The sequence below is a fragment of the Staurois parvus genome, unplaced genomic scaffold, assembly GCF_062004578.1.
Source record: "Staurois parvus isolate SC_StPar_1 unplaced genomic scaffold, SC_StPar_1.0 ptg000322l, whole genome shotgun sequence".
Lineage (NCBI taxonomy): Eukaryota > Metazoa > Chordata > Amphibia > Anura > Ranidae > Staurois > Staurois parvus.
In genome coordinates, this window is record NW_028318118.1 from 1 (window position 1) to 144,179 (window position 144,179).

General features: G+C 42.7%; 1 protein-coding gene across 1 annotated transcript; it reads left to right on the forward strand.

Moving 5' to 3' along the window:
• The first annotated feature begins 492 nt into the window (after positions 1 to 492).
• Positions 493 to 103,294, forward strand: SORL1 (sortilin related receptor 1). The gene is made up of 49 exons (XM_089683814.1): positions 493 to 563; positions 4,991 to 4,994; positions 5,063 to 5,179; positions 11,839 to 11,964; positions 13,841 to 14,002; positions 16,146 to 16,213; positions 19,153 to 19,333; positions 21,877 to 21,978; positions 22,075 to 22,241; positions 28,544 to 28,736; positions 31,603 to 31,717; positions 31,922 to 31,995; positions 35,902 to 35,990; positions 39,266 to 39,444; positions 43,078 to 43,264; positions 44,835 to 44,963; positions 46,483 to 46,568; positions 47,668 to 47,840; positions 48,109 to 48,240; positions 49,788 to 49,879; positions 54,225 to 54,471; positions 54,561 to 54,699; positions 56,237 to 56,410; positions 56,527 to 56,640; positions 58,532 to 58,654; positions 59,372 to 59,491; positions 62,350 to 62,475; positions 64,764 to 64,871; positions 67,353 to 67,484; positions 70,023 to 70,154; positions 70,869 to 71,003; positions 71,345 to 71,494; positions 72,635 to 72,781; positions 73,929 to 74,057; positions 74,146 to 74,272; positions 74,998 to 75,167; positions 75,413 to 75,525; positions 83,100 to 83,204; positions 84,189 to 84,261; positions 85,515 to 85,597; positions 85,710 to 85,806; positions 87,926 to 88,110; positions 90,126 to 90,245; positions 93,133 to 93,297; positions 93,404 to 93,578; positions 95,393 to 95,499; positions 95,758 to 95,950; positions 98,029 to 98,241; positions 100,783 to 103,294. Exons 1-49 carry the CDS (start codon positions 493 to 495, stop codon positions 100,848 to 100,850), a joined length of 6,417 nt encoding a protein of 2,138 aa, XP_089539940.1. The 3' UTR covers positions 100,851 to 103,294.
• Positions 103,295 to 144,179: the final 40,885 nt, after the last annotated feature.

Here is a 144,179-nt window from a genome sequence, read left to right on the forward strand (position 1 = left end):
GGGAGAAAAGATTAGATGATGCTGGATGTCCTCCAGCAAGGAACGAGGCTGGCTCAGTGTGCAGTGAAGTCAGATTAAAGCAGACCTTCACCCTCCTGCGACATTCTCCTCCCGTCCACCCCCCTGGTCATTTTGTTTTTTGTTTTTTTTTATATACTTTTTTTTTTTCTTCATTGAAAAGCTAGGTCTGCCCCCCAACTTCCAGAATTGGCCTAGACGAATGACATGCAGTCCCATTCAGTAAGAAGAAGGGGGGTGGGTCCAGGGGCGGACTGACCATTTGGAAACTCGGGCACTGCCCGAGGGCCCGGGGTCAGTAGGGGGCCCCATGAGATGCCCCTGATACCTTTTTTCATAGGCTTTTTTGAGTTTGGGCAAGGACACGGGCCCCATGATCCCCTATTACCCGGGGGCCCCATGAGTTGTCAGTCCGCCCCTGGGTGGGTCTAGTGGTGCCTGCAACCCAGAAGAGCCTGCGCTGTCACAGGCAACATGGCAATGCTGGACCCCAGCAGAGACCCCAGAGAGGATCCCAGCAGCTCAACATTGGATCTGCTGGCTAGGTGAGTATCTGTGCAGAAGACAGTAAAAGTTTAGCGGGGGGGAGGGGGGGTGCTGAGGTTCCTCTAAGTCAGTAGTTCTCAACCTGTGGGTCGCGACCCCTTTGGGGGTCGAACGACCCTTTCACAGGGGTCACCTAAGACCATCAGGAAAACACATATTTCCGATGTGTAGAGAGCAGCTACTGTGTAGAAAGCAGCAGTATTGGAGGTAAAACGACACTCGTGAATTATAATTACTGGGTAAATAATTTTATGGTTGGGGGTCACCACAACATGAGGAACTGTATGAAAGGGTCGCAGCATTAGGAAGGTTGAGAACCACTGCTCTAAGTAATTTCAATCCAGGAGAGGAGCCTGTACAACTGTGCAAGACTGAAGGGGAAGCTGGAGTTGGTATTCTGACAGGTCCTCTTTATTAGCCTAGTAATGATTTGCAGAGGGCGGAGTTCATCTTCTCTAATGTCTGCCTTGCAGTGTTTTTGGTATATTTTCCGGAAAATGAATGTGTGCTGAGAGATCGCCTGTGGCTGTACGCAATGGTGTGTTGTCGCCAGCTCTGCGACTGAACGGACCGGTTCTGCCCGTTACTCACCTCTATTTTATCACTGTTGCTTTATCTGCTATGTTCATGGATACATACCTCCAACCCAGAGCGCCTGACTGCGAAGATGCTTAAAGCAACTCCGTCACTAAAATCAAACTAGTAATATAGGTCACAGCTCAACACCAAGAAAACCACTAAATACATAGATTGGATGAAATCATACATACTGCTTCCCTGCAGAATGAATTGTATTTCTGTCCATCCAGTCCTGAGATTTATACAGCTCTGCCACACTGATTTTTTTTAGAAAGCATGTCAGGAGGAACTTTGGCTGATTGCAGGTTCTAGAAGGCTTTTGCTGAGATTGTGATCAACAACTCACCATGGGTTCAGCTCTTGTACCTTTTATTGCCATAATGGACCACAGCAATTGTTACATTACCTCCTTTATTTGGCGATAACTATGTCATTACTTGAGTAATAAAGTTATTACATGCGTTTTACGTTTGAAAAACTAGACTTTCTTTTATTGTAATTACTTTATTTTTATAGGGCATCTATAGACTAAGAATGCAGGTTTTTTTTTCTACCATTGTTTTCATTATTTTTGTTTTTATTTTATTGTAATTTAAAAGTATACATTTTATCCGATCATTTGTCACCTATAAAATGGCACTGAGCCCGGGTTCACACTGATGCGGTCTGGAATTTGCAGCGTTTTCTGTGCAAATTCTGAAACCGCATCAGAATCGCACCCCGTTCATGCGAATTGCTGTGGAAGTGTGTTAACCTGTTAGCGCCGGTGCCTCCCGGCCCTTTAAGAGTTTCAGAAGCCAGGAGATGGGTGGGGTTTTAGGGTCACGTGATTCGCAGTCACATGATCGAAAAAAGGTCCCAATCAAAAGGGGAGATCGGGACATTTCTGTGAGTCACGGACATATGTGCTTGGAGCGTGCAGGGCATGCGCTCTCAGCACATATGTATTTTCTAATTGCACGCAAATATGCTGGCGCTTGGTGTCAAGGACCAGACACCGAGAGGCTGCGTATTTGAATGCGATTGGGGTCAAAGGGTTAAGTTAACACCCCAAAATCGGTACGCAAAACGCAATCCGATGTGCAGAATCGGATCGCATATGTATGAATACCCATGTGATCTGATTCTAGCGCAGACCAAAAAAAGGGTCCTGCACATTTTTGGTGTGGTGCGATTTGACTCGTACAAAATGTATGGCTCCAATCGCACCGCACACAAATCACATGTGATTTGCACAAGAATTCGGTGTGGTTCCTGTGCGAATCACATGCGATATACCGCAACACATGTATGTGAACCCAGGCTAAAGTGATATTTCTGGTGCAGAGCATGGCAGGATTAATTACAAATGAATACACAAACCTAAAGTAGTAGTAAATGCTGTGCGTTAACACACAAACATTCCCTAGTAAAGTACATGTTACAATTCTTAGGCCTTCCAGCCTTGCTGCTAGTTTCAGTTGTCAGTGCTGCTTCTCTGAACTTCCAGTCTTCACAGGATGGAGCAGTGGACAGTGCAGTCTCCAATCCATCTGTTGGCAAAGGGAAGGGGGAAGGAGGGAGGAGCAAGGGAGTTCTTTGCCATTCTAGGCTATGGGGCTATGTGTTTCTATTGAAGAACACAGTGTAAGAAGACAGAAATCCTAGCTCCTGTGTACAATTGTGGCTCCATAAGATGCTGCAAAAGAAATTAGCCACCCTGTAACTGGAAACCTGGGAAGCGTTCTTACCCTCAGCTTAAAGTGGTGTAAACCCTTACCTGTACCCTGTGGAATGACTGGCCTCAGGTGATACACAGATGAAAGAAATCCTCCTACGTAAGTTGTTCCTGTCTATCTACAGCCACCTGTCCCTTACATTCATTCAAAGTGCATAATTTACACAGGATCTCTCCGCTTTAACAAAAAAAGGGGGTGGAGAGCAGAAGTTAAATTACGGAGGAGAGCTCTGAGAACTGATTGGAGGGAATGGACACACAGCTCACAGGAACAGAGCTGAGGCCGTGAATCATAGGCTGTGCCCTCCCCTGTCACCATTTTTCTCTTGGTGTCAGGAAAACTCATCAGAAGTGATTCTTGCTGATAGCAGAGGAACGAGGCAGAGGACATAAATGACACTTAATGCTCTTAATTGAGACAAGTACACACTATAGAAGGATATGCTTTGTTTATATTTCGTGTCTGAGTTTACAGCTACTGTAACCGCCTCCCGCCTGCCATATAAGGAAATGGTGGGCAGCGGCTCTCTCGGTCATATGATGTCCTCCCACTCCAGCTGCGCATGCGTGCCCTGCTGATCATTGGTCCACTGTCCCTGTGATACAGTGGATCACTGATTGCAGTAAACAGCTGATGACGTAGGCTTTACCATGTGACCACCTGTGTCCAATCACAGCTGATCGCATGTAAGTAGGAAATGCCGGTTATCAGCAGTCCTCTCCTTATACTGACAACATGTGAGGAGAGTAAAGCCTGTAAGCAGCATTCCTCAGAGGGAACATCTACACTGATCATCAGTGCCTTGATCTGTGTAGCCCCATCAGTACCACATATTGGTGCCCATCAATGGTGCCTATCAGTGCCATATGAGTGCTGCCTTTCAGTGCCCACCAGTGATGGCTGTCAATGCCCACCAGTGCCGCCTATCAGTGCCCATCACTGCAGCCTCATTAGCACACTTCAGTGAAGGAGAAAAATTACTTATTTACAAATTTTTTAACTGGAAATTTCTTTTTTTTTTTTTAAGTTTAGCAAAAAATAAAAACCAAGGGGTGATTAAATACCACCAAAAGAAAGCTCTATCTGTTTCAAAAAATATATAAAAAGTTTGTTTGTGTACAGTGTTGCATGACCGCACAATTGTCATTCAAAGTGCGATAGCACTGAAAATTGACCTAGGCAGGAAGGAGGTAAAAGTGCCCAGTGATTAATTAGAAACATAGGCAAGGAATAAAAGATGAAGAAGCTGCATACCCAGTGAAGAAGTCAGCTGCAGAAAGTACTTTAAAGTGGCGCTCCACCCAAAAGGGGAAGTTCTGCTTTATTGCTTTTTCCCCCGCTCCCCATTAAGGATTGGCACCTTTGGGGAGTGGGTACCCAAATTTGACAGGTACCCTAGGCGATCAGAAGCAGAAGTTGTCATCAACTCCTAACCCCCCCCCCCCCCCCCATCCCCGTAGTCTTCTGGGACACGTGACAGATCCCAGAAGACTACGGGGCCCTTCACAAAGCACCGCACTTGCACAGTGGGCACCCGCCTGTGAAGCCGCAAGCTGTCACAGCCGGGTGCCCACACTAAAGATGCTGACGCCGGGGAGAGAAGACAGCCGGTGAAACCAGCCGTGGTGAGGACACCGCTGGACCAAGGGACAGGGTCAGTGGCTGTATTTTAAAAGTCAGCAGCTACAGTTTTTGTAGCTGTTGCATTTTTTTTTTTCTTTTTTTCAGCTGGAACTCCGCTTTTAATATCACTTTACCTTTTGTAGGTTTCTTAATATCATGCAGATCAAAACTCACACCTTTGATCTACATTACATATGGTTACCATCTAGGAACTACACTGTTACACTATATTAGTGTCATTTTACACAGGAGAAACTGCATTTTGACAGCTGCTCCTACTGTGGTATACAAAGTAATTCTGCCTGTGATGTTGACAGCAGGTAATAGTTGTGGGGGGAGTGACTGCAGGGGGAGAAGAGGGGCACTTGGGTGTCAGAGATGCATCCTAGTAACTTTGCAGTGTTTTGGGATTTATCTTTCACACTCAAAAGCCTCAAGTAGATCAGGGCCAGTCATTTCTTGGCCAGACGGTTGACAGCATTTTTAATATTTTCTCTTACATATAGGAATGTACTCTGTTACTAATGGGGAGAGTCCTGTCACACAATAACACCAAGCCTCTTCTGTCCTCCTTTCAGGTCAGCCTCAATGACTCTCACAATCAAATCGTTGTCCACTGGGCCGGTGAGCAAAGTAACGTCATCCTGGGACTGACCAGAGACAGCCTGGGCTCAGGGGGCACGAAAAACAGCAATGTAAGTAAATTTTTTTTTTTTTTTCCTTTTTGGACTCGCCATTTATTGGAGGAGTCGGGAGTGTGCACTGACTATAGCAGGTTGGATTTTCACAACATTGCTACTTTACTGCAACAGAGCCATGCCTGCGTGCAATCATGTCCTTGTAGTAAGTCTGTTGCTGCGTCTGATGCAGAACACACCCAGCGCTATGTAAGGAGCATTGAGCAAACACCTTGGTTCCACAGCTCTTCATGGCAAGAGCTTCAAAGTACATTATTATTATTATACAGGATTTATATAGCGCCAACAGTTTGCGCAGCGCTTTACAATATAATGGGAGACAGTACAATTACAATACATTTCAGTACAGTAGGAATAGGAGGGCCTGGCTCGTGGAGCTTACAATCTAAATGGCCCATAATTCCTGGAGAGTCAAATACAGAGACCCGCGTGAAATGCAGTGACATTGGCAGTTGATGGAGGCCCAAGAGCAAATCCCTACCCATGGGAGCATAAATGTATTTAAACCACCACGTCCATGTCATAAGAAATACCTTAGGGTGTCCACACATCATTTATGCGGCTTCTTCAGGCAACAAGTGACTTGACTCCTGCAGTCATGGCCTCTGGCCTGCCGGCACCTACCTCTTAAGTCTCCTTAGGCTCCATGTACACGGGACACTTCTGAACGATGGAAATTGACTGCTGGAATACGTAGGTTAAAAAAACGTCTGTTTGCATACTGCTTTTTATGAGCGTTTGCGTTTAGAAGCGTTTTTTTATAGATCACCTCAGGAGACCTTCCAAAATGCCCAGAATGCACTGAAAAACCGTAAAAAATTAACATTTTGAGAGAAATAGAGCAGAAGCAGAGAGAGCAGTATTTGTTGAGATTAGCTTTTTTTTTTTTTTTTTTTTTTTTTTTGTGGTGTTTGGATGTGTTCCAGCTCATTTCTGTGCAGAAATTATTGCAGCAGTGTCTAACATATTTTCTTTCATGCGAAACCTCAAAGTATGGTGTACCAGGCCTGTTATGTTCTGCAAAAGACTTGAGACTGGGGCGGAGGTTCACCTTCCAGCAGGACAACAACCTGAAACATCCAGCCAGAGCTACAATGGAATGGTTTAGATCAAAGCATATTCATGTGTTAGACAGTCACAGTCCAGACCTAAATCCAATTGAAAATCTGTGGCAAGACTTGAAAATTGCTGTTCACAGACGCTCTCCATCCAATCTGACAGAGCTTGAGCGATTCTGCAAAGAGGAATGGGCAGAAATGTCCCTCTCTAGATGTGCAAAGCTGGTAGAGACATCCCCAAAAGACCTGCAGGTATAATTGCAGTGAAAGGGGGACCTACAAAGTATTGACTCCGGGGGGCTGAATACAAATGGACGGCACACTTTTCACAGATTTATTTGTAAAAAAATGTTAAATCATTTTTCTTCCACTTCACAATTATGTGCCACTTTGTGTTGGTCGATCACATAAAATGCCAATAAAATAAATTTCCGTTTTTGGTTGTAACATGACAAAATGTGGAAAATTTCAAGGGGTATGAATACTTTTTTCAAGGTACTGTATATTGGATGTCTGTACCCTAAAATAACTTCAGAATTTTTAACCATTTTTTTTAACCATTCTTTAAAAAAAAAAAAAAAAAAAAAAAAAGATTGTCACAGCAAGTAGATACACAGCATATCAAGTCTTACAATCACATGCGTCAGTGAAGTGATGACAAATGTCTAAATTTTCCATAAGTGATGCTTGCAAAGTCCCTGGAGGATATCGGTTTAGAGATAACTGTGAAAAAATTGCTGTAGAATTATTGCTCTCACTTCAGTGTAGATCGCACTCCATTAGCTTTTTCTCCAGCCAGAGCAGAAACTGGAAGGGACCTTTTTTTTTTAGAATTTGCTTTCTGGATCTCATTAGGTGGGGGAATAGAGCAAATGGAAATCTGCAGGTCTCTCTCCTCTCTACCTAGTGATGACAGCCCCATGTCTTCCGATGTGAGTGTGGAGCCCTCAAAATATGGTGGAGGGTGTGTGCGTGGCCCCAAATGCTCTCTGGGGGGGGATGTGGAAATGATCTGACAGCTCTACAGCTCCCTACCTGATTGCTTACAGCTGACAGGCGGCATGGCAGATTTAGAGACTTTGGGGTTGATTTAGTAAAACTGGAGAATACAAAATCTGGTGCAGCTGTGCACGGTAGCCAATCCGCTTCTAATTTCAGCTTTTTTCAATTAAGCTTTGACAATAAGCCTGGGTTCACATATGTGGGGCAGTATATCGCATTCCTGCACCAATCACATGTGATTTGTGTGCGGTGCTATTGGAACCATTTATTATTATACAGGATTTATATAGCGCCAACAGTTTGCGCAGCGCTGTACAATATAAGGGAGACAGTACAATTACAATACATTTCAGTACAGAAGGAATAGGAGGGCCTGGCTCATGGAGCTTACAATCTAAAGGAAGGGGGAGGTGATACAAAAGGTAAAAGCTGCGGGGGATGATCTGGCGGAGGTGATTCAAGTACAGTTCTTAGGTGGAGGTGGGGTAGGCTTCCCTGAAGTGAGTTTTCAAAGATCACTTAAAGGCAGACAGGGTGGGGGCTGACCAGACATGCTGTGGTAGGGAGTTCCAGAGGATGGGAGAGGCTCTGGAGAAGTCATGGAGGCGGGCGTGGGAGGAGGTGATGAGGGAGCTAGAGAGGAGGATATCATGGGAGGAGCGGAGTGGTCGATTTGGGCAGTATCTGTGGATGAGGTTGGTGATGTAGCTAGGGGCTGTGTTGTGGATGGCTTTGTAAGCTGTGGTTAGTATTTTTGAATTTTATACGTTGGGTTAGCAGAAGCCAATGGAGGGATTGGCAGAGAGGGGCAGCAGTCACTGATCGGTTGGTAAGGTGTATGAGTCTAGCAGCAGCATTCATAACAGACTGAAGGGGGGATAGTCTGTGTAACGTTAGACCCGTGAGGAGGGAGTTGCAGTAATCAAGGTGGGATATAACCAAGGTGTGGATAAGTTGTTTTTTGGTGTCATTAGTCAGGAAGGGGCGGATTTTGGAAATGTTTCGGAGGCAGGATTTAGCCAGTGAGTGGATGTGGGGCCCAAAGGAGAGGTCAGAGTCTAGGATTACGCCTAGCACCCTGGCATGAGGGGAAGGACCAATGGTTGTGCTGCTCAACTTAATGGTAAAGTCATGAGTTTCGGGATGTTGTTAATTTAACAGACACACCTGCAGCAGTTCACATGAATGGGGTGCAATTCTGATGCAGTGTGGAATTCGCACTGAAAATTCGGTGCGGTGTGCGAATTCCGCACCGCATCAGTTTTGAACCAAGGCTAAAACTGATTGGTTTCTGTGGAGAGCTGCACCAGATTTTGCACCCTCTAGTTTAACTTCATTTTCTGTAAATAAAAAAAAAAACAAAAAAACCCTGCCACCACCGACTTATGCCATACTTCGATGGCAGGGAAAGGGTGAAGGCACCCCAGAAGGAAGGGACTAAGTCCACAATGTCAGCGATAACGGAAATCTAAAATTTGCTGGTGTATTAGCCCTTGGATAGCTTTAGTTAGTTTGTTTTGTTTGGTTGTCATATCCATTGTGTGTTTGCATATTTTACTTCAACAAACAGAAGGAATTTCTGCCCCCAGCCCCCACCTTGGTTTCCCAGCCAGCATTTCTTTAATGTCTTCCTTGTTGGCTATGTAGATGAGAGCGCTCTGTCTGTGTGGGTTCTGTATGGCAGATGGCTCCGCACGGTGCTGATTCTTATGAAGCTATCACTCGTCTAGTCTGCAGACTGACGCATGGAGACTTTCCAGCAAGTTCTACTCTGCAGCCTGGGTGTTGGTGGTGCTTGCTTCAAGTAGATGTAAACCCATTCACTAAAATCTCATAGAAGCTTTCTCATTTAAATATTTCAAAAGTTGAGTCATTTTATATCTCTAGCCTTTCATGTTAATAATTGCTGTTGACTGCCATTAACACTTTTGCTGTCCTTTTTTTTTTTTTTTTTTTTTTTTTTTTTTTTTTTTTTTTGCACATTTTTATTTTTAACCATAATTTTAAAGTTTCTAAAAATTACTTAAAACCCCCAAACCTAATATATTTTCTGAAAGCAGAGATGCTGGAGAAGACGATGGTGGTAGTGACAATTGTTTGTGGCATGATATCATCTCAAGGGTCTATCAAATGCAAAATTCAGCTAAAATATTTAGAGGACAAATGCAATATATTGCTTTTTTTTTTTTTTTTTTTGGTTTGTTTTTTTTTTCCTTTCTTGTTGAAATAGCTGAATAAATGGATACTGAACATGCTAAGAAGCTGCCCAAGTTCAGCCAGCAGGGAAGAGCAGCAGATTATTATTATTCCCTCCTAGATTGTAAGCTCGAAAGAGCAGGGCCCTCAATCCCCTCATGTTTTGCATTGTATTGGTATTGTTCTGTCACATGTTCTGTCCCCCTTTGTATTGTACAGCGCTGAGCGAACTATTGGCGCTTTATAAATACTGTAGAATAATAATAATATACAGTATTTATATAACGTCAAAGGGTTTGCTCAGCGCTGTACAATAGCGGGGGGGGGGGGGGCAGAGGGACAGAACGTGACAAAACAGTACAATACACGAGGGGTTCGATTATGGCACAAGGGTACTGGTGGCAGCTTACTGGGGAATGTTTGGCCTGTCTGACCTTTTTTGTTTTAATAATGAAGGGGGGGGGGGGGGGCTTTTGCTTGTTTGGTGCATGCTCTGCTTGGCCTTGCACCCTGCAGCACACAAAAAAAAACAAAAAACTGAGGCCCTCTGTGTAATGTGGTCCTTGCCTCTAACCTATCCCATCTTGTCATATACAGTCAGGCCCATAAATATTGGGACATCGACACAATTCTAACATTTTTGGCTCTATATACCACCACAATGGATTTGAAATGAAACGAACAAGATGTGCGTTAACTGCAGACTGTCAGCTTTAATTTGAGGGTATTTACATCCAAATCAGGTGAACGGTGTAGAAATTACAACAGTTTGCATATGTGCCTCCCACTTGTTAAAGGACCAAAAGTAATGGGACGATTGGCTTCTCAGCTGTTCCATGGCCAGGTGTGTGTTATTCCCTCATTATCCCAATTACAATGAGCAGATAAAAGGTCCAGAGTTCATTTCAAGTGTGCTATTTGCATTTGGAATCTGTTGCTGTCAACTCTCAAGATGAGATCCAAACAGCTGTCACTATCAGTGACGCAAGCCATCATTAGGCTGAAAAAACAAAACAAACCCATCAGAGAGATAGCAAAAACATTAGGCGTGGCCAAAACAACTGTTTGGAACATTCTTAAAAAGAAGGAACTCACCGGTAAGCTCAGCAACACCAAAAGACCCGGAAGACCACAGAAAACAACTGTGGTGGATGACCGAAGAATTCTTTCCCTGGTGAAGAAAACACCCTTCACAACAGTTGGCCAGATCAAGAACACTCTCCAGGAGGTAGGTGTATGTGTGTCAAAGTCAACAATCAAGAGAAGACTTCACCAGAGTGAATACAGAGGGTTCACCACACGATGTAAACCATTGGTGAGCCTCAAAAACAGGAAGGCCAGATTAGAGTTTGCCAAACAACATCTAAAAAAGCCTTCACAGTTCTGGAACAACATCCTATGGACAGATGAGACCAAGATCAACTTGTACCAGAGTGATGGGAAGAGAAGAGTATGGAGAAGGAAAGGAACTGCTCATGATCCTAAGCATAGCACCTCATCAGTGAAGCATGGTGGTGGTAGTGTCATGGCGTGGGCATGTATGGCTGCCAATGGACCTGGTTCTCTTGTATTTATTGATGATGTGACTGCTGACAAAAGCAGCAGGATGAATTCTGAAGTGTTTCGGGCAATATTATCTGCTCATATTCAGCCAAATGCTTCACAACTCATTGGACGCCGCTTCACAGTGCAGATGGACAATGACCCAAAGCAGACTGCAAAAGCAACCAAAGAGTTTTTTAAGGGAAAGAAGTGGAATGTTATGCAATGGCCAAGTCAATCACCTGACCTGAATCCAATTTGAGCATGCATTTCACTTGCTGAAGACAAAACTGAAGGGAACATGCCCCAAGAACAAGCAGGAACTGAAGACCGTTGCAGTAGAGGCCTGGCAGAGCATCACCAGGGATGAAACCCAGCGTCTGGTGATGTCTATGCATTCCAGACTTCAGGCTGTAATTGACTGCAAAGGATTTGCAACCAAGTATTAAAAAGTGAAAGTTTGATTTATGATTATTATTCTGTCCCATTACTTTTGGTTCCTTAACAAGTGGGAGGCACATATGCAAACTGTTGTAATTCCTACACCGTTCACCTGATGTGGATGTAAATACCCTCAAATTAAAGCTGACAGTCTGCAGTTAAAGCACATCTTGTTTGTTTCATTTCAAATCCATTGTGGTGGTGTATAGAGCCAAAAATGTTAGAATTGTGTCAATGTCCCAATATTTATGGACCTGACTGTATATTGCAATCAATAAATTAATGACTGATTATGCCTGGAGATGGCACATTCCTCCTTAAACCTCCTCCTGTGAGTGTTCTCTAACACTTGTCTGTTTAAAGCAGTGGGGAAATATGGATATAAGTAGTAAATCTTCATATTGCCTTCCCTTGTAGGTCTACGTCTCCTATGACTATGGGAAAAGCTTTAACAGAATATCAGAGAAATTCCGCCATGCAAATGGAAACGGCGATGTCGCCACCATGGAGCAGTTCTTCCACAGCCCGGCAGACAACAAGAGGGTGAGCATTGCTGCCTATGTGGTTCACGCCGTCTATTTTTATAGCCATAGCTAACAGTTCTGTAATTGCTGCAAGCAGAGGTGACAGGCACTTTCCGGGAACAAAGAAATGTGATAATTAGGTGTGTTAAAGGGAACCTGTCACCATGAAAGGGTTATCCAAGTAGCACAGGTCACTGATTATTTGACTGCTTGCTGGAGCTCTGGCGCTCAAACCATCTCGAACATTATGTACCTCTAAAATTTGCATCCTAGGATGGGAAAGGGGTGCCGGGGCTTTGAATTGCAACTCCATCAACTTTTGTCTATTTACTGATCATTATTAGGATCGCAGCTGAACTTGATTTCAATGTGACATATTGGCCAAGGTTAGCTAAAATAAAGTTCACTTTTAAAGCTAGAATCCTCTTTCTAGCTGTGTTATGGCTTTGTTTATAAAAAAAAATGCTGTGTTATGGCTTTGTTTATAAAAAAAAATGCAATTGCCATATATATCAGCACTTGATCACATGGCTTTGTTTTATAAACAAAGGTTTACAGTTATCCTAAAAGGAGATATGGCAAAGATTAACAGTTTTTGGTACAATAATTTTTATTATAATAGAGGATTGATATAGCGGCAAACATTTGCTCACCGCTTTTATATAATAAAGGGAGATAGTACAGCTATACAATAGAATGCAAGGCAAGAGCTTTAGGAGCTCATGAGCACTTACAATCTCTACAGGGAAGGACAAGTGATACAAAAGGTAGTAACTATTAGGATGAGTTGTTGGAGAAAGTAAAATGTACTTGTTTGTTTGAGGCGGAATAGGCAAGCCTGAAGATATGAGTAAAATATGACAGAAAATCTCCTTTAACTCTCAGGAGCCATTTAAAGCCCTGTCCACCTCCAAAAACTACCTTCATGATGGAAGGTACAGCAAATTTTAACGTGAACTTTTGCAACTGTATGTTACTGCGACTAGTGCAGGAATGCTCAACCCGTAGCCCTCTGATGTGGCCAGCGACCTCAAACCAGGGAATCGCACATGCCCATGGCTCTGGAATGGTGGGTAAGCAACTCCAGATTGCAATCAAGGGGTTAATCCCTGTCCCAGAGCATCAGCGCGCAGGAAGCCGGCGCCAGCAGCCAAGGAGGCAATCGGCCGCAGAGAAGTCGCATAAGTCGATGATGCTCTCTGTAGCGCTTGCTCCTGTCCCAAGTGGAGTGACACCAAGTGCATGAAGCCCGGGACCTTTTTAGCAGCCTGGAGAGTGCCAGCAGAAGCTGAAAGAGGAAAAGGTCCGTTTATTAAACTTCACATACACTGCACTTTTGCAATGGGTATATTCTCACTTTTAAAAAAGGGTTTTTAGGCTGCTTTTGCACTGATCTGGAAGGGCGGTGCACCTGTGGCTTTTCTGCATGTTAGCTGCACTGAGCCATAGACCTAGATATCCTGCAGGGCTGGTTGGTGCTCTTTCTGAAAGCACATGAAATTTCATGAATGCAGGCGTTTTGGTGCACTTTCAGAAAGGTGCACTACACCCGCAAGATGTAATGGAATTCTAGGGCCCAGTGCAGCTAACCCGCAGGAAAGTGGCAGGTGCACTATGCTGTACCCCGCGGTGCAGTTAAACCGCAGCACATCAGTGTGAAAGCAGCCTTATAGGGGGCTCAGGACAGCAAGAGCTCATTTACATTTGCACTGCAATTGTTTGTTTTTTTTTTTCTCCCGCTTTAAAATCAACTTTCGAATTGCCTTCAATTCATTTTTTCAAAATGGAGAATGTCTCCAAAGTGTTATGATTTTGCTGAATTATTTTGTGAAACCTTTCTAACCATCCCTAGTCAATGACCACATGTGATCTGACCAGTCTCTTTTTTGTTTTAGTACATCTTTGTTGATGCCGATGCTTCGTACCTTTGGATCACTATGGACTTCTGTGTTACGATCCGGGGCTTCTCTGTACCCTTCAAACCTACAGAGCTTCTCCTCCACAGCACAGACCCCAACCTGGTTCTGGGATATGACAAATCTCACCCCAACAAACAGGTAAGACATCGGCCGCTCTGAGATTTCCTGCTAATTAGTTGGATTATTACTGTGAACAGTTCTTCTTTTGTTCTCATGTCACTGGAATTCCTGGGTGACTGTGTACTTGTGAAGCTTTTAATCTCCCATTTCTGTAATCATAGAGGTGATTAAGCGCTTTCTGGGTGAAACCTGTCCGAGTGAGTGGCTTGGTCTGGGCAGATCTTTGTGATCTTGTCTCGGAACCATACATACAGGTCTTGCTCACGCCCATGATAGGCTGGGGAATATTGGCTATGGGATGTATAGTGTGCACATGATCGTCAATTAATGTGCACTGATCATACCAAACAAACGGAAGAGAAGGGGGAAAGGAAAGGTTTTAGAGTTCAGAGAACATTACAAGAAGGAAGAAAAACACGGTTCATGAAAAATAGATTCCAGGTACATTAATGGATGTGTATGGATTATTCTAGTAGAATATTGTTTAGTGTCACTTTAAGGATTCCAAATCCAATTAGTTCTTAAAGCTCCTCTCTAGGCTCTTTATTTATTTTAGCTATATGCTTTTCAAACTATAATCTAGTGATATGTAAATCCTCTCTACCTTGCTTAGAATCTGAAATTTTTTGGCCCGTGATGTCACCAGCCACAGCCATATTCTCCCTGTACAGGGTAGGAGGGTTCAGGAGCGCTGCCTCTGTCACTTTCATATTGTACGTGGAGAGCGCTGCAGAACTGCAATGCCCATGATGCTAACGTATTCACTAGCATGTGTGGGTGGGCTGTGGGCAGGGGCCATCAGAATGTATTGGGTAGAGCAATGAGATTTTGTATTTTGAGGGATGCGAAAACAGATCAGCTTTCATACCTGGCAGATCCTTCAGTGGCAGTGAGGTTGATTGGTAGAGAGAGACACAAGGTAAGGGTGGGGGTGTGGCTGTGTGGTAGTGGGAAGAGATGGGTGGAGCTGGGCGTAGTCATGTGGACAGAAGATGCCTAATGTTTCCAAACACTCATGTGGACAGAAGACTCCTAATGTTTCCAAACACAGCAACAAATCAGATCTCTTCTAAGGGCCCTTTCACATGGCAGGTCCGATCAGCTCCGCCTGTCAATTTTTCAGGCAGACCTAATGGTCTGTTCATTCCTACGAACTGGTGGGTGTTAATGGACTTGTGTCTGTTTACATTCACCTACTTCCAGATCCCAATTGCTCCGAAAAAAAAAAAAAAAAAAAACAGAAGGGGATCCGTCCACTTTCATTTAGGTGGATCAGGTCCGGAGGGTGGTCAAGTGTAAGCGGACAATGGAGTCCATTTATACCCAGCTGCCCATAGAGGAGAGTGGGCTCTCTGTGTCTGCTCTGCATAAACTGAGCAGACAGAGATGTCATCTGCCCTCTCTGCTCTGATCAACAGGGGATCTGTGAGTGGATCCCCTGCTGATCTGGACTGAGTTCACCCTGTCTGAAAGGGGTTGATGTCTACTACAGGGTGTTTTGGGGACCGGTCATCCTTCTAAATATAGAGCAGGAACTGGTGACCGGCCCCCTGGACAGGATATTCAGGCAAACTTCTGGAGAGGATTGATCAAGCACAGCTCAGATTGGTATTCTACTCATTACATATGTAAAAAACTTTTTAGCTTGGAGATCAGCTTAAGGGCCCATTCACACTATATGCTTTGGACTGTGCTGGGCAGCCCCAACGCATAAACAAGGCAATTTGCTTTGAGTTTTGTGTTTAGCTGACACCAATGTAAGAAAAATGTAGCACAATACAGTTTTTTTTTTTTTTTTTTTTTTTTTTTCTTTTCTTTCTTTTTTTCCTTTTCCTTTTCTTTCCCTCCAGCCTTCTGTGTAAAATGATAAAACTACCACTGTGACAAGTTGAGGGGGGAGAAGCACGGTGCAAAGCATTTGACACAGTTGCACCACTTCCTTTACAGCACACAACAGCCATTGTTGTGACCAGGCTCTTGAAGTTATACCTGTCCGGTACATTGTAACAAGAACTGAGTATACTGCCAAAGTGCAGCACGGTAGAGTCCCTGGTAATACCCTGATAATCTTTCCACTAATTTTGTGTATCCCAGAGAGCCCCTGGAACACAAGTGTATACTATACACAAAACCTCGACCTTCTTTCTCTCCTTTTTTACAGCTGTGGAAGTCAGAGGATTTCGGTCAGACGTGGATAATGATCCAGGAACACGTGAAGTCTTTTTTCTGGTAGGTAGGGTGAGCATGCCAACATGACTAAGTCTTCCTCTGAGCACGCTGACTAAAGCAGGAGTGCAGGCAAACAGAAAAACAAACTGCTTTTTTTACGTTTATTCATTGCTGAAATTTTTTTTTTTTACTAAATACTAGCAGAAAACTCTAAATGTTTTTTTTTTCTTTACAAGAATTTTATTAAATAGAAAACATGAGTATCCAGGATGGGTAAAGAGGCCCCACAAAAGTAGTGTAAAATAGATAAAATGTAAGCAGTAGAGATCTGAACACGTAGACCTTTAGTAAGCTGGAATATTTCTATGGTTGGCTAACTTGTATAGATGTACTGTGATGAGGACAATTGGGGGTACCAAGGGGCAAAAGGTGTATCCAGAAGGCAAAGGTCATAGCCTATCCAGGAATATTGTTAGGTATACGGGTAGATGCATTCTTGCGAGGCTCTGGTTAACTAGGGCAATAGGCAGGAAGAGAAGAATTGTCTCAATGCGAGGTTACAAATGTATGTAGAAGAATAGTACAATTGTCTATGAAAGAGAAGATGAAAAATGAGGACAAAAGTGAAAGGGGGGGGGGGGGGGGGAGGAAGAAATAGGGTAAGCAAGAAGGTAAGGTGGCGAGTAGAGAAGAGGTGGGAAGGGAAGCCCTTAGAAGGTGAATGGAGGGGGATGAAAGGATCAAAAGAGTGGGGGGGGGACCCAGGGGATATGAGAGTAAGGGCTCATGTACTTAAGCTCCCTCTGAAAAGCGATAAATCACAGACCACTCTTCAGAAAGTGAAACTCGATAGGTAGTGAGGAGGCATTATGTCGGTTACATTGCAAAAAAAAAACAAAAAAACAGCATGAATTGCACACCATTATGAGGTGTTTGAGGCAAGGCTGCATTCAGTACTACAGGCCAGATGTGAGGGGGATGGAGGGATACATTTTGCCACGCCATGTGTACAAGGGGCACTGTGTGTAATGGCTGCAATTATGATTTGTTTATTTAACCATTCCATGACCAGGGTTTTTTTTTTTTTTTGGAAGCTTAAATGCCTAGATCAGGTCTAGCAGCATTGATGTGCATCAGTTAGTTTCATTAAACCCACGTGGATAAAAAAATATATATCTTGCACTATACTTCGTTTCTTTCTGGCTTGCTGTCCCCTTTGTGGGTGCAGGCTGTCATTTCTGCAAACCCAACCATTTCAATCTGTGCCTGTGATTTCCTGCAATAGGATGGCTATGATGCTTTGGGCCCCTGGAGCCCCAGCACAGCCACCTTTTTACATGCGGGCTTCCAGCTGGGACTTGTGCAAATGCTTCATAGCAGGCAGATCCCAAGCCCTATATACGAAGTTACTCTCCTGCCCTGCCCCCAGGCTTTGATTAAAAATGACTCTTGTGCCCTGCAAATTAAGCAACACCCCTGACCCTCCTCCCAGGCTTTGATTAAAAGTAGCTTTGGTGCTTTTTCAGAAACATAACCATGATCTTCCGGTGATGTAATCAGTGTGTGCTCACCTATGAGAAGTTTAGGGCAGTGCCTTTAAGAAGGGCTGAGCAGTGCGTTGTTGTAAACGTAAAAACAAGTGTTTTATGCCAAAGGAAGGCCGACAGGCCTATAAGCAAAACTGAAAACGTTATTCTGGGTTTAATACTACTTTAAAGCGGAGTTCCACCTGGAAAAGAAAATAAGTCAGCAGCTACAAAAACATTAGCTGCTGACATTTAAAATACAGACACTTACCTGTCCCTCAGTCCAGCGGTGTCCTCACAATCACTGGTTTCACCGGCCATCTTCTCTCCCTGGCGCCGGCATTTTTAGTGTGGGCACCCGGCTGTGACAGCTTGCGGCTTCACAGCCAGGTGCCCACTCCGCATGCGTGAGAAAAGCCGTGCTTTGTGAATGGTCCTTTAGTCTTCTGGGACCTGTCACGTGTCCCAGAAGACTACGGGGAGGGAGGGGGGGGGGGGGACAACGTCCGCTTCTGATCGCCTAGCCTAGGCCAGTGGTCGGCAAGCCGCCGTCTGCGAGCCACATGCGGCTCTTTACACACTCTAATGCGGCTCTTCTGTGTGCCGGGGGCGCCCGCTCCCCTCCCTCCTCTCGGGCGGCTGCCCCAAAAGTCAGGACTCTGCAGCTAGCCCAGCAATGGGCAAACTATGGCCCGCGGGCCGTATACGGCCCGGGGGACCTTTTTAATCCGGCCCGCGGAACGTGGCAAACATTGGCTGTCGGGATGTAGGCGGGGCAGCGTGACTAACTCCTCTCCTCTCACAGTCCGCCCTGAAGACCGGAACGGCGCGGGAACACGGCGAGAGGAACGCGCGGAGCAAAGGTAAGTGAATTGACACTATAGGGGGGATGGATTACTATAGGGGGGATGGATTACTATAGGGGGGATGGATTACTATAGGGGGGATGTATTACTATATGGGGGATGTATTTTCAGTTTTAAAAATGTGGCTCTCAAAATAAATTTCAATCGTGGTTTTGGCGAGATTTGGCTCAGTTGAAAAAAAAGGTTGCCCACCACTGGCCTAGGCGATCGCAGAGGAAGTGGGAGCTGGTACCTGTCAAATTCGGGTACCCCCCCATGCTCCCCAAAAGTGCCAATCCTTAATGGGGAGCGGGGGACAAAGGCTTAAAGCGAACCTTCCCCTTTTGGGTGGAGCTTCACTTTAACTTGACAATACCTGAATTTTTTTTTTGAGTGACAAGAGATCAGAGAACTAGGAATACACAAATTATCAGACATTCCTAGTTCTCTCCTGCAGGATTCAATAACCTTTTTGTAGGGAATGGGGCATTTTTTAAAATTTGGACTTATAAATCATGTTTTGGTCACAAGAGGGTTAATAACTTTATTGCTATTTCAGCAACCCTTTTTTACTGTTACACTCTTGTTAGATTGATCTGTATTTTTTTTTTTTTTTTTTTCCAATAAGGGGCTTTGCTCCACTGGACAAACCAAACACAGTTTATGTCGAACGGCATGAGCCCCGTGGCACCTCCATTGTCCTCCGCAGCACTGACTACTTCCAGTCTCGTGACAACTCTGAGATAATAATCGAGAATGTGGACGGCTTTCAGGTTCGGGAAAATTACATGTTCGCAACAAAGACCGTGGTGAGTGTTTTGATACACAGAAAAAGTTTGTTGTCAAGGGACAAATATACATCTTTATGTAATACTGTCCAAATAATGCATTATAATCCAGTCTGTGCTTTGCAAAAGCATTGACACTCTAATGGCTGTCCATTAATTGGCCGAAATCGTGGAAGCTGAGTAAAGAGTATATTGCTTCTCTTTTCACATGATGTTGATGTTATCTGTACTTGTTTCCCTGTAAACCCACATCCTCTTTCACCTCCCTATTTGCTTCTTAAAATTGGTCTGTGTAGAAGGCAGACAGACACTGAAATCAGAACAGCAGTGGATTTTAGCTCTTTAACCCCTTCAACTACAAGTTCAACTACAGGCTTTTTTTTTTTTTTTTTTTTTATTTTTCCACTGGAGTTTTAAAAAAGCAAAAAAAGAGCTCTAGCTGCAGTATTCAACGTTTTAATCTGGAGATGTCCCACAAACTACCGCCTTTTTTGACACAGGATGCCCTTAACCCCCTTAGTGACTAAGAATAAAACCAATCTATATGCCTAGACACAATTTTGCAACTTTGACATGCATTAATAAAGCCATACATATCCTTACAACTACTTTGTGTATCCAGGTGATTATATCTTGTGTTTTTCAGGACAAATTTGGCTTTCTTTTGGTGGTAAATGGTAACAGATATCGCATGGTTTTTCCTTTTTTTTTTTTTTTTTTTTTTTTTTTCTTCCCTCAAGGCAAAAAGGAACCCTAAAAAAAAAACTAAACAAAAAAAAAACTTTTTACTGCAGCTGTATATTTATTGCTACTACTATAACCTATCACCACAGAACAATTGCAGTGATATCACATGTGTAATATGTGATACGTTTTTTTTTTTAACCTACCTAAAGCATACTGACGCTATTTTTTTTTTTTTTCCTCCTCCCAAATCCTGCTCAAAATTTTAGATCATGACCTTTGAATCTGACCTTGACCTTTTGCTTGACCCTATCATTACTGACCTTGATCTAGGGTTTTTTTTTTTTTACATATTTTTGTTTACATTCTCCCTGCAAAGAAACATTGTTTCTCTCCCCCATTCAGAGAGAGAAAATGCAGGGTCAGGCTGTAGAGTGACTGATAATTGTGATAGCCAATTGGAGGCCATCGCAATGATCAGGTGACCTGGAACCAGGAGTCCCAGGTCTCGATTGTTAGTATGGGACCCGGGCATCCTGGTGACAACCCTGTACCTGTGCTGGGAGCGCCCCACAGGAAACAAAGCCCATACAAAGAAAGAAAGCATTGCATGAATGAGTTGTTTCCACCATGGCCACAGAACACAATGATTACTGCCAGCAGCTATATCCACCGGCAGTAATCAAATGTAAAAAATCTGACAGGCTGGTTACATCCACGTTTATCAATGGATTGACTTGGGTACAATCAGCATGCCCATGGATGGATCAGATCTCATCCGGTCCCTGCTGAACCTGCTGCATTTCGATCCAGGTATGGCTGGTTTTTAGCCTTTTAGTTTAAATAATGGCCATTGCCCAGGAAAGACTGTGGCAGGCCATATTGGTGCACCTTACAGCATTCTTGCAATTTTAAATCATGATTTTACTAAAATAGAACCATCCCTTTAAAAGTACAGGCTCTGAAACTGTGTCTTTGTCCTGCTTTCTCTACCAAGTGGTTTGTTGACTTTGACAATCATGGAGGGTGGGAGTTTAGACTTCATTGGTTTATTGTATGTTCCAGATCATTGACTCACTAGTGAGAAGGATCGGGATGGCAGCCCCAGAACCTGCACCTTTAAAAATGAGTCAGCAATGGCAGCTTTTATTGTCCTTCTCATATGTTTGCTTTAAGATTCAGTCCAGCGATTTTTCTTTTTATTGAATGTTTACAAAAAGTCCATTGTGTATTCAGAGTCCATATGTTATGTCTTTAACCACAAAGCAGTTTCCATCTGTTTGTATCTCTGGCTGCAGTATGGGATTATGGGTAATTAAACAGAGTTTTTTCTCTTTGAATTTTTTTTACTATATTTTTGGTTTAACCTGTCTGTCTGGGCAAAATAAAAAAAAAAAAAAACCCAAAACATACTTTTCAATATATGCATGCTTCTCCCATCTTTTTTTTTTTTCCTTAAAAATGCAGCAGCTACAGAAAAATTGTCTGCCGTTGCCAGAATTCCCGTGAGCGTCTGACTTCCTATAATGAGCTGACAACACTGTCTCTGCTGGATTGAAATCCCAAGCAGTGTTGTCAGCTCTGCCCAGTTCTCCCCTGCTGTACTACAGAACACCTTCCCCTCTCCAAGGGAAATGTCTCTTCTGTAGGGCTGACAACACAATTTGGATTTTCAGTGCAGCTGCAAAGAAGTTGTCGGCTCACTACAGGAAGTTAGGTGCTCGCTGGATTTCTGCCAGACCAGCAGGTAATTTTTTCTGTACCTGGATAAATGTGCGTGCCTTGCAGGGATGAAGAGTGTTTTTTGTTTTTTGCCAAGACATACATGGTTTATAGCTGTATATACTGCATATCTAACCATCTTCGTTCCGTTCTTTCAGCATCTATTGGGCAGCAAAGACCCCTTCTCGGTGCAGTTATGGGTTTCTTATAACCGCAAGCCAATGAGATCAGCACAGTTTGTTACCCGCCATCCAATTGTGGTGAGTGTTGTCATGTGATTGCTGATTTCAGCCACAATGTTCAGTGCAGGTGGACAGTTTTTCTCTTAATGGTTGAATTGGGAATTTTCATGGCAGGAATATTACATTACGGATGCCTCGGAGGATCAGGTGTTTGTGTGCGTCAAGCACAGCAACAATGTGACAAACCTGTACATATCAGAGGTGGAGGGCCTGCGCTTTTCTCTTTCACTGGAGAATGTGATCTACATCAATCCTGGAGCAGGGAAGGAGACTCTGGCCAGGTAATGAAGATGTTCTTTTATAACTTTAGATACAAACTTCTCAACCTTTAATTATAGTTCTGCCATTGTAGTAAGGAGGGAGAAGCTTTGCCACAACTGATTTTTGTCCCCAGTAGAGTTCCCCTTTACCCCAGCTTCTGTGTTGAACAGAATAGCTCTTCCGAATGGTAAAGGAAAATGATTATAATGCCTAATAATTTAATGGCATTGCTTAGTTTTTATATGCTGGTGTTAGGTTCTTTATACAGTATAGCAGGTTTGCTTGCTAGAATGAATTTGCAGAAAGACGTTTATTGCAACAAATTTATGTTCTCCAGATGCTTAGTACATCTTGTGGAACATATAGACAAGTAGCCTTCTTGCCCTACAATGAGGTGTTTGAGAGTCTTGAGATTGGTGAAACTGATCATTTATGTTGTGTCAGAACACTTTTTTAATGTCTTTTAATTTAAAGTGTAACTTAACTCAGAAAATAAAGTTCTACTGTTTCGCTATGGCTCTTCAACCAATAAGCAAATTTATAAGTTTTGTAGTTGGGAGGAAAGGGGTGAATACTGTTCTGTTCTCGTTTTTTTTTTTTTTTTTTCTCTTCTTTCCCCCCCCCACTTACACTTCCTCAATCCTTGCCTAGGCGAAGATAATAGCCCCGTCCCTCCTGCAGCCCCCAGGACACACCACAAGTCCCAGGAGGCTGCAGGAACATCCACAGAATCGCGCACAAGCTTGCATATGCACAGTGGAGAGCCAGCTGTCATTTATTAGGAAGCCACAGTCGGCTCCCTATCTAGGATGATGGTGCGGAGGACCTGCAGCAGTAACAAGAACTTGCTGGGGAAGACAGAGCTGGACTCTACTCACTGGGTAAGTGCTTCATTTTTAAAAATGAGGTACAGGTGAAACTCGAAAAATTTGAATATTGTGCAAAAGTTCATTTATTTCAGTAATGCAACTTAAAAGGTAAACTATTATATGAGATAGACTCCTTACATGCAAAGCAAGATAGTTCAAGCCGTGATTTGTCATTGTGATGATTATGGCTTACAGCTCATGAAAAACCCCAAATCCACAATCTCAGAAAATGAGAATATTGTGAAAAGGTGCAATATTCTCGGCTCAAAGTGTCCCACTCTAATCAGCTAATTAAGCCCTAACACCTGCAAAGGGTTCCTGAGCCATTAAATGGTCTCTCAGTCTGGTTCAGTAGGAATCACAATCATGGGAAAGACTGCTGACCTGACAATTGTGCAGAAAACCATCATTGACACCCTCTATAAGGAGGGAAAGCCTCAAAAGGTAATTGCAAAAGAAGTTGGATGTTCCCAAAGTGCTGTATCAAAGTAAATTAATAGAAAGTTACGTGGAAGGGAAAAGTGTGGAAGAAAAAGGTGCACAAGCAGCAGGGATGACCGCAGCCTGGAGAGGATTGTCAGCAAAAGGCCATTCAAAAGTGCTGGGGACTTTCACAAGGAGTGGACTGAGGCTGGAGTTAGTGCATCAAGAGCCACCACACAGACGGATCCTGGACATGGGCTTCAAATGTCGTATTCCTCTTGTCAAGGTGCTCCTGAACAACAAACAACGTCAGAAGCTTCTTACCTGGGCTAAAGAAAAACAGACCTGGTCTGTTGCTCAGTGGTCCAAAGTCCTCTTTTCTGATGAGAGCAACTTTTGCATCTCATTTGGAAACCAAGGACCCAGAGTATGGAGGAAGAATGGAGAGGCACAAACTGCAAGATGCTTGAAGTCCAGTGTGTAGTTTCCACAGTCTGTGTTGATTTGAGGAGCCATGTCATCTGCTGGTGTTGGTCCATTGTGCTTCATTAAGTCCAGGGTCAACGCAGCCGTCTACCAGGAGATTTTGGAGCACTTCATGCTTCCTTCCGCAGATGAGCTTTATGGGGATGCTGACTTCATTTTCCAGCAGGACTTGGCACCTGCCCACACTGCCAAAAGCACCAAAACCTGGTTCAATGACCGTGGGATTACTGTTTGATTGGCCAGCAAACTCGCCTGACCTGAGCCCCATAGAGAATATATGGGGCATTGCCAAGAGAAAGATGAGACATGAGACCGAACAATGCAGAAGAGCTGAAGGCCGCTATTGAAGCATCCTGGTCTTCCATAACACGTCAGCAGTGCCACAGGCTGATAGCTTCCATGCCACGCCGCATTGAGGCAGTAATTGCTGCAAAAGGGGCCCAAACCAAGTACTGAGTACATATGCATGCTTATACTTTTCAGAGGTCCGATATTGTTCTATGTACAATTCTTGTTTTATTGATTGCATGTAATATTCTCATTTTCTGAGATTGTGGATTTGGGGTTTTCATGAGCTGTAAGCCATAATCATCACAATGATGACAAATCACGGCTTGAACTATCTTGCTTTGCATGTAATGAGCGTATCTCATATATTAGTTCCACCTTTTAAATTGCATTACTGAAATAAATGAACTTTTGCACGATATTCTAATTTTTCGAGTTTCACCTGTGTTTTATAGTTCTTTAAAAAAAAAAAAAAAAAAACTAAAAGTTCCTAATTTAAAGAAGAGATTCAGCCAGGTCTCCAAAAATTAAAAGTAAACAGTTACAAAACTGTAGCTGCTGACATTTAATTAAAAAAAATAAAACTAATCTGGCCAAGGATCCATTTCTGTCCTCACGCTGGTTCTTTGCTTTAACCACTTGTCCTCCGGAAGATTTGCCCTTCTTCATGACCAGGCCATTTTTAGCAGTACGGTGCTGTTGCATTAACTGACTATTGCACAGTGATGCAACGCTGTACATAAATAAAATTTTGTAAACAAAAATTCCCCACAAATAGAGCTGTCTTTTGGTGGTATTTGATGACTGTGTGTGTGTGTGTGTGTGTGTGTGTGTGTGTGTGTGTGTGTTATAAACAAATGACCCGACCATTTTGAAAAAAAAAAAAAATGACTTTTTGCTACAGTTCTTTTTTGTAACGGTTTACCTTTAATTTTTGGAAACCTGGCTGAATCTCCTCTTTTAAAGAGGAACTTTTTAGTTTTTTTGTTTTTTTAAAATCAACCGCTATAAAACATATCCAATAAAAAAAAAAAAAAAAAAAATTAAATACAATTTCTTCATAAAATTAGGTCATAATATATTCTGCTACATATCTTTTGGTTAAAAAAAACAAAAAAAAAACAACCCAATAAGTATATTAATTGGAACGTGAAAGTTATTTTGTCTACAAATGTTGGTTTATATACTGGAGTTTTTTTATTCATTTTTATACTAGTAATGGAGGAGATCAGCGACTGCGGTGGGAATTCTGGCACTCGGGAACTGACTTACTGCCACTGCCCTCTCCAATAACACTAATACAGTGATCCGTGCTAATAAAAGCACTGATCACTGTACTGACGCTTAGCAGGAAGTGGTTAACATCTGGGGCGATCAAAAAGTTAACAGCGTGCTGTTTTGTGCTTATCGTGTGCGGTTTTACAAGGGGGCATGCTCCTTTCTATCTCTTTGCAGAGAGATAGAAAGCAGCACATCCCTGCTGACAGGAGAGAGACCTGTAGTGTTTACACACAGAGCTCTCACCTGTCGGCTTCTCTGCCAATCAGTCCCAGCCATGAATCGCTTGCTGGCACCTGAGCTCCAGGAGCCAATGACAGCAGGGGTAGGGCAGCGCATGTGCTCCCTACCTGGAAATGTAAAAATCATTTTATATATATATATATATATATATATATATATATATATATATATATATATAATTTTGCACAGAGCAGCCACCCTGTAGCAGTAAATCTACTGTGGGGCGATCCTTAAATGGTTAATGATGTAGTGCTTGTGCAGATTTCTAAGTAAATGAAAATGGAAACTGCTGTACAGAATAGGATCTTAAAAGCCTCTCGTGGTGTTTTTTTTTTTTTTTTTTTGTTATTGTGATTATATCCTTGGTACACCTGCTATATCTAATGATCTCTGTGTGCATTAACCTCTCTACTTTCAAACCCCTCAATGAGCAGAGTTGTTGCTTTCCTCACCAAGGTCAGGTTGGTTTTGAAGGACCCAGTGGCCTGCCAGAAAGGTGGCCTACATCTCTGGGAGATGCAGCCAGGGGCTGGCAAAGGTCCCTGGCCAAGCTAACAATATTCCTGCCTCCCTTGCTGTTTAGTTGGTTGAATATAGTACCAGCTCTGACAGCTGCCATATAATCTGCTACTGGAAGTCACACACTCATCACCCTATCACCGAAAGCTGGCCCCAGCAGTCCATCTGGGGAAACACGTTTCTTCTGCTAACAGTCACAACCTTCAGTGCTGTACCGGATGTCTGTGTGCACACAGGAACATAAGCTGATCCGTTAATCACAAGCCTTGTCTAGCTGCTTCTTTCTTGGTATTGACCAGTACAGCATCCTCACGCCGCCACATTTGGCCCAATCTGATTATAGTTGTCACACTGCCTTTTCCTTTGTGGTAGGAACACACATTTGTTGCTCTCAGTGTATTTTCCATCCTGGCTACTCAATATCTAAGTAGATCACTTTTTGGTGTGAGAATCAACAGGATGTCGCGCATGAAACAATGTTTATTTTTTTCCCTATAAGCAAATACACTGATGTCAGAGGGCTTTCACCATTTCATGACCTGAATCCTTGCTGCATAAACTTGGAAACATCAGTATGTGGTGCTTGAAGAGTTCACCAGGCACATAAACGTTTCCTAAATTTATTCCTCAATAGTTACAAAGGATCTAAATCCACTGAATGTTTGCTGGATGCCTTTGCAAACCCGTATACCCCTTTATAAAATTAGCAGTGGCTTCCCTGTGCAGAGGGTAGAGTTGTGGGAGGGATCCCGTAGGCCCCACCCACTACAGGCTGCCTTCAGCAAACTACAGGAGGGGGCAGAGACAAGACCAGTCTTCCTGCACAAAGGAGAGAGCAGCAGTGACTGGTCTTGATTACAGGAAGTTCCTGCTTAGAGGCAGTGTCACACTGTATCACTGCACAGCTCTGGAAGATGATGCTTATTCCGGAGTTCAGCTTTAAGTTGGCAATGACTCTTTGCCCTCCTAAATCATGTTAAGTTTTTAGTTTGGCATAAAGTAGGAAAGGGGAGAACCACTGTCGGCTGTCTGTATCCCAGTTACACCAGTACTTGGGACACCAGGCAACCCAGCAGAAACACAAAGTGATGGGAAATCCAGTAGGGTTTATTTCTTGTAATGGGTACACCTGTTCTCATGACAGCTGTCTATAGCAGGAGCTAGTTTCCCTTCACTTCAGAGTGGGATTTCTCCCCAACAAATCATAAAAGATCAGTCAAAGGGCTTCTATCGATTTCTTACTTTATTCATGTGTAAAAAGAAAAGTTTTGGCTGTGCGTACGCTTAAGTCTTTTATGATATACTGTTTTAATAAATATTTAGTTCAGTGTCAGGCTGACAAAAATTGACAATCTAATTTGTTCATTTTTGTTTTCAAAATATTTTTTTAATACTGTACTGGTCTCCTTTAAAAAAAAAAAAAAAAAAAAAAAACCCAAAAGCTACTACTTTCTGTGTGCACAGCAAACAGACACAGAAATATTTTTGAGCTGAGGCCATGGCTTCTTTGTTTACAAACAAACCTCATGTGATCACTGTCATAACTTACATGGTGATCCCATGGTCAGAAGCCACGCTGATTGGTTCCAACACCAGCATGGGTACCCATGCCTGGAAATGTTGTGATGGATATGGGAAAATGCCTGTTTGGTTTCCTGTTGCATATATACATATTTCTATACATTTTATACATATCTACTTTTATACTTTTTTATATTTCTAAATGTTTTGTATGGATATATATATGTGTTGTGTGTATATTTTCTGCCTGCTGGGCTTTGTGGTACTTTAAGAAATCCTTGCTCAAGAAATGTCTGCTCAGCAACCCCTCTCATCGAGTGAACTTGAGAACAAAGCAATATTTTTCTTTCTATAGATAAGACCTCAGAGGAGATCACGCCTATACTCTGAAGAAGATTGTTTTCATGTAAAGTGACCAATCAAAGACTAATATAATGCTTTATGCTGTTCTCATGTGATGTTTGCATCATATTGCATATATAAGCTCACTTTCTCATTATAATAAACTAGAAGTGTTCGTAGACTGAACTTATGTGTCAGCGTGAGTCTCTTCCAGTGTGCGCACATTCCAAAGCTAGCAAGATTAATTAGGACAGGAGCAGATATTCACCGGACTCTTAGTCCTCATCTAAATCAATGTTAGTCTGCACGTTGATGGCAGGAAGTGTTTGATTCCTTTTTTGTTTTGTGTTCAGGTATCTGGAGAACGAGCCATTTGCTGATGTCCATCGTGTGAAGGGTGTAAAGGGTGTATATATTGCCAACGTGTTAAATACGCCACCCTCCAAAGAGAACGTGGCTACCGTCATCACCTTTGATAAAGGTGGTACCTGGGAATTTCTTTCGGCTCCAGGATATAACAGTTACGTGGACACCACCCATTGCCCGGTGAGTTCCCACCCAGTTCTGCTGTCGTAGAATGTCTTGTTATGCTGGTTTAAACCTTTCACAACCTAAAGTCATCTAAACTGGCATCATAAATGATTATTCCAATATGCAAAACTCACCCTTCATAGAGACAGCTGAGCACTCGGCCACCACCTGCCACAAACCCCCCTGTTTGTCTTTCAGCATGATGAGCAAACTGGGTGATTGACAGCAAGGTGCAGCATGGAGTGGTATGACTCTAGGCATTCTTCTACAGATAAGAAATACTTCATGTATTGTAACCGGCAATATTGTGCTAGCTGCTAGTGAGGGTTCCACCTTTTAGACTTTAAAATAGACCAGGGGTGTCCAAACTTTGGCCCTCCAGCTGTTGATGTACTAGAAGTCCCATCATGCCTCTGCCTCTGGGTGTCTTGCCTGTGGATGTCAGTCTTGCAAGGCCTCATGGGACTTGCAGTCCCTCAACACCTGGAGGGCCATAGTTTAGACACCCCTGAAATAGACCTTAGCGCAGTATCATGTTTTATTCTTCTACAAACATCACATGTTAGATTTTAAATTGTGCAGCGCTCTGGAACCTTAAAACACCCGTTTTATACACATTAAATCATAAACCTATATAGTGAAAAAAATATATATCTGAATTCTTTGTGCCACATATATGCAAAAGTGAAGTGAAAATCACAAGCACTGAAAAGGTTTACAGTATTGTGTATGGAAGCTCTGGAGATTTGCACTGAATATTGGGATTCATTTCACCAAATGTTTTTTGGACTATATGGACTATTTTGAAATGCATAACTAGCACTTTGAGTTTTGGAAGCATATGTTGCAGAGATATTTATTCACTACATTTGTTTATTATTTATACGTGTAAAGGGGTGTATGAAGGTTCCCAAGTGCTGCACATTTTTTAAAATCTATTAGATCTGTTTTCACAGATGAGGATTATATTGTGTGTGCTTCTGGTTATGGGAAATGTCTATATTCAAACCCTGCAGCTGTGTACTAGAGAACCTACTTTTTAAACTTTGCATATTAGTTCTGGGGTTTTGTTGTGCAGAGAAGCTGCATGAAGGTTGGTATTCCAATTATGACCCACAAAATCTTAGTTCGTTGTCAACAGGTATACTTCACAATAGAACTCCAGTGATCTATCTGAAAATACTTGTAGTTCAGTTTTATGTATATAAAATCTTCGCAAAATGTTCAGTTTAGGGTTGTGCATCCTAATGGTTTTTTTTTTTCTTTTCATATAGGACATCTAAAAGGAAACCTCCATTTTTATTATAAATAAAAATGTAGTATATACAATTGTTATACAAGTGGGCTTTTTTTTTCATGCTATTTAATATGAGCATTTTATTTGAACCTGCTTAAAGCAGAGTTCCACTCACCCTGTCAAAGTCAGCAGCTACAAAAACTGTAGCTTCTGACTTTTAAAAAAAAAACAGCCACTTACCTGTCCCTCGGTCCCGTGGTGTGTCCCCTGCAGCCCATTTCACCGGCCGTCCTGTATTCCAGGAGGCTGGCTCTTTAGTGTGGGCGCCCGGCTGTGATAGCTTGTGACTTCACAGCCGGGTATCCACTGCTCATGCGCGAGTAGCGCTGCGCTTCATGAATGGTCCTGTAGTCTTCTGGGACCTGTCACTTGTCCCAGAAGACTACAGGGAAGGAGGGAGGACACCTTCCATTTCTGATCGTCTAGGCAATCGGACCGGAAGTGGGAGTGGGTACCTGTCAAATTCGTGTACCCGCTTCCCCCCGCCCCCCCCCCCCCCCAAGGTGCCAATCCTTAATGGGGAGCAGTCCTTAGAGCGGGATTTCCCGCTTTGGGTGGAGCTCCACTTTAAGTCATTTTCGAAAACTCATAAATGCAACTGTTTAAAAAAGTCCGGTTCGCTCACAATCTGTGTTCCAATTAATCTTAAAGGGTGTTCAGTAGGGATGAGGTCTGGGCTCTGTGCGGGACACTAGAGTTCCTCCACAGCAAGCTAATCAAACCATGTCTTTCTGGAGCTGGCTTTGTACACATGGGCACAGTTATGTATGGAAAAAGGGGCCTTCCCCAAGCTGTTGTCATAGGGTTAGTGCACAGTTGTCTAAAATATCTTTTCTGCATTATTACCTGAACCAGTTAGCCTGGGTTCACTCTGAATGCGACTTTGAAATCATGCGAATTCACTTGAAGTCACACAGTTTCAGTCTCTTGTCAATGCGACTTGTAAGACATCTGTGCGACTTTATGCACGGATGCCAATTCAAGTTGCACCCAAAATTGACAGACGTAGTGCCGGATCTACTGTCAAAATCGGTGCAACTCCGACAGAACGGTTCCATTGCGAACAATAGGGTGCGATTTGTAATGCGATTTTTGAACTGTCTAAAAATTCAAGCTTTTCTGGTAAGCCCTGTTAGAGTTTAATCTGCTTATATTTTGCCTTCCCTGACCCCCAACCCTCAACATACTAATGACATTTTAAAATAAAATATTTCTGTTTTTTTAAATTACATTTTTTTTCGAACCCAGTGCCATCCTCCGATTTTCTATGCTTCTCTATGCAGTGCAGGCAGATCATGGTTAGTGGGAAGGGCTGGCAGAGTTCTGTACATAGCTTCCTGTAATCATCACAGCACCTTGCCTCAGTACTTCTCTCAGGAATCCTCAGCCCTGGTTTAAGCAGGGAGTTAAAGTGGGTTGATGGGAAAATCTAGCAATTTTTCTTTCCTTCCACCTGTGGTAGAAGGAAGGAAAGAGAAAATAGTTTATTCTATGCCTTGCTTAACAGGTTTGTCCTCTGAGCATTTTGTATTGTATAGATATACTCATTTTTATGGCTTTGTCTCCTGTGTTCTGTATTTGCAGAGCCCAAAGGACTGCCACCTGCACTTGGCACAGCCTCTCAGTCAGTTGACCTCCCAGGGCCGTGTCATGCCCATTGTCTCTAAGGATTCCGCACCAGGGTTAATCGCAGCGACTGGTATGTTTCTGGGTGCGGTTCTGGTCGAAAGCCGAGGAATAAAATGCGAACGTAGTGGGATTGTTTATGAAACCAGCTTATCGTCAGAATCTGACTGATTCACTGTTATGTTTTCAGAGTTGCCTAAATACTAGAATTAAAATCTGATAATGACTTAATGCCAAAGAAGTTGCACAGTAATTCTAAACATTTCTCTCCCTCTAGGTTCTGTTGGGAGGGAAATGATCGGTAAAATTAATCTGTATATTTCCAGCAGTGCTGGCGTTCGATGGAGGGAGGTAATTGTATGTTTTCATCCTGGACATATTCATGCAAAACACCTTATTTATAGAACAAGCAAACTTTTTTTACTTGCTTTGTAAATCTGCTTGATATGCCTTGATACATGAAAGATGCCAAAGTTTTTTTTTTTTTTTTTTTTTTTTTTTTTGTTTGTTTTTTTCTTCTGCTGCCACCTGATAGCTTTGATGGATAACTCAGGAGACTTGTCAGTTCACATTTCCTGCCTGATGAGCTAAAACAGCCCTTCTTAATTGTAGATGACAGGACACCAAGGACTTTATATTCATGACTTGGGGTAGGCTGCCACCTTCAGTTGGAAGGACATCTGACAAAAAAGCAGGCATAACCCTTCCTAGCTCAGCTAACCTTGGATTTTAGCTAGTGTATTTAAGTGATGGATGTGCCTAGAGTCTCTCTGAAAGATTTCCTTTCAGGGGTTTAGGTTCTAATTTCATGGCCTATTCCTTGCACCCATGTTAGTAGAGGGCTTCATTCAGAACAGTTGTCCAGGGGAGACTCTAATCGGATCCTGCACACAAGAATGGGGACAATGCTGGATCCTGCAGGCAGTGATCTCTGGGGTGCAGTGTCTCCTCCTGACCTTATTGCATGGTGTTGGTACAGATCCAAGGCAGCAATTTCTCTGGAGAGGAGTCTAGTCCCTGAAAGTCCTTTTGACACCCACCCACTGTGAAGGTTTGAAGATTGGCCTTCTGGCCTTGCAGCAGGACTGGTGAGCATGTGGCAGTCTCTTCCCAGAAAATGCTCCCTATGTGAAGGGGTGATAAAAGTTTTCTGAGCAGAGCTTAACCCCTTCATGTCTGGACACTTTTACCCCCTTCCTGTCCCAGGCCAATTTTCAGCTTTCAGCGCTGTTGCACTTTGAATGACAATTGCGCGGTCATGCAACACTGTACCCATATGAATTTTTTAGCATTCTTTTGAGATGGATAAAACTTTATTTTGGTGGTATTCATTCAACACTGGGATTTTTATCTTTTTTTTTTTTTTTTTTTTTTTGCTATATAAATGAAAGTCCAAAAATGTTAAGTAAAATAATGGCCAAAATGTATTCAGTTATCTTTTTAGTAAAAAAAAAAACCCAAATTAGTTTATAACCAAAAATTATTTATCAAAAACTATTTTTAAAATTTTTATTTTTTTTATAATTTTTTTTTTAACATACTGTCACCCTAGCAGTACAGTGTCACCATAGTGACACTGTACTACTTGTGGGGGGTGATGATTTTTTTTTTTTTTGTACATTGATTGCTTTTACACTCATAAAGGCTGTAAAAGCAATAATTTCTGCTTCTCTCTGGCTGCTTTCTTGCAGCCATTGAGAAATACTGTGTGAGCTGTGATTGGTAACAGCTTGTCACATGGTACAAGGCTGTTGTGAATAGCCTTGTACTATGTGATCTCTGTGATCATTCACAGATTTCGCATTTAGTAAGCAATGATGTCAGGAAGTGACATCTTGCTTACTACTATTCATGTGATCACTGATTGGCCACCAGAGTTTTTTATTTTTTGCTAAATAAAACACCTGAAACTTTTGAAAAAAAAAAACACTTTTCTTCGTTTGTTATAAAATTTTACAAATAAATAACATTTCTTCATAAATTTAGGTCACAATGTATTCTGCTACATTTCTTTGAAAATAATAATTGAATTTGAATTTTTTTTTTCAAATGTTTCTAATTTGTTTTTTTATTACTTTTTTTTTTTTTGTTTTTTTTTACGATTTTATTTTTCAGCACACTGTGACCAAAGCAATACAATGTTACCATAGTAACATTGAACTACTCTGGGCAAGTGATCAGGATTTTTTTTTTCTTTTTTCAACACATTATGATTACTAATACCAATGTAATAGAACGGTAGTGCAGCGCTAAATCAATATTAAAATCATAAAATTGATAAAAATAGCACAATACTTATTATAAAATGCTGTGATAAAAGTTCATTAAACAGAATAATATTGAAGTTCGTAAAGTGACTTTCAGTGCTCTTAATGGTGCTGCTTGTTCTGGTACGTCTGTGCTTGAGCAGTGATATGAACAGAATTGCGCACTCACCAGATGCGCAGTATATATGCGCCAGTATAAATATATCCTGAAGTCATCAAGGTAGGTATGATGTTGGGGTGATTTCCCTCTGAAGGACACGGTGGTGGAACAATCAGATCCTGGGACTTTAAGTGCTGACCCAATACAGCCAGAGTTCCCCTTAAGGGATAGATGGATGCTGCTTCCTAGATATGCAGGAGGATCCCTCTGGGTACTGGGATGGATCTTTGTCACATACAGGGCATCTGAAAGTTAATGCTCCACTCAGGAGTTCAGACACAGGAATATGCCCATAGTGTAGTAAATTAAATCTACATTTATTGAGTATTGCATTCAGAAAACAAGATAAAATCGCAATAAGAAATGGGACTAACCGTCCTTCAATAAAGATGGCCGCCGTTGCTCCGGCGGTGTGACGTCGCCGTGTAATTGGCTTCTCCTTGCGCGTTTCATGCACCCGCACGTCATCAGAGGGGATCGCCAATGCATTACCATTATATTATTCTTTTGAGGTTTTTACTTTGGTTGCCTTTGTGCATAGCTGCTTTACCTTTGAGTGCGCTTATATGTTTACCATTATTACCATATTATACTAATATCGTATTTCATTGATATTTGCAATCATTGTTATTGAATGACACTAATTCAGTCAGTCTTTTGTTGTGATTAGCTCTGATTGGGCAAAGCTGATCACATGATACAGGTGGGCTGCGATTGGCCCTGTCTGTATCATGTGACTGCCTTGACCAGTCACAGCTAATATAATTGTATACAATGGATGGCATGACAGGAAGCCATCCATTGTATACACTTAACATGTGATCTGCTGTGATTGGTCACAGCGGTCACATGACACTGGCAATGGGCCGGTGTAGTGATATGCCATCGGCTGTGTCCCGTGGACACAGCCGATGACAGACTACGTGGCCCCGCAGCTGCGTGAGCAGCTCGTTTTAATAGGATGCCCAGTCACAACGGCGAGTGTCCCGCCCAGCCGTCAATCTACTATAAGCCGGGCGGGAAGGTGGTAAGGGGGGGGGGGGGCTGTAGTGGAGAGCTGCATGCAGAAGGTTTTTTATCTTCGTGTTTAGAATGGGCATCTATGGTCATAGAGAAGAGCATATCCACATCAGTCATTCAAGGATTATTATTATTATACAGGATTTATATAGCACCGACAGTTTGCTCAACGCTTTACATTATGGTGAGAGACAGTACAGTAACAATTCAATACAAGAGGGATTAGAGAGCCCTGCTCCTTGGAGCTTACAATCTAGGAGGGAGGGGATAGTGGTACAAGAGGTAATAACTGTGGGGGATGGAGTGGTTGGAAGAGTAGAGGATTCCAGTATTAGCTGAGGGCAGGATAGGCTTCCCTGAAGAGGTTTTCAGAGTGCGCCTAAAAGTGAGCAGAGTAGGCGATAGTCTGATGGATTGGGGTAGAGAGTTCCAGAGGATGGGGGAAGTCCTGGAGACTAGCATGGGAGGAGGAAACGAGAGCTAGCGAGTAGGAGGTCTTGTGAGGAGCGGAGAGTACGGTTTGGGTGATATTTGGAGACAAGATCGGTGATGTAAATTGGGGCAGAGTTATAAATGGCTTTATACATTAGTGTTAGCGTTTTTGAACTTTATCTGTTGGGCAATTGGAAGTCATTGAGGTGCAGCATTCAGCTTTAAAACCAAATGATGGAAGCTGCAGCTTGAGCCATCCATGTGTCATTGCACACTCCAAACAGGATCATAGCTGACCCTGGCCATGAGTATATTAATGAACATGTTTCTCACCATAAAAATATCCAACCTTATTACTAATAAACGCTTTCTCTGCAGTCCCTTCTAGGATCGCATTATTGCACTTGGGGTGACCATGGCGGCATTCTGATGGCGATTGCTCAAGGTGTAGAGACCAACCAAATAAAGTAGGTGATTGTTAGTTTATATGTATATCACATCCAAGAACTTTTTGTGTAATACAAAAGATCAAATACCTTCTGTCTGTATTGCTTCCTAGATGTTAGTTTTGGGATTTGATACCTGATTATGAGATCCTCTTGCTTTGCCTGCTTCACGCTAAGCTCCACCTACTGCCACTCCCCCTCTCCGATTCTGTGTCCTTACTGGCTACCAAGTTTGTGTCCAAACTCTGCCAACTACCCTGTACTAGAACACCAAGTCCAGATATCGAAGGCCCAACAAAGTGAACATAATTATGGAGGCGCATAGAAGGCTCTCTTCTGGCTAGTAAATATGATGGGCACCCAGGGGGGTGTTTACTTTTACATTTCCTGTGCTTAGAGAATTTTTATTACAGCTGTGAGCTAGCCGCATGCACCTGTGTGCACTACTAGTTCAAGCACTGCAGTCACTGAGAGCCGCAGATCTCCGACTAAGGATCAGGAGCCAGTTATGACTTCCACTCATAGTGATCACATACACACTTGGAGGTTTGTTTACAAACAAATCTCTCCAGCCTGCAGATGTGCACCAATTATGAGTTTAGTGTACGTTTTAGCAAAAATACTGTTTTGCCTTTCAATGTTTTTATTAATTTATAAACAGTTTAGGAAGACAAGAGCAACAAAACACGCCCACGTAGGGCCATCAATTGCACATAAAAAAAATAAAGAAAACGGTGCTCTAACACCAACAGGGCAAAAGATGCACCCACGCAGGGGCTATCAATGGCACATAAATGAGAAAAACAGTGGTATAACACCGACAGTAACTCAAACCAAAGGCAGCTATCCACTGCCACGCCAAGAACAAACAGAAAAAGAAAAGGAAGGGAGGAGTACAAATGGAAAAAGATGACAAGACAAGAGCAGGGGTCTGAGAACGCCAATACCGAACAACATCACAACCCCAGACTAGCTGGGGGGAGCGTTGGAAGGGCATATTGCAACCACGGCTCCCATATTTTCAAGAATTTCCATGGGGAATCATTACATGTACTCGACATCTGTTCATTGAGCATCATAGTAGTCCTTCACCCCCTGAAGAGGGACAAACAGGCTCTTATATGCTTGAGCAATTGTTCTAGTGGCCGACAAAAACAATTAGGAAGCCAACTTCTGCTGGTGAGCCAAGAGGCCCGGTATAAAAATACTGTTTTGATAAACATTTACCCAAATATCACGGGACCTAAAAAAGAAAAAAAAAAATCAGTAGCACTTTCTTTTAATTCTAACGGTCCTATTGCTTCCAGAAAATGTATGGCTTGATGAGTCTCTTGAAGCTGCACATGGGGTGCGGAGAATTGCAAAAATGGCATTGCCACCTGCGCTTAAGTGGTTGTAAACTGAAGACCTGAAATATGAACAAATCATATCCCTCTATAGTGCTCTTGTCTCAATCCAGAGTACTGTCATTTCTCTCTGCTGCCATGTTTCTTTGCCATCTGCATAAGTCTCTTCTAACAAGTGTTTTCCTGACACAAAGAGAAAAAGATGGGTAAGCTGCTCCCGCAGCCTGTGATTGACAGTCTCAGCTCTGTTCCTGTGTTCAGTGTTCAGAGGGTGTGTCCCTTCCATCCAATCACCTCTCACAGCTCTTCTCATGGATTTATGCAGAGTGTAACTTCAGCTCTCCGCCCCCTGCTTTCTGAAAGCTCAGACAAGCATTATAAATTTTGGCCTTTAAACAGATGTAGAGAAGAGAATACGAACACAGGTACAACTTATGTAGGAGGATTTGTTTCATCCCCATGTATCAGCTGAGGCCACTCACTTCACTGGGTATATGTAAGGGTTTACAACCACTTTAAAGTGGAGTGCAGGGCCTGGCAGCGGAAGGATTAAAGTTCAATAAAACATGGAGATCCGCTTTTAAGGCATAGTGGTGTTCGTTTTGGACATGTAGGATTCCATGACTTCTGGTTATGAAAAGTATAAGCGGAGGAAGCGTTAGGCCTTCTCCTGTCTCCTTTACTTCCATGTTACTACAGTAGTGATGGGAAGCCAAGTTATAGAAGTTTGTTGTGACGCTGTGAGCTGTTATTCTAGGAAGTGATGATGTGCTGCAGAGTGGGGTCCAATATCTGCTGGTTTGGCATGCATTTCTCCCTTCAGCTTTCCTTCTCTTTCCCTCACTTCCTTGAGACTATCACATCTAATTCTAATCCAACCCAACCTCCCAAAGTTGTCATGGTAACTGGCATCCTAAAACAGATTGTGTAATATTCTTTCCATAATGCACTCACACACAGTTCCTGTTCACACTGGTGTGATTTCTCCTGCGTCTCCCTTCACGCTGCCACACCCAATAATGGAAATCACTTTATTCTTTATGGTCAATAATAAAGAAAAATACCACCAGAAATAGGCGGGGTAGCCTTATGGTAAGCCCAAAGACTCGCCTAATAATAATGGTGTGGGTGTAAACCTGGCATAGTACAGAAAACAAAAAATAGTAGTTGCAAAACACACTTACCAAAGTAGGGAACAATCCACCCAAGCAATGTAGCTCACATGTAAAACCACATTTATTAATCCCATATGAGGGGGAAAAAGTGATCTCTGCAGACAGTGAACACCAAACCACTAGACATGTAATTAATTAGAAATGGAGTTCCATGTCTAGTGGTTGGGTGTTCACTGTCTGCAGAGATCACTTTTTTTTTTTTTCCCCTCATATGGGATTAATAAATGTGGTTTCACCTGTGAGCTACATTGCTGGGGTGGATTATTACCTACTTTGGTAGTGTGCGTTTTGCAACTATTTTTTTATTTTTTTTTTTAATTTATGGTGCCTGTTCCATCAGTTCCACAAGGTGCAGTGCGAATTCTGAAAAGGTGCTTTTTTTTAGTGCAGCATTCTGTGCTTTTGGCCTCATGGTGTTATGTATAGTACATGTGTTTTTTAGCGTTTTTAATTCCAGTCTCCTCCTACTACAAAAAAACATGAACTACATCAAAAATTAAAAACATATGAATGTTAGGCGCTAGTGTGAACCTAGGCTTAATATTTAGGAAGAACCAAGACCTGTCCCTACGTCTGTACCCTGCTATTGTTTTAGAGAGGTTTTGCTGCCAAGTTACTTGTGTGCTGTAAGCAAAGGGCTAAAACAAACCACAGTGGACATTGCAACATATCGCTGGAGATGGGAGCGGTTTGTTTTGTCATGTGCTGCCCCCTGAAGGCAGAGACTGAACCTGTCCTTCGTCCTGCATCATTCCTTGTCCTTTTTGTCCTTCAGGTATAGTACAAACGAGGGAGAAACGTGGAAAACCTTCAACTTCTCAGACAGCCCACTCATTGTGTACGGATTGCTGACTGAACCCGGGGAGAAAAGCACAGTGTTCACCATCTTCGGGTCGTACATTGGAGGAGGACACAGCTGGGTCATATTACAGGTCAACACAAGCGACGTCCTCGGTACAAACCTCATTTTATGAATGCGTTATGTCCCAGATCTGGATTGTAATTTACATGGCCTCTCCATTAAGGCTGTGATAAGGAGTCGTGATATGCTCAGTTATATTTTCTGTTTCATTCATTGAGAGACACAGCTCATCTATATTATTTTTTTTTTTTTTTAATCCATGACCAAACAAGGTTTTATAGCCCACCCACAGGAGTAGGACACTAGGCAGAGAAAAAACTTGGCAATTCCTATGGGCAGTCCTCTCTGGGCATAAAACCCCCTCTCTGATATAGAGAAGCTTGGAGATTTTCTGTCAACATTCTGGCTGGGCAATGGGCTGGATAATCTAGATCCAGTGGTCACCCCAGTCTGACCAGTGGGTGCACGCAGCGCACTAGGTCCGTGCTTGGTTGGCCGAGACAATGCCCCTCCTGGACCAGGGTGTTACCTAGACTGGCTAACACCCCCCCCACTTCAGTGAAAAGGAGTGTCATGGGTGCCTTACCCGCACGCTCTGCATGGATTGGTAAGTAAATGCCCCCTCCTTCCTCGGATGCGGTGTGGGTGCTTCCTGAGGTGGTCGGTTCCTATGGGGTTTTCCTCTTTCCCACCCCCACCCCTGCTGACCTGGTGGTGGTCTACCTCCCCCCTCGCTTGGCCACTGCCAAGGGTGTCCCCTGTCCTACCTGGGTCCCTAGATGGGCACACTGTATCCTCAACAGTCTAGCAGTCAGTGGGTGCAGGGGTGGCAAGTTTTTTTTTTTTTTTTTTTTTTTTTTTTTTTTTTTTTATGAGCCGTTTGAGGTGGGCAGTCCTGGTTTGGGTGTTATCCCCTGAGATGAGGTGATCCTGCTCTGAAGCAATGCTGGCAGCCCTCCCTCAATCCCTCCTACCTTGCTGGGGTCCAAAGAGGTCATCTGAGCTATTCCCCTGCTACAGTGCTTTTGTCCTCTGGTTTGGGCACGGCTGTCTGTGCCGCATCCCGTGATACCAGGCACAGCTCTCAGTGAGAGGTCCCAGGGGTTACGAGGCCTGATCAGCTGGTCAGTTTGTTTTTGTTTCTTCTGCTCACTTTACTGAGTTTGTGTGCCTGGGGACTCCCATAGCGGATTTTGTGGTCCCTAGGCGCTTTGGGGTGCATTACCCCTTGGGACGGCTCTTCTTGAAGAAGTGGACCTGATCTATGGTGGGTCTCCGATCCTTTCCTGATTGCACAGGCATCCATGATACCAGGGGTGGAGCTTCCCTCCTTCACAAAGGGAGCCGCAGGGCAGACTGTGACCCGCTCTGTGTACCGTGGCGTAGTAGGCATTTTGGCCTGTGGCCGTAATGGTCTTGTGCTTTCCAATGCACATAGGCCAAGTTGCGTTGACCCGGTTCAAATACTGGATATGTGGATCAGGTGCATGGTGGCTCTGGCGGGCTGGTTTGGCCCAGAGCTGGAAGAACCTATGTGGTATATTCACTAATGCTGCTTCCTTCTATTCCAAGCTCTCCATTTCTTGGTGATGTTTTGGTGGGTCTTTGGGTTCATATGCTGGTTGCTGACCAGGCTCCCACGAGGCCCTTCCCTTCCACAGGTTTATTTTCTTTGGTACTGCCTTGGACAATATCGAGCCCTTCTCGGCTGACGTGTTCTTACCACTGTCCACAGTGGTGATGGCGTTGCTAGTCTTTTCCTCCGTCCCTTCTATCCTGCCTTCGAGCCCTGTGTGCTGTGCTGTGCTGTGGTGCGGGACCTGCTTGCCGGGGCGTAAGCTTGCTGGTGCTGAGCTGGAGTGGTTCCGGAGTTTTTCTCCTTCCAATTGGTTCCCAGTCCCATGCCTGGATGGGGTTTCCTGCTTCTGGGCCTGGAAGCCCTGTATTACCTTGTGCTGGTTCAGAGGTTCATGCTGGAATCCATCCATGCGGTGGGGGTCTCTCCCTCTTAGGGTTATCATTTTGCGGGGCTTCTCTTCAAGCTGGTCTTGTCTCCCCAAGTGTTCTCCAGAGTGCAGGCCTCTGTTCTGGTGTTGCTGAGACTACAGGAAATGGTCAGGCCCTTGGCCACGCATCTTTGGTTCACACTTCATCAGGGAATTTGTCATGTGGTGCTCCTGTTGCCACTGTGGGACTTGAATTTGGTGCAGTTGGCTCTTCAGCAGCCTCCTGTTTGAGAGCATTTGATTTTCCCTTACGCTTTCACAGAGTTTCTTTCCTGGTCGCTATCACTTTGGCTTGGCAGCTGTCAGAGTTGGCGACTTTGTGTAAAACCAGAAAAGGCGGCTTATAGGACAGACTTGGTGGGGCTTTGACCTCCCCCCTCCTTTCTTCCAAAGGTGGTGTCAGATTTTCATTTGAACATGAGAACGTCTTCTGTCTTTGGGTTCTTGGCCGTCGCACCCTTTAGGAGGTGGCTCAGCAATCTTGTGAACTATGTCCAAGGAGTGCAGTGTACCTTTCTAGGATGGCTGCTTTTCGGTCCGATTCTTTGTGCTGACGGCCGACCAAAAAAGGCTTAGCAGCCTCTTCTGTGATTTGCCATTGGATTCCGCAGGTGCCTTTCCTTCCTTGTTACGGCGCGCTCCACCTGGGTGATTAGCGCCTCCTGGGCGTTTCGGGCATCTGCTTCTCAGGTTTGCTAAGTGACAATCAAGTTGTCTGTGCACACATTTCCTACATTCTATGAAGTTGATGTGTCAGCATCTTCCAGTGCTAGTTTTGCAGGAAAAACGTTTAGGACTCTCAGGCACCATTGGGGTGGTTCGGAGTGTTGGCATGTTGCCCTGGGTATGTTCTCAATAGACATAGGCTGCATATGGTGGTGTCTAGTGGACTCATTAAGAATAAGATTTTACAAGGGTGTGTAAAACCTCTGCAGACCATTGCTTCTGCACCACCGAACTGACCTCTGTATCATGCTGACAGGGGACAGGATTTTCTACTGAGGCTGTGGCTGTTTTGTAAAGAGAACCAAACCTTAAGAACTTGTACATCTTTTGTTTTGATGCATAAGGAATGTATTTGTCTGATTTTAAAGGATAAGTTCACCTTTGTAACATCTCGCATGTTCCACCCATATTTATTGTGGAATGTGAAATATGTTGCAGCTCCTGTCTCCTCTGCCACCCTCCTTGATTCCCACCCTCCCTGTGACTTTGGACGGGGGATTTTCTCCCTGTATCCCCTGTCCTAATTTAAAAACCATGCGGCAATGCTGGGCTCCTCCCACCTAGTTGCATCATTCATTCAGAGTTCTGTGAATTGATGAACTGCAACTATAGGTCACTTTGGCTGACAGCTTGTAGTTTTGAATGAACGGAGAGAGCTCACCTAGTTAATTGATTCTTCCTGCTATTTAGTAACCTCCTGCCCGTACTAGATAGGGGCAGACAGTGTACGGAGAGTCTGCAGGATCCTGCCATTGGCAATCTGCTGATTACGGGTGCAATGCTTTACAGCCTGCAGAGTAAAATAAACCGAATAAATGTACTTTTTTTTTTTTTTTTAACCTTCAAAAGGATATAAATGTGTTTTTTAATTTTTTTAAAAAAGCTGAACTTGGCCTTTTAAACTGTAACTTCAGTTGGGTTGTAATGAGGTGGTTTGTCGTGATGCTCTGGAAACAGGCACTTGCTAATCTTTTGGTGTTGTCTTACTTGTAGGTGTGCCATGCACAGAAAATGATTATAAATTATGGTCGCCCTCCGATGAGCGAGGCAACGAGTGCTTACTGGGGAGAAAAATAGTTTTCAAGAGACGAACACCACATGCCACTTGCTTCAATGGAGAAGACTTTGATCGGCCAATTACATCCTCCAACTGCTCCTGTACTAGAAAAGATTTTGAGTGGTATGTGGAGTTTTTTTTTTTTTTTTTTCTTATTTGCTGACCTCCTGTAAAGTGTATACCCTGCCTACAGGAGGTAGGATGCCAGGAAAGCTGCCATTACTACACTATATTGCCAAAAGTATTGGTCGGCCTGCCTTTACACGCACATGAACTTTAATGGCCCCCCAGTCTTAGTCCGTAGGGTTCAATATTGAGTTAACACGCTCTTTGCAGCTATAACAGCTTCAACTCTTCTGGGAAGGCCGTCCACAAGGTTTAGGAGGGTGTCTATGGGAAGGTTTGTCCACTAATCCAGAAGCTCATTTGTGAGGTCAGGCACTGATGTTGGGACGAGAGGGCCATGTTCTTTTGGGTTGAGGTCCGGACTCTGTGCAGGCCAGTCAAGTTCCTCCACCCCAAACTCGCTTATCCATGTCTTTTGTGGACCTTGCTTTGTGCACTGGTGAGCAATCATGTTGGAACAGGAAGGGGCCATCCCCAAACTGTTCCCACAGAGTCACAGATTTGGGAGCATGAAATTGTCCAAAATGTCTTGGTATGCTGGCGCCTTAAAAGAGTTCCCTTTACTGGAACTAGGTGGCCAAGCCCAACCCCTGAAAAACAACCTCACACCATAATCTCTCCTCCACCAAACTTAATGCTTGGTACATGGCCGTCAGGCAAGTTCCTATCTCCTGGCATCTGCCAAATCCAGACCCGTTCATGGGATTGCCAGACAGAGAAGCATGATTCGTCACTCCAGAGAACACCTCTCCACTGTTCTAGAGTTCAGTGGCAGTGTGCTTTACACCACGGCATCTGACACTTTGCATTGCTCTTGGTGATGTAAGGCTTGGAGGCGGCTGCTCAGCCATGAAAATTGTGTGCTTCAGCATGCGCTGACCCCGCTCTGTCATTTTTTTATGTGGCCTACCACTTGGTGGCTGAGTTGCTGTTCCCAGTTGCTTCCACTTTGTTGTAATACCACTACCAGTTTACAGTGAAATATTTAGTAGCCAGGAAATGTCACAGATGGACTTATTGCACAGGTGACAACCTATCACGGTACCACGCTTTAATTCACTGAGCTCCTGAGAGCGACCCATTCTTTCGCAAATGTTTGTGGAAGCAGTCTGCATGCCTAGGTGCTTGATTTTATACACCTATGACCATCGAGGTGATTGGAACCAAAGATTTGGAGGGGGCAATACATTTGGCAATATAGTGTATGTGAACTCATACCTCAACTACTAGACCATGGTTTTGAAGTGTCTGCAAAAATTTGGAATGCCTCATATCTATTCTTGTACCCGCTTCTTTTTTTTCTTATGGTTTCATTTGGTCTTGTGTTGTAGTATTTTTTATTTCACCAATTCACTGGCCAGAGAGGAGTTCAGCCTTTTCCCTATTTCTGTTATGGGAATGAGCAGCTTTGCATGATAGTATTTTAAGTTTTACACCAGGAGCTTGTTTACAGAAGGAGTCTGGCACAGAAATTACCTCATCAGTGATGATTTTTGTCTTGACTAAACCCCCCCATTGTTTAATTTTTGTGTACTTTTGCCTTTAACACATTTGATTTCCTCTGCAGTGATTACGGCTTTAAACTCAATCAAGACCTGAGATTGGAGAACTGTGTCCCTGACCCTGAATTTGCTGGGAAGCTGTACCCCATACCCTCACCCTGCCCTGTGGGCACCACATACAAGAGGAGCAGAGGGTGAGTGCTTCTGAACAGCCCCCTGACATAACTGATGGGCTTTCTGTTATGATACGAGTCACCTGTAGCATCCATAGATAATTGTTGATAAATTACAAAGAATACTTGCAATCCTTTTTTTTATATAGATCCTTTATTCGCCAGTAACATCTGTTTGTGTAAAGAGAAAAAAAAAGACTACATTTTCTTCTTGTATACTTTGTAAGAAGAGACACTTTTTTTTTTTTTTTTTTCTCCTTTAAAAAAATATTAAAGAAACCCATCACACCTGATCGTTCAAGATTGAGGCTCCATGCACACTAGCTGTTTTTTAGCTCCATAAATGCTAGAGAAAAAAAAAACTATGAAAAATGCTGATAATAGCGTTTGTGCCGGTTTGTAGTAGCATTTTAGAAACATTTTATTAGCGTTTTTACAGTACATGTAGGGAAAAAAAACGGTTAGGAGCATTTATGAACGTTCAGCATTTTTTTTTTTTTTTTTCCTGCCAGAAAAACGCTCCCAAAAACTCAACAAAAACATTTTTTTTTTCCCTGCTCCTAAATGCGTCAGCTTGAAAAAAATGCTACTAGCCTAAATTTTGTACATGGACTTAGTGGCTGATTTACTAAAACTGGAGAGTGCAGAATCCTGGTGCAGCTCTGTGCAGAAACCAATCGGTTTCCAGGTTTCATTGTGAAAGCTTAATTGAAGAAGCTGACGTTCGAAGCTGGCTGACTACCATGCACAGCTGCACCAGATTTTTCACACTCCAATTTTAGTAAATCAACCCCAGAGAATAACACTACAGTATTTGGCTTCTAGGAGCAGGAAACATTTGAGTACTGTCCGTGATACTTTTTTTTTTATTTGCACTAACATACAATTTTGAGGACAAGCTTTCGGGGAATGTCCCCTTCTTCAAGGTCTAAGGAGCAGGAAAAAAAACTCTTGTGTGCATGGAGCCTGAGAGATGACCTGAAGTCTGACAGATGCTGCAGGTCCACTGCTTGACCTCTCTCACTGTCTCCAAGTTTCTGAGTGTGCATAACAATTTTCGATAACCGGATCCCACAGTAAGGAGGAAGCTTTGGAGCTTGCTACTGTTATGCTCAGTCGGACACTGGAAGACAACGAGGTTTGGCAATTGACAGTACAACAGCAGTTGTGAATGTATTTATTACAGGCATTTTTATAGCTCAGGCTAATGACACCTCCCTTTTACATGCTATACTGCAGGATCCTCACATAAGGTGAGAAAGTGGCATATGCTATTGGTTCCAATAAGATGGCTCCAGAAATAAAAAGATGTAACATATGGGCAGCCCCATGTGCGCTTTGAATTCTGCATGATATTGGTTGCTCTGATCTATGATTAGGTGTTATCATATTCATTCCCGATCTTCATGCATAAATGTAAAGCAGTAGTAGGTATTTCCAGTCTAGTGACCTTTTAAATTTTGAGTTGTGTACTTTTTATAATGTCAGGGAAATGATACAGCTTTGCTGCACCTCTTTAACAGTTGGTTCCTTTATTTAGTTACCGCAGGATATCTGGAGACACGTGTTCCGGGGGAGATGTGGAGGCCCGACTGGACGGAGAAGAAGTCCCATGTCCCGTAGGAGGTAATTAGTCTAGATTGCCTAAAATCACCATGCAGTGCTCCACGTAGTGATCTTCATCGCAGTACTAGAACTGCGGCTTCAGGTGATGCTTCGGAATGATTTCGAGTGAGTTTTGAACCATCATCTCTAAACTGATTAGATCCTGTAGACCAAAGCAGTACTTAGTGGGTTTAATGGATATGAAAGGCCTGTAAGTAACCGATTCCTGACTGCTCTCTGTTCCTTGGTACAATATGTGTTTATCACACAAATTCCCTCCAAGGGAACTGCATTAATAGCAAAGGTTTAGCAAACTTACAAAATCTTGACCTCCTTTCATTAAAAAAAAAAAAAAAACAACAAAAAAACAAAATGCTTCACACTGCTCTGTTGAAAAAATGGTGCATTTTCTGCTTGCCGTACTCGGTCATGCACCTGAGAAACAGACTTCTGCTACTCCATCATTCCCTATGCATTCAGGAGCATTTCAGAAAATCCTGCCAAAGATTTAAACTCTTATGACAGAGTATATCTGCAATGTGAATTCAAGCACCATGTTGACTACTAGGAAAAGCAGTGAGCTAATCATATGAGCAGAAAATGCAATTTCTGGGGTTTTCCCACACAGCTTGTACAGAACCACCCACTGTTGCTCTGGTTGCAATAGAAATGAACATTTTTGGGAGTTATAGAAATCTGGATGCAGATTGCACTGGGGACTGTAATTTTTAATAACTGTAGGTTATTAAATGGTTTGTGTAGCAAATATATCCCTGGTGCCCAACTTGTGGCTCTTTGATGCTTGCCCTGTGGCCCTCTGGAGACTTTAGCTGTCAGTAATGGAAATATTCATTTCTGGGAGGCTATGACAGTGATCTGTAGCAGTCTTGTGTAGCATGTCCCCAGTCTGACTGTTTTTTATAATGTGTTCCTGTTGTCTCATGTAAAATGCTCCAGGTCTCTGCCAAAAAGTCATAATATCCAACATGAGAGAAGAGACTGTCACTCTCGGGGGCCATAGTTGAGGCCCTCGACACCTTGTCAGTTGACCACTGACACACTTTTGCAAAGGCAGAGTTTTCTTGTAACTTTTTTTTTTTTTTTTTTGCTCTTTTTAAAGAGGAGAACGAATTCATCTTGTATGCCATGAGGAACGCCATTTACCGCCATGACCTCTCCTCTGGGGTCAGTGAGGAACTGCCACTAAAGGGTCTGCGGGGTGCAGTGGCTTTGGATTTTGACTACGAAAGTAACTGCTTGTACTGGGCAGACGTCACATTAGATGTCATTCAGGTGAGAGTTCTGTGTGTCCGCTTAGTCTGAATCTTGACCTGGAAAAAATTGTGATGCCAGTGTGCCAAGAGATGAAAAATAGAAGCAACTTTTTTGCTGGACAAACATTTCAAACCAGATTTGTGGGCTGATTTTGTTTTGGTTGCAAGACTTTTTGATTCTCCATGTGACCTAATTATCATTTTATAATTGGACAAAATGTTGGCTTGATCTAACCCTAGAAAATACTTCATTCAGATAATGCTGTGTACGTTTTGTCTCCTTGTAGCGTCTGTGTCTGAATGGCAGCTCGGGGCAGGAAGTTCTTGTTCGAGTCGGGTTGGAAACCGTAGAGTCCCTGGCATTCGACCCCATTAGTCACTTGCTTTACTGGGTTGACGCTGGCAGTAAGAAAATTGAAGTACGTTAATGTCTGTTTATTTTTTTTAATAAATGCTTTCGTGAGCAATTAAAATATGAATTCTCAAAACTAATGTATGTAAGCTTGTTAGACTTCCCATTCTAAAACCATGGCTATTTTTAATATAGTTGTCCCCTACCCCCCATCTATAACCCCATGTACCGTATTTTTCGCTCCATAAGACGCATCTGACCATAAAATGCATACATTTTAGAGGAGGAAAACAAGAAAAACAATTCTGAACCAATGGACTGCGGACATACTACAGGAGATGACCAGAGACTGCGGACCTTTGGGGAGCGGATATCCGAATTTGACAGATACCCGCTCCCACTTCTGCAGAGTTGTCCTCATAGTCTTGTGGGACACGTGACAGGTCCCAGAAGACTACAGGTGGCCATTCACAAAGCGCAGCGCTTCTCACGCATGCGCAGTGGGCACCCGGCTGTGAAGCGGCAAGCTGAAGATGCCGGGAGAGAAGATGGCCGGTGAAAGCAGGACACTGCTGTACTGAGGAAAAGGTAGGGCCAAGGAGCACGTTCTTATGCACTGTAGAGCCGAGTGGCCGGCCCGGTATTATAACGCAGTGGTGGGAATACCGGTCCAGCCACTCCATATTTGCTCCATAAGACGCACAGACATTTTCCCCCATTTTTTGGGGGGGAAAAAGTGCGTCTTATGGAGCGAGAGCTATACGGTACTTTATTTGGCTTTCCACAAGATTTATGGTATGTCCGTTGGAATTTGTGTCCATTTGTCAGGTGGTGTTGGATGAGCAGACCTGGGTCACAATTGTAATTCCAATTCATCCCAAAGGTGTTCAGTAGGGTTGAAGTCAGGGCTGTGTCCAGGACACTACAGTACCTCCACACCAAACTGGTCAAATCATGCCTTTTATCCAGCTATCTTTGTGCACAGGGACACAGTCATGCTGGAACCAAAAAGGGCCATCCCCAAACTGTTACACAAGGTTAAAGCACAATTATCTTAACATGCCTTTGTATGCTGGAGCATTAACAGTACCTTTCACTGAAAATGCTTGATCTTAATTTAGAGAGATCCACATACATTTGGTCATATAGCATAGTATAAATGGTAACAAATCCATAGTGAGAAGCTTCCAATAATAGTTGGAATAACTTTTATTTTGCAGTTTTATGTATTTTTATGTCCAAAATGACAGAATTAAATCTAGTATATTGATGTTGCCACGTGAATGTTGCCCATGCACATACCGATGGGGCAGGACCAGGCCAGCGGTTTTCCCCAGTGGTCATCAGCACTTTGAGGCCTACATTGTTTTTACTGTCAACATTGTTTTATTTCACCTGTAAAGTCTTGTGAAGACCACATTTGTTTGCCCTTTAAGTTACTACACTTTAATAAACAAATTATGACGCCAACCCTGCTGTTGTCTACATCAATGCATCGTTTGGTCCTTCAGATATAATAGAGCTCATAGAAATGCCAAGCAAACCAAGCCGGGGAGGGTAGTAACCAGGAGGATCGATATGCATACAACTGTTCAGATTGATTTCTGTTTGTAGGTTGCCAACCCAGATGGGGACTTACGGCTGACTGTTCTCAACTCCTCTGTCTTGGAAAGACCAAGAGCTCTGGCTTTGGTTCCTCAGGAAGGGTGAGTCACTGCCTACCAGTCACCTAGAAGTATTTAGAAATTTCTAGTTGGGTGTTATAACGGGTGAGTGGCCTTTTTCAGATATTTCCTGTCTACATGCACCCTTTCTAGTGTCTTTCCATCAGAAATCTGTGCAAAAGGGTAACAACAATAGTGAGCTTTGCTAAAATAGGAAGTGCCTGAACAAGGATATTCATGGCAGGATCATAAGGGATTTTTTTGTATTTCATAAAATGTGCAGATTTTAATCTCACTGAGACAGTGTAACAATACAGGTTGAGAAGGGACTTCTTAGAACAGAAAGTATTCCTATGTTTCATTCTATCACTTATCCCAAAAATAGAAGTTTATTCCTAATTTCAGTACATTGGGTCAATAATGAACTAATGTTTTATAGCTTAATATGACCGAATATTATACAGCCATTTATTCCAAACCGCATACAGCTTTTCAGTTTTTTTTGGTTTTTTTTGGCAATGATCAGTGCAGTGTATGGAAACCATGGCTTATATGGAGAAGGGCTTGAGGCCTGTCTGTATGGGTGGTAGTGTTTAGTCGTTGGTTCCCAAGCCCTACTCTGTATAAGCCATGGTTAGGCTTCCCATCCTTTCTTCAGCTCCTTTGGGGAAGATCCCCCAAGTTCCACCTGTGATGTACTGGACCACCTTGCCTATACCAAGGAACATTGGATGTCTAAGTATCCTCAAATATCTTGAATACTGCCAAGAGTGTCAAGACTAAAGGCATTGAATAGCATTGTAGCAGCATCACCTTGTATGCATTGCAATCGCATAAGATGATGTGGTGTGCTTAACCCTATGTTTGCTAAACATTGACCCCTTAAGGACGTGGAGTTTTTTGTTTGGTTTTTGTTTTTTTTTGGGGTTTTTTTAAGCTACCTGCCTATGACAAGGGTCTCTGTCATGTATGATATATTACAATCCTTCTTGAAAATCTGCAAAACAGTGTTTTTAGGTCTTTTTTTTTTTTTTTTTTTTTTTCCCTTAACCACCTACTCTCCGGAAGATTTACCCCCTTCCTGACCAGCCTTCTTTTGTGATGCAGCACTGTTACTTTAACTGACAATTTTGCAGTCATGCAACACTGTGCCCTAATAAAATGTATGCAATTTTTTTTGTGCTATAAACAGACCATTTAAAAAAAAAACTATTTTTTAATTTCTGGTAAAAACATATCCAATAAAAATAAAATGTCTTTATAAATTTAGGTCAATATGTATTCTGCTATATATTTTTGGTAAAAATCCCAATAAGCATGTATTGATTGGTTTGCACAAAAGTTACAGCTCCTACAAATGGCGGTATATAGACTGTTCAATTTATTTTTTATTATACTAGTAATGGGGGCAATCAGCAACCTCCATAATGGGACTGAGATATATTGCGGGGGACAATCGGACACTAACTCCCGCTTTGTGGGAACCAGTGACACTAAAACGGTGATCAGTGCTAAAAATATGCACTGACACTGTACTAATGACCATGGTTAGGAAGGGGTTAACACCCAAGGCGATCTAAGGGTTAACTGTGTGCCCAGCTAGTGCTTTTCTGTAAACTTTGTGCTGCTATTACTAAGGGAAATGATTAATCTTTTTCCCTGCTTTGCATGGAAACAAGATCCATCACTTCTCCCATCAGAACTAACCTCTGCTTATGTAAACAAGGCAGAGCTCTGCTCTGTGTCTCTCCCTGACGATCAGCAGGTGCCAGCGGACATCCACTGCTCGGCATCTGTTGATCAGTTTCTGCTGTGAATACTTACAGCTGAAGCGGCCTGACGGCGGCACGCATGTGGGCCCCTAGGTGGAGGTGCAGGATCACATTTTTATATATGTAATTTTGTACGGGAGGGACTCCCTGTAGCAGTATATTTGCTATGGGGTGGTCCTAAAGTGGTTAAATAAAAATTATGATCTTTTTTAATCTGATTTATATGTACCAGATGTAACCACCAATTGTGTGTGTGTGTGTGTGTGTGTGTACACCTGTTTAAAATTGTCAGGTTTCTGTGCTGTAAAAAATTAGACAAAGATAAATCATTTCAGAACTCCACCTTTTTAATGTAACCTATAAACTGTACAACTCAGTTGAACAAATTTTAGGTGGAGGGAAGTAAAAATAAAAAAACTAAAATATGGTTGCATAAGTGTGCACACCCTTACACTAATACTTTGAAACACCTTTAGATTTAATTCCAGCACTCTGTCTTTTTGGGTATGAGTCTATCAGCATGGCACATCTTGACTTGGTGATATTTGCCCACTCTTCCTTGCAAAAACACTCCAAATTTGTCAGATTGCGAGGGCATCTCCTGTGCACAACCCTCTTCAGATCACCCCACAGATTTTAGATCGGATTCAGGTCTGGGCTCTGGCTGGGCCATTCTAAAACTTTAATCTCCTTCTGGTGAAGCCATTCCTTGATTTGGATGTATGTTTTGGGTCGTTGTCGTGCTGTAAGATGAAGTTCCTCTTCATGTTCAGCTTTGTAGCAGAAGCCGGAAATGTTTTGTGCCAATATTGACTGGTATTTGGAACTGTTCATAATTCCCTCCACCTTGACTAAGGCCCCCGTTTCAGCTGATGAAAAACCGCCCCAAAGCATGATGCTGTTCTTGCTCCAAACATATCTTGGAATTATGGCCCAAAAGTTCAACCTTGGTTTCATCAGACCATAACACATTTTCCCACATGCTTTTGGGAGACTTCAGATGTGTTTTTGCAAAATTTAGCCAGGCTTGGATGTTTTGCTTAAGAAAAGGCTTCCGTCTTGCCATTCTACCCCATAGCCCAGACATATGAAGAATACGGGAGATTGTTGTCACATGGACCACACAGCCAATACTTGCCAGATATTCCTGCAGCTCCTTTAATGTTGCTGTAGGCCTCTTGGCAGCCTCCCAGACTAGTTTTCTTCTAATCTTTTCATCAATTTTGGAGGGACGTCCATTTCTTGGTAATGTCACTGTTGGGCCATATTTTCTCCACTTGATGCTTACTGCCTTCACTGTGTTCCATGGTATATCTAATGCCTTGGAAATTCTTTTATACCCTTCTCCTGACTGATACCTTTTTAACAATGAAATTCCTCTGATGCTTTGGAAGCTCTCTACGGACCATGGCTTTTGCTGTAAGATGCGACTAAAAAAAAATGTCAGGAAAGACCTACAAGAACAGCTGAACTTTATTTGGGGTTAATCAGAGGCTCGTTAATGTCAGGTGTGTACTGACTCCTATTTTACCGTGATTTTGAATGTGATTGCTTAATTCTGCACACTTATGCAACCACATTATTTTAGTTTTTTATGTTTACTCCCCCCCCCCCCCCCCCCCCAAAATATTTCAGGTTTTTTTTCAATTGAGTTGTACAGTTTGCCACAGTTAAGGTGGAAAAAGTTCTGAAATGATTTATATTGGTCTAATTTTTTTTTTGTCACAGAAACCTGACATTTTAACAGGGGTGTGTAGACTTTTTATATAGTTTGTGTATGTATGTGTGTATATATCTCTATCTTCTGTAACTCTATAGTTGGTTATTTAAAATGTATTCATGCATATCCACATGCAGTTGTAAATATAGTTTTTTATACTTTACATTGTAACGCTGTTACAATTAATGATCTCAAATCCGCAAAAAAATTGGGCAACTGATTATGAAAAGAATTGTTACAGCTTTACATTTATTGTTTATTCAAGAATATTTCCAACTAATATTAATATTATTTTACAAGACTTCTATAGTGCCAACAGTTTATGCAGCGCTTTACAATATAACTGGAGACATGCTCTATGTGGTGGCTTGGGGGAGCCTTTTGCAGCTGCTGCTGTTTTTAATAATTGGCCAATTATAATTTTTACGTGTTTTTGTTTTTGTGTTAGTAATTTTTCATTTGGGTAAAAGCAAGCTATATTATAAGAATTGTGTGTCAAGCAGTATCCTTACGGACCCCTTGTGAATTTATGCCCTGGATCTGTGTATATTTTTCAAAGGTTGAGCCTTGGTCAGGTGTTTCTTGATTATATAATAAGCCATGGGTTCTATGCTCTCACTGGTGATGATGATCAAATAACTTGGAACAGCTGGATACAGTTTGGAACAAATGGATCTATATATTAGGCTATATTTAATGTTTTTCATGGCTCCGTCCACTGTCCTGAAAAGAGGAATAATTCCTTTCTTTCTGTGATGTGATGTAATGGGTGTACTTACCTTCTGTTCTAAAAACTGAAATTTATGTCTAATGCTTATGAGATTTTAGTTATTGGGTTTACATCTAGAAAAGGAAAAAGGAAGTGTGCGCTATATCAACATGCACTTGTTTCCAGGTTGATGTTTTGGACAGACTGGGGTGATGATCTACACGGTATCTATAAGAGTGAGATGGATGGTTCCTCAGTGAAACATCTGGTCTCTGACGGAATTAAATGGCCCAATGGTATTTCCGTGGATGAAAACTGGATCTACTGGACTGAGGCTTACATGGATCGGATAGAGAGGATAGACTTCAACGGACAGCAGAGAATGGTGATCCTAGACAGCCTACCCCATCCCTATGCCATAGCTGTGTTTAAGGTAAGAACATGAGTTAGTTGTGCTCCCACCTCATTCACCTGTGTTGCACACAACAGCCTTTTCTAATAATATGTCTCTCCTGATCACAGAACCAAATCTACTGGGATGACTGGTCCCAGCTAAGCATTTTCAGGGCCTCCAAGTACAATGGTGCCCAAGCAGAGGTTCTTATTGGCCGGCTGTCTGGTGTCATGGACATGAAGATATTCTACAAAGGAAAATGGAACGGTAATCTGGCACATAGGGATCTGTTAATAGGGGACATTGGAGGGTGGTATTTCCTACACTTTTTTTTGTGGAGATGGTCTGTTGAGGCATGCAGATATCACTGACACCGCTCCAAGCACACAAAGGTGAGTCAAGGGGGCACTTTGGACAGATGTTAGAAGTCCAAAAGTGTTATTACAAGTATTTATATTGAACTGACAATGTATGCAGCTCTTTACATACTGTACATTCTCATCAGTCCCTTCCCTCTTCGAGCATACAATCTAAGGTCCCTATACTAGGCCAGTTTAGACAGAAGCTAATTAGGGTACCATTGTAACTTGGAAGCAGTGTAGTAGCCTGGAGTTCCCAGGGGCAACGCACAGGGATAACATGCAAACTCCATGCAGATAAGTGTCCTGGTCTGACCTGGGCTAACCACTGTGCTACCGGAGTGATGAGAAGCTGGTACATCCTGGTGTGAACACTTTTTCAATCCTTCTTACGTCATCAGTCTTTAATCAGTTCCAAAAACCCTGATGAAGAGGGCATTTAGAAGCTCCCCAAATGTGTTTCCTTTTTTGAAAGGAAATAAATATTTTTGGAATTGCAACAAAGTGTGGCACTGTATCCTCCTCCTCCTCCCTCCTTTTTTGAGGTTTGTATTTTTGCCTGGTCCCTCTGGGGAGATAGTTCCTTGTTGTTGTTTGTTTTTTTTTTTTTTTTTTTTTTTTTTCCCAGTGACATCCATAAAAAAAATAGATGTGGTTGTCACCTGGATAGGAAGGCACTGAGAGCTACAAGAACATTGCCATAGGTTCTAACTCTTCCTCACGCTGATATAAATCCTGCCTGTGTCCGTTGGGTAGTTTGTCCTAGATTAAAGTGGAAGGAAGGCTGAAGTCTAATTATCCTTAAAAATATTACCTCCCCCCCTCTTACTTACCTTGCCTATCCTGTATAAAAAAAGTGTACTTGGCTATTTTTATTCTGCTCTTCTCCAGTCACGTGACCCCACAGTTCCAGCTCAGGAAGCGTTCAACAGCTGGGAATTCAAGACTTTGATATCACCCATAGGCTCCCATAGCCCTTGCAGCAGCTATTTGCTAACACTGGGGCTGTGAGATCACATGACCAGAGCGGATTCAAAATGGGTCAAAGATTATGTAAACCCAACATTTCATATTCTGGGTATGTGCCTGCTATATCATGCACGTGTATGAAAAAGTATCCTGTTCTTTGTATTGCTTCCTTTTGTGTGCAATACCTGGTGTTCTGCCAGTTCCACTGCTTTCCTATCAAACACTGACCATACTGGGCATGCAAGCACTGTGTGGTCAGTTTGCTGTCTTTTGTTGGGTATTTTCTTCTACTTTAAGTTCATGTTTGGTGGAAATGTCGGAGAAGAAGCAAGGTCTGGTGGAGAGATATGTTCTTTGGCTTGCCCTTGTGGTTGTGTCCAAGTTGTAATAAAGCCTTTTGAAGCGATGGGGGAAAAAAAGGAGGGTTGGATGTGCTGCTTTCTACGTTTTTGAGTTATTTCTTCTTTCCTGTACAGGTGAGAATGCCTGCTCCTCCATTCCTTGCAGCCTGCTGTGCTTGCCTAAAGCCAACAAAGGCCGAGTATGTCGATGTCCAGATGGAGGGAAAGCCCAGATGTCACCCACCGGGGAGGTGCAGTGTGACTGCCCACATGGGTACCAGCTGAAAAACAGAACCTGCGTCAAGATAGGTGAGTTCTTTGTGTTTTGAAAAAAAACCACCAATCCCAGCATAATTGTTTTGGGTGTCTGTTTATAGATGCAGTGGGAATTTGAACTGATATGGTGCTTTGTTTTTCCCCTCCAGAGAACAGGTGTCTGCCCAGCCAGTACCGCTGCAGTAATGGAAACTGTATCAGCAGTATCTGGCAGTGTGACAACGACAATGATTGTGGAGACATGAGCGATGAGAGAGACTGCCGTAAGTTACCTCCACGCGATCTTGCTGCTTGAGTGGGTGGTTCTGCGCTGTGAACCATTCGGGCTTTGTTTTACACAGTGCTGCCAGTTTGTCATGATTCATGTACTGGGAGGTGGAGGAAGTATTTTGAAGCATCTTGGAGGAAATGTCAGCAGTGTGAGGCTTTGTGCTGTGCCTATGCAGAAGTAGTACAGGAAGATGTGGAGCTGCATTGGGGAATAGTGCCATTAACAATAATGAAGTGATAAAGCGAGCGCTAAACTTAATTGATGGAATAAGCAGCTGAACACACTAAAAGGTGAACCACAATGCCTTCAGATAACAGAGTAAATATTGGTGCAGTGCTAGAAGTTGAACAAAAAGCCTAATGTATGTCTTACAGACGCATGTATGAGATAAATGCGTTATGCATATATATAGTAAACGTGAATAGTAACAAAAGTACACTGGAGGTGAACGAATGATTAGTGTGTGAATGTTCATGAAAAACGCATGATCATGACATGCGTAGAAGTATTATAATGTCCAAATATCTAAAGATCACGTGCAATCTTCAAATAACATGTATGGAGTCCCAGAATGTTATTTCTCCTTGGGATGATGTAATAAATATACAGAGTGCGCACTTACCAGATGCGCTAATTGAAAGCGCATTGTATATTGTACTCCTGGTATGCAGGGGTCCCTCAAGTATGGATAAAGGTGCAGCCTGGGGGTGGATGATCTTCCTCAAAGTGCTAAGGTACGATGGTCCGTATAGATAGCTCAACCTCTTCAGGGTGCTGGAACACCAACTGGAAGTGGTGTATTTGGCCTTGAGTCCAAATACACAGAGACAGACTTCAGCTTGACTATCTGAACGCTGTATGGGACCTCTGTGTGAGGTCCCGATCATGTGATCACTGATTGGCCAATCAGTGATCACATGAATAGGTGTAAGCAAGATGTCACTTCTGACATCATTGCTTACTACATGTCAAATCTGTGAATGATCACAGAGATCACATGGTACAAGGCTATTCACAACAGCCTTGTTCCATGTGACCAGCTGTTACCAATCACAGCTCACACAGTATTTCTCAATGGCTGCAAGAAGCCAGAGAGAAGGAGAAATGATTGTTGTTACACCCAAAAAGGCTGTAAAAGCAATCCGTGTAAAAAAAACAAAAAAAAACAAAAAAAAAAAAACACCTGTCCTAATCAGCACTCCTGAATCCTGAGGATACGCCTACTAATACATTGTAACAAAACATAAAATTATTGTATCAAAAACATTATCCTTTTTATTTTCTTTGTTTTTCTGATATCACTGTTTTTGATACAATGGTTTTATGTTTTGTTACAATGTATTAGTAGGTGTATCCTCAGGATTCAGGAGTGCTGATTAGGACAGGTGTTCTTTATTAACGAACTCCTATATATAGACAATACTTTTGTGATTTTCTTTGTGATGATTAAGCACAAGATTGCGTGAAACGTGTTAACAGGTCCTGTGTTCATGTCCTGGTGTTTTGTGTGTCCTATGTATCAATAAATATACACTATATATTCATCTATCCTCCGGTGTGCGGCTGATCCTTCTTTCTGTTGCATCGTGTGTAGTGGAGAGCCAGAGCCTGCACCTGTCGTGGATTGATCTGGATTGTTTGCTTGAGCGGTATACCTGTTCCTTCTATTAGCTTTGTGGCTATGCGATGTAACAGATGTGTGAATCGGAAGACTGTCTGAACAGAATTGGCCATTGCGGGTCACATCTTTGTATTTTGGCTGAATACACACTATTCTCCATGGTTACAGAATACTCCTGTATAAGACGCGCTGGTATTAACATGAACAATGTTGGTGTGCTGTGCTTTGACCTGTAATTTTTTTTTTTTTTTTTTTCTTTTAGCAACCACGTCATGTGACCCAGATACGCTGTTCAGATGCCAGGAATCGGGGACCTGTATCCCACTGTCCTATAAGTGTGACCTGGAGGATGACTGTGGAGACAACAGTGATGAAAGCCACTGCGGTGAGTCATTTGTGGATTTACCCTGGCTGCAGTGCTGTATGGAAACTCATTCACCTGTATAGCACCAACAGATTGCTCAGGGTGTCAGTTCTCGGGTCATTCACATCAGTCCCTGCCTCTTACAGCTAAAATCTGGCTTTCCCTTTAGTCTTGCACATTTGTACAGGATACTCTCCTGGACTGAACTTGCTCTGATTTCACTGCGCACTGTTCTCACAATCTGCATTAGAAGCTGTTGCAAGTCAGAGCCTGCCCCATTTCTTGGCTAAAGGACACTCAACGTCATCTAGCCCTTTACTCCTCCTCAGCCTTACTGTCCCTGACCCACCTCTTTCATTCATTGGATTTCAGTTCTTTGAGTCATGGTGGGCTCAGCATCACATGTGGGGGATCCCTAGGACAGTCTTACGATGCACGGACGTCTGCACTAACTTGGAAAGAAAGTTCAACTTCCGGTAAACTGTAGGATAAGGTGGCACAAACACTGGGAGAACATACAAGCTACATGCAGATAGTGTCTCTGGTGTGAAATGAATCCAGAACTCCAGTGTTGCAAGAAATGCTTACAGGCAATCTACTTACTTTATAGGGTAACAAAGTTCCTAAATATAAAGCTGATTTGTCTTGTTGCTCTTGGAATAAAATGTAACAGTAACTTTACCCATCTATAAATTATGAGCATAGTCAAATCTTATATTCTTTCTTTACATAATCCAGAGGCACACCAATGTAAGGACGATGAGTTTAACTGTAGCTCCGGTATGTGTATCCGCCAGTCCTGGGTGTGTGATGGGGACAACGACTGCAGGGACTGGTCCGACGAGGCCAACTGCTCAGGTACTAGTGCTTTTGTCACAGCCCTTGCTTGCCTCATTGCCATCTTTTGTGTCTTCCATGTTACAAGTGTGGTTGTCTGTCTTTGTGGTGGACCTGTCATTAAACATTTGTGGACAAAGAGCCTACTACAAAATTGCACAGGGTGTAGTATTCCCTGTCCTGCTGCTCTCTCACAATTTATGATAATTCCCTGCTGTCAAAATGACAGCCGGGAATTGCTGTATAGATAAAGCAACTGTAGAAACTGCTGTAGTGAGAAAAAAAAATGGACATCTGACAAAGGCCTTGTTCACACAGGCGTACGGCAGTGTGTGCCTGTGTGAGGGTTGCTTTTGCCCACATGGGGTTGCACAGGTGTTCTGTACATCCCCGTGGAAGCAGCGGGATGCAGCAGCTGTACAGACACAGATTCTGCTCCTAGTTTGGCATTGGTGCCGTTGCAGGGCCCAGAACTCACACTATATTTATCAGCATTAGTTTATAAAACAAAATAGTTTGTGAATATCAAGACCTGTTTAAAAATACACAAATTATGAAATTAGGATTCTTGTATAAAGCATTGCAAAGTTATTTGTGGCACTAAAATAGGATTACCAAAGTACAACCAAAACCTGCATATTTAATGAGCTAACATGGCTGCCCCCAAGTGCATAAAAACTTTAAATGATCACTTTACAAAAATTCCTGATTATTTTGGACAGCATCATGATACCTGTTATTTTGGATTGAATACATATATGGTCTTCATTGGCTCTCCTTCTTTGCCAAGCAGATGTAAATCAGGGAAGGAACCTGTGCTCCCATCATACAGTGGGAGTGCCCCCATTCTGCTCATTGTAAGCAGTGGCATTATTCTGCAGAACGAAGTATAACGTGAAAGCAGAGACAGAAAATAACTCGGTGTCTGGCACCTGGTGGCGTATTAGCAGCTTTCCTATTGTGAGGAAAGAGAAACAAATTATGCGGTTTCTCCATTTTAAAAACAAGTTAAGCTCATAGTATTAATTTTAGTAAAACAAAAAATAGGATAATGCACTCCTTGAATCAGAACATCAATTTATATTAGATAAGTTTGGGTTTGTTCAAGAAAAATCCAGGAATAATACATTCTAAATGAAAGGTAGCACTTCAAGTAACTAGCTGTTTAACTGTCGTGCATTTACTAAAGGAAGCGTCAAATCTAGACATAATATATTGTACTACATGCACAAGATCTTTCCACGGTTCCTCAATCTAGACAGAGGCAGACTCTGCTACAAACACCATATATTTTTTCATTTGAACAGGAAAGAAATCCTGACAAAGTACAGCACTTAACAAACCTCAATATGTATGCATAGATTCCAGACAGAACCTTCAGCTGGCATGCAGATACTCAGGATCAAGTGGAGGAGGGAATCACAGCATTTAAAGGTCCCTGAAACATTGTGATTCCCACAACAGCTGAAGGTTCTTTCTGATATCTTTCCAGATATTTTCTGTGCTTTTTTCCCTGGATTTCTTCTGCTCTGATGCCAGGCTCGGGCTGATATCCTCTCCATGTGTATTACTATTTAATTACTGTACTTTTTCCCCTGGATCTCCTTCCTGCTCTAATGAAAATGTATATGGTGCTTGTGGCTGGGAGTCTGCTTCTGTCTAGATGAGTAACTGGGGGGGAGATCTTGTGCATGTACTACAATCACCACCGCTGGTTCCTGGGTGTTTGCATGCCAGCTGAAGGCTTTTGGGTGTCTATCCATAGGTTTCCTTCATGTTTTTATTGTAAAAATTTCTAAAGTCATTCCAAAAAAGGAAAAGAGATGCAGCATACACAGGTAGCCAGGTAATAACTCAACATTGGCGAATAAGACCGTGTAACATTATCCCAAAATAACTGCAATAAAACCAAGTAGGGCATGAAGCTAACCCATGTTACCAATGTGGGATTATAGAGATCCAAATTAAGCTCCCCTGTGCTTCAGGGGACTTCTGCAACAGTGCTATGTCGTACAGCGATGCACAGCATTATTACAAGAGAAGAAACTTACACCTTGAAGGGGACACTCCCCGAAAGCTTGTCCTCAAAATTGTATGTTCGTGCAAATAAAAAAAGTATCACGGACAGTACTCAGTTGTTTCTGTCTCAAATGCACTAATACGGCTACAATCGCCTCATACAAGAGAGAAGAAAATTAAATAAGAGCCAAGAAAGAGGAGGATAAGGGGAAGGAGGAAAGGGACCGGGGCGGACTGACCATTTGGAAACTCTGGCACTGCCTGAGGGCTGGGGTCAGTAGGGGGCCCCATGAGATGCCCCTGGTACCTTTTTCATAGGCTTTTTTGAGTTTGGGCAAGGACACAGGGGCCCCATTATCCCCTATTACCCGGGGGCCCCATTAGTTGTCAGTCCGCCTTTGCCAGGGACCGTACAGCCACCTTACCTACCATGTAGTCCAAAGAGTACAAGTTTTGCGTTCAATCTGCATATAATGTGCCCATGGACCCCAAACTTTTTCAAAGCGACTATTCGTGTCCCGATTTAAATACATAACGTTTTCTCATTGGACACAGTCTATCAGTAAGTTTTATTGTTGTACTTTGGAGTGCTGCCCATTATTTAGAAATCACAGCAGTGCCTTGGACAGGTGCTACGTGGACAAGAAGTGCACAGAAATAATTTCCTGCTTGTGCACTTTAAATTGGAGTCACTGTTGTATGTTCAATTGCATGATAAACATAATATTTTGTAGTTTACAAAGTGAAAGTAGTTTCCAAATTGCCACATTAGAATTCTGCCCCTCCCCAAAGCCCTAATCTAGTGTATGTAAGTTGCCCCAACATGAAGCATCTTGTTGACTGCTCTCTTGTGTCTCCAGCTGTCTCTCATACCTGTGAGCCGTCCAGCTTCCAGTGTCACGATAGTCACTGCATTCCTCAGAGGTGGGTTTGTGACGGCGACTCCGACTGCCAGGACGGCTCTGATGAAGATCACAGCATCTGTGGTAAGTGAAGAGAATCCTGTGAGATGTTCAGCTCACACCACTCACATCTATGTTCTCTTCCACTGTCTGTTATCTGATCCTCTCAGAGCTTGCAGTCACTTTGGGTGGGATAATCCTTTCCCTTAGTACTGTAATCTGGTGTGCAATTTGAGGCTGCTGTAACTCGTGGGTGGGGCTTTGTAGTTAAGGGCGGTCTGTATGGAAAGGAGAACAAGAGCAAATAGACAGGAGCTAGGAGCAGAGGGGAAATCAGAGGTGGGGGTGTAGGGAGGCTGGAGAACACACAGGTTAAGGTAGCTTCTGAACCCACACATACAGGGGTGGACTGACCATTTGGAAACACGGGCACTGCCCGAGGGCTAGGAGTCAGTAGGGGCCCCATGAGATGGCCCTGGTACCTTTTTCATAGGCTTTTTTGAGTTTGGGCAAGGACACAGGGGCCCCATGATCCCCTATTGCCCAGAGGCCCCATGAGTTGTCAGTCCGTATATATATATATATATATATATATATATATATATATATATATATATATATATATATATATATATATATATATATATATATATATATATATATAAAATCGCTGCTGGTGAGGCAACTTCCCATCTCCAAGCACTCCTCCTCCCTCCTCCATCAGCTGCACTCCAATTAATCCACTTTTTGTTAGGAATACTATAAAACAAAATGACACAGTGGACATACAGTGCGGGACAAGCAAGTAAACATGTTTCACGCTAAATGCAGCGCTTAATTATTACCCACAGCTGCTGTACCCAATAATATGGATCTTGGTGAAGGATGGTTAGGATCATTTGTATGTGTGTGGGTGTACTGACAGGGCAATTTCAGCACCAATTTCTCAGCATATTTTAGACTAACATTGTGGTTTATTACGTTGTACTGTATGTTTTAAAACCAGAAGTTTAAGTGAAATATATTTGATTGGTGTTGGGAATGGTCCTGTAATCTATTTTTCATTAAACTGTTTCTTACGCATCCTTGTGTTGGTTTATGTAAAACTGCAACTACATATTGTCATTGTTGCTCTTATTTGTTTGCCAGTAGCACACTCCGCCTGCGTTGCAGACGATCACTCGTTTCCATAATTGACCAATGCCGTTGTGCCTGTTCTGGTCTGTGCCTTTTATTTTAATGAAAATCTCCAATAAAGTATTAACCACTTGCCCTATAGCAGAAGTACTACTACAGGTTGGCACGGCTGCAAAAATCACTTGTGTGTGTATATATACGTGATTTACACTTGTGGGTAGGGGGCGCTTTCTACCCTACCCGTGATGCTATTGGCTGCTGGGTATGTCATTCATCGGGTCCCGGACGGTGATTGTCGGCAGGGCTGAGGGGGAGAGATCTGTGTGTAAACACATCTCTCTCCTCTCAGCATAGACATGCTGCTTTGTATCTCTTCACAGCAGAGAGATACAAAGCAGCATGTCACCCACGTAAAACAGCACACAATGTAAAATACACAGTTAACCCTTTGATCGCCCCAGATGTCAACCCCTTCCTGCCCAGTGACAGTACAGTGTCAGTTCTTTTTATTAGCAATGATCACTGTATTAGTGTCACTGGGGATGTCAGTGACAGTTCCCACCCAGTGTCAGAATGCCTGCTGCAGTCCCGCTATAAGTCGCTGATCGCCGCCATTACTACTATAAAAAAAAATTCCAGTATATATATTGCCATTTGTAGACACCATAACTTTCACGTAAACCAATTAATATACACTTCTTGCTTCTGTTGTGTGTTTGTTTTTTTTTTTGTTTTTTTTTTTAGCAAAGCCACGTAGCAGAACACATTTTTATTTGGATATGTTTTATAGCAAAAAGTCAAATGTGTGAGGTTTTTTTCTCAAAATTGTCAGGTTTTTTTTTTTATAGCGCAAAAAATAAATAAACGCCGAGGTGATCAAATACCACCGAAAGAAAGCTCTATTTGTGGGGGGGAAAAAGGACATAAATTTAATTTATGTATAGCGTTTCATGACCACGCAATTGTCAAAGTAATGTAGCGCCGTATTGCAAAAGGGGGGTAAATCATCTGGAGGGCAAGTGGTTAAAACAGAAATTTGTTTCTTACTATGTTTTTTGCTTCCTTGTAATGTCCTCTGCGAGCTCTTAAACCTCTCCTTTATCTCCCTCACTTCCGTTTTGTAATGAGCAGTGCATGTTGGTTGCAGTCATGTTCACTGCACATGACAGTTAAGCAAAATAAATTGCCACATTTATTCTTTTAAGTGAGATCCTAACAGTCTTATCTCCTTACAGAGAAGAAGTGTAATGGTTTCAGCTGCAGAAATGGGACATGTATCCCTCTGGGCAAACACTGCAATGGTGTGATGGACTGCCCTGACGGTGAAGATGAGCAAACCTGCGGTGAGTAGAATCTTACAGTATTTCTGTCATGGTTTGCCATGGGTTTGATTCCTCGGCGCCCTCTTCTGGCAGGTATTGACATTTCCCTGGACGCTTAACCTCTTCAGCCTCTTGACTGCTGGGCCTTGACACCAAGTGGCTGCATATTTGCATACCATTTGCACACAAACATGCTGAGAGCGCGCGCTCCTGGCACATGTGTCGGCATCCCACGGTAAGGTCCTGATCTCTCCTTGTGATTGGGACCTTTTCGATCATATGACTGCCGTGACAGCCAAGCATGGCGATCAGATGACCCTAAACCCTGCCCCGCCTCCCGGCATCAGAAGCCCCTTAACCTCCCTGGCGGTTTTCCCGAGTGTAGCTCGGGGTAAAATTTCTATACCACAAGCGGTAACCCCGAGCTACACTCGGGCTTACCATGCGGCGCTGCTCTGGGGGTCCCTGCAGCACTTACCTTGTCCTTCGTTCCCACGATGTGTCCCCTGCAGCGTCCCCGGCCATCTCCCCTGGCCGATGCCGGCATCCGGCTTCTGTGTTCCGGTCCCCGTGACCTCGGGACGTACGGGTGCCGCCGCCGGCGGCGGGAAATTTAAAAAATTTAAAAAATGTCTTTTTTTTTTTTTTTCAATTTTAAATAGTGAAACATTGCTGTTTCATCCCATTTCACATACATATTGTCTCTAGTGCTTTGTCCTGTGCCCTGCCTGCATTTTGTCTGTTATTTCTGCCTGGAAACTTAGAAAAGTCCACGGCGTCCAAAAAGCGTCCCTTTACGTCAAAAGCGGTTTTAGACCGGCTACAGAACAGCGATAGTAAATCAGAACCACTTACAGAATTGAGTGATAATGATTTGTGGGGAAATTTTCCTAAAAATTACAGCCTACAATAAAAAACTATTTCCATGTGAAAAAATGGTACCACTTTCAGCACAAAAAAACGGAAGGAATCATACCGCTAGGGAGGTTAAAGGGCCAGGAGGCGCTGCCGTGAAGGAGTTAGAGGGTCACTGCATCAGAACAGCACAAACCAAAAAAGCTATTGAATTCATTTTGAATATTCAAATCAAACTCTGTGATCCGTCCATGTCTCCACACTTCATTTTGCTGAGAAATCACTTTTAAAATGCCCCCTATCATTTCTGCCCATGGCCATCTTAACTATGGGCAATTCATGTAGCATTTACTTCCTGGAATCAATCTGCCATTCACTCAGGCAGGAGGGTGTGCTTAGCTGAGAATATCCCTCCTACCTCCTGAAGATTCCTGGGATGTATGACCTCATTTGCCTAGGCCTGGAAACCAGGAAGTAACTGAAAATGCAAAAAAAGTGTATAGAATATACTTAATGATTTACTAATATTAGGGGCATAAAATATAAAAATAGTCAATGTTGATTGAAAGAGTGAAGTTTCTCTTTAAAGAGAAAGCCAGTGTTTTCTTTCACTTTAAAAAGTTAGTTTGGGCTAGCTTGGTTGAAATGGCAGAAGGCTGTGGTCACAGCGTGCGCTGACATACTGTGCAACAAACTTATGCTGCATACGGTAAGCCTTGATTACTGTGTGCAGCATAGGTTAGAGGAAAGAGTCGGTCAGGAAATAGTCATTTGCAATCTCTGCCATTCAGGAAGGGTCTTATATGTTTAACAATGAGTAAAAGGTGATTGGCTGAGGTGGAGAGGTGGGCAAATGGTATTAAAAGCTCCACCTCCATTAGAGAACACACACACACCAAAAAATAGCCGATACAGGGGACTGTGTACTGCAGATGTGAGGGGGAGGGGGGGCCTGACAGAGGCAGGAGAGGAGGAGTGTATACAGTGACTGGCTGTCACTATAGGTCATTGCCAGTTTTTAAATGTCATTACCGGCTTTTTTTCCTTTACTATAGCTCACAAAATGAGCCGTCACTTCCCCCTAGTTAAAAGAAACAAAGTTTCCTTTTAGTTTCTTTACTCCAGGTAAAACGTTTCCTTTAGCTCCAGGAAAAGTGACAGCTAATTCTCTGAGCTATAGTGAAGAGAAAAAAAAACTGATAAATACATTTAAAAACCAGCACTGACCAATAGTGACAGCCAGTTAGGGAGCCTCTCTGTATACACTGCTCCTCTCCTGCCCGCTCCTTGCACGCACTGCCCCCCTACAAAGAGGACCTGTCATTTATATGCTATCACATAGAGGACTATTAGTCCCCTATGTGATAGCAATAAAATAAGTTAAAAAAAAAAAAAATACGTATGTATATATGAAAGTAGAAAAAAATTTGGAGCCTCCCCACCCCCACATACGCAGACATTTTGGTTCAGTTTTCGGCCACATGCATTCTGAATTTTTTAGTATCGGTTTCAACACCAGAATTTTCATTTTGGTGCGCCACTAATATTTAGCTCTTAGCCTGGCATTGAGCTTTAATTTTACTTGCAAGTGTGTCGATTTTTCTCTCCTATCCTAATGTCTATCACTGTATAATGTCTGTCATTTAGAGCCCCTGTGTACACGTTACATGGATTTTGTGTGTAAGAACCGTCTACAATGCTTGTTCCATGCCATGGTGTGTGACGGAGAGGCACAGTGTGGTGATGGGTCTGACGAGGATCCTGCATATGCTGGATGTTGTAAGTAAAATACAGTTCTAATCATTCTTTCACTGCTGTCAGATTATTATTATTATTATTATACAGTATTTATAAAGCGCCGATAGTTCGCTCAGCGCTGTACATTACAAAGGGGGACAGAACATGTGACAGAACAATACCAATACAATGCAAAACATGAGGGGATCGAGGGCCCTGCTCTTTAGAGCTTACAATCTAGGAGGGAGGGGATGGTGGCACAGGAGGAGATAGCTGTGGGGGATGGAGTGGTAGGAAGAGTGGAGGAGGTCGGCAAGTTAGCAGGGGGTGGCATCATTGTTTATTACTGTGAACTCTGTGGTACAAGGCTATTCACAACAGCCTTGTACCATGCGATAAACTGTGACCAATTACAGCTCTCGCAGTATTTCTCAATAGCTGCAGGAATGCAGCCAGAAAGAGTGAGAAATGATTGCTTTTACAGCCAGGATGGCCGTAAAAGCAATCGCCATATTAGAAAAAAAAAATCCTGATCAACCCCTACAAGTAGTACAGTGTCACTTTGGTGACACAGTACTGCTAGGGTGAGGAGGTTATGTTAAAACACATAAAAAATGGTAAAAAAACAAAATCCGTAATATAATTTTTTCCTTTTTTTTTTTTTTTTTTTTTTTTTTTTTAATTTAGTACAACAAAGAATAAATTTTTGCCTAGATTAAGAGTGATTTATTTATTTTATTCAAATTTTAGGTATTTTTTCATTTTATATAGTAAAAAATAAAAAAAAGCCCAGTGGTGATTAAATACTACATTGGTTGACAGCCTGCTTTAGGCAGGCATGCAGATGTAAAGGGGAATAGGCACATCTTACACGCAAAAGGGGGGGGGGGATAATTAAAAGCCAAAAGGGGGGGAAGGTGTTAGCAATTAGCTAAATATTGGACAATAGGTAAAAAACTAAAACAAAACGGGGAAAGACTGGCAATATGTCAGCAAGGGCTGATAAAAGGGACAGTAAAATAATTTTTTTATTATAAAACATGAAAACATAAATGACATCTCAGCAAAGGCTGATAAAAATATTAGGGACAACCTTTATTAAGACTGTTTGTTAAAATATAGGGGAAAGAAACTGTCCCTTTAAAATGCTAAAAACTGAAACTGTCTATACCTGTCTGTAAGCAGGCTACAATCAGTAAAAAATTCATATAAATACATAAACCAATATAAACTTGATAAAAACATTAATATACCAATGAAGGAGGGCTAATAAATATTTAAAAATTGGAGCATGCATCCAAAGGTTGACCAAGCAATCCATGAATGGCATAATTCATAGTGATAAAAGTGAAAAGTTCATATAGAATCAGATACACAAGAAAGGGAATATTCCAATGTTATAATGTATAATCATGCGTATCAGTATTTAAATCCCACTGACATATAGCGATGTTCAGGAAAGCGAATGACTCTAACAGATCTCATATAGAATCAGATGGGGTATATATAGAAGCAGATACCCACAGCTAGCCAGATTAATCTAATATGCCAAATATAAATATCTAAAAATTACAAAAGTACCAAATAAAATGTCTGAAAAAACGCAAATAGAAAGGTGTACACGATGGTACAACATTAAGATACTCCAGGGGTGAAATGTATAAGATCAATATAGGATAGGTAATCTAAAAAAAGTCACTATAATGTGGATATCATTGGTCTGTAGAATATGTAGATAAAGTGGGATCAGAAAGAATCTATTTTTAACTGTTGTCGATGAAGCAGTTGATGTCGACCTCAATATTATGGCCCATACGCGTTAAAGTTTTCATGTTGTATATCCATTTAGTTTCGGCTTGTGCTACAAGCCTTTTCTTGTTAGATTCTTTCCAGTGGTTATCTATGATATCTATTCCTAGGAATTTTAAAGATGATGGATCCCTGCAATGGTGGTATCTATAGTGTTTTGATAGTGTTCCTTGAATCCTCTTTTAATATTATACCCATGTTCCCGACATCTGTCACTTAGTCTTCTCGTAGTTCGACCTATATACTGTTTTATGACAGGGACATTCGAGCAGGTACACAACATAACGACTGTTACATGTTATGAAGGTAGGTATATCATAGTTTCTCCCAGTGGCAGTGGACTTGAATGTATCGATGTTTCTAAGAGGATTCTTACTTTGTAGACAAATTACACATTTGCTGCATGGGTAAAACCCTTTCATCGAATTAAAAAAGGTATGTTTAAGGGGAGGATCTATAATAGGAGATATTTTGTTTCTTAAAATGGGAGCTTTTCTAAAAATGATTTCAGGTTTCTCCGGAAGCATAGTGGATAATACCGGGTCTCCACTCAAAATATTCCAATTCTTATTAATGATTTTGCTGATGGTTTTGTATTGCACCGAAAAAAGTTATAAATGGACAAAATTTCTCGGTTTTCTGGTTGTTAGTTGTGGACAACATTAGATCCCTATTGAGACCAGCTACCAGCTCCATATCTGCAACTACTTTAGCTTCGTCATACCCTTTCTCAGTTCTTATAAGCCTTTCCTTTGTCTTCTCTCCTGCCAGCACGAGGTCCGGAGTTTAAAAAGAGTTGTGATCCACTGAGCTTCTCGTGTCAGAATGGCGTCTGTATTAGCCTGGAGTGGAAGTGTGATGGGATGGACGACTGTGGAGACTACTCGGATGAAGCAAACTGCGGTAACCATGCATCTCTTCATATAAGCCTTTCATTGTTTGTAATTCAAGCCAAAACTTTTTGTTTTGGCTGCAGTAGGGAAGGACTTAACACCTCTACCACCATGTTACTGCTGTCTGTTGGGGAGCTTTCCCCCCTCGCTTCCCATCCTGGAAGCACAACAGGAAGTGAAATGAAATCCCTAAAGCCCATCTCCAGGTAAATACTAATTGAATCCAATGAATGAAAGGGTCAAGCCAGGAACAGTTGGGCTGGGGAGAAAAGAACTAAATGATGCTGGATGTCCTCCAGCTTGGCAATGAGACAGGCTGTAGCTCACTTGCTGAAGCTTCTAAGGGTGAGAAGCTCAGTGTGCAGTAAAATCAGAGTAAGTAGTTTCAGTACAGGAAAGGAACCAGTACAATATTGCAAAGGCTAAGGTCCAAATTTAATTTCTTCCAGTGTGTACCTTCCTAGTTTCATTGAAACCTGAGCAATGTGTTGAGGCCCTTTGTTCGTTACACCACCTGTCATTTTTTTGCTTGTAGCATCCATTTCAAGATTCTGTCTTTCACCATCCTGTATTGCAGTGTAAATGAGGAAATGTGGTTGGTTTGGGGAAATAAAATCAATATTTTTCCTACATGTTAGCACAGTTGTGTGGAGTTCTGCTATATGTAAATTCTGCAGCCTGTCATGTATCTCATGGACATCCTATTTCCCATTTTCTACTCCAGAGAATCCTACAGATACCCCTGCCTGTGCCCGCCTCTACCAATTCCAGTGTGAGAACAGGCACTGTATTCCCACACGGTGGAAATGTGACGGGGAGAATGACTGCGGGGACTGGTCAGATGAGACGGACTGCGGGGGTAAGTTCTGTTTTTGAAGTCTTTGTGTTTACCAGAAGATGAAAGATCTAGTAACAGAAGGATCTGGAGCACCCCATAGAGGGGTGGAAAAACAAAGGTGGTCGGGTACCATGCTATGGAGAGCTGTCTGTTGGAGAACTGAAGGTAGCTTTTGACCTGATGGACACCGCCTAGAACTGAATTATCTCTCTTGCATGTAGCGTCCCTTAGGTTCCTGGCTTTCTTTCTTGCTTTTCATTCATGCTTTCACCATATACAGCGTTGACTGTATTCTACCAATGATACAACAGTATAAGTACTGTATCTGTATGTCCTTATGTAGAAATGTTTGGTTTTTATAGAGAGTATTCCACAAACCACTGTGAGACCTTCCACGTGTCCCGCCAACCACTTCCGCTGTGACAATGGGGTCTGCATCATGAACACCTGGGTGTGTGATGGCTACAAGGACTGTGTCCATGGCTCTGATGAGGAGGGTTGCCCTACAACTGGTATATTAATTTTCTACTAAAGTAATGTAACCATATTAATAGTGGTCTTTAATATGTTCATGAAAATCAAGCACATTTTTTGATGAAAACGTTTCTTTTCTCCTTTAAGTTGATCTTCTGTGGAGCAGAGCTTGGACTAAATTCAGAAACTCACACTGCTTGCACTTAATTTTTTTTTTTTTTATTGAAATGTACATGTATACATTTTAATGTATACATGAAATGTTAATGAATACAGAGCTGCATTAATTTGTGTCTTTTATATTTGCCATGAGATGATCTTTAATTCTCTGCCCCCCTTCTGCTGTCTCTTTTCCCCCCTCCCCTCCCCTATCCATCCTAGTTAAATTAGTATTAAAGGCAATTAAAAAAATGTTCTACTTGCCTGCTCTTTGCAATAGTTTTGCACAGAGCGGTCCCGTTCCTCGCTGGTCCACCTGGCCCCTCCCTCATGCCAAATGCCCCCAGAGCAGGTAGCTTGCTATGGTGGCACCCAAGCTGGCTCGCTTCCGAGCTGCTGTTTTGTGTGTCCATTCAGTCCTTGCCCCCTCTCTCCCATTGGCTCACTGGCTGTGATTGACAATGGCTCAGTCAATGAGGCGGAAGAGTCCGCGGAGAACATAGGCTCTCGTGCACATTGCTGGACAGAGATTGGGCTCAGGTAAGTATTAGGGGGGCTGGAGCGGGGGGGGGGGGGGGGGGAGATGATGCTTTATGCATAGGATACATGAAGTTAAAAACATTGAGCCTTTACAACCACTTTAAGGTATACAACAGCCAACATTCTGACACCATGAACAAAAAAAAGTGACCCATCCAAACCTGGTTTCTAGTGTCAGCTGTGTGGGCTGTGAATAATGCATTCTGGGCAGGTTTTAATTGGAGCACTGCAGAAATAGGTGCAGCCAGACTCTATCCAGTGTTTGCGATGTCCATTCTTCAGTATGGCCATACTCTAATAGATATGGTATTAAACTACACAGGAAGCTGCAGGAAATGTAAATTTCAGTTATCACAAAGAAAATAGGTTGGGTTGGGTTGAGGGAGGAGCTTTTATTGAATCTAGAATTTTCCTTGTTGACATTTTAATAACGTGTAAATATAACATTACGGCTGATATATGTCCTTGCCATCAAACAGTGAACTCCACAGTGCCTACTACCACATCACACAGCCGCTGCAACCTCTTCCAGTTTGAGTGCCAGAAGTCAAAGTACTGTATACCAAAGTGGAAGCAGTGTGACGGTGTCAGAGATTGCCAAGATGGAACAGATGAGCTTCGCTGCCGTAAGTCATGGATCTTCTGCCACTGCATAAACCTGAACCCTCAAAGTGTACCTGTCAGTTATAAAAGGTGGACTTGTTTGATATGTTTTTGAACAAAAGCAGAATATCAGTTGCTTATTTTTGTGAATTTTGTTGTAAGACCCACTGTTCCAGCAAGGTTCCTCTGTAAAGTTCTGTACTACTATAAGAGTATCAGAACTGGGAAGTATATACAAGGAACGTTGAAGTCAAACAGGGACTTTAATTTTACAGATATAAAAAAAGGGATGCTAGCGTGGAGGTACTACATGAAGTAGTAGGTGGCAGGTTTGTCCTATTACTGATAGGTGGCACACATGTTATGGGCCAGTCCAGAGGCCAATAATCAAGATTGTAGACAACAGTGTGGGGTCATGAAGTTTTTTTGTGAACAAAGGCATAAAACCTGCGGGTATCTGCGGAAGATTTCAAGCACAGTACGGCCACCATATATGTATGTATTGGGATAGGGAAGCAGAGCTGTCATGGGACCAGTATATGCTGGCTCAAGGGACAGCAAGGCAGACAGAACATCATAAAGGGCCAGTGTGTTGGCTCAAGGTACAGGAATCCAGAGAGGACTTAATAATAGTGTGTGTGTTTTGGGATAAGCTGCAGGGAGGAAGAGAGCATGTGACCTGGGGCCAGTGTGTGTGTGTGGTGTTGGGTCAAGGGACAGGAAGGCAGAGAGGACGTCATATGGGGTTAGCTCCAGTACTAGAACCGGTAAATAAGAAACAGGTCTGTACATCATATTTGACTAGTGTGTGTTGGGTCAACATACAGGGAGGCAGAAGAGATCATATGGGGCAATTTTGCACACGCTGGGCAAAGGTGCAGGGAAGCAGAGAGGATGTGACTTGGAGCTAGTATGTTGGGCCAAGGGACACTAAAGCAGAGAAAATATGACTTTATCCCATTTTATATGTGGTCAAGGGACAGTGAAACAAGGCAGACATCAGCTGAGGTGTGTGTGTTCAAAGACAGGGAGGCAAAAAGGACATTATTTGGGACTAGAGCATGTTGTTGAGAAACAGGGAGGCAGAGAGGGTGTCATCTGTTGGCAAGAAACATGAAGGCAGAAAGGTGTGCTGCTATATTTTCCTATTTGTGTATTTCTTATTGACAGCCACTCACAGACCTTCTAACTGCATGAACGGAACACTGTGTGAAGATGGCGAGGCCTGCTTACCTCTGTCGGACCTCTGTGACGGCTTCCTGGACTGTTCAGACAGCAGCGATGAGAATAACTGTACTGGTAGGCAAACGTTTAATTCTCTTGGCTAGTTGCAGGCTGTCATGTGGTGAAGACACAACATTGCTGACCTTGTGTTTCTTCTGTACAGATGACAGTGTAGTATACAAGGTACAGAACCTACAGTGGACTGCTGATTTCTCTGGAAATATAACCCTGACCTGGGCTCGACCAAAGAAGATGCCTCTGGCATCCTGTGTTTATTCTGTCTTTTACAGGTAATACAGACAAAGATTTAGTTTAAATGAGTTTGCAAAGTCTATAGATATATCAAAATTTGGCAGGTTCAGCAGGAACCGGGTAAATTTTGATCAGTCTATGGGTAGGATGGTTGTAGTGAACAGCCTGTTGGTTTTATTTCATGTGATCACTGTTGGCGGCTATAGCTGCCAGCAGTGATCATTGTGTTTTGACAGCTGGGAAACCTCTTGCTGTCAGAATATTATAACACAGTGGGAGGGATTCATTGAGAGTGATTTTCTTTCCTTTAACCTGTGGTTGAAGGAAAGTAAATAGTTTGACGATAGATTATGAAAAGTCAGACTAGCAAGGCTAGATAGTATTGGCCAAAGAATAGCTTTAGTGGTGATGGGGAGTATATAGAGTGGATTAAATGTACAGCACAGCATATAGAGTGGAGCAATGTGGAGTATATAGCGGATAGACTGTACAAAACTATGAAAAGAGAAGTGTGTTGGCCTTTGTGTAAAGTGAAGATGTTTGATGTCTGGAGATTGTAATAGGAGGAGTGAGGGGAAGTCCACAAAAAGTAAAAGAAGGCATCAGATAATTGTCCAGACTCCACCAATAACTGAAAATTCTGTTTCGACTGGACTGGTGTCTTAAGAGAGCTTTCTTTCTTAAACTAGGATGTCACCTGCTAAATTAGCCAGTTGATCAATTTTATCTGCTTTTTCAATTCTAACGTTTGCTGCCTGTGCAGGGTTATAGGGGAGAGCACATGGAAGATTGTAGATACACACAGCAACAAGACAGCCTTTGTGTTAAAGATCCTGAAGCCAGACACCACCTATCAGGTCAAAGTACAAGTGCAGTGCCTGCGCAAAATTCACAACAGCTATGACTTCATCACCCTGAGGACTCCTGAGGGGCGTAAGTACACAGTGAACCGCATTCACGCTAGCATGATATTATATAAGTAATGGCAGTCACGTCCACAATGGCACATTGATGTCAGAGTGGGATGGATAAAAAAAAAGCTGCCAGCAAGAGGGTAATCTCATGCTACTAATGGATCAAGTTCTTACCAAACCCACCTTTAGCGTAGGCTAAACTTTATCTAAGAATTTTCTTTTGCAGCAGAATAATTTTTTTTTTTTTTCCATTTTGTAATCCAGTCCCTGATGCACCTCAGCACCTCAACCTTGTGTTGAATAAAAATATTCCCTTCACCATCACTGGCTGCTGGTCCCCCCCTGCAAACACTCATGGGCTCATCCGAGAGTATGTGGTAAGTGCTTATATGAACAGAACCTTCTTATAGAGTAATAAAGTGGGGTAGGAGGGCATGATTCTCTGTCTTCACTGACAACTGCAAAGCTGTAAGATGTTTGGAGAGCTCTGAGCAGAGGTGAGACGTTGCACCTGAATACTGTAAAATGGCTTTTCTTTATCCTACATTACAGGACACAGAGCAGGCTATAATAATGACTGTGGGTTATACATCACCTATAGGTGACACTGGCCGACCAATAAAACTGGAAGTCCTCCCCTGTAAAACCCCTCCTACACAGGGAGTGCTTCAGGTTTTTCACCAGAGTCTGTAAGGTGATGGTCACTGATGTGCTGCTTGTGTTCTTGGAGAATACTTGGAGGTCCGGAACGATTCTGCTGTCATTCAAGGACTGGAATCAGATCCAGTCAAAAGGCTGTTGTCTAAAATGGATGGTACGCGGGCCTTGTTGGATAAGAGAGAGGAATCCTCGGGGTTTGCCTGTAATGCAGCCTTCCTTGCGTAATGGAACCTTGTGCAGACAAAGGCAACTTTTCAGGTGAGAGTGCACTCTACCAGGAGTGTGGAGGCATCTTGGGCTGTCTGCCATCCGGTGTCAGTGGCTCAGGTTGCATGGTCTTCGGTATATACATTCACTAGGTTTTACCATGCAGATGTCAGAGCCACAGAAGATGCTGCCTTTTGCCACAGAATGTTAAGTATGAGTGGCAGAGTAGGTTCCTTTTTGATTGATGGCGGTTAATATTGTTTTTCCACTTGCTTACCTTTAAAATCCTACCTGCTACAAAACCTAAGTACACAGTTATAGTTACATAGCCTGGCTGAAAAAAGACAAAAGTCCAAATAGTGCAACCATAAAAACAAATTTAAAGTTATAATCCTACACCCACAGTTGATCCAGAGGAAGGCAAAAAAACCCAGCAAAGTATGATACAATTTGCTCCTGCAGGGGGAAAAATTCCTTCCTGATCCTCCGAGAGGCAATCGGATATTCCCTGGATCAACTTTACCTATAAATGTTAGTATCCAGTTATATTCTGTGTATCTAGGAAAGAATCCAGGCCTTTTTTAAAGCAATCCACTGAGCTGGCCAGAACCAACTCTTGAGGGAGTCTATTCCATATTTTCACAGCTCTCACTGTGAAGAAACCTTTCCGTGTTTGGAGATTAAATCTCTTTTCCTCCAGATGTAAAGAGTGCCCCCTTGTCCTCTGTAATGACCTCAGGGTGAATAACTCTACACCGAGTTCACTATATGATGTATTATACATGTTGATGATATCCCACTTTAATCTCATCTTCTCGAGAAAATAAATTCCTTCAATCGTTCCTCATAGCTGAGCTCCTCCATGCCTCTTATCAGTTTGGTTGCCCTTCTCTGCACTTTCTTTAGTTCCCCAATATTCTTTTTGTGAATTGGTGCCCAAACTGCATATTCCAGATGAGGTCTTACTAATTGTACCGGGGTAATATGATATCTATCTCTCTGGAGTCTATACCTCTTTTAATACAAGAGAGGATTTTGGTCGCTTTAGAACCCGCAGCTTGGCATTGCATGCCATTATTAAGCTTGTGATCTACCAGATCCCCCAGATCCTTCACCATTGATTCCCCCAGTTGTACCCCCCCTAGTATTTATGATGCATGCATAGTCTTAGCCCCCAAGTGCAGATCCTTAAATTTATCAACATTAAACCTCATTTGCCACATAGTTGCCCAATTACACAGAGCATTGAGGTCGGCTTGTAAGTTGGAGACATCCTGTAAGGACGTTATTCCACGGCACAGCTTGGCGTCATCTGCAAAGACTGAAATGGGATTTATATTCTCAGATCCTATATCGTTTATAAATATATTAAAAAGTAAGGGTCCCAACACTGAACCTTGGGGTACACCACTGACACCCCCAGACCATTCAGAGTATGAATCATTAACCACTACTCTCTGAATACGATCTTTTAGACCGTTTTCTATCCATTTACATACTGATATTTCCAAGCCTGTAGACTTTACCTTATACATTAGCCGTGTGTGGGGAACTGTGTCAAACGCTTTTGCAAAATCCAAGTATACCACGTCCACCGCTGCCCCTCTCCAAGTATACCACGTCCACCGCTGCCCCTCTCCAAGTATACCACGTCCACCGCTGCCCCTCTCCAAGTATACCACGTCCACCGCTGCCCCTCTCCAAGTATACCACGTCCACCGCTGCCCCTCTCCAAGTATACCACGTCCACCGCTGCCCCTCTCCAAGTATACCACGTCCACCGCCGCCCCTCTGTCCAAGTATACCACGTCTACCGCCGCCCCTCTGTCCAAGTATACCACGTCCACCGCCGCCCCTCTGTCCAAGTATACCACGTCCACCGCCGCCCCTCTGTCCAAGTATACCACGTCCACCGCCGCCCCTCTGTCCAAGTATACCACGTCCACCGCCGCCCCTCTGTCCAAGTATACCACGTCCACCGCCGCCCCTCTGTCCAAGTATACCACGTCCACCGCCGCCCCTCTGTCCAAGTATACCACGTCCACCGCTGCCCCTCTCCAAGTATACCACGTCCACCGCCGCCCCTCTGTCCAAGTATACCACGTCCACCGCCGCCCCTCTGTCCAAGTATACCACGTCCACCGCCGCCCCTCTGTCCAAGATTTTGCTCATCTCCTCATAAAAAGAAATCCGATTTGTTTGACAACTTCTGTCTTTCATGAATCCATGCTGTCTGTTGCTTTAAAATGGTTTTTTTTTCCAGCAAGAACTCCTCTGTGGTCTTTTATTAAACTCTCCAGTATCTTCCCAACAAGTACTTCCTGTGTGGGAGCAGTTGTATAGGAGAGGACTTCCTGTTTGGTCACCTAGTGTTCATTCACTTTTAGGTAGCATATCACCCTCAGTCATGATTATAGCCTGCTCTGTGTCTCATAATGTAGTCTAAGAAATGAATTTTAAAGGTGCATTTGTTTTTTTTTGCATTCATTAAATGTTATGACAATGTGGTAATTATGTTCAAGTGATGTTTGCAATGTCTGCATTTTAAGAAATATTTGCATAACTAAGCCATAAGATACCTCCGCTGAGCCAATCTGCAGTCTGTGTAGTGTGATCTCCTCTACTACTTGGTTCTATTTTACAGTGCACCTGGAAAAAGTATCTTTGATTTGGCTAGACTCTTTAATATTCTCCTGATAAATACTGCAATATGTTATTTTCTTAGTTATGGAGGGACACCGAATTAGACTAAACAATTGGGTTTTACTGCCATCTACAAGAAAAACTGTTGGTTAGTCCTAGGGACTATAACCTCTACTACATCCACTGTGATCAGTTTTGAGACCTTGGCCTTCCTTCTTGTGTAAAGTGGCCTCTACTTTCCTCTTGTCCATTGAGGGACACGGAAATTCAGAAATGGGTTATACTACTGCCTAAAGGAGGTTGGAACACTGGCAAACAGATCGTTTTAAGCCAGCCCCGTATAACCCCATTCTGCCCAGCATGTTTAGGTTTTTTGTTAGTGTCCTAAGAGGTTGGATACTTTTTTTTTCTTCAAATCCATTGAACAAAAGTCTAAATTGTTTCATAGCCTTTTTTTACTCAGAATTTTCTTTTCTTCAGTGACTTCCCTCAAAATCCCTACAGTGCTGGTTGTCTTAACTATCCAGATCAGCATTTCCTCAGCAATAGTTTTTAAGGCCATATGTGGACCCACCTGGACTGGGCATGTGGGGCTAGCCTTCATGTGACCTTTGGACACTGGGCTGTGCATTGTGATGCTCTCCAGACCTTTCTGTATTTTTTTTCATATCTAGTGCCATGGTTACAGCCCAAGGTGTGACTTTGCCTCTAAAGACTCACTTAGTATTGTTATAGAATCAACATCATTAGATTGCATCTCCATTAGGCGGGGCTAAGGCCTCCCCCATGTTAATAGGGGCCTCATGTCCTCTCTGTACTTTCTGTCTGTTCGTTTGACGCCTTCTGCTAAAAGACAGTTGAATTCTCTCCTTAAATCCAAGTTTCAATTAACTGATTTTGTCCCTCTGTCCTGTTCCTGATCCTCTAACCCATATCTGTCAAAACAGTGCTTGAATGGGGGATCCCCTCAAAAAAGATCCCTCCACTGTGGGAGTAGGATCCCGTTTTAGAGAGTGGCTGAATGAAATGTCTGGAGCCTTGTTGTCTAGTTGTGTCAGCTTGTTTATAGGCCTCAACCAGTGTCTCATTGGCACTTTGGATGCATGTGTAGGAGGTGGATGAGGTACCGAGGAACATTTTGGTTTGCTTACCTTTTTTGTCTCTATACTGACTTTTGGCATGGTTGGATGAAGTGTGCACCTGTGTCAATGCAGGAGATTTGCAAAAAGGTTGGAGGAATCTCATCTTTGTTGCTCCATTTAGTAGACCTGAGGTAAATGCGCATAGACCCGTAGAGCCTAACTGCCACTCAGACTTACCAAAGGGTTTAGCAATCCTATAGCATTTTTTGGATGAAGGTGCGTTTCCACGTCCACGAGGGTGGGGGGCTGTGTTCAGTTGGATGGATCCTCTGGTAGTTTTGCCTCCCCTGGCATTTCAGTGCCCAGGACATCACTTTAGCCCCCCATCTTGTGTATGTTCTCTCCTTCAGCTGCCTTCCAGCTACTGCACTTGGCAGTCTGTCCTTCCGGTCACTCTGCGTTCCCCATATCTTGGGACCCCTGGTTCTTGTAGAGGCGGGAACTTAGCCTCACTTCCAAAATGTCACTTTCCTTTTCAGGAGGATTTTATGTCCTCAGATGCTTCTTCTTTTACAATTATTGGTGTCCCACGGCATTCTGCCTCTAGGGGGTTTTCTTGACTTGCTAGGTCAGTTGACACCATGTTTTACAGGTCCCTTTCCTAACAAAGACCTAACTCTTTAGTGTCCTTTTGGATGCACCTGCTAATTCTCGTGACACTGGACCTTATTTCCATTTTAGTGCCCTTTCCTGATCCCCTCTTTGTGAATTGCTGTGGCTATCCCCCTAGAGGGGGTTCGTTTTCAGGACCCTTGCTCTCAAAACTCTGCAGAAGGCCCCAACACCCGTGGACCTCACAGGTGTCTAGTTTAACTGTTAATTTCTAGCAGGTGAGGCTGTTTAGCTGAAATCTTTGTGAAGGAAGTCTGTCCTGTACATCAGTACATCCTTCCCGTTCTGACTGGGACATTCCCCCACCTTTCCCTTCAGGGGCTGTTAAGAGACCGAGGAACATTCCCTTGGCAACTCCCAATCGTCTTCAAGCTCCCTCTTGGTACCTGGAAGCCCGGATTTAGGGCAAGACATCTGGAAGTGTGGGTTATCACTTTTCCCTGGATATCTTGTGAAAGATTGGATGCCAGGCATCTTCATTCCTCTGCTAGTATCTTTCCTTCTTGTTTTCAGGGGTTGGGAGTGAAATGCTTGTGCCTTTTTGTTGGTAGTCTTTTTTGTAGACCTATTTTGTCCAGTTTCCTCAGGGGAACCTGTTCTGATTTTGACCCACTGTTTTTTTTCTGCGTCGATTGCGTTACCTTCTTGTATTCTTCTTACCAAGCAGAAGCCTTGATCCACCTGGTTTAGTGGTGTTTTCATTCCCAGCTCATGCTGATGTGGACTTTGGGTGGTAAATTCTCCTGTCCTGGTTTGTGAACAAGTTGAACCTCTGTAATCTTTCTTGGTCACAATCAGATTTCCCTCCCTGTCGGAGGGTACTTCATCTGGTTGAGATTCGGGTATTTGTCTTCCTGGTGGTTCTGGGTTACAGAATATTCCTGGTCCCTCCTGTTTTCTGTCATTTGTTGTTGCCCGCCCCTCTGTCCTATGTCCCTCAAAGGATGATGGAGAAAATAGGTTATTTGTACTCGACATAAAATCTATTTCTGCAAGTCTATGTAGGGGCATTGATATCACCCCTTTTGGGTCTTTTATTGGCCCTTGTGCTTCTTACAAAACTAAGGCACACTGGGTAGAGGAGGGGTTATACATGTGGCTGGCTTACAACTTTCTGCTTGTTTCTGTCCCAACCTCTTGTAGGCAGCAGCATAACCCAACTGAACTGTGATGTCCTTCAATGGACTCACAGAAATAGATTTTATGGTAGGTGAAAAACTTTTTTCTTTTTCCACCTCCAGTAAGGCTTTTGTCTTGCCTTTCTAAATTTTCCCAGGCTGTGTTCTGTGTCTTTTATTACAAAAAAAAAAAAAAAAATCAGAAGTTTTTTTATTTAACCACTTCAAGACCAGACACTTTCGTCCCTTTCCAGTCCAGGCCAATTTTCAGCTTTCAGTGTTATCACACTTTGAATGACAGTTTCGCTGTCATGCAACACTGTACCCATATGAACGTTTGAGCATTTTTTGAGACCAATTAAAACCTTATTTTGGTGGTATTTATTCACCACTGGGATTTAAATTTTTTTGCTATATAAATGAAAATGTTGAAAAAAGTTTCTTATAACATTTTGCAAATAATCTTTCTTCATAAATCTTGGCCAAAATGTATTGGTAAAAACCACAAAAAACCCAAATTAGTTTATAACCAAAAGTTATAATTTTTCAAAAATATTTTACTTTTTTTATAATTTTTTTTTTTTTTACATACTGTCACTCTGATAAAGAGTGATAAAGATTTTTTTTTTTTTTTTTTTTACACTGATTGCTTTTACACCCATAAAGGCTGTAAAAGCAATCAAGCAATCATTTCTCCTTTTCTCTGGCTGCATTCCTGCAGCGGTTGAGAAATGCTGTGTGAGCTGTGATTGGTCACATGGTACAAGGCTGTTGTGAATATCGTATCATGTGACCTCTGTGATCATCAGATTTCACAAGAATTAAGCAATGTCAGGGAGTTTACTACTATTCATGTGATCACTGATTGGCCAATCGGTGATCACATGAATTGGGACCTCACACAGAGGTCCCGTACAACGATCTGTGTTCGGAGGACACAGTGGGCGCCAATCACGGTGCCGCATGCTTCCAGGGAGTCGAACAGGCAATGGATGTGGGGGGGACATTTAGGAACGTCCTGTCCAGCCATTTGTCAGCAATGGGTTGGACGGGAAGAGGCTAAGCTTTGACATTTACAAAACAAACATACAATCCAGTCTCACTTCAGTTAGTCGTCATTTTGTTTAAGTACAGGTTTTTGCAGGTTGCTACTTGAAAAATTGTACTCTGAATAGTCATTGTACAAATTAAGGTTGGCAGTTTAGTGTATAGGAAAATTCAGTTGTACCTCTGCTGAAATTATTATACCCGTATGTAACTTGTAAGTGAACTAAATACTTAATGACAACAACAAAAAAAGAAAGAGAAAAGAAAATTGACAGTGTCATTGACAGTGTGCTAACTAATCAGTCAGTGTTCCTGGGCCTCTTTCTCCATTGTCTGCTATATAAAATCGATGTATTGATCCACTGGAGCCATTGTCAGACCTGCAATGCTGGTAGCTGAAATTTGCTCATACCTATGAGGAAGATCATACATTTTATTTTTGACTTGTTTTCTTGCTACAGTATAACCGATTGTTCACATATCTTGGAGTGTGGTCAAGTGACAGCCTGTCCCTTTATTTAGGTAGAGTACAGTGTGAACGCTGCCAAGGCATGGACATCCTACAGTACGCAGAGCCTTTGCTACGACATCAAGTTCCAGGAGTCCAGCTCTGCCTACCTGATGAGGGTGAGCATGGATTTTACTTTAATGCAGAAGTGTGTATCAGTCTTTGACTCTCTCCATGCCCAAGCTGCATCCTCTGGTTGTCCGGTAACTGTGATCTCTGAGGGTGGAAGAATCCACCCAAAACCAGTGCTTTCGGTTTTGATGGGCACTGGAAAGTTAAAACACCAAATGGTTTGCAAAGGTGCAATCACACCTCCTTGGTCTGGTTCATTTGTGTAGTATGAGTGATCCGAACTGCACCTGGGAATGGTCAGCACAGTACCTGGACAAGGTCATCCAGTGCCCGGGGTCACACCTCTGAGCACAAATCTTTGCTACTTCCTTCCTGTCACAAATATTCCTACCCACCCCCCCTTTCCCTCTTCCAAGCACAAATCCTCTCCCTTTCTAGCACAAATCTCCTCCATCTCAATCCCCCTCCCAGTATAAATCCTTATGCCATTCCAAGCACAAATCCTCTCTCCCCTTCTTGCACAAATCTCCTCCATCCCAATCCCCCCTTCCAGTATAAATCCTTATGCCATTCCAGCACTACCCCCCCCCCCCTTTTCCCTCTTTCAAGCACAAATCCTCTCTCCCCTTCTAGCACAAATCTCCTCCTTCCCAATCCCCCCTCCCAGCATAAATCCTTATGCCATTCCAGCACAATTGAATCCCCCCCCCCCCCCCAAATTCCCCCTTTTAGGTAAAAATCCTCTTTGAATCCTCCTACCACAAATCCACCTCTATATCCACCCACACCGCACCCTTCCAAATCCTTCATAGCACAAATCTGCCATTAGGACCCCCACCCCTGCTCCTCATTACAACAGTGCACCCTGAGGCACATGCCCCTTCTGCACTCACCTTGTCCAGACCCTGGTTAAGTGTACCTTGCCTGAGCCCTTACCTCTTCCTGCAGGAGACCAAGAGCCTACTAAACTACAACAGACATTTCAGTGGTCTTGGCACAATGGTTACAGTATTCTTGTACCTTGTTTACAGGTTGCTGCCATCACCAGCAGGGGAATGGGGGAATGGAGCGATACCAAGACTATCACCCCGGACTGGAAAAAAGGTAATGTGTCAGATTTGCAGCAAAGGGGACCTGTAATGTATTTTTAGCAAGTGCATTACCTGGAATGGATTTTTGATGTGCTTGGTATTTGTCGCATATTGGGCGCAGAGGGTCTAGAATATTATTATTATTATTATTATTATACAGGATTTATATAGCACCAACATTTTGCTCAGCACTTTCTAATATAAGCACAGTGGCTAAAGGGTTAGCACTTCCGCCTGGCAGTACTGGGGTCGTTGGTTCGAATCCCAACCACAGCACCACCTGCCTGGAGTTTGCATGTTCTCCCTGTGCCTGCGTGGGTTTCCTCCGGGTACTCCGGTTTCCTCCCACACTCCAAAGACATGCTGGTAGGTGAATTGGATCCTGTCTAAATTGGCCCTAGTATGTGTGTATATGAATGTTAAGTTAGGGACCTTAGCTTGTACACCCCTTGAGGGTTAGGGACTGATGTGAATGTTCAATATATATATGTAAAGCGCTGCGTAAATTGACGGCGCTATATAAGTACCTGAAATAAATAACGGGAGACAATACAGCTTCAATACAAGAGGGTTAGGAGGGCCCTGCTCCTTGGAGCTTACAATCTAAGATGCTGTCTGTATGTCGGACAAGTTTTTTTATTTTTCACCCTTAAGTCTCTTCCAAAACAGAATAAGCCCCTGTACTGCCCATGGATGATGAATTGGTGATCACTTGGTCCAACCAGTTACTTTTATAGGCTTTATGCACTCTGGGCATTTGAATTTCTCCTCTGAACACCTTTACTTCTGGCAGGAAAATGCAGCTTAAACACACCTAAAGATGACTATTACACATTGTTTTGGAATGTCAAGTGCTTGTGCATTTATGGATTCCCTTGGCAAGAATAATAATTTATTCTTGAAATTGGAATGAACGTTTTATAGTGGTTAAGCGCATTTAGATGTGTTTATTCACACCAATCGTTTTTGTTTCTGCCCAAAAGCTCTTCTGAATGGTGATTTTCTTTCCCAGCCTGTAAACACTCCTAATACACCTGTAAACTACTATGTGTGCATGGACATATAGGCTAACATAAAGGTGTTTTTACAGGCTAAAAAGAAAGTCAAAAATCTGTAAAGGAGGCGTTTCTTAAACCTGTGGAGCCCTATGAAGTGCAATCTAATATAACCCCTGTATTACAGAACTGGTGGGTTGTAGTGGAGCCTTCATTATGGTCTGAGGCAGCCATTCTAATTTACCATATTTCAATCAACTGTTTCACTTAGTTGTGCCGCAGCCCACCATAAAGATCCAGAATGTCCGTGAAGATTCTGTGGAAATCACTGTGAAAGAAGACTCTGATTCTCCGGTACGTTTGCAATGTCATTTATTTCCTTTCTTTCGGACAGGTTTGAGCAAAAGAACACCGTATACTAAGAAATGTGGGGGCACATAATCACTTTACACTGTTGGTTTTGCAGATAACTGGCTATACGGTGTCTTTATCATGGGAATTTGATAAACATGTGCGGGAGAAGATGACTTTGGAGTTTGTTGGACAGTCTGTGACGCAAAAAGGTAACATTAGCTTTTTAGTCACCAACAGTGATGTCACCAACAGAATTGCTGCAGATCAAAGGAGGTTCAGTGAAGTCACAAGTCGTCTTTGAGATACTTTCATCTTTGCTTGATTGGTTGTCCAGTTTTCTTACTCCAGGATTGGAAACCTAAATCTGGATCATAATCTTTTTGTGGCCGTATTTTGGAAATGCACTAAAAATGCAGGAAAATGTATAACCGTGCATTTTCTGTATAAAGGGCCTTAAAGTGATCGTAATGGCAGATTTTCTTTTTAAAATAACAAATGTCATAATTACCTGCTCTGTGAAGTGGTTTTGCACAGAGCAGCCCAGATTCGCCTCTTCTCGGGTCCCCCTCTGGCCCTCCTGGTCTCTCCCTACTGCCAAGTGCCCCATGACAAGCAGCTTGCTATGGGGGTATCCGGTCAGGTTTGCTCCTGAGCTGCTGTGCTGGGTGTCCATTTGCACACAGATGTGCCTCAGCCCCGGCCCTGCTCTCTGTTCATTGCTGTTGATTGAAAGTAGCACACAGGTTCTATGCATGAAGGTAAAACCCCTTGAGCCTTTACAGCCACTTTTAAAGTGAACCTGATCTCTGCCTATGTAACATCAAGCTCACTTATTTTCCCCCTCCCCAGAAAAATCTACTCCCCTTTCTTCTTCTGCTTCCCTTCTGCTCCACATAGTGACCAGGAGTGTTAGGAAATAACTAGCAATACTGGGGTTGTGGGAGCATGTGACTCGCTCTTCTTCCTCACACATGCATTGCTGCTTGGTAATTATCCCAGTACTGTCATATGGAGCTAAGGAGAGTCTTTGGCTTCTGGTGGAAACTGCAAGTGGCCTTGGTGACCCTCATTACACAGCCATGGTCCAGTGTTGTCATTGTTGGGGAAAACAATCTGAGAAATGCCATGAAGCCATCGCTGGAGTGCTTGGAGGCTTGAAGTGTCTGAAAAGAAACTGCAGGAGATCAGCAGCACCAACCTTGAAATAAGTGACATAAATAAACAATACATTTTATTTAACCACTTGCCCTCTGGAGGATTGACCCCCCTTCCTGACCAGGCCATTTTTTTTTGCGTTGCGGCGCTGTTACTTTAACTGACAATTGTGTGGTCATGCAATACTGCACCCAAATGAAATTTATGTGTTTTTTTTTTTTTCCTCCGTAAATTGATCTTTTGATGGGATTTGATTGCCTGTGTGTTTTCTTTGTTGTTTTTTAATTTTTGCACTATAAGCAAAAAAAACCGACAATTGTGAGAAAAATATTTTGTACTTCATAAATTTAGGCCAAAATGTATTTTGCGACATGTCTTTGCTAAAAAGAAATCCCAATACATGTAAATTAATTGGTTATGTGAAAGTTATAGCGATATAAATGGTGGTGTATATATACTGGGATTTAAAAAAAAAAAATATTCTACTAGTAATGGCGGTGATCAGTGACTTTTAGCGGGACTGCGGCGGACATTCTGACACTGGGGGGGAACTAATTTGGTGTTAGTGACACCAATAAAGTGATCAGTGCTAAAAAAAAAAAAAAAAAAGCACTGACACTGTACTAATGGCACTGGGCAGGAAGGGGTTAATGTAAGGGGCGATCAAACGGTTAACTATGTGCTGGGAGTGTTTTACTAGGGGGCGGGGGTGTGTGCTTTACTGTAAGCACACTGATCAGGATGGTTGTGCTGTCCTCAACACTTTCAGCCCATAATTTCCTGATAGGCCCCGAATGCGTTCACTTCTGTTCTTGCTTTGTTTCTTTTAGTATAGATTATATAGATAGATTGATTGAAGATTTCTAAATTTTGACGAGTGTGTTACAGCCCTTGCTCAGCAGAAGTCAGTCATTTGATCGCCTTCTGTCGAAGGACCATGCTGGAAAACTTTTGTTGATCAGCGGTTGCTGCCTCTGAGCAGTGTATTGGGCCAGCGGCAGGTGCTGCTGTCAGAATATAATATCCCTGCTGGGGCGATTCCTCCATTCACCTAGTTTGTGTGGATGCAAGAATCGAGCTGGAAAAAGTCTGGACATCTTTTAGTCCAAGATGTTTGTATTTCTTACATGAGAGGCATAAGCCTGTAACCTCTGCTCATCTTTATCCATTTAGTGGGCAACCTAACTGCGCAGACGGAATACGAGATCTCAGCCTGGTCCAAGTCTGAGTTTGGAGAGAGCACTGTGGCCTTTGAGCATTTCAACACTACCGGCATCAAACCGTCGGCGCCAAGTCTTAAGGCGAAAGCGACCAATCAGACAGCAGTGGAATGTAGTTGGGTTGGCGTGAAGAACGTGGTATGGACACTTCTCTTGTGTATTTCCCTTTATTTATTGAATGAGACTCCAACTCCATTTTAGTTTTGTATAGACTGTCCCCGCTGGAGAGATTTTCCCACTTTCTGTATAATAATTGAAGCACATGATAACGTTTTCTCTGGCCTTTTGTTGATGACTCTCAGGGAGTGTCTACTATCCTCTACCTTTCTACTGTGCTTTTTATCCGTGCCATTTATGCTCTAGCTGACCTCTTTTCATGGTATTGGGAGAGCTGTTTTCTGGATGAAACTGAACCCTGTGCAGACAGCATTGCAGAGTGCGCCTATTGATACAAATTCAATAAAGGGAAAACCTTTAATAGCTTTAGTAGCTGGATAACTCTGCTGTGTAGCAGTTTTCCCATTGTACTTGGCACCTGCTCCCCCTTCCTATATCATTGCTGCAGGTCTATATATACCAGCACTGCTGTTTTTGTTTCCATGCCATCTTTCACTTGGCCATTTGAGGTCACAGCATTATAAAAGGGCACGTTCTGTAAATGGCCAAGTGTAAATGTAAGAACAATACCATTGCTGGTGTCATATCCAGCAGTATTGTCCTGGGGGGGTACATCAGAAGCTGCAGCTCTGGGTTCATTAATGAGTGAATTGTTAATGCAAACTGTGTAAGTACCTAGATTTGATTTGGTATCTGGTTTTTTTTTTTTTTTTTTTTTGCAATACCTGTACAGAGGAGCTTAGACTATGGGTGGGGGAAGCAGCATGAAGGACCTAATAAGTTGTGCTGCAGTGAATATGTGCTAACAAGACACCATGCTGATAGAAGGAAAAAGCACTGTGATCGAGCAATGAGCTCTTCAACATGCTGCTTCCCCTTTCACTGTCCAGGCTGTGGGAGGGATAAGTCCTGTAAGTGTAACTGAACTGCAGCAGAGAAAAATCGGGGTCCCCTGCCATGCTATTCAAGGTTGTGCTGTGTGCAAAGCTGTGTAAATCTCAGAACTGGATAATAGAAATCGCTAGATCTGGTCTCCCCGGACCCTGCGTTCGCTAGATCTGGTCTCCCCGGACCCTGCGTTCGCTAGATCTGGTCTCCCCGGACCCTGCGTTCGCTAGATCTGGTCTCCCCGGACCCTGCGTTCGCTAGATCTGGTCTCCCCGGACCCTGCGTTCGCTAGATCTGGTCTCCCCGGACCCTGCGTTCGCTAGATCTGGTCTCCCCGGACCCTGCGTTCGCTAGATCTGGTCTCCCCGGACCCTGCGTTCGCTAGATCTGGTCTCCCCGGACCCTGCGTTCGCTAGATCTGGTCTCCCCGGACCCTGCGTTCGCTAGATCTGGTCTCCCACAGTGCACACAACATGGAAATGCAAATATTTTTATATATATAAACTGCCAAATACCTTTTCTCATCAACAGTTAAACAGTCTTGTAACTTCTATCAGTGTCCAGCAGAGCACGTGTTAAAACTGGCAGGAGGGGTTTTCATTCTGTTCTAGGAGGCTGCAGGACCCCTGACCTCTGTCTGGACAGTGCTGATTGGCCCTGTGCTGATCACATGCTCTCTCAAAAGGGGATAAAAAAACCTCTAGCAATACACACCAAACTTGGCAAGTGCAGAGTGACTCCACAGGATATGCCTTATCAGGAGATAAGAGGGGGACACTGGAATAAGGGGAGGATCAGAGAAGTCAGGATCAAACATCCTTTTTACACAATGCAGAGGATTAACCCCTTAGGTTCCACAGTGAGTATAACGAGCACTGATTTTACTGTTGTGGGTTTAGTAACACTTTAATTCATGCTGAAATTGCTTACAATAATATTGTCTGTAAGACCACTTTAGCATGACGTAAAGCACCATAAAGTGCTCCTAAGTGTTAATGTTTAAAAAGAGCAAGTCAATCTTTGTGAATCATAATGTTCTGTCCCAGTCAAATAATACAATACATGTCTAGGATTGGGGGGGGCACAGTGATTGGTGAATTTTGTGGTCATGGTTGTTGTGTAACATTATGTATCTTCGCCATATGTAGACCTATGGATTGTTCTATGCCACATCCTTCCTCGAGCTGTACCGTAACCCTGAGAACATCACGACAACACTACACAACGTGACAGTCCTCGTGAACAGAGACGAGCAGTACTTGTTCCTGGTAAGGGGTTTTGTGTCACTGAAAGAGCAGTTCATTAATCTGCCTCTGCTGATCGGTCACTTTATAATGGAATGTTTTCAATTGTTTGTGGCTCAGAAAGGAGGAAAGATGCACAAAAATATTTACTTACCCTGTGATCTTAGGGTGAGCTCTACCACGACTCATTCTTAGGGACGTGGGAGTGCCAAAAGTGCCAAGTGCTGGATAAAACCTCAATAATTTATCCTCAACCGCTCTCCTCTGATTGCAAGCACAGACTCTAACACCGTGATGACATCACATCCAGAAGCCACGCCCTACGTACACCCCTGGAAGACCTCAAAAGACAAAACGAGTATAGTGCTTGGCTTCTGGACATGACGTCATCGCAGTGTATGTAGCCACGGCCCAAGTATGTGTCATCTAGCGGTGTTTTCCAGGGGTGTACATAGGCCGTGGCTTTTGGACGTGACGTCACCATGGCGTTTGAGTCTGTGCTTGCAGCCAGAGGAGAGAGGCTGAAGCCGGCCTCTTTTATGGTGGTGGATTGGATCAGGAGTACAGACTGGATTCGGATCTTCTTTTGTACACTTTTTGGACAAGACACACTTTACTGAATTGGCACTTATGAACTTTTCTGATTTGATACTTTTAAATTTTTTTTTTTTTGTCTGAATTGGTACTTATGAACTTTTCTGAATTGGTACTTTTAATTTTTTTTTTTTTTTGTCTGAATTGGCACTTATGAACTTTTGAGTGCTTTGTGAAACATTTTATAGACTTATAAAAAAAACTTATAAAATATGCGTTCTGAGGGTATATACACAGCACTTGTCACTTTATTTTGAGCACGTCACTTTTGTTACGTTGTATAAACACAGGAATATTATAGGAATCCAGGAATATCACACGGACTCATGGGGAATGATCACCCACGATAAACCTTGAGAGGGAAATTTTAGTAATTTTTATCTTCGATGTTTAAATCCTAAAGTAATTTTTGACTTCTTGTACTACATTTTTCCATATTGTTGCATGCTGTAATCTGTAGATCCTCCCACTAGTGGCTGTCTGTGTTTTCACTATTACCCAGCCTACCTGATCAGCAACTGCTGAGATGAAATCACAAAAAGGGTCATCTCATACCTGACAAGAATTGTACTGAGAGACCGGCTTAATGATGCAGTGATTGGATTACACTTTTCAGAGTCTGAGGCTGCATATAAAATGAGCAGTCTGCCCCATGTACTTGGAAAATTACAGATCGTAAACAGAAACGAGATTTTTTTGGTACTTACCATAAAATCTTTTTCCTTTGAGTTCATTGAAGGACACAGCCACTCCTCAGATGGATGAGGTTTGATATCGGTTATATTGTATTGATATACAGGAGCAGGACGCTCGGTGCAATTAAACTAAAAGCACATCGAATAAAAATCTTTGTCGATTGGAATTAAAAGTTCCAAAGAAAAAGTGGAGAAAAATGAGCATGTTCTACTCCTGAGGGGATGGTAAAAAAAACAAAAAAAAAACCTTTTCTCATTGCTGCAGATGGCAAGTTCGGCCACCTCCAGAAGGCCGCCCCCCTGGGTCTGCTTTTAGTTTAGTTGCAGCTAGCATCCTTCACCTGTAGGTAGCAATATCAAACCCCAGCCATCTGAGGAATGGCTCTGTCCTTCAAGGAAAGGAAGAGAAATAGGCTTTTCAAAAGATTAAAGTGATTGTAAAGGTTTAATGTAAATGTTATTTTAGAAAAAAAATAAAAAATAAAACATGTCATACTTACAATGATTTTTCACAGAGCAGCACTGATCGTCCTCTTCGGGGGTCCCCCACTGGTGCTTTTGGCTCCTCTTTTTTTGAGTGCTCCCATAGTTGGCCGCTTGCTATGGGGCACTCATGCAGGCTCGATACCCAGTTGCACTGCGTATCTGTTGACACACACGGTGCCACTTAGCCCCGCCCCCTGCTCTCTACTCACAGGATTTGATTAACAGCAGGAACCAATGGGTAATGCTGCTGCTGAGATCCCTGTGAGAAGCAGGGAGAGAAGAGCAGCACTGCAGGAGATGGGCATAGAAGAGCAGCACTGCAGGAGATGGGCACAGGAGAGCAGCACTGCAGCAGATGGGCAGTGCTGGATTGAGATCAGGCTCAGGTAAGTATTGTAGAAGGGGCTGGGGGGAACGGACAGGGAAAGGTTTGTTACCTTGAATGTAGAGAATGCAGGAAGGTAACAAAGACCGGTTTAGCACAAATATTAAACTGTTTAAAAAAAATAAAAACAATACTGATAAGAGTACATTTATGGCACCAGCTCTGTGCCCTGATGAAGTGACTCCCTTGTACCAGATGTGAAAAAAACCAGGTGAAGATGGAAGCGCCCCAGCATTGACCATGCAGTGCTGGAGGGCATCCATTGACGGGAAAGTCTTTTCAGAATGCACTTGTTTGACATGCATATTATGGCATAAACGTGCAAAGGGGCCTTGTTAAAACATTTTTTCAGTTAACACCTCTTGAAGAATATTTACATTCCATGACCAATCCCCTCCCCCCAAATTGGTGACAAAGAAAAAGTCTAATCCACATTGATGCCTGGGTGATGTAGACACTTATTGGCTGTCCGGCGGTTGGATGCTCGGGCTCTATAAACCTGCTCCGCACAGTGACATTACAAATAGGGGACGGTTTGGCGTGGGCGCAGACTACAGAACTGGATCTTCACGTTTCATATCTGGAAGTGGTTCTGGCGAAGGACATGGATGGCAAATTCAAGCGAAGAAAAACCTTTTCAGGGGGGCTTTTTATTTTTGTGGGATGGGGACTTTGTGTATACCTGGAGATGGACATTAAATAGAATCCTTCAGTTCTCTCACCAGATTCTCGTGCTTTTGTCGTGTTTCAGGTCCGCGTTATGTACCCTTATCGGGGCCCCCCATCCAATTATGTTGTGGTCAAAATGATTCCCGATAACAGATTACCTCCCCGTGACCTGCATGCCGTGTTCACAGACAAAGCATTTGTTATAATGAAGTGGGAGTCTCCATATGATTCGCCAGACAGTGAACTGGTGAGTTGGTACACCTCTTCTCTTATCAATAATAGGCTTTCACTTGAATCTTTTAAAAGCTGCCCTGTAAGCTCATAAGATCTAATCACACTTCTGTCTTTTGTAGTCCTACATTGTGTCTGTAAAGGATCTGATCACGAAGACAGAAAAGAGCTACAAAGTGATTACTCAGAACAGCACGATAGAGTACAGGATCGGAAATCTGGAGCCAGGCGGCAAATACAACTTTATCGTTCAACTGCGGAACATGAGCAAAGAAGCCAGCATTAAAGTGAACACAGGTGAGACTACAACTTCCAGGACATGTGACACAGCACTGGGTGCAGGTAAAATCATGACACCCATATCATGTGGTGCACTAGTCAACACGTGAGGTTACAACGTCCAGGTCATGTGACACAGGGTTCACATGATGCACCACTAAGCACAGTTGAGACCATAAAACCTAGATCATGTGACCGTTGTAAGTACAGGTGCGATTAACCGTACTGAACTTAACCACTTTCCTGCTGCCCTGTAGCAGAAGTACTGCAAAACCATGTGTGTGTATGTATGTATATGTGTGTATGTATGTGTGTGTGTGTGTATATGTGTGTGTGTATATATATATATATATATATATATATATATATATATATATATATATATATATATATACATATACATATATATATACATATATATACATACATACATACATACATACATACATACATACATACATACATACATACATACATACATCACACACTTCCGGGTAGGGGGTGCACTTGTCTATCCGTGCCGCTATTGGCAGCTAGGGATATCAATCACCGGGTCCCAGCTGGCACTCTGTGATCATTGGGTAAAGCTGACGGGAGAGGCCTGTGTTTGTAAACAATACAGGTCTCTCTCCTGTCAGCATGGATATGCTGTTTATCTCTCTGCACAGCATGCTTCCCTAGTAAGGCACAGCACACAGTAAACACACACAGCACACAGTTAACCTGTTTATCTCCCCAGATGTTAACACTTTCCTGCCCAGTGTGATTAGTACAGTGTCAGTACTTTTTATTAGCACTGATCACTGTATTAGTGGCAGTTAGTTCCCACCCAGTGTCAGAATGCACCTTGCAGTCCCGCTATAAGTCGCTGATCGCCACCATTACTAGTATAAAAAAATTAAAATTCCAGTATATATACCGCCATTTTGTAGACGCTATAACTTTCATGTAAACCAATTAATTTACACGTATTGTATTTTTTTTTTTTTTAGCAAAGATATGTAGCGGAATACATTTTGGCCTAAATTTATGAAGCAATTTGATTTATACTGGATTTGTTTTATAGCAAAAAGTGTTTTTTTATATATATATATATTTCAAAATTGTCAGTCTTTTTTTGTTTATAGCGCAACAAATAAACTGCAGAGGTGATCAAATGCCACTGAAATCTCTATTTATGGGAAATACAATGACATAAATTTTTATGTACAGCGTGCAGTTGTCAAAGTAACGCAAAGGAGTATTGCACAAAATGGCCTGGTCAGGAAGGAGGATAAATCCTCTGGAGGGCAAGTGGTTAAGCCCCTGACACCCTGGTCACATGGCCCAGTGGTGAACATGACATGTGTCACATGATACACTACTGAGCACAGGTGAGGCTATGACATCTGGGACATGTGACACAGCATGGAGCGTAGGTATACCCATGATACCCAGATCACATGATGCACTACTGATCACAGGTAGGGTTATGTCACTGACACAGCACTGAGTGCAGGTAAGCCCATAACACTCAGGTCACGTGATGCACTGTCTAGCACAAGTGACATCATAAAACCCAAGTCACGCGACAGTTTTAAGTGCATGTAAGTCCTGACACCATGGTCATGTAAGTCTTAAGTCCGAGTGAAGCTATTACACTCTCAGTAGTGAGCTCAGTCACATAACCTAGTAAGGAAGATGATCCATAAAATCTGGGTCATGTGATTCCAAACACTGAACAAATCTTACCACTTGGCTGTAATCTTAAGTACAGTTTCTATTATATGAAATAATACTGAATATTCTCTGGAGGATGAGAGTCCCTTAATGGCTCTAATTTTTATATGCAGTTCCTCTCCTGGCGCCAGAAGGTCTGAAACTTGTCTATGAGAGAGATCACATTCTGCTGTTCTGGAAGAGCCTGGCCCTGCGAGAAAAATTCTTTAATGAGTCCAGAGTGAGTATAGCTTTTTAGTTGTCATCCTACCCAGTTCATCAGATTAGTAGACCTAGCCATTAAGAGTCTCTGTAGTGTGCACATGGCCTGTAATTCTTTGCTTGCAGTCAATGAAGCAGCAGAAGGGTACGAACTACTGTAAGGGTCAGCAATCCAGCCCATGGCTTTGCACTGCATTGTCTTTTCAGACCTACAACAGTTGAAGAAAAGTCTTAGAATTCAGGAATTCGTTATTTTATACTTCCTCCTCTCTTCCAGGGCTATGACATTCACATGTACGAGAGCTCTAGTAATGTATCCACTTACCTCGGAAACACTAGTGAAAACTACTTCCGAATCTCCAACCTGAAGGCGGGCCACAACTACACCTTCACTGTTCAGGCACGATGTCTGTATGGCGGTCAGCTCTGCGGAGAGCCAGCATTGCTCCTCTTCGACCAGCTCAGGACTGGTAGGTCTTTAACAAAAGAAAAATATTCCTGCGCCAATACAAAATAAGTGAATCACCCTTCTAAATGGCTGCTGTGCAAAAAATGTGTGAAAACACAAACAGTAAAATATATAGATAAACAGCGCAAAATAGACCTAAATACAAATATTAATCACAAAATGTAAATGTCATATTAATTAGTGCATTCTTATATAAAAAAATCTTCAGGAAAAAACACCATAAAGTCCCTTGTGATGAAAACTGAGGATTCCAAAGATATTTATCGCCTTCCACCTATCACCCATGCACACAAACATCAAATACACTCACCAGATTTTGGTGAGTGAAAAGCCTTTAGGATTTTGGGGAATCCTAAACCCTCTTTTCATCAGCTCAATGATAGCCTGCCCCTCCAAGTTAAGATCTTCTTTCAGGTCCTCACCGTGGCTTCCTAGTTTGCTCCACCATATCATCAAAGAGAAAACTTGCATAGTGTAATATTGCCAGATCAATATTGTACCAAAAGACAAAATCCAGGCCACTCACATTTCAATAGCTTGTAAAAGACACATTTATTAAGCCCATGACAGCCTGATGAGAACCAGCCACATAATCCAGGATTCCCACACCAATGTAGCCAGAGCAGAGAACCAGCCTAGATCACACAAAATGGCCGCTGGAACGCACCGCTCGGCGTGCGCTTCACTCACCGGAAGTGACGTCAGACGTATGGCGAATAGACCGGAATTGTGTCAACGCGTTTCGGCCCTCCCATCGGGCGTTCTCAAGCATTCTCTCTTTGATATAAATATGCACTAATTAATATGGGACATTTACATTTTGTGTATTAATATTTGTATTTAGGTCTATTTTGCGCTGTTTATCTATATATGGTAGGTCTTTAGCCCATCGGGAGCACTGGTCTTTTTAGGGTAAGATGTCAACAGCACATACACAAGCTTGTCTTCAACCACAAGGCTTCTTGTATGCACAATAACTTAGAAAAGCAATGTTTCGGAACCACGAAAGGGGCCCTTCACATCCCTGATGAAGGCTACCTGCATGGTTCCAAAACATTACATATCTACAGTTGTTAAACGTTTTGCATACACCGGCAGAGATCGTTTTTTGGCATGATCAGTTATATTTTCAATAACATTTCACGGCCTTTTATTTAGGGATAGTGATCATATGAAGCCATTTATTATCAAATAGTTTGGGGGATTTTATTTTATTATTTAAAAAAAAGCCAAATAGCTCTGATCCAAGTTTACATAACTTGGAATGTTACTGCAAAGGGACAGCGCTACACATATGAGAAGGAGTCCATATATGGAAAAAAATCACACATAAATTACAGTCCTGATACAAATGTCAGTCCACTCCAAAATCCTGTTACAATCAGTCCACTTCAGGTGTATCAATTAAAGCTCAATATAGTATCACCTTATGAATCCCCACCACCTTCTGCCTGTCACCTGGTAGTTTAGACCTACTACTCTGAGAATGCCTTTAACCCTTTTATCCCTGGTTTATGGGGATCTCTCTTCCTGGTAGGTGGCTCTTCTCTTCCTCTCACAGGACCTGTGGGAATTTGTGAGGTCAGGGTGGTGGAGGAGAGGACCTGCCTCACAATCAGTGTTTCAATTCATCCTAATTTAATTCAGTAGGGTTGAGGTCAGGGCTCTCTGCAGGACACTTGAGTTCCTCCACACCAGACTGGTCAAACCATGTCTATATTGAGCTGACTTTGTACACAGGGGAACATGCTGGAACAGAAAGGGTCTTCCCCAAACTGTTACCACAAGGTTGGAAGTGCACAATTGTCTAAAGTCTTTTACATGCCATAGTGTTAACAGTACCCCTCACTGGAAAAACCTGAATTTTAATCATTTGGAGGGGTGATTGTAAAGTTTTGGACATATAGCCGATAACTCAATCATTTATCCGTTTTCGATTGCTCTGGTCAGTGGGGGACAAGTGACATTGTTGAGGTAGAAGATCTTTGACTGTTTGATTCTTAAGAATTGATGACACATTTTTTGTACTTCACATAACCGGATAATTTAAGGACACTTTTTCATTTTTTTTCTTGTTAGGTATTGACCCCCAGCCCTCCACCGGTGTCCATACCACGGATGTCGCTGCTGTAGTTGTCCCAGTTCTGTTCTTGTTGCTCGTGGCTACTGGCTGTGGGTTTGTCATACTGTATATGCGGCACAGGCGACTGCAGAACAGCTTTACAGCATTTGCTAACAGTCACTACAGTTCACGTTTGGGGGCTGCCATCTTCTCCTCTGGGGATGATATAGGTAAGGGGAACTCCAATACCACTTAAGGTGGCCCTAATCAAAATTGTGAAAGTTATTTTTGTTTTATGTCTGCAGAATATACTGATAGTTTCATTAGTTTAAAAGGTTAATAAGCTATTTTGCTTCTTAGGTGAAAATAAGCCAATTAAATGTAATTTATGGGTAAGGCTACGTTCACAATAGTGTTGTATGCAGGCGGCAGAGAGGCGTTTGGGAAGCGTTTTTACCGCTTCCCAAACGCCTCTGCCAATTCTGCACATTGCAGCACATGGTGCTGTTCTAATGGGAGCGTTAGCGTCGCAGCGCGGCAAAACGGATGCCTCTGGTCGAGTCAGGACCTAGCCTATGTGCCGCTCCGCAAACGCCCGGCCGGCGTTTGCGGTGCGGTTGCGGGGCCTTTGCGGAGCGGTAACACCATTCAAACTTCATTATAGGCGTTTGTGGGGCGTTTTTAACGCTCGGCAAACGCCTAGTAACCGCGCATGTGGTGTTTGCGGAGCGTTGAACGCTCCGCAAATGCCAGACCAACACTTGCCAAACGCTATAGGGGCATTTGGCAAGCGTTGGTAAAACAGCTAAGTGTGAACGAGCCCTAACTTTTCTAGACTTTAGGTGCTTACTGATGATAATTTAAAGCAAACCTCCCCCTTCTGTCTTTTTCGGGGAACCCTTCCCACATTTCCTGGACTTGCGCCAAGGACAAGAATGGTGTATGTAGTAGCCCACAGCCTCCTGGGATACCCACATTACTCATCCCAGGTGACATTGAGGCACTTTCTTGTACATGTGCCACAGTTTGTCAGGGGGCTAGCTGCAGGAACCGGAAGATAGCTGACCCCTGATCAAGTCAGAGAAGATGATGGCAGCGTGGGATTGGGTGTAAAGCAGAAAACCGTAATTCAAAACACAGCTGGATTGATGAACGTGTGAGTATATTTTTCTTAGTCGTACATCACCGGGCACTTCACCTGAAAGTGACAACATAACTCAAGTAGTCATAAAATATGAATGGACACTGGTCAAAAAAACCCCTCCAGTGAAGGCTCAATTTTTGCTAGTGATGGATGTGCCTGCGTGAAGATTCTTTCCAGTGGGCGTTAGTCTTTTTTGCCTTCCCTAGGAGCGGTGTGCAGAATATGCTGTGAAAGCAAAGGCTTCATTCAGATTGGCCACCTAAAGGTGGGAATACACGATTAGAAAATCGACTGATCGGTCATCTGATGACCGAGAGGCATTTGTTCGTTGGTCAAAATCGTGGCCCACATTAACCAATTTTTAAAAAATCGTTCATCAGGCAATATGTAGTGTTGACGTCTTCCGTACAAGTGGAAGTGATGCGGTGTGCATGTGACCTTGTAGCCACGCCCTTCCGGCCAGAACCAGCGATATACACAACAATGACCAGCAATGAGTATAATATAGATTATTACATGACCTATATACATCAATAGTGATACATAAAATATAATCTGGCCTAATGAGATCATGAAACCAGAATTGTGCAATCTACTTTTAACATTTGGATTTTTTGTTCGTGTTTACGAAGATTCCTCGGACATAAACATCCGGGTCATCTTATGTTTCTGCTCATGTGTGATAGCGCTTGATAGATTTTTTTTCATACAACTGTCATACCACCACATGAAAAATGTTGATTCGCATACGAACGATGATTTTCTAAGAGAAAATCGTTTGATCAGTGGTTCCACGAACATTTTCATACAATTTTTTTTATCGTGTGTGTGGGGCATAAGGCCAAGAGGGAAGGTACTTGAACCCTGCATGTAAGAGCAGAGACCACATGTAATAATGCTGTTTAGCACTAGATTCTGCAAGCATCAATTTCTGGGCTGCCCAGAATCCGGTGACCTTGCTGGAGCTCACCATAAGGGGTGAAATGTGGGCCTCTGGCCTTGCAGCCAGTATTGGTGGGTGCCTTTGTCTTTGGAACATGTGGCTGTCCCCCTATGCTCCCTTGTGTTTGGTACTATGGCTACAAGTGCTGGAGCGATACACCACCATACTGGTGTTCCAAATGTGGGGACTGGGTATGGCATACATGTACTATTGTCAAAGTGTGTGTCTGCGTACGTGCCATTTTGGGTTTCCCAAATGCTTGGCACAGCTGAACAGTGCAAATCTTGTGAGATGACTGAAGCACAGTGCAGGATCATCTTCTTGCAAGGTATGGGCTACTGAACACTGTCTGTGATCTGACCTGAAGGAAGATGATGTCACCCACACTGTGGGAGGAAAGGGGAGTATATTATCTGCCCCCTACACTTTTTTTTTTGTTTTGTTTTGTTTTTTCCCCTGGCATATTCATTTAGTGTTTAGGGGGACATCTTTAAAAAAAAAACATTGAAACACACCTATCATGTCAGTGATTGAGGTCTGTTTTATTTTTTTCTCCCCTCCTTGCTGTCACCTTCTGTAATCTATTTAAAGTTAATGATTTTGTGGGCTTCTGTTTAATGCCGCTGCTGCCAGGGAGGGTACTGACAGTGTCATGATGACCTAAAATACTCTGTCTTATTTCAGGTGAAGACGATGACGATGCACCGATGATCACTGGCTTTTCAGATGATGTTCCGATGGTCATAGCATGAAATTGCGCTCTTCTCTTTAGATTTAAACCAAATGGTGTAAATACTTCTTCTCCCAGGAATTTGTGGGATTGGTTCCTTGTTTTATTATTTTTATTTTAAAAGATGCACTTTGAGTTGCAATATCTTATTTTTATATGGGCCAAAAAATATGAACTTTGTAATTACTCAACTGTGAAATGCAAAACGTGTTTTAATAACCAAATACTGATGGTCCCTGAATGGATGTTTTAACCCCTTTTGGCCCTGAGATTCACCTCTTCTTTCTCTCTCCCCTATGCAGGGACGTCTTGCCCCCACCCATTTTCCGTAAATGCAGTGATTGCAATCAGGCATTGCGGTCTTGTTTAGGGGTCACGATTAAAATGCGAGACCCTTGTACAGATGATCCTAAGGTGCCTTACTGACTTCTCAGAGATTCTGGGTACTGGAGACCGCACAGTGAGATGCTGAGGGTTTCAAACGGCATTGTTTTGCAGCTTAGATCCGCGGGTTCCCCTTTGACATTTGGCTGCAGCGCTAAGGGGATGTTAGTATTTTAGGACTGAATTCGCTGGCCGTTCATCCATGTTTCTGTGATTCACCAGTCAAAGCCCATTTCTTTTTTTTTTTTAATTCACAAAGACCCACACTGTGTTTCACTGTCTTCTGCATGGACTCGTTGGTACAGAGGAAATGTTGAATAGTGCATTTTCCCTATTGCATAATTAAAGATAGGTGGCAAAATCTGTACCATTTTTAGGTACAAACAAAAAAATACCCTTCGAGTGGAGCCTCCCCACACTTCAAGGGTGTAATACCCGTACTCCTCACTCCAGCAAGATTCTGGTGCCCTACTTCTTTCTGACATTCTGAGTTGTGAACGGCTTCTTACTGTCCTACAATACAAGATTATGTGTCCTGCATTGTACTTGATGACAGGGTGCCATCAACAGCTAACGAGGAGGTGGTTTGGTCAGTGTACTTGTAAGCATGTTGGAGTGAGGAATAATTACAGCTTATTCCTCTACCCCTATGCTTAACAATCATTTAACCCTTGCATTTTATGGGGCGGGGGCTCCCACTCGCTTTTTTTTTTTTTTTTAATTTCCCTTGCCTGGAGTGGGGCATTAGTCTTGCCTTACCGCTATTTTATCCTTTTTGTATTTGGTTTGAGGCTCTATTACAAGCTTTGCAGCAGTTTTTCGCTCCTGCTGTTAGTGAGGGTTGCAGCGGATCCCATAGGGAGCCTGTTGCCTGTACCCAAATGGCTGATGTACAGTTATGTTTGGGTGTTTTATTGGCCAGTGTGCCAGTTACAACACTTCCCCCTCTCAGTATGCTCTATTTACGTCTCTGTACTGCGCCTAAAGCCTATGGAGATCTCTGTATTGCTGGCCACACACTTAGCAATTTCCAGTCCGTTTCAACGAATTTTTGAGCTACCCAAAATCACAAATTTAGTAAATGCAGAAACTGAAATGGCAGAAAACCAATCTGCAACCCACAAGTTTGATTGAGTGCCATAACTCAAGCTGAAACTGGCAAACCAATAAGATGGCCACGTTAATACATTTTTTTTATTAGAGACTTAATTGACAACTTTTTTCCCCTTGCTTTTGATTGACTTCGAACGCAAACTGATTTTTCAGCTGGGGCAATTTCGATCCCATCTCTTTGCGGATTATTAAACCCACCATTTTATGTTTAATTGCTGTGCAATTTCGACACTGACAAATTGCCAGGCGTATGACCAACTTGCGCCATTTTTTTATCCTTGATGTAACTAGGAAATTCTGCTGAGTGAGTTCTCCAAAAGTGCCATTTCCACAGGGATAAATGGTACCCTTTATATAAACTGTGGTGCAATATAATAAGCAGGACAGGCCAACCCACCTGAAAAATACTTGCCAGAAAGCATACAAAATATATAGGGAATGCAGCACAATGCTTTAGAAAACACTCTTGCAAGTGCAGAAGTGTAAAATGGTTCCTGTTGGCTTTTCTTGTAAAAAAATTTATGAAAAAAAATTTGCCCAACAGGATGACTTAGTCACTTGCTTACCTTCAACGGTACAATCTTTGCATTGGTACGGAGTACCTAGGTTTGCACGAAGTGCAAAGTGCCAAGTATTTCTGCTATAAAAGCAATTAACTCATGGCGGGAGATTCTTGGTGGCATTATCCTGCCGTTCTTTTCTGAAATCCTCTGGATCTGCATGCATGTTATATACATGATCCTCCCACCAGCAGGGGGCAAAGGTGTGAGTACGAGCCCTTGAGAGGGGACGGATGTTATGAAATGTCACCCCCCGCATTGCACTCTTGTTTTGTAGCTCCGTCCCGGGAAATATTATTATTTTAGCAGAATGTTGCCTGTGGTGTATATTTTTTTTAAACTTTTTTTTCATGTAATCACAAATGTCAGGATTGTCTTTGTATATAAAGAATGTATTTTGTTTTTTTAATTATTCTGTATGTGACATGATCCATGTTGTCTGCACTTTTATTCAGCTTCCTTCTGTGTGAAGTTATGAGGTGTAAGTGTAAATATCAACTACAAGCTGGGGTACCTGTAATTAAAGAGGACCTGTCACTTTGGACATATCTTACCTAACATTTGATGCAAGTTGTGACCTAAGAGTTGAGCTCGGCATCCTTTTCCGCATATCTTTGTTCTGCATTAGAACTTAGATTGTCTCCCTCCTTGTTCTCCGCTGTCTGGCAAAAGTCAACAGTAGATCCTGGCAAGGCATTGGCAGCCTAGCATATCTTTTAGGATCCCAACTTTGGTCTGGGTTTTTAAGTATAATATAGTGTTCATTGAGTAGATACCATATACTTTCAAAACCTGCGTGTGCCTGCAAAATGGAAAAAAATTACGGCAGCCAAAAGTGGCATTTTAAATGCTTTTTCAGTTCATCCGTTTTAGAGTTAACGGAGGGACCTTGAATTATTGCTCACTCTGACATTTGCGCTGATATATGTGTAGCACAATCGCTGGTTACGTGCATGCCCTATGCACGCATTTGCATTTGTAGGTGTGCGTTGGGCACCATGGTTTGTTTTTTAAAAATTTTTATTTAATTTTAATAGATACATTTTTAAAAATGTTTATATTTTACTTTTATTACTCTCACAAGGGGCCATCATGAGCCCCTGTGCGATAGTATCGGGCAGGTGATAAGTTCTCTTTATGGAGACAGTATAGGGTTTATTTACTAAAGCTGGAGAGTCCAAAATCAGACTCCCTTCTGCATAGAAACCAATCGGCTTCTAACCTCAGCTTGTTCAATGAAGCTTTGGCAATGAAACCTGGAAGCTGATTGGTTTCTATGCAGAAGGGAGTCTGATTTTGGACTCCCCAGCTTTAGTAAATAAACCCCTATGGGTCTATTAGACCCCTAATTTCTCTCCTGCCCTCCACTGCAGCTAATCAAGCACAGCTCATGCTTGATTAGCTGCTTTCCTGGCCACAGCATCTGGGAAATGACAGCTCTGAACCTGATTGCTTCCGGCTTCATACACAGCAGTAAAGATAAGATTTCTCCTGATACAGCCATCTGCATCTTTCATCCAAGCTTGGAGCTGGCTGAAGAAAGCAAATACAAACTAATGGCTGCTTCTATGCATATCTGGACAGCTCAATGGAACCCATAGTATTTATGACTGTAATTCAGTCAAGCTACATAGAACGTAATATGCTGCTCTCCAGATTTTTCTTGGTTAAGTTCTGTAGCATGGATTAAATATTGACCGCATCTTTGAGAGTTAGTCCACAGCTGCTCGGGGAACTAGCGCTTTTGATTTTAGCAGTGTGCTGGGGAAGAGGACCTGTTAGATTGCTTGGGAGCCATGTCGCTTCATGCCCTAGTAAGATCTGTAAGTGCTGCAACAAGAGTTGAAATACCCTGTACCAACAGCACAAACTACAAAAACTTAACTAGCAGCACATTCGTTGCTGTATGTGCCACCTAGCTCCTTTAGAGTAACAATTACAGAGGGTACTCTGCCCATTAAGAGTGAAGTGACAGATCCTCATGAGAGCTCAACCTGCTATAAACACCTTCAGCACGCTCCCTCGTCCCTCCGTCAGGTCCATTTTAAACTGCCTGGTGTTTCATATATGGGGTGCATGTGATCCTCCAACAGTGCACGGCTAGGTGCAAAGGAAACAGAGGGCACACCGGCCTAGTGTATTACCTGAAACATTTATTGATAAAAATAATAGGTATTATACTCGCACATGACAATAATGTCAAAAGCACATCATGAAAACAGCACTGTCCAATCCACACTCAGGGACTGTCCACAATGGGAACCCTGGACTTCCAACAGGCTAACGCGTTTCAAGGGCTTGCCTCTTCCTCAGCCAGCACCTGGTGCTGAGCCAGTGCTGGCTCTGAGGAAGAGGCAAGCCCTTAAAACATGTTAGCCTGTTGGAAGTCCAGGATTCCCATTGTGGACAGTCACTTAGGTATTATACTCACCCATAACCATGTCAAAAGTACATCATGAAAGAACAGCGCTGTCCAATCCACACTATTTTTTTCAATAAATGTTTTTTTTAAGGTAATTCACTAGGCCGGTGTGCCCTCTGTTTTTTGTTTTCTTTGCATCCAGTGTATTTTGGACTTCCCTGGTCCTTTGAGGGCAACAAGGCATGCACGTTCCAGGATCTTTGAGATGTGGTTGTACCCTTGGAGTCCATCCCCAAGCGAATGAGTATTTGGGTTTGCCATTTTCAGTGCATTGCTAGGGCCTGGCACTTGATCGCTCACTCTAACATGAGCAGGAGGATGACGTTATCCCAGTGTAAGTGCCAATGCCATCCAAGATGGAGACTGCGCCTTCCCCACCACACTGTTAGAGCCAGGAGCCCAAACCTTGTGTAAGCTCAGTGCTGTATGGAGCTTTCGCGTGAAAAGCTCCTTACAGGACAGCATTCAGGCCTGGTAATCTGCTCAATCTCGAACACCATCACAGAAGGAGGTCACACGCTTCCCCTAAGCACAGAAGGACTGCATATCTACCAAGGGTAGCAGAGGGTGGAAGGGTTTGACATTCTCACTTGAGCTCAAGCTTTGTGCAGATCTTTGGTCCAGGTTATAAGCCAAATGCTGGGAGAAGAGGATCCTGGGAAAACCTTTGAGCTGCTGTGGGTTGAATTTGATGTTCTAGTTATACAAAAGCATAGCTAGCTGCAGACAGAAATGGAAATGCTTACAAAGAAATGACAAAATGCTTATATACCAATTTATAAAAAACACTCTATAATCTTTCCATTTGGGAGGAGGTGGAAGTCCTGATGTGTAAATAGAAGACTTACAGCAGGACATAGCTGGAAAACAAATGCAGAACAGCGGTATGAGGATTGTCTGAGACTGGACGCCATATATCAGACCCTCAACTGAGAGCTGGGCCAACTTGTTACTCAGGAAACAGCTGCTGCTTTCAGATAAATGGAAACATCCATTAATTGTAAGTGGATGAAAACCCTTTTTTTTAAAAAAAGGGACAGGTCCTCTTTAATCTTTACCAGAAATGCTTCCTGTATATAGTTGACTTGTGCCGCAACAGTCTGCAGATTTGAAATAAGGAACATGGATAGGTTTACTTTAAGAAAAAAAAATAAATGTTGCTTATTGTAACCAAATTCCATTCTCATACCTGTGCTTGGAGAACGTGCAGCTGGAATTTGATTGGCTGATAGGGGCAGCACAGACTGTCCTGTGTGTTTTTTCTTATATAACAGTCCTGCTATAGACTCTGGTTACAGTCTTTAGAATGTTTAGTTTCATTGTGTGATAGGTCAGTTTTGTTGCTGGCAAGTTGCATAACCCAGTTGCATCTTATGTCTCCATGGCACTCCATTGGTGAGATATCCATTTAAATAACCGCACTGGCTAACCATGAAACCTTGAGCTGGAGACTCGCCTTCCTCCCCACATGGATTCTCCTTAATGGCGGTACACTTTTATCATGCTCTTACAGGAGGGGGCATAAATGGGAACCAGTGCTGGGAAACCTCACCATTGGAGTCTCCAGGAAAGCCAAGTGATCGACCTAAACTGAAACATATGTTCTGAGTGGCATTGGTGTCAATGCCATTTTAAATGTACGGTACTCGCCAGAATATAATTTTTTAATTTTTTATTTTTTGCTGGTTCCCTATACAGCAGTCTTAATAATCAGGGCTTTCGATCTCAGGAAACGTAGGCTAGTGCCAAGACAGAAGGTTTTGCATGTGGCGAGTAGATAATGACAATTGTTAGCGGTACAGTGATGACGCATTCTTCTTTGTGTGTATATATATTTCGGTCGGACTGTGTGCACTATTCTCTAGGCGTGCGTCTGCTGTTCATACTAGAGGTGCTATGTGTGGAGATGGTCCTGTAGGGCTGATGTTTTCTTAGTGTTACAAAGTTACAGGTTTTAAACCCTTAGATTTCAGTACTTGGTGTGTTGTGTTTTTTTTTGTTTGTTTTTTTGTGGTGGTGGTGGGATTTTTTTTGAGTTTTCTAGGAGCAGGATGTGTGACTGTAACAGGGCCCTTGAATCGTAACTCTACCTTCCCAGCAAATCTAATCATTTTAAGTTTGGACAGTGAAATCGACAACTTTGTAAAAGCTTTTTAGTACCCCTCCTGTTTGATCAGGCTTGTACAAGTTCCTGAAATATGTCTCTCCCACAGTTGGAAGTGCTCAGAGGCTTGTCTTGCTTTTGGTGGGGGCTGTGTTTTTTTTGGAGGGGATACGGCACCAAACACATTAGTTACCTATAATTGCATGTACCAGTATGTCCTGCAGGCTGCTGCTGCTTCATGTAAAAGTCCCTCATGCCTCTGGGTACTGCCCAGAGCAGTGATCTTCTGTTGCTACAGGGGTAGCTGCTGCAAGTGTGAATGACTTCTTGCCCCCTCTGCCATTTCCATAATTTGTACTGTTATTGAACCTCAATGCAACGTGTTCTGTCAGTGAAGGAGGAGAGGATGAATAACAGGATCTCCCTTGTCCTTTCACAGAATGTATTGTAGAACAATATTAGTACGAGTTCTGGGAATGGCAGAGGGGGTAGTGCAAGTCCTTCTACCGATCCTGTTTGTTCATACAGCACCAGAAGATACAAGGGCAGTGTCCGGTGGCATGAAGGAAGGATTTTAACTACAGCCTGTAGGACATACACACCCAGAAAAAAAGTTAAATGTACAGCTGGTATGTTTTACCTCTTGTAACATGTTACATTCCTATGTAGGGTATAACATGTTGCTGTGCTCTAGTCACCACACCAACCCTCAATCCACTATGGTGACAGTGGGTGGGGGATCCTCTCCCTGCACAGGAGCATGGCTCTGCAGGGCTTACCCTCACAGTCAGGTCATTCGTTAACACAGATCTGTGAATGAACGAACTACAAGTACCATTTGTCACCACGGCAAACTGCTTGTAGTTCTCAATGAACTGATGAGCATGTCCTAGATTCCTTGAGCATTCTTTCATGAGCATGTCATTGATTACTTCTGTAATACATTACCTGTCTGCCCATACAAGAGGGCTAAGAGTCTGCAGGAGCCTGACGTTGCACCCAACATCCACTAATCATGGGTGCAATTCTTTACAAGCTGCAGTGTAAAACAAAAAAAAAAGAAATGCAAAGTACAGAAGACTAGAGACTGATGCTATGCTACAGGAGACTGCATGTTACAGTAGGCCTGTAGACTGTAGATGCCAAGTAGACTGAGATTGATACCAAGTTGGCTGTAAAGGTAGAAGAGACTTCTAGAGACTCAGTTATGCTACAGGAGACCATTAAAGACTAGTGTTGTGCTATTGGAAATCGCTTTCTTGTTAGAAGGCACTGGTGCCAAGTTTCAGAAGAGAGAATGAATCCAAGCTAAAACAGAAGCCACTCAAGATGCAGAGGCTTGCTGGAGGCTTAATGCACAACTCTGGGCAAAAACCTCTTTATGTCCTTGTTGCTGATTTCCTACCTTTTTTACTACATGTCATCCATCTTATGGTTCATGCAGGAGTTGCTCTGAAATATTAATTTTCAGATCAAACAGTTAATCCTTTGGATTCCTGTTTGTAAGACCAGTGGCTGCTATGCCTCCTATTCCCCCAGCCAATGGTCTTGGCCTAGCCCCTCTGTAGTTCTTTCTCCAGGAAGCAGTAATGTAATTTAACCCCACTTCCAGTGGTTGGCGGCCCGAGACTCTCAGACACATTCAACATGTACAGACCTGGTGTACCTGCCCACATTAACTACCATTCCCAGTGATTGATGGGAACTGTAGTTTCCTTTTCCTGCAGAGAGGGGAGGATATGATGTAATCTCTGCTGTTACACCTCCTTGGCTTGACAGATGCTGTTCTCTTTTGAATTAGAGAGGACTTCCTGAAAATTCAGTTAGACTTTTCTCCTTCATGTTAAGGCTTTTTAAAAATTGTTTTAATATTTTATGTAGGGGGGTGTACGAATGGGGGATTTTTATTTATGTATTTTTTGCCTATCCCAGAGTTTTTTTGTTTTTTTTTGTTTGTTTTTTTTTTGTTTGTTTTTTTTTTGTTTGTTTTTTTTTTTTCTTAACTCCATATAGTGCTTTTTTTTTTTAATTTTTTTTGTTCAGCGAGTTGAGCAAGAAAAGACCCACTTTTCTCATCCACACACTTAATAGGAGGAATCACTCCCGCTGCGCTATTGTGTTCCCATTGTCAGAACATACTGATCAGTGCTGCCGGCTATAGCTGGTGGTACTGATCATTTAGGGAAAAACCCGACAAGCTCGTTGTACAAAAGTCGATTGTTCGACTTTTGTACAATCAGCCTGCCCATACATCGATCGAAATTCAGCCATGTATGGCTGCCGTTAGAGACTGGTTCCAAGATCTACAAGTTAATATGAACAAGATTCCCTTTTCTGTAATGAGTGATTTTTTTAAAGAAACAAAATCACTTTACATTCAACCTAGGCACTTAGTCACACAAAATGAGTCAGTTGTTGGATTGAGTCACTGTCCTACCTTACAGTATCAGATCTGTCCGAGGTGGAGTTACTCTGTGAAGAGAACCTGTCGCTTTTCAAACATTCTATTTTCCCATCCGTTCTGTGTATAATAACCATTTGATAAAAAGGACTGGAAAATGTTATGTCCAGAGCTGTCTGGTTTGGGTAGTTGCTGTTGGCTTCTATAAGTGAACAGCTGATTTCCTCACTTCAAGTGGCAGCTGTCATTGTCCAGAAGCATTGCTGGTGTTGGATAGCTCTCACTTCTGCAGTGGCACATATTGCCAGACATACAGCTGCTTTCCTGCGATGGCAGCCATTGTTGGATGTGAGGTTCAGCATTAACAGTCAACCTAACGGACATTCTTTAACAGATGCATCATTGTATTTTGTATTGTAACTGCATAATCCTTCCCAGCAAAATCACTTTGACCAGATTACTACCCAACTCCTGGAACACCCATCATGTGAGAGGCATGAAGGCTGCTCTTGAGGGGGATCCTCTTCTGGACCACTAGTTGCCTGGTTATGTTTTTACCATTTTGCTTCAATATTTTGAGTCACTAGTACAGTATGTGTATTTTGTTTCAGAAGTGTTGAAGCCGATGTATGGCCGGACAACATTTTCAAGAGGAGGTCGGCGATAGCAGTTGTGCTGTTTTATGGTTAGAAGTTCAGTGCAGAACAGTATTTGGGTGAGTGGGAAGTCCTGCAGTTAACAGTTGGTGGGAGGATAAGATACCTAAGAAGCCACAGGTCCTCCTTTAAATCCAGTTGTCACAGGTCCTCCATTTAATCCAGTTGTCACAGGTCCTCCATTTAATCCAGTTGTCACAGGTCCTCCATTTAATCCAGTTGTCACAGGTCCTCCATTTAATCCAGTTGTCACAGGTCCTCCATTTAATCCAGTTGTCACAGGTCCTCCTTTAATCCAGTTGTCACAGGTCCTCCATTTAATCCAGTTGTCACACTTACTGTTTTTTGCACTTCTTTTACTACAGTAATGCATCTGATCATAATAAGCATTACATTGATATTTGATGTTAAACTGACTTGGAAAGCCTCTTGTGCACTTTATCAACCCATCAATTTTCTTTTATCGCACAGAATAGGCGTCATCACAGTCACCTCATCGGTTCGATAAATTGTTGGTACCCAGCGTCCCATCTCTTTTCAGCATATGTACAACAGCAATATGTATTTATACATGCGTGACTTTAATGTGCCAAAAAAACAGGACGTCCCCTTGTTCTGTGCAAGATGGCGTCCAGCAATCATTACATTCCTAAAAGGAAGCTCACCACTCATTGCCAAGTGCGTACTTTTATTCCACAGGTACTAGAAGTACGCTGGGCTTCCTCAACACACAGATGGCTCTTAACAGGGTCAGTCCATCCAAAACAGATAATTCATTTATGAGTCCGAGGGCCAAATTACTGAATTGGCCTCTTATATAAAATATAACCTCTGGCAGATTTCTCTCTGAAATTCTAGGTTAAAGGGTAAGTTCACCTTAAAAAAAAAAAAAAAAAAAAAAGTGCATTTATTATTTATTTTTTAGACTTACAAAAAAAGTACTTTTATTATTAGCATTACATCCACGATCAGCAGATCACGGATGCAATCTGAGGATAGCTGTCTGTCCGTACTTTATACTGGAAGGCAGTTACTTGTGAGCAAAAAGATCAATGAACTACAAGAGTGCTCACCAGCGCCCCCATAGTTCATTGAGAACTACAAGCTGTCAGCTTCCATGGCTGTTGTAACTTGTAGTCTATACATTTATAGGAAACTGTGAAGCGGCCATGCTGTCTTTTTGTGAGCCTGTAAAGCATAGCACCTGCGATCAGCAGATTGAAATATCTGTTTTGGTTGGATAAACCCCATTTGTCTTATTGGAGTCAATAAGACCTCACTACTGGGAGCACTGCAAAACATTTTGTAATTGTAAAATTACCATGTTTATAAATAGGGGTTGGGGTTATGCTGTGTTAGACTTCTATATTGTCTTATCTTGTGTATATTTGCGCCGTAGACTGCCGATCAATATTGCTTTTGGATGAAAAAGGGATGCGTATTGATTTTTATTTGATAGTGTATATGTTTACACATTCCAATGCTACGTCAAGAGATTTACTCTATCCACTATTCTCAGCCTAGGTAAAGGAACATACTGTATGAATATTGTACTTATTGTGATATATATGTATATAATAAGACACATTGTATCTACTTCGTCACCGAGGCTGCAAAAAAATCTCTTCGCCACCTCTTTGTTCTGACAGTTGTGTTGGGCATTAATGGTTTGTCATTTGAAAATGGTCTGTTTTTATTTTGCTCCCAATTTTCACATACATGTGGTGAGAACTTTTACTGTTTGCACAATTGTGAATTAACATTTTCATGTCCATTTCACTTTCTTCTGCATTAAAATGAATTTGATTCAATGACTGTTGTCTTTATTGGGACCAGTACTTGCTGGGAATAGAACAACCACCTTGTCCAGGCACTTCCAATGACAGGGTGACCATATTCTGTCTGTTGCTCAGTTGTCCTCCATTCTTGTCACACAGACTTCCAGTGGAGAGTAGGTGGCCTTGCTGATGCTCAGTACACAGGCGTGGTCCACTCTTATCACCATTAGAAGCAATGTCCTGCAGCTACTGTATCAACACCAGGGGCTACTGAGCACCTTTTAGGGGCCCATTCACACTTGAATGGGCTGCCTAAATGCAACACACATTAATGTCTCTGCCTTAACGCAATGGACAGGAACATTTATTTTGAATTGGCTGCTAATGCCCACAATCAAACCAAGAATTAACATGGAGCTTTTTTTCGAATGCAGCACACCACAATGGGTTGTCTAGTGTGGTGTGCTGCAACCTACCCATGTACATCAGAGCTGCATTGCCTTGGTGCAAAGTGGCAACGCACTACAATGCAAAAATGTTTTAGCCCTTAGGTCTAATTTAGACAGGCAGATAGGCTGCTGCAATATCATGTGGCTAAACCCCACCTCTGGGCACAGTAGCACTGTGCCATTTCCCCATGTAAACTGGACAACTAACTTCAGCCAGAATTGCCATCCCTGGATGGTCTGTGGCCAGAGCCAGTCCAATGGATGATTTGAATTGTACGAGTAGTTGCATGTGAAGGGCACTGCCCTTTGATTTTGTACAGGGATCTCATACAGTTGCAAGAAAAAGTATGTGAACCCCTTGGGATTACGTGGAGTTTTGCATGAATTGGGCATAAAATGTGCTCTGAACGTCTTCTAAGTCACAACAATAGAAGAACACAGTCTGCGCTGTGCTCTTGCAGTCATTTTTACAGGATGACCACGCCTAGGGAGAGTAGCAACAGTGCTAAACTTTCTCCAGTTGTAGACAGTCTGTCTTACCGTGGACACATGAACATCAAGGCTTTTGGAGATACTTTTGTAACCCTTTCCAGCTTCATGCAAGTCAACAATTCTTGATCGTAGGTCTTCTGAGAGCTCTTTTCTGCGAGGCATGGTTCACATCAGACAGTGCTTCTTGAAACCAGTAAACCCAAAACAGGTGTGTGTTTTTTAAGGGCAGGACAGCTGTCAGCAACACATCCAATATCATCACACTGATTGGAGTCAAGGTTGGCTCACTCCTGGCTCCAATTAGCTCTGGGAGAAGTCATTAAGCTAGGGCCTCACATACTTTTTCCTCCCTGCACTGTGAATGTTTAGATGTTGCCATGGTTTAATTGCACATAACACGTAGTGTTTGTGTAGTATTATGTTCAGCAGACTGTGTTCTTCTATTGTTGTGACTTAGATGATGTTCAGAGCACATTTTATGCCCAATTCATGCAAAACTCCACGTAATCCCAAGGGGTTCACATACTTTTTCTTGCAACTGTATACAAACCGTCTTGAGATACATTCTCTTAGGTATGTAGCACCATCATCTCTGCAAACTAATCAGGATTTTCAAGGTGCCAAATGTCTACTATAATTTTCTAAAAAAAAAATTATTTATTGATAGTACATCAGAAAACACTGACTAAATAAAAAGTGCATTAACAACCCTCACTGCTTTTATCACTGGATGCTGAAAAAGCATTTGACCGCATACACTGGCTATTTTTGCAAATGGCCTTACAGAAATTTGGCATCACAGGTTTGATACTAACAGCCATTTTAGCATTATACTCCCTCCCTTCAGCCAGAGTATTAACAGACGGAACACTATCAGATCCCTTTGATATTACCAATGGCACCAGACAAGGCTGCCCACTATCTCCTGGCATATTTGCATTACTTATTGAACCCCTAACCTCTAAACTTTGAGACGATCCAATGTTCACTGGCATACGACACCTTAACACTGAGCACAAAATTAGCCTATTCACAGACGACATCATATTGATGATTACCAACCCAGCCAAATCCCTTCAAACAATACGCATCCATCTTCAACAATATACGACGGTCTCCTATTATAAACTAAACGAGCCCAAATCCTCAATTTTAAACCTCCACACACCATATTTTACTCAACTATCCCTTGCTAAATAATTCCCCTTCACCTGGGAAAAAAAATAGCATCCCATATCTAGGAATCAAACTCTCTGCCACAACAGACCAACTATTTACTTCGAACCACAAAAAATTACTTGAAACTATATCCCAAGAAATTGCCAACCTTCCTACCTCAGAACTATCTAAAATAGGCAAAGTGGCGACATTAAAAATGCTCATCCTACCGAAAATTCTCTATATTTTCCGCACACTCCCTATACCGGTCCCCAATACTTTCTTCTCCAAACTTCAATCGATATTTATCAGATTCTTATGGAATTCCAAAAAACCTAGATGTACCACCAATCTCTTAATCAGACCACCCCCCAAAGGAGGCGCTGGCCTTCCACACCTTAAATCCTACTATAATGCCACTCTCCTGGACCAAATATATTTTTGGTGGAACCCAACCAGAGAAAAATCATGGTCCACAATGGAAACCTCACCCTTCCTTCCACTTAAACCACATCATCTACTCTTAACCACAATATTCTCACAAACGACCTATCATTTAAAGCACCCATGTATCCAAGCCACTCTTCAACCTTTGAGTCTGCGTAATCTGTGGATAAAAGATTTTTCAAACAACTCCATACCCCACTCAACATATTACACTCCATTACACCCTCCCTAGATTTAACCCTGTGGGAAAAACAAAACATACATCACATAGCAGACCCTTACAAAAATCACACCTTACACTCCTTTCAATATCTCCAAACCACATTTAATCTCCCTGCCACTGAATACTTCACCTACGAATCACCCACTGCATCCAAACAAACAACATACCCCATACCATACCATAATAATCCCGGCTACGGCCTACACCTATTTCTCCAGACCGCATTACCCAAGTAAAGACATCTCTACCTTCTACAAATATTTAACAGACCTGCAATTTTCTTTAAAATCTACCTCTTTATCCAATTGGGAAAACCCTAGCAGAAACCATTCCAACCCACACATGGTCTACCACATTTAACTCCACCTACAAATCCTCTCACTGCAGCTCACATTGGGAATCCTACTTGAAAATACTTCATCAGTGGTACCTAACCCCTACCAAACTAGCCATTTTCTACCCAAATCATCCCCCTTCTTGCTGGCGACAATGCAGGGACATAGGCTCCACTCTTCACATACTATGGTCCTGCAAATCTATTAAATCCTTTTGGAATAGTGTATTCCAACTAATAGCCAAGTCTCCAAAATAATGATAACCCCAATCCAGCACTTGCACTCTTACACATCGGGATTAACAAATTCCCATATAACTCCCGTACCATCATTGTCCACGTACTTTTTGCAGCTAAACTAAATATAACCCGATTATGGAATACAACCTCAGCTCCTTCCCTTCAATCGCTAATTTCAGATCTTAACTTCCAATGCGAAATGGAAAAAAAACTGGCCACCAATAACTCCACCCAACATAAGTTTAATTCCTTATGGTCTAACTGGTTACAAAACCCTAACTGCTCCGTAAAACCCTGATACCTTACAAACAATCGTTCTACCTATCCACATCCAACTGGTACTCCCTCCCCATTCCACCACAATTTCTCCTCTCCTCACCTCTAACCCCCCCTATTATTCTCCCCCTGTTCAATACCCCCTTACTACTCCTCCTCACGGTTCAGTCCAACTCCAAGCATACGTCTGATGTTTATGCCGCAACTCTATTCCCAACCCCAGCCAAAAGGTGGGGTGTCATCCTAATAAAGTTCTATTGTATGGATACAATTTATACTGAACCAAATGTCTTCTTCCTGTTAAATTTTTTGAACATTTTCAATAAAAATTATTGAAATAAAAAGTGCATTAAAACATAATATGATCAATAAGATACCACAAGCAGGTTAACACCAATAAAACGTCTTCTTCCAAAGAATCCAATGATAGAAAATTGCTAAGTGGTGGGATAATACAACTCTTTGGGTGTTTTAGCAGAACAGATCCACTTCATCAGGAGTTATGGTGGCTGCAAGTTGACATACAGTACATATACACTGCATATCCCAAGTAAAAAGTCTGCCAAAATGGACAGAGAAAGGGGGGAATTTACTAAAACTGATAAACTCAGAATCTGGTGCAGCTGTGCATGCTAGCCAATCAGCTTTTAACTTCAGCTTGTTCAATTAAGCTTTGACAAACCTGGAAGCTGATTGGTTTCTATGCACAGCTGCACCAAATGTTGCACATATCTGGTTTTAGTAAATAACCCCCTGAGTGTCGGTGGGGGACTGCATGAGACCAAATTGAAAATAGTTTTCTTTTACGGTGCAGCAGAGATGTGTGGATAAGTGACCAGTAGAGGGTGACAGAGTCCTCTGTTCACCACTTCCCCAGAATAAGGCACTAATTAGACTTATTATTCAGAATAAACAATGGAATCAAAGGAATTCGGAAGCAGTTGGAGTAAAATTTTCTAAAGATCATGTTTTATGTATGTATTTTTCAAATACAGATTAAAAAAAATTGAGCTATTGGCCATAAGAGCCAATTATATTCAACTTTCAGGACCTTCAAATCTAGCCGATTTATTGTGAGTAACACCATTTTTGTGCACGTTTTCTGGTACCAAAATAGCTTTATTTGAAAGATTAACAAGACATGAAGTCTTAGATGTTCAGGGGAACAGTATATAGTCAGCAGCAATAATTTTGTGAGTTTTTCATTAATTAGTCCCTCAAGGTGAGAGGGACAGGGAACAGTCCTCCAGCAGTGCAGAGTATTTGAGTGGAGTTAGATAGGAAGGAACAAAGTATTTCCGAGAGGAGAGTTAGATGGGTTGGTGTGGAAGTCATGGAGACAAAGCAATGACCCTGGTTTCCTGCACTTTAGAGAGGGGATTTGCTGTTTAATAAATAAACCAATCAATCATTGCAGTCTCCAGGCCTCCTCCACCACCAACCACCCTGGTAGAAGTAAAACTACAGAAAGAGGTTAAACTGAAAAATGTCATGTCACAATCTTGCCCCTTTTACGCACAGCAATGTTGAAATACTGATGGAAAATAATTAGGAACAAATATTCTCTTCCATATGCTTCTAATATTTTATTACTGTAACATAAGGATAAAGGAAATGTTTAACTTTCAGGTTATACTGCCGCATACAGGGGGATTGGACACTAGCAAAAAAAACAAAGGCTTTTTTTATGTTTGCAGGTGTCTTAGGGAGATAGGTATTTAACACATCAGAACTGGAGAAAAGACATCTGTTTTTTTCCTTCGGTCTTCACTATTGTCTACATTGCAGCTAGAGCTTTGTGTCTCTGATTTCTGCCTACAGTAATTTTGATCACCTCTTACCAGCCTACCAGTTATCTAGGTTTTGTGAATACCTGAGGCCTTTGCTCTTACCTTGAGCCTATATATTGCCTTACCACCACCTAGTTTTAACATGTCTAATTCTACACTATGGAGAAGATGGTCAAACTTCCTTTTCTTTTGACAGCACTGTCAGGAGATGCACCGCAAGTAACCTCAGAGAATAGGCTGAGTCAAGGGTGCAGATGTCAGCTCTAAGCAAAGTTGCTGCATTTATGGCCAAGCTTTAGAGCAGTTAGTGCCCTATTGGCTTCCCCTGTCCAAAATCCCTTGACTAAAGAAAAAAAAAAAAATCAAAGGAGCTGGACAAAAAGCAGTTGGAAGCCTTTCTAGTGCTCTGTTTTCTCTGGTGGGTTCTCCCATTTACCTGACCCTGGCTGTGACTTATTTTGACAAATGACATCTGATTAGTCAAAATACCTTGTAGAGGTGATTTTTAAACACTGCTGCAGTTGATCCCTTTATTGTGGAATGTTTGGCGCAATTGGCTGTAGCATTAAACTTCAGTGGCAACCATTTGCTGGAAGCTTGTCCTTCCCAAAAGTGTGTCTCATGTTGATACATACTTTGGCTAAAAGGCTGGATTGTGGAACCTTTGTACAACTTTCAAGAGAAGTCACTTTGGACCAGCTCTTGGCATTGGTAGGCTTCTTCTACTGTGGAAGATCGGTGTTCTTGCCATCAGTAGCACTCTTAAGGAACAGACTGGATAGTCTCCCTCTCTGATCACTAAAACGTCTCTTTTTGTTCCTCAACAAATTGAGACCCCTCAAGTTTGAGTGCCAGATGTTGTGGGAGGACTGAAAGCCAGAGTCTTCCAAATCCTCAGCCCAGCCTTCCTTGATTTGACTAGAAGCCAGAGTCTTCCAAATCTTCAGCCAAGCCTTCCTTGATTTGAAAGGTTCAGGAGCTGTCTATTAATCTTTGACACTTGAGCAACTTTCATCTCAGCTGCTTGGGTGCAGGAGTTACCCAGGGCTAGAGTTTTGCTCCCTGCCCCCTCTTTAGGTTCTTGCCTCCAGCATTCTGGTGTCATCACACAGATTAGCAGATCTCCATCAAACCCTGTTGAATCTTCTGAATCAAGGCGTGATTGCTCCAGTGTCAGTGAAAAGGTTGGAGTAAAACCCCAGCAACTGTTCTGCCACAGTTTCCAAACCCAAAAGGGACAGCTGCCCCAGTCTGGATTTTAAAGCTCTGATCCTCAGAGTCCAGACATTCAGCATGATATCCACCAACTCTATTGTTTCTTTTCAGTGAGGAAATGTTAGTGATTCAGAACCTTTAGAAATTTTTGCTAGAACAGACTCAGGTGTAGTATTTTGTTCTAGTCCTGGACACAGCTTAGGCCAGAGTGTTCCTTCAACAGTAGAAAATGTATATTCTTTGATGGATGATTCCTGAACTGGAGAAATTGAGTCTACAAATGCTCTGCTTTTGCATGAGAGTCTTAGACTTTATAGTAGCCTCCTTTTGAATTGTTCCATTTGCCCAGTTTTACTCCAAACCACTGCAACACAACTTTCTGCCATTGTGAGGCAGATCATTTTATTTGTCTCTGAGGACAAGGTTAGCCCTTGCTTGTTTGCTTGGGAATCTGACACTGGAGTTGGGGGAAGTTCTTCCTGTCTTTTGGAGGACCCTCACAACAAATGCCAGTCTGTCAGGCTAGTGAAGAGTTACGGGAACGTAACATACGAGACTCGTTTCTCAACTTGGGGTGGTTTGGCTGTCTTTGTAGTTCTGCACTGTCTTACTTCCGTGGCATCTCATTCAGATTCAGCTGAACAATGCTACAGCGATGGCCCACTTCAATCATCACAGAAGAACTATATGTCTCATTGGGGAAAGAGTGACTGGATCTTGCCCTGAACTTCACAATCCAGCATTGTCCCCTATGCATATTCTAGATCTAAAAATTGGCAAGCAGATTTTCTCAGCCGCCAGTGGTCCCTACACCTGGGAGTGCTCAAGCACTTGTGATGCAGGTAGGGGGATATTGGATGTGGACCTCCTGGCCTTCCGGTTGGACAGCAAACTGGATAGATTTGTCTCCAAGTACAGGAATCCTCTCGCAGAAGAAGTAAATGCTCTGTTGAATCAGTGAACCTTGATTAAATGCCTTTCCTCCCCTGAAACATCTTTGTTTGCTTTGCAGGGTCAGGATAGAGAGCATTTCTGTGATACTGAATACTCCAGAATGAAAGACACGTGCTCTGCCACTTCCTGGCAGTTGCCCTTGGACTCTCACAAATCTTCTATCCCAAGGACTGATGGTCTGCTTCATGATCCCTGGCTTTAATGGCTGTTGAAGCCTGAGTTTTGAGGGAGATTTGCATCTCTGTCCTATTTTCAGTTTTTGGGAGGCTGTTTGGCCTTTCACCTTTTTATTACGATCTTTGAATATGAGGGGGGGTGTCTTCCATGTGGGTCAACCTGCCTGTTCCCCCAATTATAGAAGCCACAATTTGAGTTCATTCCTCTCTCTATTCTCACACGTGAGATTTTTTATTTTTTTTCCTTTTGTAGCCTCTGCAACGCAAGTGTCTAAATTGGTAGCCTTATCCCCAAGGAACCCTTTTTGATTGTGCATAGGGACAATGTGGTTTTGAGGCCAAGGACTTCAGTCTTGCCTAAAGTAGTTTCTATATCTCACCCTGACCAGGATCTTGTTTTTCCATCCCTCTGCCTAGCTTGACTTCACAAAAAGGAACTTTTCCTCCATTGTCTGGATGTGGTTTGGGCAAGTCAACGTCTCAACCACTGCTTTTTTCAGACGGATTATCTTTTTGGCATTCCTAATGAACACTGGAAGGGTGCCCTGGCTTCTCAATGTAGCTCTGCCAGACCATTGATGTAGGCTCGAGGATTGGGCTCCCTTCTTTTCTGGTCAGGTGTACTTTATTGGATCTGTGAGTAGCTGTGAGTAGCTGCTTGGGATTTTTGGGATCAGGAATCTGTTTCCCAGACTTAAGGTCCTACAGGTGCCTAAACTACAGCCAGTGTGGGTCTGTTAGTGTTTGCTGTTGGACTACTTATGGGTATCCTGAAAGTTTTTAATTATTCCTGTGTCCCTCAATGTCCCTCAATGGATGAGTAAGACGGAAATACGATTTTTGAAGTCACAGTAGAATCCTGTTTCTCTGGAGTCCATTGAGGGGAGTCTCAGACATTTCTGTTCATGTTCTCAGTACTGCTTTGCCACAAAATGGGGCATGTTGGTGGTAGAAGTCATCCTGGGCAAACATACAATTCTTTTGTTTGGCAGTTTCCAATCCTCCTAGGTGGCAGAATAAGTGGTTAAAGACTCCCTGTGGCCCCCAATGAACATCAAGAAAAAGATAGTACAGAAACCTCTATTTTAAATTCAACAGTAACTGTGTAGCTACATTCAGTGACAGAAACTTGTCAGAGGCCACACAGAGTTATTACCATTGACCTTTCTTGATTTAAAATATCTAAAGGTCACATTCCTGCAATACAGCATCTTGGAGATGCGCTGTGTGTGCATTGACCTCTCTTATGTCCGGAAATTTGTGATTGGCATTTTTTCATAACTGGCATTGAACTAAAAGTCAAATATTAACCAATGGGTGCTAAAAGTCCTTGCATCGTATGTATAACTAGAGGAAATCTGTGTTTAAAGCTGAACGTCAAGTAAACCGCAAAATACAACTTTTATTTTGTACTCTGAGCGGTCAGTCTTGTGGTTCAAACTGCCAAGTCTTGCTGCACCAACCACACAGTAACACCACCAATCTTCCACCCTTGAGGGCCCCTTCATGCTGGTGCCATGTGTTATTTTAAACGGGTTGCCAATGTGCCTAATCCTTGGCCATGTACATACAGTTGTGTTCAAAATAATAGCAGTCAGACATCACTAACCTGATCAATCACTGTTTTTGGTAGAAATGATATTTCTACATGGCAAATAATTTACTAGCAGGTGTAGTAGAGTAATAGAAATCCAACAGACCCAACAGTCATGACATGCATGCTGCTGATTCTGTGTAATTGAATCACTATTTGAAAGGGGCACGTTCAAAATAATAGCAGTGTGGAGTTCTATTAGTGAGGTCATTCATTCTTTGAAAAACAGGTGGCAATTATTGCCCTTATTTAAGGAAGGAAGGCAGCAAATGTTGTACATGCTGGTTACAGTGCATTTCTCTCTGAAATTCTGAGGAAAATGGGTCGTTCCAGACATTATTCAGAAGAACAGCGTACCTTGATTAAAAAGTTGATTGGAGAGGGGAAAACATATAAAGAAGTGCAGAAAATGATAGGCTGCTCAGCTAAAATGATCGCAAATGCTTTAAAATGGCAACCAAAACCTGAAAGACGTGGAAGAAAGCAAAAAACTACCATTCAAATGGATAGAAGAATAGCCAAAATGGCAAGAACTCAGCCAACAATCGGCTCCAGGAAGATGAAAGAAGGTGTAAAGTTCCCTGTGAGTACTGTTACAATTAGAAGACGCCTATGTGAAGCCAAGCTATCTGCAAGAAGCCCCCGCAAAGTCCCACTGTTGAAAAAAAGACGTGCTGAAGAGGTTACAATTTGCCAAAGAGCACATTGACTGGCCTAAAGAGAAATGGCGCAACATTTTGTGGACTGATGAAAGTAAGATTGTTCTTTTTGGGTCTAGTGGCCGGAGACAGTTTGTCAGACGACCCCCAAACACTGAATTCAAGCCACAGTACACTGTGAAGACAGTGAAGCATGGTGGTGCAAGCATCATGATATGGGGATGTTTCTCATACTACGGTGTTGGGCCTATTTATCGCATACCAGGGATCATGGATCAGTTTGAATCCATCAGAATACTTGAAGAGGTCATGCTGCCTTATGCTGAAGAGGAAATGCCCTTGAAATGGGTGTTCCAACAAGACAACGACCCCAAACACACCAGTAAACGTGCAACATCTTGGCTCCAGACCAACAAGATTGACGTTATGGAGTGGCCAGCCCAATCCCCGGATCTTAATCCAATAGAAAACTTGTGGGGTGACATCAAAAATGCAGTTTTAGGCAAAACCAAGAAATATAGAAGAACTGTGGAATGTAGTCCAATCATCCTGGGCTGGAATACCTGATCACAGGGGCCAGAAGTTGGGTGACTCCATGCAACACAGATGTACAGCAGTTCTCAGAAACAGTGCGACTACAACCAAATATTCATTAAGTGATTCAAAGGAAAGCAAAATCTTCAAACATTTTTCAGTTTATATAGTGAATGTTTGAGTTTGTAAAGAAGAATACAAACACTGCTATTTTTTGAACCGTCTAATATTCACTTTTCTTCAATTTTTCTTTTTAGAGGAACAACACAAATTTGATATATTTTTCATGTTTTGATTTGGAATAGAATGTGTAGTGTTCCCAATGCATTTGTGTGGATGGAAATAAAAGCTATTAGGATTTTGAGCTTTATTCACTTTTTTCAACACACTGCTATTATTTTGAATACAACTGTACTTAAGAACCATCTGTGAGTTATGGCGTGCTAATCTGTATGCATGCAACATCAAAAATAAATGGCTCTGCCACTTGTGTGTTCTAGTAAATCATGCAATGAGTAGGTGGGGAGCTGCCCCCTCCCCCCCCCCGTGTCACTTCCCTATACTATATAGTTCAGCACCATTGCACTCCTGTCCAATGCCTGAAAACTTCCTGTCTTCCAGTGCCAGAAACATGTTACACTACCTGGACTGTGCATGGTAGTAGATTCAGACTGGTTCATAGTGCAGACCCTTCCTACTGTCAATTCCCTGAAAGGGATTGTGGGAAGCTAATATAAAGACATATTCCAGGACATATATTTGCAATCATTTCCAGTATTAATGCATGTTTACAGCACATCTGCAGAGCTTCCTTTTAAACAGCACCACAGATCAGACTGACAAATATACCATATAACCATTTAAAACATGGAGTCTTGTGATACTATGGTATAAAAATATTCTAAATGTGTTAAACCAATATTGTGAATTTTTTCCAATAAAAATGAAACAATAATTGAAATAAAAATAGTGCGTTGCCTCTACTCTATACATACTCATACCAATGTGTTATAGTAAAATCAAAAATATAAACAGTGTCACGCTCCACTGACAATTGCAATAAAAAGTGATGAAATAGTGAATGAATAAAATACAGTCCAGCCATGAATTATGTGATAATACAATCGTGCTGCTGCAAAAAAATGTCCTTAATCAATCTGTGACTTTCACATTCCTTCTAGTGAAGAGACAAAAAATGATTTGTGTGGAATCCACCAATTATGAAAAGTGCACCTTCACTGGCTGTGCTCTCACCTGGTATATCTGACCAAACCGTTAAGTGAGGTCATATCAGACTTGTGTCCCTTTAACCTCCCTAGCGGTCTTATTATGTCAGTATTTCTGTGCTCAAAGCGGTACATTTTTTTTGCATGGAAATATGTATTTTTTTTATTGTAGGCCTGTAATTTTTAGGAATAACTCACTAAATCTGTCCGAACAAGAGTCTATTAAACATCCCGGGTATGATCAAATTTGAAACGCAAAATCATAAATTATAATTTAATAAATAATCATAAAAAATAGTATAATTTTAATTCAATAATATAATCAAACCAAAAACACTGAAATTTGAAATATAGCGCCAAGTTCGGACATCACTGAGCAAAGTCGCAGAATCGTTTTCAGTGTCTGATGACGAATTTCCCCACGAATCATTATCACTCAATTCTGCAAATGATTCTAATTTCCTATCGCTGTTCTCTAGCCGGTCTAAAACCGCTTTTGACCTAAAGGGAAACTTTTTGGACGCCATGGACATTTCTCAGTTTCCAGGCAGAAAGAACGGTAAAAATGCAGGCAGGGCGCAGGACAAAGCACTCGGGACAAAATGTATGTGAAATGGTTTGATACAGGAATGTTATACTATGTGATTTTAGTGAATTTAGTGAATGTTACTTTTTGTCATTTTCAAATTTCCTGCCGTTCTGTCCCCCGTATGTCCCGACATCGCAGGGAACAGAACCCAGATGACAGATGCCGGCATCGGCCGGAGGACATTACAGGGGACACTGCAGGAGGGATAGAAGGTAAGAGAAGAACAGATCCCGGAGCAATGCCGCATGGTAAGCCTGAGTGTAACTCGGGGTTACCACTTTTGGTACTGAAACTTTACCTAACTTTAGCTACACTCAGGAATACCGCCAGGGATGTTAATTGGACTTAGAACTGGATGGAAATATCCCTCTCTGGTGACTGACTCCCTTGGTTCTGTTCAGGATCCCTCCCCAGTTCCACTGGCCACCCCTCCTGTGTCTGGAAGTATTCCTTCTGTCTCTGTGTCCCCCCCAACCTACTGTACCCACTCCCCTTGTGTCAGAACCAGGGGCGGACTGACCATTTGGAAACTCGGGCACTGCCCGAGGGCCCGGGTTCAGTAGGGGGCCCCATGAGATGCCCCTGGTACCTTTTTCATAGGCTTTTTTGAGTTTGGGCAAGGACACAGGGGCCCCATGATCCCCTATTGCCCGGGGGCCCCATGATTTATCAGTCCGCCCCTGGTCAGAACCTTCCAAATCTGTGCCCCCTGAGATGTTATCCCCAGTGAGTCTTCCCCTCCCAAGTCTGACTTGAAGGAAGGTGCCCCCCCACCAGGAGTGGTAGAGGGTGGCAAAAATTGTGCTGCTGTCTCTTCTGTAAAGAAGTCTTCTGTGACAACTTCTAACAAAACATCAAAAGATGAGATGAGAGCATCTGTGAATCTGACTTGCAGTACCTCGAGGGGAGAAGGAAGGTTGTGGGGCAGAAGAGGCCGGCAGTGAGGACAGATCAGGGGTCTAATCACTTCCTTAGGACTCCTCCTCCATAGGTATAAGTGCCATAAAGAGTCATAAAGAACATAATGCCTTATCTTCTTTTTAAACCATTTATTAAATAAAGTAGTGCACTCACATGTGTTACAAGTTAAAATCGCTTTAAAACATTGTAAAATCAATCCACGGTGTGCTTTTGAAAGCTGCAGTATACTTGCTGTGTGTTGCCTTTAAGCGTCGTGACGTCAGAGCCCCTCCCCATTATTGCAATTGTCAGTGGAGCGCCACGCTGTTTATAATTTTGATTATACCGTATAACCATGTTGTCAACAATTTGGAAAAAAATGTTTTTGAAAAATTGCTTGTACGCTACCTGCCTGGAGTTTGCCTGTTCTCCCTGTGCGGGATTTCTCCGGGTACTCCGGTTTTCTCCCACGCTCCAAAGACATGTTGGTAGGTTAATTGGCTCCTGTCTAAATTGGCCCTAGTGTGTGAATGTAAGTTAGGGACCTTAGATTGTACACCCCTTGAGGGTTAGGGACTGATGTGAATGTACAATATATATGTAAAGTGCTGCATAACTTGATGGTGTTATATGAGCAGCTGAAATAAATAAATTTGCCTCGATTGCATGCCACATGTAGCGGCTGTAAAGACGAATATAAATACACGTGGACCTTACAAGACCAGATCTGCAAAGACATGGCCCATCCAGTACCACTCGGCCCCATGGCCTACCGCTCTGTGTGTTAGGAGAAAGGCGGCTACAAAACAACGACTTTTCTTGTGTGATTGCAAATCTGCACCCACTGCGCCACCATCTTTATAAGCGATACTCCTCTGGACGTCATATATGTACAGTGGTCCTCAAATAGTTACAGTAGACCTCATTTACAGTGGAGCTCATATATTTAGAGTGGTCCTCATATTTACAGTGGAGCTCATATATATGTACAGTGGTCCTCATATAGTTACAGTAGACCTCATATTTACAGTGGTCCTCATATATTTACAGTAGACCTCATATATTTACAGTGGAGCTCTTATATATGTACAGTGGTCCTCATATATGTACAGTGGTCCTCATATATTTACAGTAGACCTCATATATTTACAGTGGAGCTCATATATATGTACAGTGGTCCTCATATATGTACAGTGGTCCTCATATAGTTACAGTGGAGCTCATATATGTACAGTGGTCCTCAAATAGTTACAGTAGACCTCATATATGTACAGTAGACCTCATTTACAGTGGAGCTCATATATTTACAGTGGTCCTCGTATTTACAGTGGAGCTCATATATTTACAGTGGAGCTCATATATATGTACAGTGGTCCTCATATAGTTACAGTAGACCTCATATTTACAGTAGACCTCATATATTTACAGTGGAGCTCATATATGTACAGTGGTCCTCATATAGTTACAGTGGAGCTCATATATGCACAGTGGTCCTCATATAGTTACAGTGGAGCTCATATATGTACAGTGGTCCTCATATAGTTACAGTGGAGCTCATATATGTACAGTGGAGCTCATATAGTTACAGTAGACCTCATATTTACAGTGGTCCTCATATATTTACAGTGGACCTCATATATGTACAGTGGTCCTCATATTTACAGTGGTCCTCATATATTTACAGTGGACCTCATATATGTACAGTGGTCCTCATTTACAGTAGACCTCATATTTACAGTGGCCCTCATATTTACAGTGGTCCTCATATATTTAGTGTCAAGTTTCTGGAAGCATTATTCCTGAATGTGTAATGGCGGTCCTCCTAATTCCCATCCTGCGCCTTTAAATATTAAACCTGTTCTCTTTTTTAAATTTTTTTTTTTCCCTTTAAATCCTCAATCCCCCCCGACACTTCCTCTACCCCCGGATTTTCTTTGTTGGCCTTTGTGTGGCCCCCGTGGAGCCCAGAATCCCGGACGATGGCTTCCAGCACGTTATTTGTCCCCGAAGAAGAAAAGAATCGGCATTTTTATTTTTTTGTCGCTGCTCCCCGCTGATCGTTCTCTATTGGCTTACGCGGGGAAATCCGGGGACCAATCGGGGGCCGCTTTCCCCTTCATGTCCTAGCAACAAGCCGGAGAGAGTGTCTCGGCTCCTGCAAGCTGACACCTGTATAATGACATCATGAAGGACGGCGATGCTGCGCAGCGTTTGGGTTTTTTTCCCCCTCTCTGTCTGCGGCGGAGTTCATCTAAGGTGCCGCAGTCTGCTCTTAAAGGGGAAGCGTTGACAGACGTGCATCCGGGAAGGGATTCAAACTGATCGCGCCCCTAGAAACCTAAAACCGCATCTCCAACCACCAGCACGCCTTAAAGTAGACGCGTCATGACCGGATTGCGCAGTCTGCCATGGCTGAGCTCGCCGGTTGACATGACTTCTTTCTAAGCGTAATCTATCCATTTATTGAACAAAAAACGAATTTACCGTAAAATTTTGCTCACTAATTGGTATTGAAAAATGTACTAAAAAATAAATTCTCATCCCTTTAGATTGTAAACTCTATGAGCAAGGCCCTCCTATTCCTTCTGTATGGTAATTGTCCCCTTTATATTGGAAAGCGCTGGCGCTATATCAATCCTCTATTATATCTCCCCCCCCACCTTCATTTGGAATATCCCCCCCTTCATTTGGAATATCTCCCCCCCCTTCATTGGGAATATCTCCCCCCCCCTTCATTTGGAATATCTCCCCCCCCCTTCATTGGGAATATCTCCCCCCCCCCTTCATTTGGAATATCCCCCCCCCCTTCATTTGGAGTGTATGTTCTCTTTTTATTAGGGGGGTGGATTAATTTAAAAGGATATTTATAAAGCAATCAATCTGATATTCAAATTTTCACTGCAGGCAAATCTAGGTGCATGTGTTTATAAATGGCAGTGATGGATTCACCACCAGAGAATGTTTGGTGAAAGTCACATTCCCAGCTTCATAGCTGTGCCCCTAAGGGCTCATTGACAGGGGGAAGAAAAAAAAACTAGATGACAGAGCTGCGGATTTACTGCCCACCTAAGAAGGACATGCAGCTGCTCCAGGCTGTACACGTTCAATGGCTGCGGCAAAGATTGAACCACATCTTACAATCAGTATGTGCTCTTGGCGCAGAACTACATCTGATTAAAGCTAAACTCCAGGCACCAAAGCTTTCATTTACTTCTGTTCCACAATAGTCCCAAAGGATATATGACCCCTTTGCCTGCACCAAATGCCTATGCAAACCCAGATATTACCCTGTAAAAGTAGTGATGACATCAACACTGTGCTGTACATAATCTGTGCAGAGAGCAGAGCTGTGGGAGGGGCCCAGCAGGCTCCACCTACCACTTGCCTACCGGGCACTTATACCCCCTTCGTGCCCAGGCCAATTTTTAGCTTTCAGTGTTGTCTCACTTTGAATGACAATTGTGCGGTTATGCAACACTGTACCCATATGAAATTTAAATTTTTTTCGCACAAATAGATCTTTCTTTTGGTGGTATTTAATCACCACTGGGTGTTTTTTTATTTTTTGCGCTATAAACAAAAAAAGAGCAAAACAATTTGAAAAAAATAAAGTTTTTCTTTGCACAGTTTTATAATAGAAACAATTAGGTATTTTTTCTCCTTCACTGATGTGCATTGCTGAGGCTGCACTGATAGGTGGCACTGATAGGCAGCAGTGATGGGCACTGATAGGTGGCACTGATAGGCAGCAGTGATAGGTGGCACTGATAGGCAGCAGTGATAGGTGGCACTGATAGGCAGCAGTGATGGGCACTGATACGTGGCACAGAGGCAGCACTGATAGGTGACATGGATAGGCAGCAGTGATGGGCACTGATATGTGGCACAGAGGCAGCACTGATAGGTGACATGGATAGGCAGCAGTGATGGGCACTGATAGGTGGCACAGAGGCAGCACTGATAGGTGACATGGATAGGCAGCAGTGATGGGCACTGATAAGTGGCATGGATAGGCAGCAGTGATGGGCACTGATAGGTGGCATGGATAGGCAGCAGTGATGGGCACTGATAGGTGGCATGGATAGGCAGCAGTGATAGGTGGCATGGATAGGCAGCAGTGATGGGCACTGATAGGTGGCACAGAGGCAGCACTGATAGGTGACATGGATAGGCAGCAGTGATGGGCACTGATAGGTGGCACAGAGGCAGCACCGATAGGTGGCATGGATAGGTAGCAGTGATGGGCACTGATAGGTGGCATGGATAGGCAGCAGTGATGGGCACTGATAGGTGGCATGGATAGGCAGCAGTGATAGGTGGCATGGATAGGCAGCAGTAATAGGTGGCATGGATTGGCAGCAGTGATGGGCACTGCTAGGTGGCACAGAGGCAGCACTGCTAGGTGGCATGGATAGGCAGCACTGATGGGCACTGATAGGTGACAAGGATAGGCAGCACTGATGGGTGGCACTGACTGGCAGCACTGCTGGGCACAGGTGGGTGGCACTGCTGGGCACTGATCATCAGTGCCAATCTGTTTTCTGGCAATTGCCGGTTCTCAGCAGTACTTTCCTTCATGACGGCATGAGGAAAGTGCAGCCGATGACTGGCAACTGCATTTAACCAGTGTACTGCTGTGTCATTGGACACAGCTGATCACGTGGTAAAAGGCTGCTGTGATTGGCCTTTTACCACATCACGTGATCAGCTGTGTCCGTAGGACACAGCACTCATGGAGATCTCCACTGGGGGCGCGTTCTGGGAGGATGTCCTATGACGCCCTCCCAGAACTGGACAACCGCGCTGTAGCCGTCATTTGCCAAGTGGTTAAAGAAAATGACAGCAAAGGGCGGAGACAAGACCAGTCACCCTGCACCAGGAGGAAGAGCAGCACTGAGTGGTCTTTATTACAGGAAGAACAATTCTCACACTAATTACTGCTGAGATCTGGGGCAAATACGGTATAGAAATACATAAAGAACACCAAGAATGGCCAAATCTAAGCAGATTAAACTTCAGGATTGGTCACAGAAGAACAATATCATATGAGATGGACTCCAGTCTCCACAGTGGAGCTCCAGACAAAACATTTTGTTGTGGTTGTTTTGGATAAAGCAGGAAGGAATAGATCCTCCATCGAGTTCTGGTTTCCTTTTTTTTTTTAATGTCCCCGTTGGGTTTAATTGAAGGTACATAGAGCCCTGGTTCACACTGAATTCAGCTGAAGTAGCACGATTTGAAAGTCACCGTTCAGTGTGATTTCATGTGTAGCTTCATACACAGATGTCAATGCAAGTCGTTCATGAAATCACCAAAAATAGTGCAGAAACCTTTTTCAAAATCTGTACAAGTTGAGCTGCACCAATTTGAACGGTTCCATACAGGGGCAGACTGACCATTTGGAAACGCGATCTCTGCCCGAGGGCCCGGGGTCAATAGGGGGCCCCTTGAGATTCCCCTGGTACTTTTTTCATAGGCTTTATTGAGTTTGGGCAAGGACACAGGGGCTCTATGATCCCCTATTGCCCGGGGGCCCCATGAGTTGTCAGTCTGCCCCTGGTTCCATAGGCACAAATAGGGTGCGACTTGCCATGCGATTTTTCAACTGTCAAATCACATGATAAATCACAATGGTGGGAACAGGGGCTTAAAGTGTCCCTAAACCCCGGACCCTGCATTCACTATATCTGGTCTCCCTGGGCCCTGCATTCATTATATCTGGTCTCCCAGGACCCTGCATTCATTATATCTGGTCTCCCCGGACCCTGCATTCATATATCTGGTCTCCCCGGACCCTGCATTCACTATATCTGGTCTCCCCGGACCCTGCATTCACTAATATCTGGTCTCCCCGGACCCTGCATTCACTATATCTGGTCTCCCCGGACCCTGCATTCATTATATCTGGTCTCCCAGGACCCTGCATTCATATATCTGGTCTCCCCGGACCCTGCATTCACTATATCTGGTCTCCCCGGACCCTGCATTCACTAATATCTGGTCTCCCCGGACCCTGCATTCACTATATCTGGTCTCCCCGGACCCTGCATTCACTATATCTGGTCTCCCCGGACCCTGCATTCACTATATCTGATCTCCCCGGACCCTGCATTCATATATCTGGTCTCCCAGGACCCTGCATTCACTATATCTGGTCTCCCCGGACCCTGCATTCACTATATCTGGTCTCCCAAGACCCTGCATTCACTAGATCCGGTCTCCCGAATCCTGCATTCACTATATCTGGTCTCCCAGGACCCTGCATTCACTGTATCCGGTCTCCCCGGACCCTGCATTCACTATATCTGGTCTCCCACAGTACACACAACATGGCGATACAATTATTTTAGTAAATATAAATGGCTAAATACCTTTTCTCATCAGCAGTATAGAGCAGGCTTGTGACTTTTATCAGTGTCCAGCAGAGCACTGGTTAAAGCTTGTAGGCATTTTCATTCTCCTCTGACTGTCCTATGAGGCTGCTTGACCCCTGACCCTCTGCATGGACAGTGCTGATTGGCCCTGTGCTGATCACATGCACCCTCCCAAAGAAAAAAGAAACTCTCCAAGCAATACACACCAAACTGAGCATGTGCAAATTGACTCCTAGAGCTCTGTATGATCAGCAGATGGATTGGGGACAGTAGAAGAAGGGGAGGATCAGAGAAGACAGAAGCAAACAGCCTTTTTACACAATGCAGAGGACTAACCTGTTAGGTTCCACAATTCTTTTAGTAAATTATGTATTTATTACAGGTACTTATATAGCGCCGTCAATTTACATATATATTGTACATTCACATCGGTCCCTAACCCTCAAGGGGCGTACAATCTAAGGTCCCTAACTTACATTCATACACATACTAGGGACAATTTAGACAGGATCCAATTAACCTACCAGCATGTCTTTGGAGTGTGGGAGGAAACCAGAGTACCCAGAGGAAACCCACGCAGGCACAGGGAGAACATGCAAACTCCAGGCAGGAGGTGCCGTGGCTGGGATTAGAACCAACGACCCTAGTACTGGCAGGTGGAAGTGCTGACCATTTAGCCACTGTGCTGCCCAAAATATAAACTGCTAAATACCTTTTCTCATCAGCAGTATATAGCAGTCTTTTGACTTCCGTCAGTGTCCGTCAGAGCACTGGTTAATGCTTGTAGGAGGAGTTTTCATTCTCCCCTGATTGTCCTATGAGGCTGCATAACCCCTGACCCTCTGTCTGGACAGTGCTGGTCCTGTGCTGATCACATGCACTCTCCCAAGAAAAAAAAAAACTCTCTAGCAATACACATCAAACTGAGCATGTGCAGCTTGCTCCCAAGGCTCTGTTCTATGAGGAGATGGGTGGTGACAGTAAAAGAAGGGGAGGATCAGAGAAGACAGGATCAAACAGCCTTTTTACACAATGCGGAGGACTAACCCTTTAGGTTCCACAGTGAGTATAACAATCATGCTTTACTGCATATACAGACTGATTGTACTGTTGTGGGTTTAGTGACATTTCAAAGCAGACATACCCCCTAATCTCTAAAATCCCACTGAAGCTTTAACATGTTACCAATTACAAAGATATTTTTCATTCTCTAAAACCTGCAGCTCTTGTTAAAATATTCCCTGGTGATCCTGCCATGGAGATCCTTGTCTCAGCCACTTCCTGTTATAAGGTGACAACGTTCTGTCCCTGTCTCTCATCTGATCTCCAGCATTGTCACACTGACTTCCAATGGAGACTACAGGTGGCTGTTCCAATACACATACAGGTATGATGCATGATTGTCACCATCAGGAAACCTGCTCTGAGAAATGCAACGCAGCCAAAGTGCCCAACACCAGGAATTAAAAACAAAAAAAACCCCAAAAAACAAAATCACCTTATGCACGTCTAGACATAACCAGCAATTACCCTTCACTGCAAAGTGCAGCCTCTATGCCTTACCTTACACCCCGCTCCAGTGCTCTCCTCCTCTGCCCGCAGCTCCGGCCTGTAGGTACAGCCTTGATGTCATTGCATACAATACAGGTGCAAAATGGGGACAAAATTGAATGCTGCTAAGCTTTTTTTCTTTTTCTACAAGTCACATTTTATTTATTCATACAAAATAGAGTCAATCAGGAAAATACCGCATTATGGCCACTAGATGGAGCTGGCAATCACAGTAAATATTTATTGATTTATAGCAGTGGTCTCAAAACTGTGGCCCTTTGCTTTTATCCGGCACTTGAGGTATTCTTTCCCCCCCCCCCCCCCCCTCGGTCAGCAACAGTGGGGCAGGGTTCTTGCTACTGACACAAACAATAGGGCACTAGTCCTCTCACTGGCACCAACCATGGGACACTATTCCTACCAATGACGTCAACTATGGGACACTATTCCTCCCATTGAGAACAACGATACAGCACAATTCCTGAGATTGATACCAATGAATGACACCAATTATAGGGCACTATTCCTCCCACTGACACCAATGATGGGGCACTATTCCTCCCACTGATACCAATGATGGGGCACTATTCCTCCCACTGACACCAATGATGGGGCACTATTCCTCCCACTGATACCAATGATGGGGCACTATTCCTCCCACTGACACCAATGATGGGGCACTATTCCTCCCACTGACACCAATGATGGGGCACTATTCCTCTCACTGATACCAATGATGGGGTACTATTCCTCCCACTGATACCAATGATGGGACACTATTCCTCCCATTGATACCAATGATGGGGCACTATTCCTCCCACTGACACCAATGATGGGGCACTATTCCTCCCATTGATACCAATGATGGGGCACTATTCCTCCCATTGATACCAATGATGGGGCACTATTCCTCCCATTGATACCAATGATGAGGCACTATTCCTCCCATTGATACCAATGATGGGGTACTATTCCTCCCATTGATACCAACGATGGGGTACTATTACTCCCACTTACACCAATGATGGGGCACTATTCCTCCCACTGATACCAATGATGGGGCACTATTCCTCCCACTGATACCAATGATGGGGCACTATTCCTCCCACTGATACCAATGATGGGGCACTATTCCTCCCATTGATACCAATGATGGGGCACTATTCCTCCCACTGATACCAATGATGGGGCATTATTCCTCCCATTGATACCAACGATGGGGTACTATTACTCCCACTTACACCAATGATGGGGCACTATTCCTTCCACTGATACCAATGATGGGGCACTATTCCTCCCATTGATACCAACGATGGAGTACTATTCCTCTCACTGATACCAATGATGGGGCATTATTCCTCCCACTGATACCAATGATGGGACACTATTCCTCCCATTGATACCAATGATGGGACACTATTCCTCCCATTGATACCAATGATGGGGCACTATTCCTCCCATTGATACCAATGATAGGGCACTATTCCTCCCACTGATACCAATGATGGGGCATTATTCCTCCCATTGATACCAACGATGGGGTACTATTACTCCCATTGATACCAATGATGGGGTACTATTCCTCCCATTGATACCAATGATGGGGCACTATTCCTCCCACTGATACCAATGATGGGGCATTATTCCTCCCATTGATACCAACGATGGGGTACTATTACTCCCACTTACACCAATGATGGGGCACTATTCCTTCCACTGATACCAATGATGGGGTACTATTCCTTCCACTGATACTAATGATGGGGCACTATTCCTTCCACTGACACCAATGATGGGGCATTATTCCTTCCACTGACACCAATGATAGGACACTATCCCTCCCATTGATACCAATGATGGGGCATGATTAGTCCCACTGACACCAATGATGAGGCACTATTCCTCCCATTGATATCAACAATGGGGCACTATTACTCCCCCTAATACCAACAATGGGACATTGTTTACGGACACCAGGATATTTTCTACTCCCATTGGCCGCAGTCCAGCTCCCCTAAAATTTGGAGGAAGGTAATCTGGCCCTTTGTTTAGAAAGTTTGGAGACCACTGATTTATAGGATTGTCAACTCCATCTCGTGGCCATAACTTGGAATCTTCCTGATTCACGCTACTCATAATAAATGAATAGCATTCGACCTGGAGAGAAAATGGTCTAATGACATTTGCACATAGTGAATGCACATGCAGTTTCATTGTACAATTTTACCCCAGTTCAAGAAGAAGGATATATGAGTAACGAGAGACAGAGGGATTTGGTTTCAATATAGGGACAGTTGGGAGGTATGTGTCTGCAGTGTGGCCCTTGGGACCCAGCAGTCAGAGATAGGAGCACTGATTTGTAAAGGGGTCTTTAATAACCGTTTCATGTAATACAGCCCTGGTCTCTGTCTCCTGCACCATGACTTCAGTCTCCAACCACCCCTGTAGAATAGTCTCTGACCTGCGCCTCTAGAAAAGCTGATCATACCCTAGTAGAACGAGCGCTGGTACAAATATTCTCTTCAGAACACTCGATGACATGGCGAATGTTGTGCAAAAAAGTACATCAAACAAAACTTCGATTTTAAACTTCAATTTTGGAACGAATGAATAAATGAATGAGGAGAAAAATCAAAGATTAAGGATGGAAAATGTTTATTGTTTCCCAGCTGAGCGAACAATATTCTAATGATTAGCTTGGCCTTAAATCGTACTTATTGTCAACTAACAAACAGTCCAACTTGTGGTAGTTATATAGAGGTGTATTTATAATTATTAAAAAAAAAGTTACAGGGCTATTTGTCCAGTGAAACTGCATATACATTGGTTGTGTGAGTGGGGCAAAATCAAATGTTATTAGACTGTTTTCTCTCCAGGTTGAATGTTATTCATTCATAAAGAGAACAGTTTCTGTATGAACCATCAGAATAATATGGCACTTGTTCTCATGTATGAAAATTAATAGAAAAATATTCTCTAAAAATCCATCTGGCTAGTGATATCTACACCTTGGATAGTGATAGAAAATAATAAATGACCAAAACGTTAGAGAAAGAGCAATAACTCTAGTGCTAGACCTCCTCTGTAACTCTAAACCGGTAACCTGGAAACAGTTTCCTTGATACTTTACAAAAAAATGGAGTATATATTGTGTTTTCTATTTAATTTGCTAAAGTGTATTTTTTTTTAATTGCGTTTGAAAAACTGCTGCGCAAATACCATGTTGTTTAAAAAATTGCGATGATCGCCCTTTCATTCTCAAGGGTCTTTGCTACCAAAAAAAAATATATATATATAATGTTTGGAGATTGTAAGTAATTTTCTAGTAAAAAATGCAGATTTAAACTTGTCCCAGAAAATACTTGATCTTCAAGTGGCTACTAGATGGACAGATTGCTGCTCCCAATTTGACAGCCACATGGGTGTGTTTCCCCGTTGCACACTTGTGCAAGCAAAGATGGCCCTGTGGACAGGTGTACAGTTAGGTAATCCCGTGTGAATGAGATCTGGGGATAGCAGGTCTGGATCATATTCTCAAAGCTGAATTCCAGGTATATGGGTATTATGGAAAAGTTATATTAGTCCAGCTTGGACCAGGCACATGGCGTATGAATTTATACAGAAAAAATGCCTCTGTTGTGTATGTACACTCATTATTGGGCATATGGCGATAAGCGTGAACACATTTTACTGACCAGAATATTAATTTATTCCTGCCACTAGAATAAATTTTACACTCATATGCACCTGTTTATGCATGTATGGGTGTAAATTATCGTAATAAATTGCACTCTGAATGCAGGATTGGGGCACTTTTTTTTGTTTACAAAGATTTTTATTGACAATGTTCAGTCAAACAGACAAAGCCAACAGGATGACAGGTATATTCAAGTTGAAAAAGATGACTATCATAACATCTGGAGTTCTCAACCATATGGGAATCATAAGTAACAAAACATAGTTGGTAAAACACATAACGTGCTAAAGGCTTGCGTCAGCTGAGGCATACACATACAGTCAGGTCCATAAATATTGGGACATCGACACAATTCTTACATTTTTGGCTCTATACACCACCACAATGGATTTGAAATGAAACAAACAAGATGTGCTTTAACTGCAGACTGTCAGCTTTAATTTGAATGTATTTACATCCAATCAGGTGAACGGTGTAGGAATTACAACAGTTTGCATATGTGCCACCCACTTGTTAAGAGACCGAAAGTAATGGGACAATTGGCTTCTCAGCTGTTCCATGGCCAGGTGTGTGTTATTCTCTCATTATCCCAATTACAATGAGCAGATAAAAGGTCCAGAGTTCATTTCAAGTGTGCTATTTGCATTTGGAATCTGTTGCTGTCAACTCTCAAGATGAGATCCAAAGAGCTGTCACTATCAGTGAAGCAAGCCATCATTAGGCTGAAAAAACAAAACAAACCCATCAGAGAGATAGCAAAAACATTAGGCGTGGCCAAAACAACTGTTTGGAACATTCTTAAAAAGAAGGAACGCACCGGTGAGCTCAGCAACACCAAAAGACCCGGAAGACCACGGAAAACAACTGTGGTAGATGACCGAAGAATTCTTTCCCTGGTGAAGAAAACCCTCTTCACAACAGTTGGCCAGATCAAGAACACTCTCCAGGAGGTAGGTGTATGTGTGTCAAAGTCAACAATCAAGAGAAGACTTCACCAGAATGAATACAGAGGGTTCACCACAAGATGTAAACCATTGGTGAGCCTCAAAAACAGGAAGGCCAGATTAGAGTTTGCCAAACGACATCTAAAAAAGCCTTCACAGTTCTGGAACAACATCCTATGGACAGATGAGACCAAGATGAACTTTTACCAGAGTGATGGGAAGAGAAGAGTATGGAGAAGGAAAGGAACTGCTCATGATCCTAAGCATACCACCTCATCAGTGAAGCATGGTGGTGGTAGTGTCATGGCGTGGGCATGTATGGCTGCCAATGGAACTGGTTCTCTTGTATTTATTGATGATGTGACTGCTGACAAAAGCAGCAGGATGAATTCTGAAGTGTTTCGGGCAATATTATCTGCTCATATTCAGCCAAATGCTTCAGAACTCATTGGACGCCGCTTCACAATGCAGATGGACAATGACCCAAAGCAGACTGCAAAAGCAACCAACGAGTTATTTAAGGGAAAGAAGTGGAATGTTATGCAATGGCCAAGTCAATCACCTGACCTGAATCCGATTGAGCATGCATTTCACTTGCTGAAGACAAAACTTAAGGGAAAATACCCCAAGAACAAGCAGGAACTGAAGACAGTTGCAGTAGAGGCCTGGCAGAGCATCACCAGGGATGAAACCCAGCGTCTGGTGATGTCTATGCGTTCCAGACTTCAGGCTGTAATTGACTGCAAAGGATTTGCAACCAAGTATTAAAAAGTGAAAGTTTGATTTATGATTATTATTCTGTCCCGTTACTTTTGGTCCCTTAACAAGTGTGAGGCACATATGCAAACTGTTGTAATTTCTACACCGTTCACCTGATTTGGATGTAAATACCCTCAAATTAAAGCTGACAGTCTGCAGTTAAAGCACATCTTGTTTGTTTCATTTCAAATCCATTGTGGTGGTGCATAGAGCCACAAATGTTTGAATTGTGTCAATGTCCCAATATTTATGGACCTGACTGTAGTGACATAGTTAGTCTGGCTGAAAAAAAAGACAAAAGTCCATCCAGTTCAACCATTAAATAAAATAAATAAATAAATAAATATAATCCTATACCCACAGCTGATCCAGAGGAAAGCAAAAAACCCTCAGCAAAGCATGATCCAATTTGCTCCTGCTGGGAAAGAATTCTTTCCCGATCCCCAAGAGGCAATTGGATATTCCCTGAATATTCCTTGGATTTACCTATAAATGTTAGCATCCAGTTATATTCTATGTATCTAGGAAAGAATCCAGGACTTTTTTAAAGCAATCCACTGAGCTGGCCACAACCAACTCTTGAGGGAGTCTATTCCACATTTTCACAGCTCTTACTGGGAAGAAACCTTTCCGTGTTTGGAGATTAAATCTCTTTTCCTCCAGACGTAAAGAGTGCCCCCTTGTCCTCTGTGATTACCTCAGGTCGAATAACTGTACACCGAGTTCACTATATGAACCACTGATGTATTATACATGGAGATCATATCCCCCCTTATGTATTATACATGGTGATCATATCCCCCCTTATGTATTATACATGTTGATCATATCCCCCTTATGTATTATACATGGAGATCATATCCCCCCTTATGTATTATACATGGTGATCATATCCCCCCTTATGTATTATACATGTTGATCATATCCCCCTTATGTATTATACATGGAGATCATATCCCCCCTTATGTATTATACGTGGAGATCATATCCCCCATTATGTATTATACATGTTGATCATATCCCCCCTTATGTATTATACGTGGAGATCATATCCCCCCTTATGTATTATACATGGAGATCATATCCCCCCTTATGTATTATACATGGTGATCATATCCTCCCTTATGTATTATACGTGGAGATCATATCCCCCCTTATGTACTATACGTGGAGATCATATCCCCCCTTATGTATTATACATGGAGATCATATCCCCCCTTATGAATTATACGTGGAGATCATATCCCCCCCTTATGTATTATACATGGAGATCATATCCCCCCCCTTATGTGTTATACATGGTGATCATATCCTTCTTATGTATAATACGTGGAGATCATATCCCCCCTCATGTATTATACGTGGAGATCATATCCCCCCTCATGTATTATACGTGGAGATCATAGCCCTCCTTATGTATTATACATGGAGATCATATCCCCCCTCATGTATTATACGTGGAGATCATATCCCCCCTCATGTATTATACGTGGAGATCATATCCCCCCTTATGTATTATACGTGGAGATCATATCCCCCCTTATGTATTATACGTGGAGATCATATCCCCCCTTATGTATTATACATGGAGATCATATCCCCCCTTATGAATTATACGTGGAGATCATATCCCCCCCTTATGTATTATACATGGAGATCATATCCCCCCTTATGTATTATACATGGAGATCATATCCCACCTTATGTATTATACATGGAGATCATATCCCCCCTTATGTATTATACATGGAGATCATATCCCCCCTTATGTATTATACATAGTGATCGTAGCCCCCCTTATGTATTATACATGGAGATCATATCCCCCCTTATGTATTATACATGGAGATCATATCCCCCCTTATGTATTATACATGGAGATCATATCCCCCCTTATGTATTATACATGGTGATCATATCTCCATTATGTATTATACGTGGAGATCATATCCCCCCTTATGTATTATACGTGGAGATCATATCCCCCCTTATGTATTATACGTGGAGATCATATCCCCCCTTATGTATTATACATGGAGATCATATCCCCCCTTATGAATTATACGTGGAGATCATATCCCCCCCTTATGTATTATACATGGAGATCATATCCCCCTTATGTATTATACATGGAGATCATATCCCCCCCTTATGTATTATACATGGAGATCATATCCCCCCCTTATGTGTTATACATGGTGATCATATCCCTCTTATGTATAATACGTGGAGATCATATCCCCCCTCATGTATTATACGTGGAGATCATATCCTCCCTCATGTATTATACGTGGAGATCATATCCCCCCTTATGTATTATACGTGGAGATCATATCCCCCCTCATGTATTATACGTGGTGATCATATCCCCCCTTATGTATTATACGTGGAGATCATATCCCCCCTTATGTATTATACGTGGAGATCATATCCCCCCTTATGTATTATACGTGGTGATCATATCCCCCCTTATGTATTATACGTGGAGATCATAGCCCTCCTTATGTATTATACGTGGAGATCATATCCCCCCATTATGTATTATACATGGTGATCATATCCCCCTTATGTATTATACATGGTGATCATATCCCGCCTTATGTATTGTACATGGAGATCATATCCCACCTTATGTATTATACATGGTGATCATATCCCCCCTTATGTATTATACGTGGTGATCATATCCCCCCTTATGTATTATACGTGGTGATCATATCCCCCCTTATGTATTATACGTGGAGATCATAGCCCTCCTTATGTATTATACGTGGAGATCATATCCCCCCATTATGTATTATACATGGTGATCATATCCCCCTTATGTATTATACATGGTGATCATATCCCGCCTTATGTATTGTACATGGAGATCATATCCCCCCTTATGTATTATACATGGTGATCATATCCCCCCTTATGTATTATACATGGAGATCATATCCCCCCTTATGTATTATACATGTTGATCATATCCCCCCTTATGTATTATACATGGAGATCATATCCCCTCTTATGTATTATACATGGAGATCATATCCCCCTTATGTATTATACATGGATATCATATCCCCCCTTATGTATTATACATGGTGATCATATCCCCCCTTATGTATTATACATGGAGATCATATCCCCCCTTATGTATTATACATGGAGATCATATCCCCCCTTATGTATTATACATGGAGATCATATCCCCCCTTATGTATTATACATGGTGATCATATCTCCCCTTATGTATTATACAAGGAGATCATATCCCCCCTTATGTATTATACATGGTGATCACATCCCCCCTTATGTATTATACATGGTGATCACATCCCCCCTTATGTATTATACATGGTGATCACATCCCCCCTTATGTATTATACATGGAGATCATATCCCCCCTTATGTATTATACATGGTGATCACATCCCCCCCTTATGTATTATACATGGTGATCATATCCCCCCTTATGTATTATACATGGAGATCATATCCCCCCTTATGTATTATACATGGAGATCATATCCCCCCTTATGTATTATACATGTTGATCATATCCCCCTTATGTATTATACGTGGAGAACATATCCCCCCTTATGTATTATTATACATGGAGATCATATCCCCCCTTCATCTCCTCTTCTCACGATGCAAACCAATTATGAGATCAAAAATTACATAGGTCATAACCATCATAGTCAGGCTGGTGCCCAGCCAGCAGAGCGTTACATCAACTGAACACGAACAAGAAAGAAGGTGAAAAGAGAAAGCAGAACAAAAGCTTGGGAGTCAAGGTAAGGATGATAAAGGGATAGGGTGTGAGTTCACTTAATCTCTAGTGGCCCACAATGGGAGATGGTGGGACTCATGTAAATGAGACAAGGGGGCAAAGGTGGCCGCCAGATAATAGGCCTGAAGGTTCCGAACCAAAAGACCACCATTGATTTAATGGGCAAACATTACCTGCTTATTGATTCTAGGTCTGGAGGATCCCCAAATGAATTTCAATAGTTTACGCTAATGGATGCAGAAGATGTAATGGGGACTGAAGCAAGCAGGACTCAAAAAACATACAACAATTTTGGCAAATAAGACATGCGAATGACAGTTATCCTACCAAACCAAGAAACTGGAAAATGAGACCATGAGGACAACAGCTCAGTCAAAATTTTAAACAGAGGAGGGTAATTAGCCTGTTAGAGGCCTTTGTAGGACGGGGCAAGCTGAACACCGAAATATGGTAAAGCAGTGGGCCATTGAAAGGGGAAGGATCTTTGAAGGTCGGCCAGTTCAGAAGGTGAACGATTAAGAGACATAGCTTTGGATTTGACAGGATTGACACGGAGACCAGAAAGCGATGCAAAACTGTCCAAAATCGAGAATAAGTTCGCCAGAGAAATTCCGGGTGAGGTCAGGGTCATAAGTATGTCATCAGCAAACAAGGATAGTTTATGGGAAGTACCTGCAACTGGAATCACTTTAATGTCTGGATGGGCTCGAATTGCTTTGGCCAGGGGTTCCAATGCCAAAATAAACAAAAGTGGAGACAGTGGACATCCTTGGCAAGTACCCCTGTGTATAGGTAAAATGGACGATTCAAAACCATAGTTTTTAAGTTTGGCCTGAGGGGAGTCATATAGAGCTGTTATCCAATGGAGGAAAGATGGGCCAAACCTGTAGTGGCGAAACATCGTTGTAAGATACAACCAAGACAAAGTGTCGAATGCCTTGTTAACCTCCCTGGCGGTATTCCCGAGTGTAGCTCGGGGTAAAGTTTCTGTACCAGAAGCGGTAACCCCGAGCTACACTCGGGCTTACCATGCGGCGTTGCTCTGGGGGTCCCTGCAGAGCTTACCTTGTCCTTCGCTCCTGTGATGTGTCCCCTGCAGCGTCCCCGGCCATCTCCTCCGGCTGATGCCGGCATCCAGCTTCTGTGTTCCGGTCCCTGTGGCGTCGGGACGTACGGGCGCCGCCGGGGGCGGGAAATTTGAAAATTTAAAAAAAATGTCATTTTTTTCAAAACGAATTTTACATAGTAAAACATTGCTGTTTCAACCCATTTCACATACATTTTGTCCCTAGTGCTTTGTCCTGTCCCCTGCCTGCATTTTGACTGTTCTTTCTGCCTGGAAACTTAGAAAAGTCCATGGTGTCCAAAAAGTGTCCCTTTAGGTCAAAAGCGGTTTTAGACCGGCTAGAGAACAGTGATAGTAAATCAGAACCACTTGCAGAATTGAGTGATAATGATTCGTGGGGGAAATTCGTCATCAGACACTGAAAATGATTTTGCGACTTTGCTCAGCGATGTGCGAACTTGGCGCTATATTTCAAATTTCCGTGTTTTTGGTTTGATTATTT

Bases quoted from the DNA above. Each gene is read 5' to 3' on its own strand.
- SORL1 (XM_089683814.1), top strand. From the start codon at position 493: ATGGCAATGCTGGACCCCAGCAGAGACCCCAGAGAGGATCCCAGCAGC. The intron at 28,737-31,602 runs GTGAGTTCCCAC...CTGTATTTGCAG, and splicing joins TGGACACCACCCATTGCCCG to AGCCCAAAGGACTGCCACCT. The intron at 46,569-47,667 runs GTAATTAGTCTA...CTCTTTTTAAAG, and splicing joins AGTCCCATGTCCCGTAGGAG to AGGAGAACGAATTCATCTTG.